This window comes from Pongo pygmaeus, chromosome 11, assembly GCF_028885625.2.
Source record: "Pongo pygmaeus isolate AG05252 chromosome 11, NHGRI_mPonPyg2-v2.0_pri, whole genome shotgun sequence".
NCBI classification, from domain to species: domain Eukaryota; kingdom Metazoa; phylum Chordata; class Mammalia; order Primates; family Hominidae; genus Pongo; species Pongo pygmaeus.
Window position 1 is genome coordinate 108,037,994 of NC_072384.2, and position 144,179 is coordinate 108,182,172.

The window sequence follows — 144,179 nt, forward strand, 5'->3', positions numbered from 1 at the left end:
TGCAAGTTTTCCTTTTATAGTCATGATCTTTCTTTCTTTTTAGAGATGGGGTCTTGCCATGTTGCCCTGGTCTCAAACTCCTGGCTTCAAAATAGGAAGATCTGTTTCTCTCGTGTTCTCTTTGAATGGCTGCTGGACTACTGTTTCTGTGCACAGGCAAAGGGGCAGAGCTGAGGAACAGTCATCCCTCCTCGCTGTCCATTATCTGTTGCCAATGTGGTTATTTTCATCTTTGTGCCACAGGCTCATTGCTCACAGCATTTTCCCTTTCGTGTACCTGCTGCCTCCTGATTCTCACACATACGAGAATTCTCACACATGATGAGAAGGACCCTAGGCAGGTCCTTCTGTTAAGAGCTGAAGCAATATGAAGAGACTTTGTGGCCTTTTAACTACTTAGTTAGATCTTTTGACTTATCTGCATAACTTTTGTAAAGTTACAAAACTTAAGTAGAGTTTTGGCCCACAATAAATAACCACCTTAGAAACTCTAATCAAGGTAAGTAGACCAATTTCCTAAGTGCTCTCTAATTATGTTTTTAAATTTATTGTCAAACCAACTATGACCATAAATTGAAGTGCTGTGGTTAGAGGGCACATTTCTGGTCAAATGAATCACAAACTCATGTCAGCTGGTCAAGGAATAATATGCTATTTTCAGTTTTTATAGTACTAGGAAGCAATAAATGACAAGGACTCACGTGCAATAAAGCTGTTATCAGTCTGTGAGAAAAATCTCATATATTAGTAGTTATGTTATAGCTATACCAACCTAATAAATTCAGATGTCTTTTGCATATTAGATTACTTTCCCACCACAAGTGAGCTACAAATAATGTTTGTCTTTCTGAAGACAAACATTTGTCACAGTCATTCCTCCCATTCCTGCATGAATCACACTGGTTCATCTGCTGTGACTTAGAAGATTACGGCCAATGTTCAACACAAGCCAAAGTGATAAATGTGCACTTAGCTCATGTGAAAGCCCATGTAGACGCATTTCTGGAACAACGGGAGGAAGATTTATGGCAGTAAGGCAGTGGCATGTGTGAGAATTTCCACAATGGTGGAGCTGAGACATGGATGGAATTGGGGTGAGAGGTTAGACCCATCAAGTTTAGAGAGAACTTCTGAATCAAACTCATGGCAGCAAGCCAGGTGCGGTAGCTCGCACCTGTAATCCCAGCTTCTTGGGAAGCTGAGGCAGGAGGATTTCTTGAAGCTAGGAGTTTGTGATCAGCCTGGGTAACACAGCAAAACCCCATCTCTTAAAAAAAAGTTAAGAAAAAAAAGAGACCAGGTGCAGTGGTTCATGCTTGTAATCCCAGCACTTTGGGAGGACTAGGTGGGTGGACCACCTGAGGTCAGCAGATCGAGACCATTCTGGCTAACACAGTGAAGCCCCATCTCTACTAAAAATACAAAAAAAAAAAAAAATTAGCTGGGCGTGGTGGCACGCGCCTGTAGTCCCAGCTACCCGGGAGGCTGAGGCAGGAGAATCACTTGAACCCAGGAGGTGGAGGTTGCAGTGAGCCGAGATTGTGCCATTGCACTCCAGCCTGGGCAACAAGAGCGAAACTCCATCTCAGATAAAAAGAAAAAAGAAAGATACGGAGTCAAAGAAGGTTTCAGATCGATGCTAACCTAGATCCCCAGATTCACCCAGTGGACATACTGTAGGTTCTATGGCACATGAGGGCCCCCAGCCCTGGTTTCAGCACTGGGCAGCTCTGCTGTTAAATGAGTGGAGTCATAATTTTATCTGTTTTCCTTAGAGGATTCTCAAAGTCAGTGAGGTGACAGGTGACAACAAGAGTTTATAAAAATCTTGATGTCCTATACAGCAAGGAACACATTTTGTGTTTTTTTCAAAAAGGTAATTATCGTTAGTAAGAATGGTAAAGACTTCTTACCATTACTCTTTTTTTTTTTTTTTTTTTTGAGACAGAATCTCGCTGTGTCACCCAGGCTGGAGTGCAGTGGCAAGATCTCAGCTCACTGCAATCTCTGCCTCCTGGGTTCAAGCGATTCTCCTGCCTCAGCCTCCTGAGTAGCTGGGATTATAGGCATGCGCCACCACACCGAGCTAATTTTTGTATTTTTAGTAGAGATGGGTATCATCATGTTGGCCAGGCTGGTCTGGAACTCCTGACCTCAGGTGATCCGCCACCCTCGGCCTCCCAAAGTGGTAAGATTACAGGCGTGAGCCACCGCACCTGGCCCCATTACTCTCTTTGAGGTGTCATGTAATTGAAGAAAATGCATTTTCGTGATGTAGATAAAAATCAGACCCTACCAAACAATTGCCCGAGTTGTTCTTATTTGTATCCAGCCCCCCTCTTAAATTTTTTTACCACCAATAAGGACAAAGTGGCTACAAATACTAGAGCTCTCAGTAGCAAGAGTGGCCCCTGGCATGGAGTAGAGGCACAAGGTTAGGGATGTCCCATTGAGGTAGGTTTGATTTTTTTATAGGCTTGGGACAGGACTTGTGGTGAGTTCAGTTCAGGCCGGGCGCGGTGGCTCATGCCTGTAATCCCAGCACTTTGGGAGGCCGAGGCGGGCAAATCACGAGATCAGGAGATCGAGACCATCCTGGCTAATACGGTGAAACCCCGTCTCTACTAAAAATATAAAAAATTAGCCGGGTGTGGTGGTGGGCGCCTGTAGTCCCAGCTACTCAGGAGGCTGCCACTGCGCCACTGCACTCCAGCCTGGGTGACAGAGCGAGACTCCGTCTCAAAAAAAAAGTTCAGTTCAGTTTCCTATTATAGTAACCAGCCAATTATAGCGCACACTTTACAAATTATATTTCATTTTGGTGAAAATGCACTTTGGAATTAATCATAAGAAGAATCTTGAGAAAGACGCAGAAGTAAATCTACTTTTCTGCTTATCATTATGAAGCATAGTTTACTTTTTTTTTTTTTTTTGAGGCAGAGTCTCGCTCTGTTGGCTAGGCTGGAGTGCAATGGCATGATCTTGGCTCACTGCAAACTCTGCCCCCAGGCTTAAGCAATTCTCCTGCCTCAGCCTCCTGAGTAGCTGGGATTACAGGCGTGTGCCACCATGCCCAGCTAATTTTTATATTTTTAGTAGAGACGGCGTTTCACCATGTTGGCCAGGCTGGTCTCGAACTCCTGACCTCAGGTAATTTGCCCGCCTTGGCCTCCCAAAGTGCTGGGATTACAGGTGTGAGCCATCGCGCCGGGCCCAATGTTTACTTTTTAAGAATTAATTTGATAGAGGTTTGAGGTTGATAGTGTCTTCAGATGGCACTAACAGGGTCATGAATACAGTCTAGAGTAACCTCTTAGCTTTCTTGTCCACCTCAACATGAAAGATAACATTTGGCTGGGCATGGTGCAGCCTCGGTGACAGAGTGAGACCTTGTCTCAAATAAAGAGAGAAAGAAAGGGAAGGGGAGGGAAGGGGAGGAAAGGGGAAGGGAGGGGAGGGGAAGGAAAAGAAAGAAGGAAGGGAGGGAAGGAGGGAGAGAGGGAGGGAGGTTGGCAGGGAGAAAGAAAGGAAGGAAGGAAGAAAAAAAAGAAAGAAAAAGAAAAAGAAAGAAAGAAAAGAAAAGAAAGAGAAAGAAAGATGGAAGGAAAGAAAGAGAAGGAAAGAGAAAGGGCTGGGCGTGGTGGCTCACATCTGTAACCCCAGCACTTTGGGAGGCAGAGGTGGGAGGATCACTTGAGTTTAGGAGTTTGAGATCAGCCTGGGCAACACAGCAAGACTCTGTCTCCATAAAAACTTTTAAAAACAAGCTGGGTGTGGTGGTGTGCTACTCAGAAAGGCTGAGGCAGGAGGATCCCTTGAGCCCACGAATTCAAGGCAGCAGTGAGCTATGATCAGGCCATTGCACCCCAGCCTGAGCGACAGAGTGACACCCTATCTCAAAAAAAAAAAAAAGAAAAAGAAAAAGAAAGAAAGAAAATAATTCAAGGAAACAAGGATCATGTTATCATACAGGAAGAGCCTTAAATTTATTTGAAAAGGTGAAAAATTGGAGAATTTAGATGTTCTAACTATTGTTAATCTCTTGTGGCTCTTCAGATGGATAGCAAGACCCAGGTTGCTGTCACACACAGGTGCGCTGCCATAGCCTGAGATGCTCTGATCTAGAAAACTTCTAGAGGACTTGAAATACATCTGAGGTAACTCTTTCCTCTCCAAAGTTACAAGAGTTCCATAGAACTCCTCCTACCCCAAACAATAAGATTCCTGTATCAAATGCAATAACAGTTTAAAATATAGGCTGGTCGGGCTGGTTGCGGTGGCTCATGCCTGTAATCCCAGCCCTTTGGGAGGCTGAGGTGGGCGGACCAGCTGAGGTCAGGAGTTCGAGACCAGCCTGGTCAACATGGTGAAACCTCAGTCTCTACTAAAATTACAGCAGTGGGAGCCTGTAATCCCAGCTACTCGGGAGGCTGAGGCAGGAGAATCTCGCCATAGAGCGACACTCTATCTCAAAATAAATAAATAAATAAATAAAATATAGGCTAGTCTGTGTGCAGTGGTGTTTACAACTATGATCACCACGAGTTACAGATTTCTTTGTTCCTTCTCCACTCCCACTGCTTCACTTGACTAGCCTAATCCTTCCAAAGGAAATACCTGGGCACCAGAACAAAAGACAGAACTCAAAACTAGAGTGTGACATGATGTCAAAGAAGCCTATGGGGGCATTGTGCCCAGATACAAGTTCTAATGGCCATGGACTGGCATTTTATTTTTTTTGAGACAGAGTCTTGCTCTGTTGCCCAGGCTGGAGTGCAGTGGCCTAATCTCGGCTCACTGCAACCTCCGCCTTCTGGGCTCAAGCAATTCTCGTGCCTCAGCAACCCGAGTAGCTGGGATCACCTCAAGTGATCCGCCCATCTCAGCCTCCCAAAGTGCAGGATTATAGGTGTGAGCCACCGTGCCCGGCCCAAGCCCAGAAATTTGTATAAAAGTGGGCCCTGAATAGGATGATATCAGCGAGAGCCCTGACAGAAGTTAACACAAAATCTCTTTTTGGAGACACTTTTATAATTCAAGGCACATGGAATGTCTAACGAACAGTTGCACTTTGCTAAAAATGTGCTCATAATGAAAAATTACAGAGCATGTTGAGGAAGTGATCTACAGGGGAGTCAGGAAGCAAAATGGGAGAATTAGCACCCCAAGAAACTGAGATAGTAAATGATAAAATAAGAAACGGCAAAAGAAAACAAAGAGGCAATCAAATCAAACAACACAAAAAGGAAAAGATGAAAAGTAATATGCTATTTAGTAAAAGAGATGTTACAATATGACCTAAGTGTACATACTCCTACAAACTCACTGATTCACAGTGGATTCAAATTGAAACTAGAGAATTGAAAGTAAGCTTGAAAATGTTTGGTTATACTTTAGAATAAATTACCTGCAAGAATTATGAATTATGTGACTCTCATTGGATTTTATTACCTCATTGGATTTTATTATCTCATTGGATTATGTGACTCTCGTTGGATTGTATTAAAAGCCATATGACAGGTTTAGCTTAGATGATAAATGCATACATTTTTCATTGATTTTGAGCTGCTATACCAGTAAATTTTTTTCATAGAAATGTTTTCTGGACCAGCCTGACCACAAAATTAGCCAGGCATGGTGGTGCATGCCTGTAATCCCAGCTACTTGGGAGGCTGAGGCAGTAGAATTGCTTGAACCGGGGAGGTGGAGGTTGCAGTGAGCCAAGATCGTGTCATTGCACTCCAGCCTGGGCAACAAAAGCGAAACTCTGTCTCAAAAAAAAAAAAACAAAAAACAAAAACAAAAAAAAACTTAGAAATGTTTTCTGGGCTGGGCGTGGTGGCTCACGCCTGTAATCTCAGCACTTTGCATGCCTGTACTCCCAGCTACTCGAGAGGCTGAGGCAGGGGAATTGCTTGAACCCGAGAGGCGGAGGTTGCAGTGAGCCAAGACCATGCCATTTTACTCCAGCCTGGGGACAAGAGCAAGACTTCGTCTCAAAAAAAAAAAAAAAAAAAAAAGTGTTTTTAATTTTTAACGTCTTTAAACTATCAAAATAACACAACTTTTTTATTTCAGATAAATTCTGAAATATAGAAGAGACCAAAAAAAAACCACCCAAAAAACCAAAAACCCAATAGTCTCACTACCCAGAAACACTATTGATATTCTTTTTTTTTTTTTTTTTTTTTTTTTGAGACAGAGTCTTGCTCTGTCACCCAGGCTGGAGTGCAGTGGTGAGATCTCAGCTCACTGCAAGCTCCACCTCCCGGGTTCACACCATTCTCCTGCCTCAGCCTCCCAAGTAGCTGGGACTACAGGCGCCTGCCACCGCGCCTGGCTAATTTTTTACATTTTTAGTAGAGACGGGGTTTCACCGTGTTAGCCAGGATGGTCTCGATCTCCTGACCTTGTGATTTGCCCGCCTCGGCCTCCCAAAGTGCTGGGATTACAGGCGTGAGCCACTGCGCCCGGCCACACTATTGATATTCTAGCAGTCGCTTCTGGGTCTTTTTCCTGAACAATGTTTTCTTTTCTTTTTTTTTTGAGACAGAGTCTCGCTTTGTCGCCAGGCTGGAGTGCAGTGGCATGATCTTGGCTCACCGCAACCTCTGCCTCCCGGGTTCAAGCGATTCTCCTGCCCCAGCCTTCTGAGTAGCTGGGATTATAGGCATGTGCCACCACACCTGGCTAATTTTGTATTTTTAGTAGAGACGGGGTTTCTCCATGTTGGTAAGGCTGATCTCGAACTCCTGACCTCCGGTGATCCGCCTGCCTTGGCCTCCCAAAGTGCTGGGATTATAGGCGTGAGCCACCGCGCCCAGCCCTGAACAATGTTTTCTAACAAAGCTGAACTTACACTGAAATATTGTTTAGTATACCCTTTATTTTATAAATTTAACCTACATCATACACATTTTCCCATGTCCTTAGAACTTGCTATAAGTATAGTTTAAATGGACGTATGGTATTTCTTCATGGATACACCATTTATTCAATAATTCTCATTATTGCATATTTAAATTGCTTTCTTTCTTTCATTGTTATAACTCTTCAATAAATATTTGTGCATTAGTCTTTGTTTATGGGTTTAACTATGTCCTTAGGCTACATCTATAATTTTTAAAATCAAGGGACAAGACTTGATCTTTACAATGCATGTATTTTATTTCAATTCGACAAAATTCACTGAGCATTCACTAATTGCCATGTAACTTTTCCCTAGACACTTATTATTTGTCTTTGTTTTGTTTTTCTGATTGTCAGAGTCATCACATACATAATTTGGAATTTTTATGTGTGTTTTTCGAAAATGAAAAGCCAGGAAAGAGGAAGCATCAGTGAATTCAGCTCTTTTCTGTGTTCAGTTTGTAGGATCTAAGCCAGCAAAAAGAAAACTCCAAATTGAAGAACTTTTGCTGGGCATTTTAAAATTTGCAAAGTGCCAGGCATGGTGGCTCACACATATAATCCCGGCACGTTGAGAGGCCAAGGCAAGTGTATCACTTGAGGTCAGGAGTTCGAGACCAGCCTGGTCAACGTGGTGAAGCCCCGTCTGTACTAAAAATACAAAAATTAGCTGAATGTGGTGGTGTGTGCCTGTAAACCCAGCTACTCTGGAGGCTGAGGCATGAGAATCGCTTGAATTTAAGAGGCAGAGGTTGCAGTGAGCTGAGATTGCGCCACTGCACTGCAGCCTCGGTGACAGAGTGGGACTCTGTCTCAGCAAAACAAATAAATAAAAATTTTTAAAAAGCAGACAAGGCATGGAGGCTCATGCCTGTAATCCCAGCATTTTGGGAGGCTTAGGCTGGTGGATCGCCTGAGGTCAGGATTTCGAGACCAGCCTGGCCAACATGGTGAAACCCCAGCTCTAATTTTTGTCCAACAAAAAATTAGTTGGACATGACGGTGGGCGCCCGTAATCCCAGCTACTCTGGAGGCTGAGGCAGGAGAATTGTTTGAGCCTGCAAGGCAGAGGTTGCAGTGAGCCGCGATTGCGCCATTGCACTCCAGCCTGGGCAGCAAAAGCGAAACTTCGTCTCAAAAAAAAAAAAGAAGTAAAAATTTGCAAAGCAAGTTTGCTGGATGGGTACAAAGGTGATGGAGTGTTGGTTTATTTCTCTTGATCTTTAGAATATGTCTGCACCAAATCAGTAAGATGAGTCAAAATTACCACCTTCCCAGACTTTCTTCCTGTTATAATTCTGTATTTGGTGGCTATTTTTGTAATGACATTAAAAAACTATATTGGTTTACCAAAATGTCTAATCAACCAAAACATACACGTTTCAGAGCTGTGTTTACAAACTCCAGCTCTTCATTACTTACTTCAACTAAAAGAAACACTAACCCTCTGATCAACTAAACCAAATTTACTCACAGCAACAATTTCCTGGAAAACTTAAATTTAAAAAACAATTAAGCTGAACTTATTTCAGACAGGCCAGTTGATTTCCATTCTGTCTTAGACACATAGGTAGATAGACTATTTTACGTCTGTTTAGATTCTGCCATAGCAGAGAAAATGATTTAAAAGTCATAGTGCTGGCTGGGCATGGTGACTCATGCTTGTAATCCCAGCACTTTGGGAGGCCGAGGCTGAGGCGGGCGGATCACGAGGTCAAGAGTTCGAGACCAGCCCAGCCAACATGGTGAAACCCCATCTCTACTAAAAATACAAAATTAGCCAGGCGTAGTGGCATGCTCCTGTAATCCCAGCTACTCGGGAGACTGAGGCAGGAGAATCACTTGAACCTGGGAGGCGAAGGTTGCAGTGAGCCAAGATCATGCCATTGCACTCCAGCCTGGGCAACAAGAGCGAAACTCCATCTCAAAACCAAAAATAATAAGTAAATAAATACATGTCATAGTGCTAAAACTAGAAATAAGGCAAAAGGTTACAGACAGAGCAGGAGTGATAAATCAAAGGACAATAGTTCCTGTTACTAAGTTCTCTGCTCCAGTGCTCAGTTCTCCTAGCATACAGCTCTGACCTCAGGGCCACTGCTTATCGTTGTTTGTGCCCTGAATAATCCCAGGGGGCGCCATTCACAGCAAGCCCTGGCAGAGGACTCAAGCATCCCAATTCAATAATGCAACAGACTGAGATGACTTCAGAAAGAAGAAATGACAATAGTTTATTGTATGAAGGGATATATTTCTGAAGAAACAAAGAAAAGTGACAATTATGTATACAGTTCAGAAAAATGAAACACCTTTTTTGCAGGGGAAATGTCTTTTGCCTTGTACACCAGGCTAGGCTGGAACCATCTCCAAATTTTTGAAAGTACACTGCAAAAATCTGAGGCTGTGAGTGTCCTTCAAAAAGTAATGTGGGGAAATAGAAATCTAAGAAATTTAAGAAAATAGAAATTACTTCAACTTAGTGCCTAAATAATCCCTTAAACAATGTTCAATGGTGAGGAAGAGGAAACGCAAAATGAATAACAGGAAAAACTACAAGCTGGTCTTTGCTTTGCAAGAATAGTTTCTCTTGCGCTTCCACTGCTCGCCTGCCACTTGAGCCTTTTCACACTATTGGCCTAAATAAATAACTAAAACAATGTTTTTACATTTTTTTTAGAGACAAGGTCTTGTTATGTTGCCTAGGCTGGATTCTAACTCCTGGGCTCAAGGGATCCTTCTGCCTCAGCCTCCTAAGTAGCTGGCCCAGTAAGTATGGCCCACTGCTCCCAGGCAATAATTTAAAAATATGAGAAACCATGAGGATAGATTCTGACCCTGTGTCTTCCAGCCTGGGCAAGCCCAATAAAGAGTCGGGTTGGATGCAACCAGGACTCGTGGATGTCTTCCAAGTCTGGTTTGCTGAAGATGGCAGCTTCCCCTGTCCTTTTTTGAGATGGAGTCTCGCTCTGTGGCCCAGGCTGGAGTGCAGTGGCGCGATCTCGGCTCACTGCAAGCCCTGCCTCCCAGGTTCACGCCATTCTCCTGCCTCAGCCTCCCAAGTAACTGGGACTACAGGCGCCTGCCACCTCGCCCTGCTAATTTTTTGTATTTTTAGTAGAGATGGGGTTTCACCGTGTTAGCCAGGATGGTCTCGATCTCCTGACCTTGTGATCTGCCCGCCTCGGCCTCCCAAAGTGCTGAGATTACAGGCATGAGCCACCGTGCCCAGCCTCCCCTGCCCATTTTTAATCTTTTTCTAGGGCCAGAACCCTGGAAGATTCAAGGAGACAAAGGAAGGGTGTCATCTAGCTCTCCACTCCCGCGTCTGTGTCTAACATGTGGTACATTGTGTTTGTGGGGCATTTCTTCTATTTCATGGCCTGATTAATCAAATTTTCACTATGCATATACTTTTCCTTTGGAGTCACTATGCATCTTTAGAAGCCATACCAACTTTTCCTGTGCAGTAAGGTGGAAACAGTAAGAGCCTGGGAATCAGGCAAAACCAGATTTTGAATCCTAGCTCTAAACTCTGGGCAAGTGACCTGTACCTTACTTTCTTCATCTGAGTAATGGGAAAAACAATGAGCTCCTCATGGAGAAATAATTTAATAGCTGAAGATCGTTTGAGACAGTTCCTAGCACGCAAAAGTCTTAAAGAAAATGTAACTAGTGTTGACTAGCCATTTAGAGAGGAAAAGATTGGGCTTAGAGCCAGATTGCTAGAGCCTGAGCACGTTGGCTTGTCACTTACAGCTATGTGACCTTGGGCGGGTCACTTCAGCTCTGTTTCCTTATTCCCTAAGATGGGAATAATGAGAGCGCTGCTTCGTGGGTAGTCGTGAGGAATGAATGAATTAATCCACATACAGGACCTAGAACAGCAGCTGTCACATAGTAAATTCTCAATAAAAATCTTAGCCATTATGATCCCTAGGCTCTGAAGTAAAAAATTATTTCCCCTATCTCATAAGCTTGTTGGGAGGTTTATATGAGACAACCTATAAAAGTACTTACAGCCAGGCGGGGTGGCTCACGCCTGTAATTCCAACACCCTGGGAGACAGAGGTGGGCAGATTGCTTGAACCCAGGAGTTTGAGACCAGCCTGGCCAATAAAGTGAGACCCTATCTCCACAAAAAAAAAAAAAATAAAAATAAAAATTTAAAAAGTGCTTAGCAGAGTTCTCAGCTCATCTTAAGTCCTCAAAATTAGGTATTAACTTGATGATTATTATTACTATGATTATTAGTTCACTATATTGAAAAGTTCTGTAGTAAAAGACAGCTTTCTATATTTCTAACAATAATTATTTAGTATTAGTAATTAATTAAATACTATCACTAGTTAGTAAAATCAGCATTTTCACATATGGCTGCTAAAATTGTGAATTGAAAAGGGCTACACTAATATAATTAAAGCATAAAACTTATTAGCCTTTTTGGAAATTTCCTACTTTACTACTAACTCTTTATAATACAAATTTTCTGAGTTTTCTATAGTTTGTCATATGAGTTCGGTAAAGATATATTTATTTCCTTCAAAGTAATTTGAGTCAGTCCCTTGGTATTCAGCTAAGTTGAACTCCGGTATTTTGGAACAGTATCTGTTGACACAAATATATTTGGCATCACTGGGGAATTTAAAACTACATACAGACAGTGTCATGATCCCTCAAACTCAAGGCGACAGTACTATTACAGAGGACAAGAGTTGCTAAAAAGCTTTACGTTGTCATTTCTATACTGAACATATGGGCATTCTAGTTTCTGGTAGGAAGTGGCAGTTACAAAGACTAAACTATAGTTTTGCAAACATTCTAAACAAGGTATTTAGGATTGCTCAAGAAAATAAGCATGAGAATCTGGTAAGATACACATCGAGACACGTGCAACCTCTCATTCACCTTCTATCTGATCCTGAGGTGACTGCATGGGGTAAAAATCAGTTCCCTCGCTCACTTCAGCCCAGAGGCATATCTGATTCTCACCAACCTTGAAGATACGGGCTCATGCTCGAGATTTTGTCTGGGTTCTGCCTAGGTATTCCTAGACTCAGAAATTCCCTGATGGCTAAATTAAATGAAAAATCTAAGAATTCAGAAACTGACAGGCCCGGGAAGAATATTTGTGACTCTGAATCTTTTGCAACAACATTTTGTTTTTCTAAGTAAAGAAGTAATCTGAGGCGGCCCTTAGTGCTGAATGACCAGACTTTGTCACCTTGCCTAGGTTTCAGGTTTTCATAGGGCCTTCCAGAGGTCAAGAGAGGCACTGTCCACTTCCATATTAAACAAAAACCAAAAAGAAGAAGAAAAAGATATGCCAAAATAGGGTTACAAGATTTGTCGTGTATTTTAAACATCAGTATTTAACAAGTAAGCAATTCCGACACCCACATGCACACACGCATTCAGTTCAGTATAATTATTATATTCCCAAAGTGATTGGGGGGTTATTAGGGGATTTATTTAAAATATTGGTTCATAGTTCATGAGAGATGAGACAGTAATGAGACAGGGAGCTAAAGTTGGTCGATGCCGTCTTCTTTCTTCAAACCTGCCAGTGCTTCTATTTAACTGTGGGTGTGACCTGGTGGCACTGAGGCCCTTGGTGATAGTAAGGCCCAGAGCTAGTGGCCTCCTGATGTCCCCTTTTCAGTCTCAAGACGTTTGCTCCTGGAAATGTCCAGCTTATATAGATAGGCACCACTGCCTATCTTTTCTTTTTTTAGGTAGAGTCTTGCTCTATCGCCCAGGTTGGAGTGAAGTGGCATGATAATTGCTTACTGCAGCCTTGACCTCCAGGGCTCAAGCTATCCTCCCACCTCAGCCTCTCCAAGTGCTGGCATTACAGGTGTGGGCCACCATGCCCAGCCCTACCTATCTTTTTTTTTTTTTTTTTTTTGAGACAGAGTCTTGTTCTGTCGCCAGCCTGGAGTGCAGTGGCGCAATCTCGGCTCACTGCAACCTCAGCTTCCCAGATTCAAGCAATTCCCCTGCCTCAGCCTCCTGAGTAGCTGGGACTACAGGCATGCACCACCATGCCTGGCTTATTTTTTATATTTTAGTAGAGACAGGGTTTCACCATGTTGGCCAGGATGGTCTCGATCTCCTGACCTCATGATTCGCCCACCTCGGACTCCCGAAGTGCTGGGATTACAGGCATGAGTGCTAGGATTACAGGCATGAGTCACAGCATCTGGCCCCTACCTATCTTTTTAATGTCAACTTTCCTCTGTTGTGAAGTGAGCAAATGGGCCCAAGAACCTGGGCTCTTACTAATGGCATTTTTTGTTTTTTATTGTTATTTTTTCCAATTCACATGCCCTGAGTTTGATCCCTTATTTTTGTTGAATAACTGTCAAAAGCAGCCTGGAGTGGAAGGACAAGTGTATGTAGATGGAGTCGATTGGCCTTGGGGTGGGCAGTTTGGGGGAGGATGTAGAGAGACTTTGAGCAGAAGGAAGCAAAAATAAGTACATACACCCTGTATTAGTCAGGGTTCTCTAAAGGGACACGACTAATAGGATAAATGAATATGTGAAGGGGAGTTTATTAGGAGAATTGACTGACATGACCACAAGGTGAAGTCCCATAATTGGCTGTCTGCAAACTGAGGAGCCAGGAAGCCACTCCAAGTCCCAAAACCTCAAAAGTAGGGAAGCCAGTAATGCAGCCTTCAGTCTGTAGCCGAAAGCCCAAGAGCCCCTGGCAAACCACTGGTGTAAGTCCAAGAGTCCAAAAGCTGAAGGACTCAGAGTCTGATGTTCAAAGGCAAGAAGCATCCAGCACGGGAGAAAGATGGAAGCTAAAAGACTCAGCCAGTCTGCTCTTTCCGTGCCTGCTTTTATGCTGGCAGCTGATTAGATGGTGCCCACCCAAATTGAGGGTGCATCTGCCTCTCCCAGCCCACTGACTGAAATGTTAATCTCCTTTGGCAACACCCTCACAGACACACCCAGGAACAATACTTTGCATCCTCCAATCCAATCAAGTTGACACTCAATATTAACCATCACACATCCTTAAAGGAAGCTATCGATGCGGGCTGTTTCCGTAAGAGAAGACCCCTGAGTATCATAAAAGGGGTCTTGAGACTTATCTCAAAGTCTCCCAAGAGGAGCATGCTGGTCAAAGTTTGGTCCAACTCTGAGCTGTGTTATTTCCCACAAAGCCATTACCACTGACTTGATGGACATTTCCAAACTGGGCAGAGCACTCATGACTTTTCTCCCAAACCTGACTGGCAAAAATTGTCCACTTCCCTGAAATTTTGTTTGCAGATATCAGAGGAGGGTTACATTTCTGCATTCCCTAGGGGGAAGCCAGGAATGTGGGAGTTGGGGTTGGGGAGGGGAGAGTGAATGAGTGCTGGAATCCTGGTAGATGGCAGTTGCTACCAGGGAGCCAGAAAGGCTTGAGGATGAGGAGCCTGGTGTGCAAACACAGGCACAGGGAACAGATGTAGGAAGGGAAAGGAAGAGCAACCAGTTGGCTTTAAAGAGGGAAAGAGAGGTCCCACTGAATGACCCTGCAGAGAGGACTCATGAAAAAATCAGGCTGGTTTCAAATGATGGCTTATCCAGTTTATCAGATTGGGGAGTAGGATGGCCAAGTGGAATAGCAGGGGTACAAAGAGGGATTTGGACTTGGGGTCAATGCCTTAGAAGCGCTTCTTTCTGTCTTGCCCCAACCCTTCAAACTGTGCTGCTAAATAATTAATATGAAGCTTACAAACTTTTTGATATACGTAGTCTGGGCTTCATGCAGGAGCCAAGGAGCCCCTATAAAATATGTCAGGTTCAGTGGCTCTCCAGTGGCTTCCCATTTCCCCCAGAATACACTCTAAAGTCCTTTATAAGGCCTGCAGACACTTTAGGACCTAGTGGTACCTTGCTGCCTCTTCTAACCACATCTTCCATTCTCCTCCAACCCCTCTTCCAGGTACCTGGCCCCTTGGCTTTCCTCTAGGGTTCCACTTTTGGGCTGTTCCCCAAATACCCGTAGAGCTTGTACGCTCTCACTTCATCCAGGCTGCTTTCTATACCCTTTGTTAGTCTGCTTGGGCTGCCATAACAGAGTACCACAGATGGGTGACTTAAAAAACAAATTTATTTTCTCACAGTTCTGGAAGCCAGAACTCTGCCATTAAGGTGCTGGCAGGATTGGGTTCCTCTGAGGGCCGTGAGGAAGGGATCTGTTCCGAGCCTCTCTCCTTGGCTTGTAGATGACCATTCCCTCCCTGTGTCTTCACACGGCCTTCCCTCCACATGTCTATGTCCAAACTTCCTCTTCTTCTTCTTTTTCTTTTTTTTTTTTTTGAGAGAGAGTCTTGCACTGTCGCCCAGGCTGGAGTGCAATGGTGCGATCTCGGCTCACTGCAACCTGTGCCTCCTGGGTTCAAGCAATTCTCCTCCCTCACCCTCCCAAGTAGCCAGGATTAGATGCGCCCACCACCACACCCAGCTAATTTTTTGTATTTTTAGCAGAGACAGGGTTTCACCATGTTGGCCAGGCTGGTCTCGAACTCCTGACCTCATGATTCTCCCGCCTAGGCCTCCCAAAGTGCTGGGATTACAGGCATGAGCCACCATGCCTGGCACAAACTTCCTCTTCTTTTTTTTTTTTTTCTTTGAGACAGAGTTTCACTCTGTCGCCCAGGCTACACTGCAGTGGCAGGATCTCGGCTCACTGCAAGCTCCGCCTCCTGGGTTCATGATATTCTCCTGCCTCAGCCTCCCGAGTAGCTGGGACTACAGGCGCCTGCCACTGCGCCTGGCTAATTTTTTGTATTTTTAGTAGAGACGGGGTTTCACCGTGTTAGCCAGGATGGTCTCGATCTCCTGACCTCGTGATCCACCCACCTCGGCCTCCCAAAGTATTGGGATTACAGGCATCAGCCACCACACCCAGCCAACTTCCTCTTCTTATAGTGACACCACACACCATTACTGAATTAGGACCTGCCCTAATGATATCATTTTAACTGTATTACCTCTGAAAAATCCTGTCTCCAAATATGGTCACATTCTGAGGTACTGGGAGTTAGGACTTCAACATGTAAATTTTGGGGGGTAGAGGGGGAGGCAAAATTCAGATTATAACAGCCGCTTATTGATTGGAGAAGACTCCCCAACCATTCTTTATAAAATAGTGCCCTTATTAACCGAATATATTTATTCATTTAGTTTTTCTTTTTCTTTCTTTTTTTTTTTTTTTTTAGAGATAGAGTTGCACTCTTGTTGCCCAGGCTTGAGTGCAATGGGCAGTGGTGCAATCTTGGCTCACTGAACCTCCGCCTCCTGGGTTCAAGGGATTCTCCTGCCTCAGCCTCCCAAGTAGCTGGGATTACAGGCTTGCTCCACCATGCCCGGCTAATTTTGTTCTTGTTTTTTTATTTTTTGAGACAGACTTTTGCTCTTGTTGCCCAGGCTGGAGTGCAATGGTGTGATCTCTGCTCACAGCAACCTCCACCTCCCGGGTTCAAGCGATTCTCTTGCCTCAGCCTCCCGAGTAGCTGGGATTACAGGCATGTGCCACCACACCCAGCTAATTTTGTATTTTTAGTAGAGATGGGGTTTCTCCATGTTGGTCAGGCTGGTCTTGAACTCCCGACCTCAAGTGATCCACCCACCTCGGCCTCGCAAAGTGCTGGGATTACAGGCATGAGCCACTGCACCCGGCCTTATTTAGTTTTTTTGAAGGTCTCCTTCTACTTAAATGTCAACCCCAGAGCGCCAACTTCTTTATGAACTGATGTATCTCCAGTACCTAGCTCCCTGCCTGGACAGTAAAAGGCCCTCGATAAATGTTCAGGAATGGATGAACACATAGAAAGTCATTACAAATTACTCCACAAAAAAGTAATGACAGAGAAAGATGTTCAAGGTATATTGAAAAGTGAAGAAAGCAAATTACAAAAGCCTCCTGGGTAGCGTAGTTTCATTTTAAAATCATGTACATATTATTTATTTGTATTCAAATAAAGCTTAGAGGTCGGGCATGGTGGCTCACGCCTGATATTCCAGCACTTTGGGAGGCTGAGGTGGGCGGATCACCTGAGGTCAGGAGTTCAAGACCAGCCTGACCAACATGGTGAAACCCCATCTCTACTAAAAATACAAAATTAGCTGGGCATGGTGCTGCATGCATGTAATCCCAGCCACTTGGGAGGCTGAGGCAAGAGAATCACTTGAACCTGGGAGGCGGAGGTTGCAGTGAGCCAAGATTGCGCCATGGCACTCCAGCCTGGGCAACAAGAGCGAAACTCCATCTCAATAACAAAAACAAAAAACTGGCTGGGTGCGGTGGCTCACGCCTGTAATCCCAGTGCTTTGGGAGGCTGAGGCGGGCAGATCATGAGGTCAGGAGTTTGATCAAGATGAGCCTGGCCAACATGGTTAAACCCCATCGCTGCTAAAAATACAAAAAAAATAGCCAGATGTGGTGGCAGGCGCCTGTAATCCCAGCTACTCGGGAGGCTGAGGCAGGAGAATCGCACGAACCCAGGAGACGGAGGTTGCAGCGAGGTGAGATTGCGCCACTTCACTCCAGTCTGGGTGAAGAGGAAGACTCTGTCTTGGAAAAAAAAGAAAAAACCAAATAAACAAATAAAGCTTAGTGAAATATGCTGCAAATTACTAATAGCAGGTGGCTCTTTTTTTTTTCTTTGAGACAGAGTCTCGCTCTGTCACCCAGGCTGGAGTGCAGTGGCAAAATCTCAGCTCACTGCAACCTCTGCATCCTAGGTTCAAGCAATTCTCCTGCATCAGCTTCCCAAGTGGCTGGGATTACAGGCACTCACTACCAGGTCCGGCTAATTTTTGTATTTTTAGTAGAGACGGAGTTTCATCATGTTGGCCAGGCTGGTCTCGAACTCCTGACCTTAGGTGATCTGCCTGCCTTGGCCTCCCAAAGTGCCGGGATTACAGGCGTGAACCACCGCGCCTGGCTGGCTCTTGAGATTTTGATTTATTTTTCTCTCATTGATGTGTATTTTCTAATTTCTCTGTAGTGAATATAAATTCTGTAAGAGAAAAAACAATAGAAGTTATGAATGGTTAATAGAAGATATGTTGTCATACTTTTAACTGGTTGTTAGGTTAAGAAAGAAAAAAGACGCTCTTTTTCTTTTCAGTGGGAATGGTGGGAAGCACAGCAAGTGGGTGATGTCTCCGAGCCCAGCAGATGGGGACATAGCCTGTGCAATCCATCCCATCTGGATTCACGTCCTCACTTGCCACTTTCTAGATCTGTCATCTCGGGCATGTCTATCACTCGTATTGTCCTGGTTCTTCATCTGTAAAATGGGGTAATATTGTACTTACAGGACATATTGCCTCTAGTTGCTGGCCCAGGCTAGAATTTTATTCTTTTGATCTCAGTGATTTGGAAATATCAAGACACCAAGGGTCAGAGACTAGTCCAAGGGTTTGGTTCTCCTTTTATTCCCCTTCAAGGGCAAGCCAAGCAATGTCCAGATACTGTTCACATTGCTTCTGAGTACAGGCCTGAACTAGGGTAAGTAGTAAGGTGCTTGCCACAGGCACCAAACCTAAGGGGCACCAAAACCACTTGGTACTCATCATAAATAACATGCTAATGCAATATTTTAAAACATAAAATTATATAAAAATTTACAATGAACAAGATAGCAATAATTTTGGTAAAGACACAGTAAGTATTTGTAATTTTTCCTTTGCCTCAGGCTCCATTATGGATGAGTTAAGCACTGCTTCCAGCCCACAGCCTGAAGGGAGCAGACCATCAATTATCCAAATCATTATTAATTACTTAATTATAATTAATTATCCAAATTGTCTTGAGCCTCAGAAGCTGCATTGCTCATTCTGTGTTTGTTTTGCTTTCAGTCAAGGCCTTGTTAGGATATCAATAGGGAATATTTATTTTTCTGACCCTGTTTGTTCCTTTCCTCTATATAGATACCTAATCATAATTGCTACCTAATTGTGGCCCTTCTACCTCACTGAGAACTCTGAGGGGCAGGTTTCTCCCTATTCTTTTATAGAAACATAAAATGCCAGCAGAGTATGATTTCTACCCAAAAGAGGACTAAGCAGAGTTTACAGATGTTGCAGATTCCTCCCCTGATACTTCTGGGGAAGGGCACCCAGACCTGTGCATACCTTGCTTCAAAAACAGGCCATAGCACACAGTCTGCTCATTCCATCCACTTCCTGGAAGAAGGGAAATTCTTGTGATGGAGTTAGGCAGGTCTTTGGTCTTGGTGGAGGGTTTCCTGAGGGACTTTCATATTACATATCCTGGGATTTTTGTGGGTATTAGTTAATCATGTAAAGCAATACCCAGTACACATTCACATGGTAATTGCTAGTTAAATGTAGCAATGATAGGCCTGTGCCATGGTTCATTCCTGTAATCCCAGCACTTTGGGAGGCCAAGGCGGACAGATCACCTGAGGTCAGGAGTATGAGACCAGCCTGACCAATATGGTGAAACCCTGTCTCTACAAAAAATAGAAAAAAATTAGCCTGGCGTGGTGGCACATGCCGGTTTTCCCAGCTGCTTGGGAAGCTGAGGCAGGAGAATCGCTTGAACCCAGGAGGTAGAGGTTGCAGTGAGCTGAGATTGTGCCACTGCACTCCAGCCTGGGTGACACAGCGAGACTCTTAAAAAAAAAAAAAAAGTAGCAATAATAATCACATTTAAAATCTTGTTTTATGGTCGGGTGCAGTGGCTCACACCTGTAATCCCAGCACTCTGGGAGGCCGAGGAGGGCAGATCACGAGGTCAGGAGATCCAGACCATCCTGGCTAACATGGTGAAACCCTGTCTCAAATAAAAATACAAAAAATTAGCCGGGCATGGTGGGACGCACCTGTAGTCCCAGCTACTCGAGAGGCTGAGGCAGGAGAATCGCTTGAACCTGGAAGGCAAAGGTTGCAGTGAGCCGAGATTGTGCCACTGCACTCCAGCCTGGGTGACAGAGCGAGACTCCATTTCAAAAAAAAAAAAAAAAAAAAAAAAAAAGTAGCCAGGCATGGTTGCAGGTGCCTGTAATCCCTGCTACTTGAGAGGCTGAGATGGAAGAATCGCTTGAACCTGGGAGATGGTGGTTGCAGTGAGCCAAGATCATGCCACTGCACTCTAGCCTGGGCGGGTGAGTGAGACTCCGTCTCAAAAAAAGAAAAAAAAGAAAAATATGATGTTCTTAATGTGTAAATTTTAGGAAATTTCCCCTATTACTCTTTTTAGTTTGATTTAATGTGTGCGTGTGTGTGTTGTTTTCAAAAAAAGTAAGTTGAATATATATTGAAAATATAAGTTGACATGACAAAATAGACTTAACTTATAGCAATTTTTTTTCTGAAAGCACCTGCAGAAAACTGCATTCTTTGTAACTCCTAAAAAACTCAGAGGCAAGGAGAAAAATGGGGTTCTCTGGATGCCAGATAGTGCAAAAGACTTAGATTTGGTTACAGTAATTTTAGCATAATCCATTGTAAGGTGATGACCTGGATGAACTTCACAATAGTGAAGAAACTGGTTTTGAGATTTGGGGATTTTTTTCCCCTTCACTTGAAGGAATGTTGCTCACCACACCTCTTCTACTTGCCCCATGTTTTTAGATTAATGTTTCCTGGAGAAGTGAAACACACTGAGATTAGATAGCTGCATTCTGTAAGAAGTCTGACTATTCTGAGATTACCATGCTATAGGGAATGTGCAACCAGTCCCACATGTGCCAGCCTTCATGGGCTAGTCACTTGATTTGCAAGTCATCATAAACTTTCAGTCTTGGGGATGTGATTTGGAGAAGAGTGGAAGCACCCCACTGACAGCTAGAGCTAACACTCCAGACATACGGCCCCAGGTGAGCAGTCTTAGCCAGGTCCAACCATTATGTCCACTCCAGCTGAGGCCCCAGTCATCCTGGAGCGGGGATGAACAGTCCCTATAGTGGCCTGCCTAATTTCCTGACCCGAACTCATGAGCTTTATACAATGGTGGTTGTTTTTTAAAATGCTACAGGAGAACAGCAACTAGAAGCAGAGGCATAAAACAGAATAGGAAATACTGAACAAAATAAGGAATCATTGCACACAATTCTCAAATTGTGATTGTTAGTATTGTCAATTCAACTTTTTCATCTATTTATCCATTCATTCAGGAAAAATTTGTTGAGAGTGCTACAAGCTAGTTAGTGTGGGAGATACTGAAAAATGACTAAATTAGCTCTGATCTCAGCAAGTTCCTAGTTTAATGGGGGTGTCAGACAAGTAAACAATTAGCATACAATGTAATACAATGTTGCTCTATAGTAAGGATTTGGAGAAGGAACTGATTGCTTTGAAGATGCAGAATCTCACAGCCTTGAGGGAATCAAAGAAATTCATAGGCACTCTGAGGCTCAAAGACTGAATAGAGGTTTATCAGATGGCCAGAGCAGGGCAGCTACTGAGTTCCCAACTCTTTAGATCTTGAAGCTAACACTATGGCTGCAAAGAACAAGACAGGTCCAGTTTGGACACTCTGGCTTCAATTGCTCCTGTGAGCTCAGAGTTTTTCTTTTTCTTTCCTGAGCAAAGCATTGATTACATAACCAGATTTTTTTTTTTTTTTTTTTTTTTTTTTTTTTTTTTTGAGACGGAGTCTCGCTCTGTCACCCAGGCTGGAGTGCAGTGGCGCGATCTTGGCTCACTGCAAGCTCCGCCTCCCAGGTTCACGCCATTCTCCTGCCTCAGCCTCCCGAGTAGCTGGGACTACAGGCGCCCACCACTGCGCCCAGCTAATTTTTTGTACGTTTTAGTAGAGACAGGGTTTCACCGTGTTAGCCAAGATGGTCTCGATCTCCTGACCTCGTGATCCGCCCGCCTCGGCCTCCCAAAGTGCTGGGCAGAATTTTTTTTTAATAACAGTATTCATGGCCGGGTGCGGTGGCTCATGCCTGTAATTCCAGCACTTTGGGAGGCAGAGGTGGGCGGATCAATTGAAGTCAGGAGTTCGAGATGAGCCTGACCAATATGGTGAGACCCCATCTCTACTAAAAAGTACAAAAAAGTTAGCTGGGTGTGGTGGCACATGCCTGTAGTCCCAGCTACTCGGGAGGCTGAGGCAAGAGAATTGCTTGAACCCAGGAGGCGGAGGTTGCAATGAGCCAAGATGGTCCCATTGTACTCCAGCCTGGGCGACAGAGTGAGACTCCATCCAAAAAAAAAAGTGTTCTATTTCATCTGTGTGTTGAAAAGAGACAGCTCATGTAGTGTGTGGCATTATTCAATGTAGACTCATCAAACAAGCACCCTACAGAAGCAAGGTCTGCTCAGCACAGGAGACAAGGACCTATTCCCAATAAATTCAATCTAAGTAGGTATTTTGTTTGTTCATTTGTTTTAATGTGCTTTCTATACAAACATATCGCTTAAGACAAGTTTCCTGGGCCCTATATCCATCCAGATTGCTGTCCTAATCCCTTCTGATAGAAAATTTCTAGAGGTACTTAAGGGTAGACTGCATGCTGTGAGGATAAAAATAGAGTTGTCTTAACAATAGGGCAATAGAGTCATCATGAGAAAAAGATGACGTCCTAAAATCTATGAGCTTTGTTTCTAGGGGACAAATCTGGTTCAAAAGACTTCCTCAAACTTTTCCCTGCTGTCAAGTTTAACACAATTCCTCCTCCTCCTCCAGTTTTGCCTTTCTAATGTCAGCTTGATTTGAGAAGGTACCTGTCAAAAAGGCTACTAGAATAACCTGGTGGGAATGTGTTAAGCCATTGCAAGAAAATGGTTCCAGCTGGCCGGGTGCAGTGGCTCACGTCTATAATCCCAGCACTTCGGGAGGCTGAGGTGGGTGGATCACCTGAGGTCAGGGGTTCGAGACCAGCCTGGCCAACATGGTGAAACCCCTTCTCTACTACAAAAATACAAAAAATTAGCCAGGTATGGTGGCACATGCCTGTAATCCCAGCTACTCAGGAGGCTGAGGCAGGAGAATCGCTTGAACCTGGGAGGCGGAGGTTGCAGTGAGCCGAGATCTTGCCATTGCACTCCAGTCTGGGCAACAAGAGCAAAACCCTGACTCAAAAAACAAAAAAATTCTCGCTCTGTCACCCAGGGTAAAGTGCAGTGGCGCTCTCTTGGCTCACTGAAACCTCCGCCTCCTGGGTTTAAGAGATTCTCCTGCCTCAGCTGGAATTACAGGAGCCTACCATCATGCCCAGCTAATTTCTGTATTTTTAGTAGAGACAGGGTTTCTCCATGATGGCCAGGCTGGTCTCAAACTCCTGACCTCAGGTGGTCCGCCCGCCTTGGCCTCTCAAAGTGCTGGGATTACAGGCATGAGCCACCAGACCTGGCCAGTTTATTTATTTATACTTGTGTTGTTCCAAGATTAATTTTGTAGTAAGTTTATTTCCTGAGCAAGTGTAGGTGGCAGCTCTCTTATAAAACTAAGTAACTGCAAACAACATGTTGTTATAGTCATTGGAACTGGGAGTAGAGCAGGCATTTGCTTTAGAAAACCAGGAGCCTGAACAGACACTTCTGGAAAACAAAAAAAAAGGATCTTCCACCCCCACTAGGAGGTGATCTGAGGAAGTCTAGCAGTGGGCTGAAAAGGCTGAGTAAGATTTTGCAGCACCTAGGCAAATGAAACTGGAAGCAAATACACCAGTTTATAAGGCGGAGAAGAGTAAAGAGCCCAGGAAGGCAAAAGAAAGCTCCTAGTCTCTCTTAAAACTGCAAGCCTTTTCTAGAATTTGTCTCATAAAATACCCTGATGTTTGGAACTGTAATCACAGTGAAAATTTGGGGCAAGAACTGACCTGTCCAATGAGCATTATCTGCCCTGGTGATATGGCAAACTAACACCCTTCTCATTTTTTTTTTCAGAGCATCATTTCACATAAATTAGCTTTCTCATCTCAACTGACTCACTTGGCAGAAACAAATCTACATGCTGTAGAAGAGAGAAGGCAGGGGAATAGTCCAGAAGGAGTGAAAAGAGATAAGTGAAGAGATAAATGGAAGAAGGGCAGTTTACTAAATTAGAGGTACCAGCACTATCGTATGCCGAATTTACTGAAAAATCCAGATTGGAATTTTTTGATATCAGGAATGAGAGAAGTTGAGCTGTTCCACATCATATTAGGCATAACAGTAATTCTTAAAATTTTTGTTAAGAGCTACCTTTGAGGATATGATGATAACTATAGACTCTCTGCTGAGAAAAAAAAATGTATATATAACCTACACACAAAATCCTATTATATTAGAACAACTAGTTATGATACCTGAGATGGAACCAATTAGTCACAACACACACACAATAAACTGTATATCCCTGATCTCTTTACTGTCATAAAATTGTTCTTGCATCTAACCTAAAGTCTCATTCTATAGTTTAATCCTCTCTGTACTTTTTCTGTCTTCTTAGCTTAAGAAAACATCATTACAAATTCCTTGTTTTTCACATACTCTTGCAAAGGGCTATGAAATTTTATTGCTATTATTCTTTGTCTCTTTTTTTTTTTTGAGATGGAGTCTCTCTCTGTTGCCCAGGCTGGAGTGCAATGGTGTGATCTTGGCTTATTGCAACCTCCGCCTCCCGGGCTCAAGCAATTCTCCTGCCTCAGCCTCCCAAGTAGCTGGGACTACAGGCATGTGCCACCATGCCCGGCTAATTTTTTTGTATTTTTAATAGAGACGGGGTATCACCATGCTGGCCAAGCTGGTCTCAAACTCTGGACTTTGTGATCCACCCGCCTTGGCCTCCCAAAGAGCTGGGATTACAGGCATGAGCCACCACGCCAGGCCTATTGTTATTCTGGTTTTAAACAGAAACTTCCTTAATTTTTCCTTACAGAATGTGGCAGAGAGTGCTAGTTGCCTTCCAATGTCCATTTCTTCCTTTTGTATTAGTAACCCCAGCTATATGACTATTTTTTTTTTTTTTTGAGCCTTCCCTGCAGCTAGGTATGGCTATGTGACTAAGCTTTAAGCCAGTGATTTGTAAGCACTATGCTATGTGGGCCTTCCAAAAATTTTTCTTTCTTTTCTCTTTTTTTTTTTTTTTTTGAGACAGAGTCTCACTCTGTCACCCAGGCTGGAGTGCAGTGGCACCATCTTGGCTTGCTGCAACCTCCACCTCCTGGGTTCAAGTGATTCTCCTGCCTCAGCCTCCCAAGTAGCTGGGACTACAGCTGCCACCATGCCCGGCTAATTTTTTTGCATTTTTTTTGGAGACGGAGTTTTGCTATGCAGTCCAGGCTGGAGTGCAGTGGTGTGATCTTGGCTCACTGCAACCTCCGCCTCCATGGTCCTGGTTCAAGCAATTCTCCTGCCTCAGCCTCTCGAGTAGCTGGGATTACAGGCAGGCACCACCATGCCCAGCTAATTTTTGTATTTTTAGTACAGACAAGGTTTGACCATGTTTGCCAGGCTAGTCTTGAACTCCTGATCTCATGATCCGCTTGCCTCGGACCTCTCAAAGTGCTGGGGTTACAGGTGTGAGCCACCGTGTCCAGCCATTTTTTTTTGTATTTTTAATGGAGACAGGTTTTCGCCACGTTGGCCAGGCTGGTCTCGATCTCCTGACCTCAGGTGATCCACCCCCCTCAACCTCCCAAAGTGCTGGGATTACAGGCGTGAGCCACCATGCCCAGCCCCCAAATTTTTTCTTTCTTTTTCCTTCCTCCACCCTGCTGTCTGGTATGAAGACCCAAAAGCTGGAGATCAATAGCCATCCTAGGCCATGAAGGTGGAGGCGATGGCCAATGTTGTCTGTTGACTCCCTTACTGGAAGTTTTGCAAGAACAGGAGCCTTTTTTTATCTTGGTGAAAGCAACATCCCCAGCACTTAAAAAGTATGTGACATGTGCTAAGAGCTCAGGTATTGAATGGATATGTGAACATATGAGTTAACTCTGGACCTATATAAAGTCTCAGCTTCTTTCACAGAATCAAACTCTTGCTTAATTCAAAGCACATTCCTCCTACTTGCTTCCCTTTGCTCTCCCAGGCTTGCCACTGTTATAGAATTTTTTTTTCTTAATTCTCTCCAATATTCCCTTCATTCAAAATGTTTTAAAATCTATTTCCATAACAATGCTTCCCAATATCTTCCTAGTTAGCAAGTTTTAAATTCTTCAGTTTTCAAAGTCATAGATATCTATTTTTGTGTGTGTCTGTTGTTAAATGCAGGCATTATTTTGTACCTTAAAATAGGCATCGTCTCAAGTCTACAAGAATCATCCAAAATGGTATCTAATGACATTCCTAGGGTTTCAGACAATTTTTTTTTTCTTTGAGAAGGAGTCTTGCTCTGTCGCCCAGGCTGGTGTGCAGTGGCCTGATCTTGGCTCACTGCAACCTCTGCCTCCCAGGTTCAAGAGATTCTCCTGCCTCAGCCTCCCTAGTAGCTGGGACTATGGGTGGACGCCACCATGCCTGGCTAATTTTTGTGTTTTTAGTAGAGACGGGGTTTCTCCATGTTGGTCAGGCTGGTCTTGAACTCCTGACCTCAAGCAATTCACCCGCCTCTGCCTCTCCAAGTGCTGGGATTACAGGCGTGAGCCACCGCGCCCAACAAGAGCAAAACTCTGTCTCAAAAAAAAAAAAAAAAAAAAAAAAAGCAATCCCATTTTACAGGTTTTATAGAAGAAATTGGGACGCAGAATTTAAGTTACTTCCGCAAGCTTACGTGACTGCTCAGGGTGAGGGTCCCTAATCATGATGATCAGAAAATAAACGTAGAAATCAAGCTTAGGGAGGAAGTGACATTGTGTGTGTGTGTGTGTGTGTGTGTGTATATATATATATATATAAAATTTATTTATTTATTTATTTTTATTTTTATTTTTTATTTTTTTGAAACGGAGCCTAGGTCGCCCAGGCTGGAGTGCAATGGCGCGATCTCGCCTTACGGCAACCTCTGCCTCCCGGGTTCAAGTGATTCTCCTGCCTCAGCCTCCCGAGTAGCTGGGACTACAGGCGCGTGCCACCACGCCCGGCTAATTTTTTGTATTTTTAGTAGAGACGGGGTTTCACCATGTTAGCCAGGATGGTCTGGATCTCCTGACCTCGTGATCCGCCCGCCTCAGCCTCCCAAAGTGTTGGGATTACAGGCATGAGCCACTGCGCCCTGCCGGGATTGTTTTTAAGGGCTAAATAAATATACCACAGTTGGAACACTGTCTGGCACACAGTACTTGCCAAATGGTAACTATTCATCTTCATGGAATCAAGACTGTGACACCCCACTGCATGGTTCTCAGTTTTGCGTGAGAAAATCGTGCTTTATGTGCTGTTTTTAGTACAAGAAGGGAAATCTGGAAGTCCCTGCCTAGAGGAGAGAAACAGGCAAGAAGAGGGAGTTGGTGAGTCCCAGCATTTCAGAGTTGGCAGGGACGAGTTAGGTCCCTATTTTATGGACGAGGAAGTGGAAGGGTGACGTGTCCTCGAGTCTCATTCAAGACCCACAGCCACAACTCCTTATGGAGAGTAGGACCAGGGCCCCAGGGTTGCTATGATCACGTTGCAGGTGAAAACTAACGCTCATTGGAAGACAGGAGCGGAGCATTTAGTTACAAAAACAGTTAACAATTTGGGTGTAACCAAGTTTAGTGAGCAAACGAAAGCTGTCAGACTCGGAAAAAGAGTTGCTAATGGAGCGCACTCTTTACTAATAACGGCTTTCTACAGAGATCATTGACACAGCTTCCAGTTACAAATGCCCGTGCGCTTCCAGTAGGACCGGAAAACTCCCAGCAACCAGCGATGAATGAAAACCCGAGTCGGGGCGAGCGGCGTGAGGGGCTGGGCAGCTGCCAGGCGGGGGCGGGGCAGCGGGTCACGTGTCTGGCTTCGAGGCGGGCGCCGGAGGGGGAACTCTGAGCATGATTGGTTCCTCCTAACCAGGTGACCGCAGGTCGCGTTCCGGTTGGCAGGCACCGGCCAGGGCAAGCGGCCTTCAGTCGGTAGGCGGCGGCGGAAGGAGGAGGAGCTCCAGCCGCGCTCTCTCCCGGCAGTGGCTGTGCCTCACAGCGCTTGTTGGGTTCCCCACCCCTTTTAAATAAGCCGGGCTGGTCACCGCCCTCGCAGACAAGTCAGCTCAAGGGAGGCGGCGGCAGCGCGGCGGTGGGGGTGCGGCCGAGGCCCGAGCCCTGCCCGGGGCCGGGCCACGGGGCGGGCGGGCGGGCGAACCGCGGGCGAGGCGGTGTCTGCTTGCGCGGTGCAGCCCCAGCGTAGCTCGGGGCTGCCGGTGCCGGCCGCGCCATTGTTGGGGGAGGGGGCGGCTGCTGAGGGCGGCGGAGTAGGGGGTGAGCGAAGGCGGCGGCGGAGAGGAGCGGAGGCTTCCCATGGGGAACACGCTGACCTGTTGCGTGTCCCCCAATGCCAGCCCCAAGCTGGGCCGGCGCGCGGGGTCGGCGGAGCTGTACTGCGCGTCCGACATCTACGAGGCGGCGTCCGGGGACGCGGTGGCAGTAGCGCCCGCTGTTGTGGAGCCTGCCGAGTTGGATTTCGGAGAGGGCGAGGGCCACCACCTGCAGCACATCAGCGACCGCGAGATGCCCGAAGGTAAGGAAGCGGCGGATGCCATCCGCCCTCGGGCTCACCTCTGCCCGCCGCCTCCCCCAGAGTCCCCCGGGAGGCATCCGCCGCCTCGGGCTCCTTCCTGCCGGTAGCCGGTTTTCCCGGGGCTGGGCTCCGGGACGAAGGCTGGCTCTGCCTCGCGTCCCCACCCCTTATTCTTTCCCTGCTGCGTCTGGCCAGTTTGTTTCCCTCCTTCTTACCGTAACGCCCAGTTCTTGCTCCCTCTTCCCATTCTCCCAAGCCGGCGTGGGACCCTCTAGTCCGCCGCCCTTCTTGTTTGTAGCTCTGTTCATTGTTTGGTGGGACTTTGCTAAGACTTTTGGGGTATATTGTTTTCCTTTTCTCAATGGAAACTCAAATACCTCAACTTCGGAGTACTCATCCCATTTCCTCCCTTAACCCATCCAGATGGTACCTTAAGTGAAGGAACCAGGTAAGGGTGTGATTGTTCCTTCCTCCCATCCGTGAAGGTAGCTGATGCCCGCGACAGTTTAGATCCAGATGTTTGGAGATTCCTTATTTAGGCTCAAAATAGAGGTTGCCATAGGAAACACTATATGGTATTCCTAATAGGTTAAGTCGGCTTGAAAGAAGCTGCTTTATTCCTTCCAACTATAATTTGAACACAGAAAGAAAGAAAATGGGGGGAGGGGCGTAAAATGACTGTGAAGGGTGTGAGAGGTTATTACCAGGGGTGCAGAAATGTTGTTTTTTTGAGACGAAATCTCGTTTTGTCTCCCGCCCAGGCTGGAGTGCAGTGGCGCGATCTCGGCTCGCTGCAACCTCCGCCTCTCGGTTTCAAGCGATTCGTCTGCCTCAGCCTCCCGAGTAGCTGAGATTACAGGTGTGCGCCACCACGTCCAGCTAATTTTTGAATTTTTAGTAGAGACGGGGTTTCACCATGTTGGTCAGGCTGGTCTCGAACTCCAGACTTCTTGATCCGCCCGCCTCGGCCTCCCAAAGTGCTGGGATTACAGGCGTGAGCCACCGCGCCCAGTGGTTGTTGTTAACTCAAAGGAGTTTAGCCACGGAGTTCTGATTACTTTAAAATTCCCACGGTGACAAATACATCTCCAGCCATTCTCCGGTGACTGAACAGACTTCATTACCTCCTTGTTCTAAAAGAGACGTGGGGTGGTTCATGGTTAGAAGTTTCAAAAGAGACAAAATATAAATTTAGACTTAATTTATAATGTAATGGTTTGGAAGTTAAAATGCTAGGCCCTGCCTGCTCAAAAGTGTTTGTTTCCGTGGCTCCCCTTCCTTCCTCCCAATCCTGCTAATAGAATCCTGGTCAAAGATGAGAATGTTGGAGTTCGTCAGACTCTAAACCGTTGGGGTAGGGGTGAGGAGAGAGGAAACGTTTAGTTTTTTGCCTCTAGAATTTTGGAAAGAGATAAGTCTAGGTAAAAATAATTCCGGGTAACAGCGTGATTCTTGAATAAAAACTAATTCCTTTGAAGTAGAAAAACATTGTATCTTAAAGATGTTTAAATCCAGTGGGCTCATTTGTTTCGTTTAAATGCCAGAGATTTCATTACTATAGAAGAAATGTGTTAGAACTCTTATATTTAAACTTTGCTTGGACTCTTAATTTCTTTAAAATAATAATTAAGCTTCATGATGGACATGCCTTTGTAACTAGGAACTACTGTACTCACCTTTCGGAATATTCAAACATTGTGAAAGAATGAACAAATATATTATGTGAGTTAGTTGATTGTACCTTTATACACAAAGCATGTAAGTACTTGTGAAAACTTAATGCTCTCTTAGTGGTTTCAGGTAAGCCTCTGAGTGATTTTACACACCAGTTAGTAGATGGGTGGGTGGTGTTGGGTGAGAGCCCCAAATAAGGCTCTCATCCAAATAAGGCTCTCACCCAGTGTACATGAAAATACATACTTTCATGTACATTTAATTTAGCCCTTCCAAAATAAGGCCTGTTTATATTCCCCGTGTTGCTAATGAAGAAATGAAGAGTTAGGTATCTGGAATGACTACGTAAGACAGCCACTGAACAGAACTAAGGTTCTCAGTTCTCAGACTGACATGGAGGTGAGATATACCAAGTTCAGTTCTTAAAAAACTTTTAAAAATCCAGAATGCATCATGTATTTTACCCATAAAATAGTCCTGTTTTTGAGAACTTACTTCGGTCTTGATTAGTTCCTTTCAAAGTTTATTTTACACGATTCAGAGGCAACATTTACATCTCTTTTCTTTTCTTTCTTTCTTTTCTTTTTTTTTTTTTTTTTTTTTAAGAGAAAGAGTCTCACTGTGTTGACCAGGCTGGCCTTGAACTCCTGGCCTGGGCTCAAGCAGTCCTCCCACCTCAGCCTCCTGAATAGCTGGGACCACGGGCGTGTGCCATCTTGCCTGGCTCCATCTTATGTCTATACATTCATTTTAGTGGATAAGAATAAAAGTAGAGGTAACAAAATGGCCTAAATATACCCATCAAATAAACAGGTTGATAAATTTTAAGGAGTTTGTTCTGGTAACTGTGAATTGAAGCTGAGAATGCCCTGGATAGAGGAATATTAGGAGAAGCTGGCAAGAGGGAAGGTAAGGTACCAGGCATTAAGCATGGGATGATGATAAAGAGTGCTAAATCATAAAAGTTGAAAAAAGAGAATTTGTAAGCACAGAATTTACCATTGTATGTTAGTATGACTGTTACATTTTTATTTCAATTTGTCTCAAAATTTATTTTTGTGGCATTCAATAAAGTGATAATAGAAATCTCAATTTTGGCATTTGCCTATTATTCATAAGTTTCCATAGAAACATGGCCAGAACACCAAATATAAAGTATAGACACATTGAAAGTTTGCTTTTAATATCTTTATTTCAGACAATTTTATATCAGTCTCCCTGGAAACAGAAATTCTTACTTAGATGTAAAACATTTGGCTGGGCGTGGTGGCTCACGCCTGTAATCCCAGCACTTTGGGAGGCTGAGGTGGGCGGATCACGAGGTCAGGAGTTCGAGACCAGCCTGGCCAACATGGTGAAACCCCGTCTCTACTAAAAATACAAAAATTAGCTGGGCGTGGTGGCGGGCGCCTGTAATCCCAGCTACTCAGGAGGCTAAGGCAGGAGAATGGCTTGAACCCGGGTGACAGAGTTTGCAGTGAGCTGAGATCATGCCACTGCACTCCAGCCTGGGCAGTGGAACAAGACTCTGTCTCAAAACAAACAAACAAAAAATTTAGCTTTTCTACAATGAAGAATTATTTTTGTTACTTAGACAAAAATCCTATATAAGTGACGCTTGGCTTTGTTCTTCAAGCTATTTCTTTTTTTTTTTTTTTTTTTTTTTTTGACAGAGCTTCACTCTTGCCTAGGCTGGAGTACAGTGGCACAAACTTGGTTCAGTGCAGCCTGTTCCTCCCGTGTTCAAGCGATTCTCCTGCCTCAGCCTCCCAAGTAGCTGGGATTACAGGCACATGCCACCATGCCCAGCTAATTTTTGTATTTTTAGTAGAGACGGGGTTTTGATATGTTGGCCAGGCTGGTCTCGAACTCCTGACCTCAAGCCATCCAGCTGCCTTGGCCTCCCAAAGTGCTGGGATCATAGGCGTGAGCCACCGCGCCTGGCTTTTTTTTTTTTTTTTTTGAGACAGAGTTTTGCTCTTGTTGCTCAGGCTGGAGTGGAATGGTGCGATCTCGGTTTACTGTAACCTCCGCCCCCGGGGTTCAAGTGATTCTCCTGCGTCAGCCTCCTGAGTAGCTGGGATTACAGGTGTGTGCCGCCACGCCCAGTTAATTTTTTGTGTTTTTAGTAGAGATGGTTTCACCATGTTGGCCAGGCTGGTCTGGAACTCCTGACCTAAGGTGATCCACCTGTCTCGACCTCCCAAAGTGCTGGGATTACAGGCGTGAGCCACCACACCTTGTCTCATCAAGCTATTTCAAAGAGATGCTCCTAAGAACCTAGTAAACATTTCAGATAGACTCAAAGTATTTTCTACTACCTTGCCTGTTTTTGTTTTTTTTTTTTTTTGGAGACAGAGTCTCGCTCTGTCACCCAGGCTGGAGTGCAATGGTGCGATCTTGGCTCACTGCAAGCTCCGCCTCCCGGGTTCACGCCATTCTCCTGCCTCAGCCTCCCGAGTAGCTGGGACTACAGGCGTCCGCCACCATGCCCGGCAAATTTTTTTTGTATTTTTAGTAGAGGTGGGGTTTCACCGTGTTAGCCAGAATGGTCTCGATCTCCTGACCTCGCGATCCGCCCACTTCGGCCTCCCAAAGTGCTGGGATTACAGGCGTGAGCCACTGCGCCTGGCCCTACCTTGCCTTTATTTAATGGTATGTCTAACATAACTGACGGTAGTATCACTAACACAAAATAAGATACTAAGATCTTATTGTCCAATTTTATTAGTACTCTCGACTTTTCATAGAGCATTTTATGTTCTGACGTTAGGAGCTTTGCTCATTTGCTGGCTAAAGGCACTCTCTGAAGTGACCCTTTCTATTCTCTTCCACTGATGGGTGAAGGTAGGGAAAGAATTGGCAATGTAATGTGGAAAAACCTCTGAGCAACAGATCTTTCCTCTTTCCAGTAGCTATTTTAAGCCCTTTTTTTTTTTGCTTTTTTGAATAATATGATGTAAAAGACGTAGAGAATACAGAAAAGTCATTGATTATGGTATGCATATGAATATAACATTTTATTTTAGAAAAATGAGATTATTCTATATGAGCTGCTTCATAACTTAGACAAGAGTGAAATAATGTCATAAATTCCTGAATCACTGCTTGACATCCAGAGAGTGCTCCAGGATATCTTTCCATGCCAGGACACCCTGCTCTATCGCATGCCTTCTAGTAACTGCTTAACGTACCATCAGATGGTTGGAGTATCATTTATTTACCTATCCTTTATGATTGGGCATCTTTCCTAGTAACATCATACACAGTCTCATTACATTTGATTTCAAGGATACCGATAAAAACATGTTTTGATGACTGATGCCTTGTATCTCCCTATAGAATTTAGTTAAATCTATGGGTTGAGTCATTTTGTAGTTAAGATATTTTAGTATTCAGTGTTCTTATGGGCCAGGCGCAGTGGCTCACGCCTGTAATCCCAGCACTTTGGGAGGCCGAGGCGGGTGGATCACGAGGTCAGGAGATTAAGACCATCCTGGCTAACACGGTGAAACCCCATCTCTACGAAAAATACCAAAAATTAGCTGGGCGTGGTGGCGGGCGCCCGTAGTCCCAGCTACTCGGGAGGCTGAGGCAGGAGAATGGTGTGAACCCAGGAGGCAGAGATTGCAGTGAGCCAAGATCGTGCCACTGCACTCCAGCCTGGCGACAGAGCGAGACTCCATCTCAAAAAAAAAAAAAAAAAATGTTCTTATGCCAAATTGGAGTTAGCATTGACTTTTTCCTGGACATTAGAATTCATCATTTAATATTTTTTGTTTCTTGGTAGCCTATCTTGCATCTTTAATTCTGAATAGCTACCACTTTAAAAGATTCGATGCTTACCACTTTAAAAGATTTGATTAGATGACAAATCAAGAGAGAGCGTTAGAAGAAATCTTAAAAGATGTGGGAAAACTGGGAGAAACTTGACTAGTTTTGGGGTGTGCTGAAACAGATGTTTATTGAGTACCTTTAGGTGGCCAGGCTGTGTTCCAGATTCAGGGCAAACAGTGGTATACAAGACAGAGCCTCATCCTAACTCTGATCCTTACATTCTGGAGGGAGCTAGGGATAGATAATATATGACTAATCAAGAATGTTAGGTGGTGAGGTGCTGGGGAAAAAAGTCAAATAGGGTCATGGATTGGGGAGGAGGACAGTTACATGAGGGTTGTGGGGATGAAAGATGGCTGCTCTCCTTACGTGACCTATGAGCAGTCCTAAAGTGAGAAGGGAGCCTTGTGAGGATGGTTGGCAAGAGCCAGGGGTCCACGCAGACGGAAAGTTACTTTGGAGTTCCTTGAATGGGAGCAAACTTGTTTTTGGCCAAGGACAGAAAGACACAGGGTGGCTGCAGAAAAGTGAAAAGGATGCCAGGACTATGGTGGGTTAAGGCCATGTATGTATAGTGGGCCTTGGCAAAGAATATAGACTTTAGTTGTGATAGGAAACCATTGGAGGATTATAGCCTGGGAAATATTTTTAATTCTTTTTTTTTTTTGAGATGGAGTCTCACTGTGTTGTCCAGGTTGAAGTACAGTGGCTCAATCTCAGCTCACTGCAACCTCCTGCTCCCGGGTTCAAGCGATTCTCCTGCCTCAGCCTCCTGAGTAGCTGGGACTACAAGCACATGCCACTACACCTGGCTAATTTTTTGTATTTTTTAATAGAGATAGGGTTTCTCCATGTTAGCCAGGATGGTCTCGATCTCCCAACCTCGTGATCCGCCCACCTTGGCCTCCCAAGGTGCTGGGATTACAGGTGTGAGCCACCACGCCCAGCCAATATTTTTAATTGTTTCAGAAAAAAATTAGACGGTGGCTCATGCCTATAATCCCAGCAGTTTGGGAAGCAGAGGCAGGAGGATTGCTTGAGCCCAGGAGGGGGCTGGGACTAGCCTGGACAACATGCTGAGACTCTGCCTCTACAAAAGGTAAATTAGCCAGGTGTGGTGGCACACACCCATAGTCCCAGCTACTCAAGAAGCTGAGGCAGGAGAATCTCCTGAGCCCAGGAGTCAAGGCTGGAGTGAGCTGTGATTGCTCCACTGCCCTCCAGCCTGGGTGATGGTGAGACTGTCTCAAAAAAAAAGATCAGACTAGCTGCAAAAGTAGGTAACAAAGTGATGAATAGACAAGTCACAGAAAAATAAATGCAGATGATCCTTAAACACAGTTTCACACTTAAGAGAAATACAAACGAAAAGTATGCTGTGATTTCTCTGTTGGGAGAAGATCCAAAAACTTGACAATACATTCTTTGGTGTGGCCGCGAAGAGAGTTGCATTCGTATACTGCTGGTTAAAATGCAAGGTGGTTTGACTCCCTGAAGAGGAATTTGGCATAATCTCAAACATTGCAAATGCATTTAATCCAGAAATCCTACTTAAAGGAATTTATCCTGAAGGCATACCCCATAAATATGAAATAACATGTGCATGAGATTTTGTTGCATTATTTTCAATAGCTAAATATTGGAAATAATTAATATGTCTAGTAAGAAATTGGTAAAATAAACTGTTATATCCACACAGAGGAGAACTATGGAGCTGTTAAAAAAAAAAAAAAAAAAAAAACTCTTTACTGCTATGGAGTGATACCAGATATCCAGGATATGTTACATGAAAAAAACAAGGAGGAGAAAGTACAGTAATGTACGAAATAATATGTATTTGCTTATTTAAAACAACAACACTGAAAGGAATTCTTGGTGGTGGTGTGTGACTGTTTTTCCCTTAATTTCAAGGGCAGCCAAAGTGCATATTTGCTCAAGATGTTATTTTGGTATGGCCTTTCCAATAAATGCTAACTGTTCACTTTTGCTTTTAATTTGTGAAAACTTTGTTTTATAATTTATGGTGCGTTATGTGGTATATAGCAATAGCTTTTTTTTTTTTTTTTTTGAGATGGAGTCTAGTTCTGTTGCCCAGGCTGGAGTACAGTGGCACGATCTCAGCTCACTGCAACCTCCACCTCCTGGGTTCCAGCAGTTCTCCTGCCTCAGCCTCCTGAGTAGCTGGGACTACAGGCGTGTGCCACCAGGCCCAGCTAATTTTTATATTTTTAGTAGAGAAGGGGTTTCGCCATCTTGGCCAGGCTGGTCATGAACTCCTGACCTCAGGTGATCTGCCCACCTCAGCCTCCCAAAATGCTGGGATTACAGGTGTGAGCTACTGTGCCTGGCTTATAGCAATTGCTCTTGCATTTCATTTTATTCTCACTATATTTTGAGTTAGGTAGTATAAGAATTATACTTGTTTTACATATGAGAAGACAGGCTTTGAGAGGTGTAAATTGAATTTTCCAAGGTTTTTTAATTTGTTTTTTGTTTTTGAGATGGTCTTTCTCAGTTGCCGAGGCTGGAGTGCAGTGGTGTGATCATAGCTCACTGCAGCCTCCACTTCCTGGGCTCAAGTGATCCTCTTGCCTCAGCCTCCCAAGTAGCTGGGACTAAGAGTTTTCCAAGGTTTAAAAAGATAAGACTTGGTATGGTCAGGTGTGGTGGCTCATGCCTGTAGTCCAGCACTTTGGGAGGCTGAGGCGGGTGGATCACGAGGTCAGGAGATGGAGACCATCCTGGCCAACATGGTGAAACCCCATCTCTAATAAAAATACAAAAATTAGTTGGGCTTGGTAGCACATGCCTGTAGTCCCAGCTACTTGGGAGGCTGAAGCAGAAAAATTGCTTGAACTCAGGAGGCAGAGGTTGCAGTGAGCCGAGATCACGCCACTGCACTCCAGCCTGGGCGGTAGAGTGAGACTCCGTCTCAAAAAAAAAGAAGGCTTGGTAGATCAAGAATGTAAATTTCAGATATATGGCCTATAGGATTATAATTTATAGAATGACTCATGGGCTTCTTTGGATACTGCCTTTTTTCCACCTTTTTTTCAGTTAATTAAGCTTTGGAGTTAAAATAATAACATTGGATAATGAAAAATGAAATGGAGGTACTTGTAACCCAGACTTTTTTTTTTTTCTCTCTGTATGAGACCGGGTCACAACTCTGCCTGTCGCCCAGGCTGGAGCGCAGTAGTGCCGTTCGAGCTCACTGTAACCTCAAATCCCTGGGCTCAAGCTATCCTGCTACTTCAGCCTCCCAAATAGCTGGAACTACAGGCATATGCCTCCACATCCAACTAATTTTTTAAAAATTTTTGTAGAGATGAGGGTCTCACTATGTTGCCCAGGCTGGTCTTGAACTGTTCTCAAGTGATCCTTCTGCCTCAACCTCCCAGAGTGCTGGGATTACAGGTGTGAGTCACTGCACTCCACCCAGAAATATTCTTAAAAGTCTAAAAAAGGAGTTAAGTGCTATTAAGAAATACACAAAGGGAGAAAGGTATACTATAGCATATGAAATGTCACAGCTCAGTCACAGTCACTAAAACATAGATTGAGGAGTGAAGGTAAGTTAAAGCAAGACTGAACGCTGACGTAGAAGGAGGTAGAGAAGTGGTTTGGAAACCAGATTTAGGATTGTCAGAAGCTAGGAAGGCAGAAGCAAGGCATGAGTGCGCATGAGACTGGAGCTTGGCTGTGTACTGTGTGACCTCAGATGAGGCAGGGAAGCTCAAGTCCCATCAGGTAAGACTTACCTGATGGGTGGAACGTGTGAACATAGATAAAATCTCAGAGTTTACATCATAATTGAGAGGTTTGAAATGTTTGTGTTATGGACCGTAAGACTAATACGGTGTGCAGTATGATAGAGCAGGTCAGTAAATGCAGTAAGCCTTTAAATAAACAGATGTCCAGCAGTTGGCCCAGAAACTGCCAATATCTCCTGTTTAATTGGGACATATTGAAATCAATATGTTGAAATCAATCTCTTTCTCTGAAATATGCTGCTTCTGTCAGTTACTTTCTTGGTTGCTGTCCTCTCCCTTTAATATTTTGACAAGAAAAATCATTCCTTTACAGTTTACAATTGCATAATTTTAACACTTTTAGCCTTTAGTAATTATGCATTTCATTTATTCTAAGTTCCATATTTTTACATTTTTAATTAACATCTGTGAAATTGAGATGGCTGATAGATTCAAGGAAAAGCAGTGTTCAATGTCAGTGGATCTTATAGATTTCTTCCCCTGAGGGGTGTTTATATTAAGACCTGAGTTTAATTTTTTTTTGTCTTACTTGCCCCCCATCATACTATCATGCTTTCAAATTAAGTTGCAATTTAAATTGATAATACAAAACAGGTGGGTCTTAGAATACAATTTTAGACATAACCCCTAACCATGATATCAAAAACTATTTCTCCTAGTTTCAAACATTCTTAGGAATTTTTTGTTTTTTTTTGTTTTGAGACAGAGTCTTGCTCTGTTGCCAGGCTGGAGTGCAGTGGCGCCATCTCGGCTCACTGCAACCTCCGCCTCCTGAGCTCAAGCAATTCTCCTGCCTCAGCCTCCCGAGTAGCTGGGACTACAGGCGCACGCCGCCACACCCAGCTAATTTTTTTTTTTTTTTTGTATTTTAGTAGAGATGGGGTTTCACCATGTTGCCCAGGCTGGTCTTGAACTCCTAAGCTCAGGCAATCCACCCGCCTTGGCCTCCCAAAGTGCTAGTATTACAGGCGTGAGCCACCACGCTCAGCCCATTATTAGGAGTTTTTTAAAAAATAATTTTTGAAGGCATTCACGTATAAGATGCATGGTAATTGATGAGTTTCTGTTTTCCAGACATTTCTCTAAATTTTGTATGTGCATGTTTGTGGAGCCTAATGCCTTAATAGTTGGCAGTCTTACCTTTGTGATAGTGAGAATAGAGTAGTATCATTTGTCAGAGTCTCCCCTAGGTTCTTGGGGAAAGAGTTAATGGAGAGTGCAGAAATGATACTCTGTGTGTGTGTGTGTGTGTGTGTGTGTGTGTGTGTGTGTCTGTGTGTGTGTGTGTGTGTGTATGCAGACGTTTACTGTCTAATGGCTTAAATGTCCATTCTGTAAAATAGCAATGTGTGGTATTTATTGTTAGTGCAAGTTATATAGCAAATTGTATCAAATAAATAAATGCAAGTTACACCATGGTGATGTTCCTCATTCACATCAGTAGGAATTTTTTTTAAGCATCCAAAGCTGTGGTAGGAGCTAAAACTGGTATAATTGGTGGCATTATATCCTAATATACCCTTAACTCCTTTAGAAAGCAACTGAGCACTATATATTGAGCGGTAAAAACAATCTGACCTTTTGGTCTGATTATCCCACTTTTGTGAAAAATCTTTCCTAAGGAGATTTTTAAAATAATTTTAAAATACCATAAAATTGAAGGTTTTCCTCCTAAGAGCAGAGCTTTGTAAGTACCTAAGTCCCCAACAATATGGGATTGGCTGAGTAGAGTATAGGAATAACACTTGATGGACCATCATTTATCCATTACACAGTAAATATTCTCCATTGGAGTGGAGATCATTTGTAAAATAAGACCTAAGTTGTATATGGATTAGAGCTATTTTTTTTTTAACATGCATAAGAAAAGCAACTTAAGGCTGGGCACAGTGGCTCACGCCTGTAATCCCAGCACTTTGGGAGGCCGAGGCAGGCAGATCATGAGGTCAGGAGTTCGAGACCAGCCTGGTCAACATAGTGAAACCCCGTCTCTACTAAAAATGCAAAAGGTAGCTGGGCATGTTGGCACATGCCTGGAGTCCCAGCTACTTGGGAGGCTGAGGCAGGAGAATTGAACCTGGGAGGTGGAGGTTGCAGTGAGCCGAGATCAGGCCACTACACTCCAGCCTGGGTGATAGAGCGAGACTTCATCTCAAAAAGAAAAGCAACTTAAAGTAATGGTTGTGAGTTTATAATTTGTAATTTGTTTGTAATTTGCAAATGAAGCATTATTTTGACTCTTGGAAATTTCTGTTCATGGTAAGATATTAAAGGAATGAGCTAGAGGCTTTTACCTATCACCACCTTTAGTGTGATCACATCAGTATTGTTGATAAACCAGGCCTCTTACTTGCAAGTTCAAAAAATCTATCTCAAAATAGTTAAAAATTTTAAAAAACTGTATAACCAGGGATTCACATAGTCAGTTAGGGATTACTTGACCCAGGAATTAAGTGATCTCAGAACTTGTCTCAGTTCTGCTCTTCTGTTGATCTCTCCTGAAAAGACACCCTTCATGATGGCAGAGGGAGCCACTGGTGGCAGCTCCTGGCTGGCTAGCAGTGCTAGAGTACAGCCCTGCCTTTCTCCTCTGGTTCTTGGGAAGTCCCAAGAGAAATGTAATTGATTGGCCAGCTGTAAGTCACATGTCCACCCTAAAACCCCTGAGTTGAGGGAGTACCAGCTTGTTACTTGGGCTAATTGGCTTTTTTCTCTATATCTTATCATTTCTTTTATCCTAGTTGCCTTGGATTTTTTTTTTTTTTAAGATGTAGTCTTCCTCTGTTGCCCAGGCTGGGGGGCAGTGGCGTGATCTTGGCTCACTGCAGCCTCTGCCTCCTGGGTTCAAGCGATTCTTCTGCTTCAGCTTCCTGAGCAGCTGGGACTAGAGGCGCACGCCATCACGCCTGGCTGATTTTTTTGTATTTTTAGTAGAGATGGGGTTTCACTGGGTTGGTCAGGCTGGTCTCAAACTCCTGACCTCATGATCTGCCAGCCTCGGCCTCCCAAAGTACTGGGATTACAGGCATGAGCCACCATGCCCAGCTGCCTTGGATATTTCTTATATTTACACAGTAGCACATCTTGGTTTTCTTATATTTAAATACATAGTAGCACATCTTGGTTTGGGGCGGGGGAGGTGTGTGTGTGAAGTCTGCTTCTCTTTGATTTTGGTACTTAATTTTCCTGGACTTCCATTGAAAATTCCTAATTAAACTTTATCCTGACATAGGTACTGATTCATAATATGGCTTCTTCTGTAAACATTAGTTATTATTTAGATTCAAATGGTAGTATATTTGCTTTCTTTTTGAAAGGAAGTAGTCATGAATCCTTTTAGAAGCTTTAGGTAGAGGCCGAGTGTGGTGGCTCACGCCTGTAATCCCAGCACTTTGGGAGGCCGAGGGGGGCAGATCACAAGGTCAGGAGTTTGAGACCAGCCTGGCCAGCATAGTGAAACCCAGTCCCCACTAAAAATACAAAAATTAGCCGGGCATGGTGATGCGTGCCTGTAATCCCAGCTAGTTGGGAGGCTGAGGCAGGACAATTTGCTTGAACCCGGGAGGTGGAGGTTGCAGTGAGCCAAGATTACACCACTGCACTCCAGCCTGGGCAAAAGAGTGAGACTCTGTCTCGGAAAAAAAAAAAAAAAAGGAGCTTTAGGTAGAGGCAGCTGTGAAAGTCTCTGCCTGTCATTTTGGGCACAAATGATTTTATTTTTCCAAATAGCTTAAAATTGTCACATCATCTTTTCAAGATGTGGAAAAACTTCAAACATAATTTTTGTGTGGGTCTTTTACATAAGAATAGTTTTCTCCAAAAGCGGTTTAAAAAAGTTCAGTGAAGGAATTTCCATGGAGAACAAAGCAGTTGGTTTAGGTATGTAAGTTTTTAGTGATCTGGCAGTACTATTAAAATGGATGATTCATAATTCATTTTAACCAGGAAGTCCCAAAATTATGTTCATATAAGATTCTAACCAAATTACTTGGAAGAGAGAAAAGGATTCTAGGTAGATAAATCTGTGAAATGCTGAGTTAGACAGTAATCACTACTAGACTGATTAGTTTTTAATATATCAATGTGCATTTTGATTTTGTAAGAGCCAGGGATAGAGTATATTGTCATTTGACCACTAAATCGCTTTTTTAAAAGTAGAGCAATTCTATTAATATGTAGTTTTGGGAAATATCGCCTTAACTGTTACTCTGGATCTTGGCCCAGTTTCTTACAAGATTGGTTAAGATAAGTGGCTTGAAATGGACCTTGCTGGGCCGGGCGCAATGGCTCACCCCTGTAATCCCAGCACCTTGGGAGGCTGAGGTGGGTGGATCACCTGAGGTCAGGAGTTTGAGACCAGCCTGGCCAACATGGTAAAACCCGTCTCTACTAAAAATACAAAAATTAGCCGGCGTAGTGGCAGGCACCTGTAATCCCAGCTATTTGGGAGACTGAGGCAGGAGAATTGCTTGAACCCTGGAGGTGGAGGTTGCAGTGAGCCGACACCGTGCCACTGCACTCCAGCCTGGGTGACAGAGTGAGACTCCATCTCAAAAAAAAAAAAAAGTACCTTGCTGAAGAATATCATAGATTTTTATTTTTTCCGCTCATGACAATTTTTATCCCATATTATGGCAAAGTTTGTCTCATGAAAATTCAAGAGTCTGTTTTGTAGTCTTGCCTAAATATATTATCCAACTTTGGTGCAAGGTGGACTACAGGCAGATTTATCTTGACATAGATAGGGGCAAAATTTTTTAGAAACAGCCCTAAGATTTGCTTTAAAACGTACTCTTGATGAAACACCAAATTAACCATGCTGTTAGAAGGAAGAAGTGAGAAATTGAGGGCAAACGTTAATCATTTTCTAACATGTTCCTGTATATTAGAACACAGAACTTCCATTTAGTTCTCTTAAATCTGCCATGATGAATGGCCCCCCAAAAAACCACAGCTAACTAAATTAGTTTACTTATTGAATGGAGTTAGAATTAGCCGTTTAATTGTCTAAAGAACATTTGCCAAAAACAACTCTTTGTTTTACCATATTTGATGTATTGAGCTGGTGCCTAACGCTAACTGGCCACAGCATCACTTGCTACTTGAGATTGTTCTTGAAATGTGCTAGTAATAGCAGCAAAGAGGAGAGTGTGGTTATATTTCTATTTGATAAGTTGAAGGAGGAGGGCATGTGTATGATTCATCTAACATTTGTACCAGATTATTTAGGTGCAGATTTTGTATTAAAAGTCTCTGACACAGCCTGGTTTTGTTCCACATGTGTGGAGAGATTCTACGATTTTGCATTCCCCAGGAGTATTTCTGTATTGTCTTTATTTCCTTTATATTTATTACTAAAAACTTACCTGAAGACTGTTAAAAGTGATTAAAATGGATGTGTATTTCAGAAATCATCTTTTCTACTCACCTAAAGTATCACATCTTTTTCCTCCTCTTCTATAGATTTAGCTTTGGAGTCAAACCCTTCTGACCATCCAAGGGCAAGCACAATTTTCCTGAGCAAATCTCAAACGGATGGTAAGACAATACTGTTTTTTCCTTCCAAGGAAAAGACTGAAAACTGTTTCTGTTTTATTGGATGTATTATAGAAGGTATTTAGAAGAACTGATGTATTAGTTTAAATTTTTCTTTTCATATGTTCACTTATTTTAATATGTGATATACTTTCCTTTAGTTGTGATTGTTTAGTAATAACATGTAGACCTATTTACAGGTTTTGCCACCTTTTTATAACACAATTAATTGGCCACATGATTTAGTAACATGGATTTTTTTTTTTTTTTGAGAGGCTGGGGTGCCTTTATTGCCCAGGCTGGAGTGCAATGATGGGGCCTCAGCTCACTGCAGCCTCCATCTCCCACGTTCAAGCAATTCTCCTGCCTCAGCCTCCCAAGTAGCTAGGACTACAGGCATGAGCCACCATGTCCGGCTAATTTTTGTATTTTTAGTAGAGATGGGGTTTCACCATGTTGGCCAGGCTGGTCTCGAACTCCTGACCTTCTGATCTGCCCTCCTCAGCCTCCCAAAGTGCTGGGATTACAGGCGTGAGCCGTCTGGCCAGTATCATGGATTTATGCTTATTTCTCCATACTTCTTTGACCTCTTTCCCTTGCTCCAAAAGAGTACATTTTAAAGATGAATGATAGGATTTAAGCTGCAGCTTGGTTTCATTTGAACAGCAACAAAAAATCAGTTCATATACAGGGATTGAATCTGTGATTTTGGCTTCCTTTTATACAATGCTCTAACCACATGAGCCTATCACATTCAAATTTATGCTACTGAGAACTTTTAAGCTATTAGCTTTTCCATCCTAATGTAGTGTAAATATAAACATGCCCCATGGTGTTTCCCAGAAGGTTAGCCTCAGCAAGTGAAACTTACGTACATTCTCCTTGTCCTGCTTGTTTTAGGATGAGAATCAGAACTGTTGTATTTTTCTGTACTCCTGTTTATCTTCCTTAAAATTATGTTAAATCCTAATTTATTTGCTAAAAAGCTATATACAGCTAGGTTTTTCATTTGATTTCAACAGCAAGAATACAAGAAGTGGGGGTTCTATAATATTTGAAGTAATGCAGCACAGCACAAAGCGGGGGGGTTGTAAGCAGCATTTTCGAAGCTCGTGTGGACTTTGTCTTGAGCTGGTCATTTCTGGTTAGGATAGTTGTATTTCTCAGTTTCTTTCAGAGCCATAGGCTTCTCACACATACAGAGTGTGGAAGCAGTAAAAGAAGAGCTATCCCATGCTCCTCTTTCTTCAGTGGTAAGCAGTGTGTGCTTGTGATACTTGTCTAGCATCAAAGGAAGAGGCAGTATAGGAAACAAAGCATGGTCCAAGTCCCTCTTGGAGCTTTTATTCTTCTGGCCTTTGTTAAAATGATTTTATGTGCTGAATATACCATGTTCAATTAGGTTAACATTCATTTTAACATTTAAATTTAAGGTAGTTTACTTTCCACTTGTGTAAAGACCCGTTTATTTTTTCAGTAACATATTAGTAGATGACCAGTAAGTGGTTCAGGATGTTTGTAGTGATTGTGGCGCAGCTAGAGATTGGCACCTAGCCAGAAACTGGTTCTTAGGGCTGTCAGGTGTTAGATCTTGGTAATTAAAGTAAGCTACCTGTAAATGTAGAATTAAAAAATACTACTGGATGATGGTTCAGATATACAACAGGGAAACCAATTAGCTAAATTTCTCATTTACCGTAATTTGTTTTGCCCCTTTCTTTTGTACGTAGGGATTCTTTCATTTCTGTGTAATAGAATATCTGTTAGGTCAAAAAGTAAAACTAAGTTTTTAGATTTTATTTTATGGGATTCATCTTGCCAGATGATTTAAATGATGAGTTTTGTTAGAAATTATTTTTTAAATGGAATTTTATATCATTTTGTATATTGGTAATCAGATGATTAGCAACTACTTTTATACTGTGGCATTTGTATCAGAATTGATCAGCTAATTTTTTTTATTCTTAGTGCGAGAAAAGAGGAAGAGCAACCATTTAAACCATGTAAGTAAACAGTTGGAAAGCTAAGAAATTAACAGTTGAATTAAAAGTATGTCTGTCATGATTCCATAAAAATATAATGGGGACCCAATACTGTTAGTATGGGCCTCTTTTTGTGGATTTTCTAAATCGTTTCTATTTTTCTAAGAATCAGATTTATGCAGGAAAGTCTTTGACTTAGTGTACCCATTTGTTAAGGGTTTCTGACATTTAAGTTAAATTTCAATAATTTGGTTGTGGTATAAATATCTGCCTTAAATATTTTTGCCTAAAGTTTTTAATCTTTTTAAAAATCAAGTAACAAAATTATAATAGCTAAGTTCATTTTTAGCACTATATGTTGACTTCCTGTCACAGCAAGTGAAAGCTTAGCTTCCTCACTCCACCGTGACCTTATTTTCTTCCCTCTATTTCTCCCACATAGATCACATTTTTAATTAAATCAGTAATTGATGTTTACATTGTTATGGTTATACAGATATTATTCACTGCTGAGTCATATATTATTCTCACTGTCTTCTCCTTGTACATACATCCTTTGTTTCTCTTAAATATTTCTGAAATCTGAGCATGTCTGCACGTCTCTTTCTAGCCTGCACTAGCTCACACAGCCAAATGCAGTAGTAACCCTTGGCTGGTCTCCTTGCTTTCATGTCTTTGTGTGTGTGTGTGTGGAATTAATTTCCTGACTATATTCATTTGGCTGTTTTCTAACAGCTATTTTTCCCCCCAAATGTTGTAGCATTTGCCACATGCCTATCAAAAATATTTCCATCTACTAAAACACATCTGTTCCATTTTTCTCTTGGAGACAGCTTTCCTCAGCCTTTTGTCATCCTCTTCAAATATAGATGGGCTTTTCCTAAGACTGCTCTGTGCCTGTTTTCCTGGGATGTCTCCCTGAAGTCATCTGGGATCTCACATAACTGTCCTCTTGTGTTGGGTCCCCTAAATCCTAGATTCTGTGTTTCCCTCTATCTTGTTATCCTTCCTAGTTGTACTGGAGTACATTTTCCTGGGGAAGGGCCCATAGACAGACATATTTAGAGATCTAGCCTGTCTGAAAACCTCCCCTATTTCTTTTTCTCTCTTTTTTTTTTTTTTGAGACAAAGTCTTGCTCTTGTCCCCCAGGCTGGAGTGCAGTGGTGCGATCTCAGCTCACTGCAACCTCCGCCTCCCGGGTTCAAGCGATTCTCCTGTGTCAGCCTCCCAAGTAGCTGGTATTACAGGCGCCTGCCATCACGCCCAGCTAATTTTTGTATTTTTAGTAGAGACGGGGTTTCACCATGTTGGCCAGGCTGGTCTCGAACTCGTGACCTCAGGTGATCTGCCCGCCTTGGCCTCCCAAAGCGGGGATTACAGGCATGAGCCACTGCACCTGGCCTTTTTTTTTTTCTTTTCTTTTTTTCTCTTTTTTGAGACAGGGTCTCACTCTGTTGCCCAAGCTGGAGGGCAGTGGTGTGATCTCGGCCCACTGCATCCTTAACCTACTGGGCTCAAATGATCCTCCCATCTCAGCCTTCCGAGTAACTGGGACTACAGGCATGTGCCACTATGTCCAGCTAATTTTAGTATTTTTCCGTAGAGATGGGGTTTTGCCCTGTTGCTCAGGCTGGTCTCAAACTCCTGGGCTCAAGCCATCCACCTGCATCAGCCTTTCAAAGTGTGGGGATTACAGGTGTGAGCCACTGCACCTAGCCAAAGCTTCCTATTTCATAAGAGTATAAAATGCTAGAGTATAAAATGCTAGGTTCACTCTAAATTTCATAGTTCTGAAGACATTTCTCTATTGTGTTCTCGTTATAGTATTCTTGAATCTGTTGCCATTGTGTGATACAGTACGTGTAACCAGTTTTTACATGTCTCCGGAAACTTTTTAGTGCCTTCTGTATCCCTGAGATCCTGAAATTTCATAATATGGCTTGCTATGGACCTTTTCTTTTTTCCTTTTTTTTTTGAGACGGAGTCTTGCTCTGTTGCCAGGTTTGAGTGCAGTGATGTGATCTCAGCTCACTGCAATCCCCACCTCCCAAGTTCAAGCGATTCTCCTGCCTCAGCCTACCAAGTAGCTGGGACTACAGGGGCGCGCCACCAGGCCTGACAAATTTTTTTGTATTTTTAGTAAAGAAGGGATTTCACCATGTTGGCCAGGATGGTCTCGATCTCCTGACCTTGTGATCTGCCTGCCTCGGCGTCCCAAATTGTTGGGATTACAGGCATGAGCCACCGCACCCAGCCTGGACCTTTTCTTTTTATTGGGACCAATAAGTCTGTAGACTATGTCTTCTAGATAATTTTGTTTTCTTTGTTCCTTCTTTTTCCTGATATTCTTACTATTCAGATGCTGAGCTTATTAGACCAGTGTTTCTGCATTGATCTTTAATTGTCTCCCCCTGCACTCTCCCATTTTCTAGTTAGTCTTTTGTTCTACTTCTTGGGCATTCTTTTACTTTATGCTCTAACCGTTCTATTGAATCTTTCATCTTTTTGAGGTATTTTAAGAATTTTTTAAAGTTTTCATTTGCTCCTGCATTTTCACCACTCCCATGCATTCCTTTTTCCTATTGTTTTGCTCTCTCTTGTTGGAGGCTTCCCTCACATGTGATAGTCCCTGGCTTTCTCTAATTGGAAGCAGGACTTTTGTTAACTGATGATTCTTACTGCAAGGACATTGGAGGCCAAGCCAGCCTTTAATTTAGAAGACCTCAGTCTGTTATCTGGTGGGTCTTGTCTTGTCTTTTCTCTTTTCTTTTTTTCTCCTTTCCTTTCCTTTCCTTTCCTCCTTCCTTTCCCCTTTCCTTTCTCCTGTCCTGTCCTTTCCTTTGCTTTTCTTTCTGAGAGACTCATTCTGTTATCCATACTGGAGTGCAGTGGCGTGATCTCAGCACCCTCTGCCAAGATGCAACCTCTTCCTCCTGGGTTCAAGTGATTCTTGTGCCTCGGTCTCTTGAGTGGCTGAAATTACAGGTGTGTGCCACCACACCCGGCTAATTTTTTTTTTTTTTTAGTAGAGACAGGGTTTTGCCGTATTAGCCAAGCTGGTCTCATACTCCTGGCCTCAAGTTCACCCACCTCAGCCTCCCAAAGTGCTGGGATTACAGGTGTGAGCCACTGTGCCCTGCTGGGTGCGTCTTTTCTGAGACTGTTCAGTTTCTTCAGAGAAGAATCTCCCAATTTTCTACCTGGGGAGTATAAGCATGGCTGCTCATTTTCCAGAAGCAGAGTTGGAAAAGGGAGGTGGAGTTCCACTTCTCAGCATGTAGTTTTTTTTCCCATTTCCCAGATTTCAGTCCTACTATTTCTGAGCCCAGAACCTTCTATATTCCTTATAAGATGGGAGGACAGATGGACCTGGGACTGCACCTACATATTTTCAACTGACCTTGCTGGCTTTTGTTTTATGTTTCACTCTACCTTCCAAGGTGCCATGTACCTCTGAGTTTGAAGTCTGCCTTGGGTTCTGTGAGACAAACTAACTTGATCCTGTTCCAGTCACTCTCTGTAGGCACTAAAGTTGTGCTTCCATATCAGTTACCACTCCTTTGTCTTTTTCATCTTTCAAGATTTATTAAAAGTCATCTGCTGTGGCCGGGTGCGGTGGCTCATGCCTGTAATCTCAGCACTTTGGGAGGCTGAGGTGGGAGGATCACTTGAGGCCAGGAGTTCAAGACCAGCCTTGCCAACATGTTGAAACTCCGTTTCTACTAAAAATATAAAAATTAGCCAGGTGTGGTGGTACGCACCTGTAATCCCAGCTGCTCGGGAGGCTGAGGCAGGAGAATCGCTTGAACCTGAGAGGTGGAGGCTGCAGTGAGCCAAGATTGCACCACTGCACTCCAGCCTGGGCAACAGAGCAAGACTCTGTCTCAAAAATAAATAAATAAATTTATAAACTCTGTCTCATAAATAAATAAAATAAAATAAATAGAAAAATTATCTGCTGTCAATCCTGTTGCCTGCTCCTGTGTATAACCTTTACTTTATGTCTTTAATTCTAATGAAATTTCAGGAGGGCAAGGAAATAAATTTATGGTCAATCTGCCATGTTTAAGCCAAATTTAGAACCTTTATTTAAAGTGTAAATCTAAGTTTAAATTCAACATAATGATACTAATCCAGACATTTTTTAGTTATACCTATAATAAGCATATTATACTCTTCTACTAAGGCCTTAGGAATTGTATTCAAACTCTGCACCCTGCTATATTGCCCCATTACTGTGCAGCATAGATGGAGGTGTTTCATTAATGCACAAAATGTCAGAAATTTTTAAGTTAATTAAAAGTCATTAATTCTTTTTTTTTTTTTTGAGATGGATTCTGTAGTAGCATTTACCTCTTATTTTAAATGGGTTAAAATTAGAGGCAGTAGACACAATGGGAAAAGTCAGTGGATAGGCATAGAAGTTCAACAGGTACTTTATCTTTAAGGTTTCAGTTGTGACTCAGTAGATTACTAAGTATGATTATTTTCTATCTTTGCTATTCTACCTTAAGTCTACTCAGTACCCCTTCCCTTTCTTGTTAAAGATTGTCATTTGTGCAGACTAAATGAAGATGAATGATATATTCTTTGTTCCTATTTTGTGACTACCTGAAATAACATCTGTGAACTTTCAGTAGTGTTTTGTTGTTTGGATTTTTTTAAAGTATTTATATTTTATATTATTATGTTTGTCAGTAGAGTTTCTTGAGGTTGTAAGTCAGCACTGGTAAGGCTTTAGCCTAAAATAAAGGAAATTGTTGAGTTTTCCAGCAAGATGATGGGGGAATTACCTGTTGCCAGCTATAATTGCTTTGCTCAGAAGCTGAATTCTGCCACCCTCTAGTCTCAAGAGATGTAGGGATACTCTTGATAACAAAAAATTTGGATAGTTGAAAGTTAGTGGTGTGTCTCATGCTATATATTGATTAGCAGAGAAAGGTTTCTTTTTTTTTTTTTTTTTTTGTTTTTGAGACCAAGTCTTGCTCTGTCACCCAGGCTGGAGTGCAGTGGTGCGATCTTGGCTCACTACAACCTTCGCCTCTCGGGTTCAAGCGATTCTCCTGCCTCAGCCTCCCAAGTAGTTGGGATTATGGGAGCCCACCACCACACTTGGCTAATTTTTGTATTTTTAGTAGAGATAGGGTTTCTCCATGTTGGCCTGGCTGGTCTCGAACTCCTGACCTCAGGTAATCCACCCGCCTTGGCTTTCCAAAGTGCTGGAATTACAGGTGTGAGCCACCGTGCCCAGCCCCACCTTCCACTTTGAATGAATGTATTTGAATGAGTCAATTTTTATTTTTTATACTGTATGTGTTTCTTGAGGCAATAAAAGTGTATACATTAGCACACATACACAGTTAATGTAAACTATATACATTAAATATAATAGCTTAAGAAACATGAGTTTAGATATAGTTGAAAACATTTCTAGGTTGAAGGAGAATTTGGTCCTTCAAATAGTAATACTTTTTAAAAATAGAATACCTGGGACTTTTTGTTAGTAAGAATTAAGTGACTGCAGTAAAAACATCTGAAACAAAATGGTGTTACACTGTATGGATATTTCTGATTATTGGCTACTGGCAATTTTTTAATGCATGCATTTTTAAAAGCAATGACTAGACCTTCTCCCTGCCCTGTCTTTCATGTATATGTGTGGGATACTGATGGGAGAGTGTGACAACGTGGTAAAAACTATCATATTAATAGGAAGAAGGAAGGCTCATCTGAATTAGTTTTTTTTTATGTGTTAAAATTATTAGTATTCTGTGGTTTTAAAAAAAAAGCTACTGTTACTTTCAGCTATTCAATGACTGGGATTTGGTTACTGACCTTCTTAACATAGTTCAGGCTGTTTCAGTATTTGACTGTTGCACTCTTCCCAAATAAATGGATACTTCTAAAGTGTTTTAAAGATGGTTTATTTTCTAGAGGGCTCAAAAAGTTCATAGTCACCTCCTTGATACAACTGCAGATAAATTCTGCTAATTTGTGTCTGTAGTAGCATTTACCTTCCAAATTGTAACTGATTTAAATAATTTGTCAAACACTTGTTGAACTCCTTAATTTGTCCCCAATTCTGTGCTCAGCAGCCAGAGGTAAGAGGAGGAAGAGTCCTTCCTTCCCTGGAGAAGCTTACTTTCTTGTGAGGGGATACTCCACAAGCAGTTGGTATCATGTAACAAGTGGTGAATTAGATGGGTGAATGTACCAAAAGGGAAATGTTTTTTGGTGCGGCTGCTGGCAAAGGGATCCCAGAAGGTAGATGGGGTCAGGCTTATTGGGATAAGGAGGAAGAACAAGGTAGTCCAGGCAGAGCAGCATGAGTGAGGGAGGCAAGTGCCATGATGCCTGTCAAATAACTTATAGAATGAAATTAATAACATTTTGAAATGGAGAGTGTTCTCTGAGGTTCTCATTTGAATAATGTAATGGCAGTTTTATTTAAATATGAAGTGCAAGTTAAATTCCTAAAGTTGTTTTTGTCATCTTTTTTGTTTGGAATATTAAAGTGTTACTTTTTCTCCTCCACATAAGAAAACAGGCCCTCTCACTGAGGGTGATGGAGCAGCCCTGGCAGACGAAGCCTCTGACTGTGAAACACTTGTTTCTCATACTGTCTCCTGAACTAATACATTTAATATTAGTAACTTAGTAAATGTAGTATTAGGCTTTCATTTACTGCAATAAAATGCTCTTACGCAAATATGATTTAAGGCATTACATTTTACTGTAGTGAAGGAATAATAGACAATCTCAGCTGCTTTTTATTGCTCAAGAAAAAAACAAATCTTATTGTAAACTTTTCCCATTAATTTATACAGGGAATGCATAACAGATGCTTGCCAGGTTTGATTATAGGTACCACAAGAGCAGCATTTCATAACCCATTCCTCAAACAGTCTGTGGGAGAGCCTCCACTGGGTTTCCCATAGAGCTGCACATGATACTACACTCAGGCAGTTCATGGAGTGTAAGAAATATCTTAATGCTTTATCATTTGACATTTTAACCAAGGAAAAACCACACTTTTATAGGTTTAACTTACTGTGACATTTTCTTCTATTTCCCTTCCCCTTCAGGTATCTCCAGGGCAGCTTACTAAAAAGTATAGCTCATGCTCAACAATATTTCTAGATGACAGCACAGTCAGCCAGCCTAATCTTAGAACCACAGTAAAATGGTGAGTACAACTAGGCTGCCAAGGGCTGAGTGACAGACCCCCTTATGCTAAAAGCATCCTAGCCATCCTCGGTAATTTCAGCCATTTGATTGTCCTTTTCAGCAATGGATTTAAGAAATTGGTGTCAACTATATATTGATTTCAAGGATCTAAATATGAATTTTAATTTCCTGTTTTAATCTTAGGCTGCATGGTGGAAGGGAAAGCCAGTTAGTGAAGAAGTAATCCTAGAAAAGTGTAGCTATTTATTTAATGCATTTATGTTAAGACAGTGTTGAACATAATGTGAGAAGGAGAGGTGCTTTTTATTGGATGTTTCTGGAGAAACATTAGTTTGTTATGAGTTACAGGCCTAAAACAATGTGTACTGCTTTGCAAACTACTCTTGGAAGAAGGAACAGCTTGTCCTCTACTGGCACCATAGTGTATCTGCATTTAAATTTTCCCTGTCGTGCATGAGCACCTCTTGGGCACAATCTGAGATGCACTTTCAGAACACCGTAAGATGAACTTTTCAAGTTTATTTAAAAACCAACAACAACAGCAAACAACTCCATTGGGGTTGTCAGGAAACTATTAACATCTCCTTGGATTATGAGCGTTGATTTTCAGAACACAGTTTGGGAAGTGCTGCACTAGAATATTAATGTCCTTATCCCTAATTTTACTTTTTAGTCTAAAAACATAACTAGCTTATAAACTTAATTTTGTTTCTAATGTACTAGTTTTTTTTTTTAGTTCAATTATCAGTAACTTCTACTTTAAAAGCAGCAAATTTACACTCATAATAATGTCACTTTCCTCTCTCACTTAAAACAATAGTTGAAATCGAATTGTGTTTCAGCACAAACTGGACTCTGACTCTGTCTAAAGTCCTGAGCTTTGGCACCTACTGAGTAATCATTCAATGTTTGTATTCAGCCAGGGTCCTAAATCCTTGAGTTAAAAAACCACTCCACTTTGGCTAGAGCCCCTGGCTTCTTTTGAATTCAAAAGGTTCTGATGTTTCTATAAGATTCAAAGTAGTTTTAAAGATTAACCTTGCTCAAACAAGTATAATAGATTTCATGCTTTTTCCCCCCCATTTTAGTCTTAATTTTTAGATGTCTACTTTTGGAAGTACAGTAAATTTTAATTTGTTCTCAGTAAGTTTTAGAAATGATCATTTGGTATATTTCACTACTGGTTAAATAAAGGTTTCACTAGTATGGCAAATTGATTTTTAGGAAAGATTTTGAAAAATGTTTATCATGGCTTAATAGTGCATTATTCTCATGGGATGAGTGAGCCATATCAGAATCACTTATGCAACTTTTTTCAAAATATATGTCTACAAACACATTCATCTCACCTCCACCTTCCCTTGATCTCTAGGCAGTCACAAGCCTTTTAGGAAAATGGAGAAGGCATGTGAGGCAGAATTACACAGACAAGCACATCCCAGATGATTCTGATCTTGACCCTAACTCAGTCATTCCCAAAATTTGCAGCACATTGGAATCATCACCAGGGGAACTTTAAAAACAACCCTCAGGCTGGGCGTGGTGGCTCACACCTGTAATCCTAGCACTTCGGGAGGCCGAGGCGGGTAGATTGCCTGAGCTCAGGAGTTTGAGACCAGCCTGGGCAACACGGTGAAACCCCGTTTCTAGTAAAATACAAAAAAATTAGCCAAGTGTGGTGGCGTGCACCTGTAATCCCAGCTACTTGGGAGGCTGAGACAGAATAGCTTGAATCTGGGAAGCGGAGGTTGCAGTGAGCCGAGATTGTGCCATTTTACTCCAGCCTGGGCGACAGAGCAAGACTCTGTCTCAAAAAAACACAAAACACACAAAAAGACAACAAAAAACACTCCTCATGCCCCAAGTCATACCCAATGCCAATTAAATCAGAATGTCTCAAGTTGGAAGTTAGGCAGTTTTTAAAGCTCCTCAGGTGATTGCAGTGTGCAGAAAGTTTGAGAACCACTGCTTAACTGAATGTAGGAGGATGAACTGCTTCTATTTGGTGGGACCTTGGGCAAGTCAGTTTTAAGCCTTGGTTCCCATATCTGTAAACTGGGTGTTGGATTAAATGTCATGTAAGTTTCCGTGGTCCTTTTCAGCATATAACTTCAAATTCTGTAATGTTAAAATCAATTTGGACATGAAAATGTTTGAAGCACTATAGAAGTATCCATCTTAGATGCTAATGTTACAGACTTTTTAAAAAAGTGCTAACATTGTATGGACTTAAAATTCAGATTTGCCTTCCCTCAATTATTTTGAGCCTCAGTTTAGAGACTGAGGGCAAATGGAAGCATATAACTTACCTAAGACAACTCCTTGTTTCCTGATACACAACATCTGTGGGTAATTTAGGAATACAGTAACATATCTGAAAAGTCGTGTCTGTTCACTAATATTTTATTTAAACCAATGTGGAAATACTTGCCATTAATATTACACTTTGTAGTTTTATGCTGCATTGTTAGCACTGCTTATTTCAGGATAGCTACACCTATCATTGGTTTTGTGTGCACTTATTTACTAATAAATTTTCTACTAATGATGCAAAATTGATCATAAATGATTTTATTTGGTATAAAACACTTTTATTTAAGGGGAAATAATGGAAAATGGGTGGGTAGATGATAGTTAATTAAATCAACTGAAATGCAGAGCCTAACAGCTTAAAAAGCAAAAAATAAAAATAACCAAAAAACCAAATAGTTTAAATTTAAGCATGTATACAAATAGGTAGAACTTGTATAAGATGAAAGGTTCTATGGGCAGAAGAGCAAATGGGGATATATGTAATTATTTATATATTATAATAGTCAACAGAAACATGTATTTTAACAGCATATTACTGGGTTTTTTTTTTTTTTGGAGACAGAGTCTCGCTCTTTCGCCCAGGCTGGAGTGCAGTGGCACGATCTCGGCTCACTGCAAGCTCTGCCTCCCGGGTTCACGCCATTCTCCTGCCTCAGCTTCCTGAGTAGCTGGGAATACAGGCGCCCGCCACCACGCCCGGCTAATTTTTTGTATTTTTAGTAGAGACGGGGTTTCACCGTGTTAGCCAGGATGGTCTCAATCTCCTGACCTCGTGATCCACCTGCTTCGGCCTCCCAAAGTGCTGGGATTACAGGCGTGAGCCACTGCGCCCAGCCTTACTTAGCATTTTGGTTCGTGTATTTTTGCTGAAAGGAGCTAAAACAAGGGGAAAGTACCCATTTGGTACTGTTCTGAACTAGAGGATTTCAGGGCTGCTAGGAGGATTCCTCCCTTCCCTCATTTAAAAAATGTCTTCAGGCCTAACAAATGTTTAAATCAGTTGTTAAAAATAATTTTTTTTCCTTCACAGTGTGACCTTAGCAATATATTACCACATAAAGAACAGGTGAGCTCCTTTAAAACCTGTCTTGTTATTCCAGCTAATTACTTTGCATGATATCAAGTTCAGTATTAGGTCATAACTATAGACATCATAAGCTATAGAGTGCTATTACAGTATTGAACTGAATCATTTGTGGTTTTTCTGGTCCCCAAGACAGTTTCAGCTGTTAAATTACTGAGGATCCCAATGAGTATTTGTTTATGTTGGTTATATTGATATTTATTGCATTAGAAATTGAAATTGAGAATTAAAAAAAAAACCCTATATTTAGTTTCAGTTTCTCAACGTTGGCACTGTTGATATTTTGAGCTAGATAAGTCTTTGTTGTGGGGACTGTCCTGTGTATTGTAGGATATTTAACAGCTGTCCCAGGTTGTGACAACAAAAATATAACCCCTGACTGAGAATCATATTGTTAACATAAATAATATTTTTTCATGAAAAATAACTCTCTTTTACAACAACAAAGTTGAGTAAAATGTGTGTCATGTATTTATATTTTTGCAACTCTCTAGTGTCCAGCTTAACAGAAAACAGCTGGATTCTCATCTCTGTCTTTGCAATTAGTTTTTTTTTTTTTAATTTCAACTTTTATTTTAGATACATTGAGTACATGTGTAGGTTTATTACATGGCTAATAGTGCACCCTGGTAGTGAGCTGTAATTTGTTTTGAAGAAGTGATAAGAAGATGACCTAGCCTCATGCAAATATATAGTTGGTAAAAGGTATACTTTTAAAGCTTTCAGATGGTTGTGGGTATTGTTTTTTAGTTTATTTTTATTTATTTGTTTTTTTTTTGAGACGAAGTCTTGTCTGTTGCCCAGGTTGGAGTGCAGTGGCACGATCTCGGCTCACTGCAACCTCCACTTCCCAAGTTCAAGCGATTCTCCTGCCTCGGGCTCCCGAGTAGGTGGGGTTACAGGCGCATGCCACCTCACCTGGCTAATTTTTGTATTTTTAGTAGAGATGGAGTTTTGCCATGTTGACCAGGCTGGTCTTGAACTCCTGACCTCAGGTGATCCACCCGCCTCAGCCTCCCAAAGTGCTGGGATTACAGGCATGAGCCACCATACCCGGCCAGTATTCTTTAATACTACCCAACACTTCACAAGTGCTAGTTTCTTAAAATGGTTACAGTGGAATTTTGTGTATCAATAAATTTTTTATTAGTACTCACTCATCTGTCTTGTACAATAAATGTATCATTTCCCCTTACTTGGTTTTCTAATATTATGCATTGGTTATATGGAAAATATTGGTTCACATTTCTTTTTTCTTTTTTTTGAGACAGAGTCTCATTCTATCACCCAGGCTGGAGTGCAGTGGTACAGTCTCAGCTCACTGCAACCTCCACCTCCCGGGTTCAAGCGATTCTCCTGTCTCAACCTCCCAAGTAGCTGAGATTACAAGTACACACCACCATACCCAGCTAATTTTTTGTATTTTTAGTAGAGACAGAGTTTCACCATGTTGCCCAGGCTGGTCTCGAATTCCTGAGCTCGGGCAATCCGCACACCTCAGCCTCCCAAAGTGCTAGGATTACAGGCGTGAGCCACCACGCCCAGCCTGGCTCACATTTCTTGACAGTGTCAAAAGCTCACTTTTGTTAGTATCACCACCAATTGCATTAAAAAATCTTTAAGTATTGAGAAGCTGTTAAACTCACATAATAAGGTACAAGTTTCTCCAAGTCCTGATTTTTAGTTTGAAAGCTTGAATTTTATCATTGCAACAAATAGTGTTATTTTCTTGAAGTGACAGGCTTCATTTTTTAAAAACTTTTTATTTATTTATCTTTTGAGACTGAGTCTCACTCTGTTGCCCAGGCTAGAGTGCACTGGTGCCATCTTCGCTCACTGTAACCTCTGCCTTCCGGGTTCAAGTGATTCTTCTGCCTCAGCCTCCTGAGTAGCTGGGACTGCGGGCGCCTGTCACCATGCCTGGCTAATTTTTGTATTAGTAGAGATGGGGTTGCACCCGTTGGCCAGGCTGGTCTCGAACTCCTGACCTCAAGTGATCCACCCGCCTCAGCCTTCCAAAGTGCTGGGATTATAGTCATGAGCCACCACACCAGGCCACTTCTTTCATTTTTGAGAATGATAGTTGTACTTTCAAGTAAAAATGATATTCTGTGAAAAAAAAATGGCTTGTTTAGCTCACAATTAAAACACAAGTACTTTTCCTTAACACAACTATACCTCGATATGCAGAATTACTTTATGTGAACTTTCTGCTTACTCCAGAATAGTGAAAAGAAAGGTCAAGATTTAATAATACCATTAATTTTTACTGCTTCAGCAAGGATATTCGTGACTGAAGCAGGTGTTTTTCTTAAACTGCAAGAAGCAGTAAACAGTAGCATAACTACTAGTATAATTTGGTAGCACTGCCTTGATTCATGCTGAGAAGCCAGCAGTTTACCCACTTTTGCTGTTATACACTCATTACAAATGTCATACAGTCAAAAAGCAAGCAATATCTTAGTATTCTTTTTTTTAAATTATTTTTATTTCTAAATTTTCAATCAGCTTTCTCAGGTTGAATAAGTATTCTTATAAGAACAGTTTTGACCTCAAGGACCTCTTGGAAAAGGCTCTAGAGGGTCTCCAGAAGTCCACAGACCACACTTGGAGAACCACTGGTTTTATTAAATGAGCACAATGTATTAGTTTTATAAACTTGTAAAGATTATCAAAGACTCGTCTCTTTTAAAATAAAAAGGCAATAAGGTTTTTAACTCATCAAACTACTTAAACAAATACATATCAAGAATGTAATACAGAGAACTAGAGAGGAAGAGGCTGGGAAATCTGAATCTCATTCACAGTCTAATATTAAAGTTCTAAAGATTTTATTGCCCACCACTACTGCTGTGTAAAATGTTCTTGAGTTCCAGTGAGGGGTTAGAAGAGTGAAAATATACTTTATTACCTTTGCCTGTTAGGGAGGGCCAATACTTAAAGGCAATTCTGAATCGTCATTGTAGAAAAGACTTCACAGTATAGAACCTCATGTGCTGAGTAAAAAGAGGTCAGGAAATCCTTTGAAGGCTGGGATGCAGGAGAAGAATTTGTACAACTCTTTGCTTTGGTGAAGCAAACACCAAAGCAAACAGGAGGCATCTCCCGCCACCCCCAGCAGACATTTTACTCAGATATTAACAATTCCTGAATTAACTTCTTCAATGCATATTCTTATTTTATAGAGATGCAAATAGATCCCTGGATATTTTTGATGAGAGATCACATCCACTTACAGTAAGTGTCACTTTTTTTGAGGTAGTATTTTTCTCTCATAGAGTTGTGTTTATTTCATGCTGATATTTATAAATAGTCCTAACAAGTATACATGATCTCTATGAAGATAATTAGAAAACAATTTAAATCAATTAAAATGGTGTCAACATTTAAAAATTCACTTCCTCAGGTTTATGATAGCCGCTCGTGGCTAATGCTTGTCTTGGACAGTGAAGCCTTTGAGCCTGATGGTTACAGGAAACTAAAAATATTTTTTCAGGCCGGGTGTGGTGGCTCACACCTGTAATCTCAGCACTTTGGGAGGCCAAGGCAGGCGGATCACGAGGTCAGGAGATCAAGACCATCCTGGCTAACACAGTGAAACCCCATCTCTACTAAAAATACAAAAAATTAGCCAGGCACGGTGGCAGGCGCCTGTAGTCCCAGCTACTCGGGAGGCTGAGGCAGGAGAATGGCGTGAACCCGGAAGGCGGAGCTTGCAGTGAGCCAAGATTGCTCCACTGCACTCCAGCCTGGGCGACAGAGTGAGACTCCATCTCAAAAAAAAAAAAAAAAAAAAAGTTTTTCAAAGTGTATTTAAGAGAATCCTGACATATGATTAGTAAGACTTTTGAGCCTACAAGTAGTTTACATTTTGATAGAATTCTGTGGATAGAAAGTGGAAAGGAACATAAAAATTTTCTGAGTTGTGCCTGTATTTTTCCTTAATGATAAATGGTGATGAGTATTGAATCATTATGATATTTTAAGATCCAATTGTTTATATTTTAAAAACTAAAAGTCATGTCACTCAACCAGAATTATTTTAAGGGGTACATGGGCTCAAACGTCAACACTGCTGGTCTTAGGAGTACTTAGGCCGGCTGGGCATGGTGGCTCACACCTGTAATCCCAGGTCTTTGGGAGGCCGAGGCGGGCAGATCATGAGGTCAGGAGTTTGAGACCAGCCTGGCCAGCATGGTGAAACCCTGCCTCTGTTAAAAATACAAAAAATTAGCCGGACATGGTAGTGCACGCCTGTAGTCCCAGCTACTCAGGAGGCTGAGGCAGGAGAATCACTTGAACCTGGGAGGCGGAGGTGCAGTGAGCCGAGATTGTGCTACCGCACTCCAGCCTGGGCAACAAAGCAAGACTGGGTCTCAAAAAAAAAAAAAAAAAAAAAAGAAGTGCCTAGGCCAGGCGTGGTGTCTCACGCCTATAATCCCAGCACTTTGGGAGGCCGAGGCAGGTGGATTGCCTGAGGTGAGGAGTTTGAGACCAGCCTGACCAACATGTTGAAACCCCGTCTCTACTAAAAATACAAAAACTAGCTGGGCGTGGTGGCGGGTGCCTGTAATCCTAGCTACTCAGGAGGCTGAGGCAGGAGAACGCTTGAACGCGGGGGGTAGAGGTTGCAGTGAGCCAAGATCATGCCATTGCACTCCAGCCTGGGCAATAAGAGTGAAACTCAGTCTCAAAAAAAAAAAACTTAAGATTTTTTTCTTCAGTGGATACTAACATTGCATCTTTTCTTCTTTCAGCGAGAAAAAGTTCCAGAGGAATACTTTAAGCATGATCCTGAGCACAAATTTATTTACAGATTTGTTCGTACTCTTTTTAGTGCTGCACAGCTAACAGCTGAATGTGCAATAGTAACTTTGGTAAGATATTTCTCATTTATAAAGTGTCTTTAGAAATTAGTCTTGTACACAGGGTATGGTCCTATTTTTCAAATAAAAATAGGTTCCTGAAATTATCATCAGAACTTTAAGAGGAACCTATGAAAGAAACGTAAATACATACATTCGCGTTTAATCATCATTATGGTTGAACATGTTTCCATTACTTTTCTCATCACAGAACAGTTGCTACAAAAGGCAGCCGGGAGATTTCTGGTTTCTCCCCCTACCCATCAATGCACATGTACACATTCAGTGTGTACACATACAAGGCATGGTGGCAGGGCTGGGGGTGATGGGGAGTGGTAACAAAACTATGTGGTTCAGAGCCAGACACTGATTCCAGTGTAGGTCTAAGCCAAGTCCCAGGCTTTATTCCCCAGGTATTTCCGATGTGTGTTGTGATTGAGAACTATTGCCCTAAATTCTTTGTTCCTTGGATGATGGGTTTTAATCATCTCTGCCTACCTCTTGTGCCTGCTCGTGATGTTGCCCAGCAATGTGGTACCAGTAATACTTGGACAAAGGCTTTGCTGGTTAGCTTACTAAGCTATAGCTGTGTCCTTAACTTTATGTCCTTCATGCAGAATTCCTATGGTAAGGTTTTATCATTGAATAATAAATCCTATTTAAGTGGTTAGGATTGTTTTACTCCTCCCCATAGCAAACCTATAGAGGAAGGTCAACTGCATGGCCTGGAGGGAAAGAATACTTAGGTCAGTACCTACTCCTTTAGCATCCAACTGGAATTTAGGAGAGAAGGCTTCTGTGCACTTGAATAGAAGCCCCTCAGTGGGTACTGGATCAGACTTAGGCCTTTTCATGGAGCTGTAAGCCATTTGGAACACTTAGCACATACTGTAGAGAAGCAGGAGTGGTGCTTCCAGATGTAGAGAGACAGGTGATACAGGAGGGAAAGCTGTATAGGAAGAGGGGGAGTTCATCTTAGATGGTTTAAGCTCTGTGTGCCTGTGAGGTAGCAGTGGCAGTGTCCAGTAATCATTTGAGTGTACTGGACTGGAGCATGAATCTGAGCTTAGAGATAAGGAATGAAGAGTTATAGTAGCTGTTCAAATACAGAGAAAGGTTGCAGCATGAAAGTGGAGAAGCTAGGCATGGTAGTGCACACCTGTAGTCCCTGTTGCTGGGGAGGCTGAGGTGGGAGGATCACTTGAGTGCAGTAGTTTTGAGTCCAGCTTGGGCAACATAGCAAGACCCCCATCTTTCAAAAAAGAGAAGAAAGTGGATAGAAGATAGATCTCTAAAGACTGTTAGCGTTTGAGGGACAAGCTCCCAGATGGTGTGGAAGGAGGAAACCCAGAAGGTAATAAAGAACAGAGATCAAGATAAGAGAGGCTGTGGTCCCAGTGTTAAATGCTGCCAAGAAGTTTCTGATTCTGTAAATATTCACTGGATGCCTACTCTGTGCCACTATTCTTGTTTTTTGTTTTTGTTTTTGTTTTGTTTTGTTTTAATTTTTTAGTAGAACTAGAGTCTAGCTATGTTGCCCAGGCTGGTCTCAGAACTGACCTCAGGCGATCCTGCCAGAGTGTTGGGATTACAGACGTGAGCTACCAAATGCTAGAGTAGAGGAGAGGCAGATTGAACAAAGTTCTTGCCTTTATGAGCTTATGTTCTAGTGAGGAAGACATTTTTTCAGGTAGTGGTAAGTAGCGAGAAGATGAAGCAGCATAAAGGGATACAGAGTGACAGGAGGGGCTCACTATTTCAGATAGAATGATCAGGAAGAACCTCTCTAGAGGTGACATTTGAGCAGTGACCTGATCAAAGCAGGAAAGTAAAGAGTGCCGGCATTACAGGCAGCCAGACAAGTGCCAAGACAGGAACATTTTGTGTGTGTGTGTGTGTGTGTGTGTGTTCAAGGAACAAGCAGCAAGGTGTCCAGTGTGGTTGGAGTGCGTTGGAAAGAGTGGAGGAGGTGAGGTCACATGGGCAATGCCACATATAACTCATAGGGCCTTTTGGCTTGCAGGCCATAGGAAGGTTTTTTTTGTTTTGTTTTGTTTTGTTTTTGAGACGTGGAGTCTTGCTATGTCACCCAGGCTGGAGTGCAGTGGCTCAATCTTGGCTCACTGCAACCTCCACCTCCCAGGTTCAAGCAATTCTCCCTGCCTCAGCCTCCCAAGTACCTGGGCTTACCAGTGCCCGTCACCACGCCTAATTTTTTTTTTTTTTTTAAGTAGAGACCGGGCTTTGCCATGTTGGCCAGGCTGGTCTTGAACTCCTGACCTCAGGTGATCCGCCTACTTTGGCCTCCCGAAGTGCTGGGATTACAAGTGTGAGCCACTGCGCCTGGCCAGGAAGAAGTTTTTATTCCAGTTTGATGGGTACTTTGGGTAGATTTTGAGCAGGGGAGTGAAGTGCTCTTAATTTAAGAAGTTATGCTGATGACTTGAAGAGAGTAGACCATAATTGGCAGAATAGAGGCAGAGAAGAGAGTTAAGAAGCAACGAGGGTGATACAGGTGAGCAGTGACAAATGGCAGCTCAGAATCAAAAGCGAGCAGCTTACCAGTGAAGGTGGACATAGCAGGAATTGTGCACAGTCTGGTGTGGGGTAACTTGAATGTAGGTGTTTGGCCTCAGCAACTAGGTGAATGGAAATACCCTGTACAATATTAGGGAAGACTTGGGGAGTGGAGCGGTGGGATGAAGAGCTCTGGCTTGTAAGTGTGAAGACTCTGGGGACCTTGGCAAGAGGAGTCTCAGGAGAGTGACAGCAGCAAGGGACAAACAGGAGTGGGTTAAGGAGAGATGGGACATGAGAAGCTGACACCAGGACATGATGCTTTGAGCAAATGAGAGGACACATCCGGGGAGTTGTGGGGAGGGGGATGGGAACAAAGGAAACACATTGGGGAAAATCTCTGGCAGAGAAGGAGAAAGCCTTCAAAAAGACGCAGTTGTGGGGACAGTGTTCTGCACAAGTGGAATGGGATCAACTGCACTGATGGAGTTGGCTTTAGTGGGAAGAAAAGAACTCTTACACTGACACAGGAGGGCAAGTGGTATCAGTGAGCATCAGCACATCACCAGCTTACCCGTAAAGGCAACAGGAAGTTGAGGGATTGTCTATGTTGTTTCCCTGTTGTCTAATTATTCCCATTGAGATTTGAACCCTGTGAAAGAGGTTCATTCTTAGGATACTGAGAGTGCAGAATTTGGGGGAAAGGGACCAGAATCTCTCTTAAGAACATGTCATTTTCAGTACCCCTTTTTGAAAACACAGTTGAGTTTGGAGAACACTGCCAGATCTGATATGCCTATCTGATAACCTTCAGACAGTAAATAAGCTCTGTTAAAATGAACTTTTTTCAGGCTTGGCGCAGTGGCTCATGCCTGTAATCCCAGCACTTTGGGAGGCTGAGGTGGGCAGATCAGTTGAGGCCGGAGTTTGAGACCAGCCTGGCCAACGTGGTGAAACCCCATCTCTACTAAAAATACAAAAATTAGCCAGGCATGCTGGCGGGTGCTCAGCTACTTGGGAGGCTGAGGCAGGAGAATCCCTTGAACCCAGGGGGCAGAGGTTGCAATGAGCCAAGATTGCATCACTGCACTCCAGCCTAAAAAGATTTCTTTTTGTCTTGATACAGAGTTCAAACAGCATATAGACATACTCTTCCACAGAGAACCCTTTGAGGTAACAGCAAATTACAGCTTACCTCTGAAATCTTTACTCAGCTGTTCACTTTGCTCAGTTCTTTGAAGGATGTTTGGTAGATGTAAAATAATTCATGAAATTGTCTCAAAAACTGCTTGGCAGGTTTAGAGGAATACCAGGGGTCCAGAGACATCCTTTTGTCCATCTGTGTTCCTTGTGAAGGCACTGAATATGGGGAATATTTTACAGCCCTAAAGACCTGTCATGCTGGTCTGCACAGCAGCCACTGGGTGGCTCTCTTGACCAGCAGTTCTTCAAGCTAGTGCCACCAAAGGGTTAGTTACTGTGAAAAGGAGAAGGTAAAAATGTGCTCAGTATTACTTGGGTTTTACATATTTGAGCATAATATAACTACCTGTAAAATTACTATCTGCCATCCAGGTATGATACATTGTACCTGGTAGGCACTCAGTATTTATTGAACAACTCTATTATGAGTGTGGAGGTGATAAGAGTGCCTCTCTTGATGATGCTCTTTGCTGAGATGTCCAATCATTCCTGTGACTGGGTGGGAAATGTATATGGGCAGAGTAGGCAGCAGAGATATCTGACCTACAACTGTGATTTAGTGTCTTGCTTTGGCTGACTAAGCAAAGTCTCTGTAGAACATAAGAATAAAAGGCACTTATTTTCTGGTCAAAAACAAAATAAATTTGTCAGTCATGAATTCTTATCAAAGCATTTCGGGGCCGGGCGCGGTGGCTCACACCTGTAATCCCAACACTTTGGGAGGATCGGGTGGATCACCTGAGATCAGGAGTTCGAGACCAACCTGACCAAAATGGAGAAACCCCGTCTCTACTAAAAATACAAAAATTAGCCAGGCATGGTGGCGCATGCCTGTAATCCCACCTAGTTGGGAGGCCGAGGCAGGAGAATCGCTTGAGCCTGGGAGGCGGAGGTTCTGTGAGCCGAGATCGCACCATTGCACTACAGCCTGGGCAACAAGAGTGAAACTCCGTCTCAAAAAAAAAAAAAAGCTTATCAAAGCATTTAAACTGAACTAAAATCAAAGACCAGTGCTCTATTTTACAGGTTTACTTAGAAAGGCTTTTAACTTATGCTGAAATTGACATTTGTCCCACCAACTGGAAAAGGATTGTTCTGGGAGCCATTCTTCTTGCCTCCAAGGTTTGGGACGATCAGGCTGTATGGAATGTGGACTACTGCCAGATCCTCAAGGACATTACAGTTGAGGACATGTGAGTTTGTAAGGTTTTGATGAACTTTCTAACTATTTTCTAGTATCTTATTCTTATAAAGTTAACAATTTAAGGAATATTTTTAAAGGTTACATTATGCAGATAATGGAAATAGGCATAGGACTATATCTATCTTTAGTATAACAGTTCACAACAGAGCAAGACTCTGTCTCAAAAAAAAAACTAACTTCATATTTTCCATCATTACTTGTTAGGTTTTGATGTGTAATAATCTGCTTGATAAATTGAAAAATATTTTTTGGGTGGTTTTTGGCAAAAATCTTACAAGTATACTACCAGAACAACATAGCACAGTAAATATCTTTATTTTATTTTATTTTTTAATTTTTTTTGAGATGGAGTCTTGCTCTGTTGCCTAGGCTGGAGTGCAGTGACGCAGTCTCGGCTCACTGCAAGCTCCACCTCCCAGGTTCAAGCAATTCTCCTGCCTCAGCTTCCTGAGTAGCTGGAATTACAGTGGGATTACAGGCATGCGCCACAACGCCTGGCTAATTGTTGTATTTTTAGTAGAGACGAGGTTTCACTGTGTTGGTCAGGCTGGTCTTGAACTCCTGACCTTGTGATCGCCTGCCTCCGTCTCCCAAAGAGCTGGGATTACAGGCATGAACCACTGCGCCTGGCCTCTTTATGGCTTTTAAAAAGTTATCTGCCAGTTCAAGCTCCTTTCTCTTTTTCATTCATTCATTCATTCATTCATTTATATTTTTTCATGTGACCAGTAGGGTATAAACAGCCCTTAAGGGCATATGTCTGGCCTTTGAAATAATTGTTTGGCCACTATTAAGGTCTTAGGGCCTCTGGACTATTGAGAAGTTACAAAGCTTCAACCTGAGTCACACATTGTATATTTGCTTTTGCTAGTCTTTCCACGTTTTATCTGAAGGTCTGTTTTTACAGAAGCCTTGAGATACGAAGATCCCTGTGCCCCTGACCCCTCCCCATTAGGAGTGTTTTTTGTATTTAGAAATTGGTCTCATGAGTTAGGAAGCTCCAGCGTTCCCCTCAGGCGGTCTGAGAAGCACTGCTGGGGCATCACCCAATGCTCACCACACTCGAGAGGCTCCCTGGGCACTCGGACAACCACAGCACCACTTTGGGGGCCTTGAGTTACCTATGAGAGTGCAAGGATCCTTGCTGAGTCATGGAGTTCCTCACAGATGGCACCAATATGACCCTGAAACAGCAGTTTCATCAGGGTTCCTTCCAGGCTGGCCTTGTGACGGCCGTGAAGGGAAGGGCCTTGGAGCTTGGTAGGCAGGCTAAGCCAGGGAGGCATTTCCAGCAAAGGCTGTTAGGGTGCCCACCAGACAGTGAGAATGGCTTTGTGGGTAGCATTTAGAAAAATATGAAGGAGCACTTCTTGATGATGTTGAGCAGCAGAGGAAGATCAAGGTCATGACAGGCAGTGGCAAGAGTTTGTTTTTATTGCCTTTGCCCATTACTCCATATGACTGTCATTCAGAATTACCATGCCATATATTCACAACTGAAGTGAGGATACTTGTGACTAAAAAGGAACCAGTAATTGTGGTAGCTGTTGAAGTGGCTTTTGGTGAAGTTGACCACTTTACTGTTTACCGAACAGCCCTAGTGATATTGCTGGTAGCCGTTTTAGCAAAGGGTGTGACAGCAAATGAATTTGAAACAAATGGAAGTACTTTTGGAAATTGCAGAAACTAAAGTGACTTTGATCACTGCTGTCATCAGTCTGCAAACTGGTTTCTTGAAGGAAGCAAAATTTATTATTATGAACACTTAGTCCTACCATGATGGCAGCTAAAATGTTCTCAAAACCTGCAACTGAACTGACTGGGGCTCTAGTTCAAGATACAGTATCAGAGAACATGCAGGGAAATGTGCAGGTTTCTACAGATGTAAGCTTCAGGAGCAGCAGTGGCAGGGGCCAGCTCCAAGAAGACCAGTTCTAAATAGTGCTGTTTGTGTATGCCCAGGGAAGCACCAGGAGCTATGCTACAAAACAGGCTGCTTTTGTTTATGATCTTTGGAAAGCATTTCAACAAACTGTTTAATATACATTTGTCTCATCCCCCTGCTGTTGACTATTTGTAGTGGTCTCATTTTGAGTCTAAATTGAAACAATTTTAAATTGGTGTCTATCAGGTTTTTCTTAAAAATTTTTAACATCTACATGTCCTGTTAGAATATATTTCCCTTTAAAAGAATAAGTTAAACTGAGCAGCTGCTATTCAGACGGTTTGCTGTGCCTGTATGCTATTCAGCCACCTAGCCATTTAAAAAACAACAAAAAACCTAGAAGATGCATATTCTGTAAGCATAATGCTTTTCTTCAGTGATTAAACCTCTATTAATATGTGTGTTAATCCTATGAAGTACTATATTTCTACACAGTTAAAATGTGTTAGTGGAAAAAATATAAAAGGGATTGTGAAGTGCATTTATTGCTGTAGTAAATTAAGTCCTGGTTAGCTGATTATCAAAACATTATCTGATTTACATTTCTATAGGCTTGTGGACATATGAACAGGAAATTAATTTTGGAAGTAGGTTCAGTTGGGTTTTTAAGCTCAGCAAATGAGAAAACCACATCTCTGCTCATATTAACTGCTCTCCGTACAGGAGATCATCAAGCATTTGTTGACTTAGCCAGTGGATAAAATATTAAAACTTTAAAACCAAGAAACCAAATATGTTGTTTAGGTATTTATCATTTTTATACAGTTAACTCCTTATAGGGATTACTGTGAAAGTGGTTAAGATTTTCTCTAGTTCTATGTTTATTTGCTTAAGCATTTGGCAAGGGCAGCTGTGTGGTGATGTGGCCGACTACTACTCCCAGCCCTTTCCTCTCCCACTGCATTCAGCTCACTCCTACATTCTGTTCTGACCAGGATGGTAGATACTGAGCACCTCAGGGTTTCATTCCCAACTCAGAAGAAACACTGAGTTTTTAAGTCCGGTGACCTACCATAAGTCATATCATAAAATGGGTTTAGTCTAGCCAAGACATCCACCTTTGATCTTTCTGCCTTCCAAAGTTTAAAGAGCATCCTCACCCTGTCATAGTGACAATTTCTCACCTTCATAATATTAAAGTGAGCAGAAACTTGCATTATGCCCTTTGACATAGCCTCATGCGCTGGGACAGGGGGAGGGGATTCCCTTCCCCTGTAATGTAGCTTGCTTATTTATTTATTTGAGATGAATCCTTGTTGCCTCAAGAGTTTTTCCCCCTCAGAGATAATAGCAGTGGCTCTCGATGGATCCATTTGTTGCCGTGGTGATATGCCCACTCCTTTTGTTGGTGCTTCTCTACTTCAATAAGCCCCTTCCTGTTATCAGCCTGGTGAAAATGTCTGCAAGTTCTTCAGAGCTAATAAACAGCATACATCATTCCTTTCATCTGATCACTATAGTGGGGCCTTGTGAGTGAGCGTGAAGTATGAATTGTACAGCTGCACTAATGGAACTCTGAAGAATGAGGCCCGAGTCAGCAGCACAAGTGCATCAGAGGCCGTAACCTTCAACCTTCATCCCAGTTCCAGAGTGCTGGGATGCAGAAAGGACCACAAGTAAATGTACCTTGTGTGAACATTAGTTATGTTAATACAACTGGGTAGCCTATATTTTAAAACAGAGTTTAGAGCCATTCTAGTCGCTTAGAATGATATTTTTGAAGATAGCCCAGTTGACTGACATTGTCCTGTGCTGGTTCTGTTGTGTTCTTCCTCCTCCAGGAATGAAATGGAAAGGCATTTTCTGGAGCTTCTTCAGTTTAATATTAATGTTCCTGCCAGTGTTTATGCCAAATACTACTTTGACCTTCGCTCCTTAGCAGATGACAACAACCTGAATTTTCTATTTGCTCCTCTTAGCAAAGAAAGAGCACAGAACCTAGAGGTAAGGCTATGAAGTCACTAAGTGAGGTTTTCCATCAGCCACCAAAGCCAACATCTGTGACTAAATCATATTAAGTAGTGATTAGGAAAATGGAAAGCTTTAAAATTAACTAACACTGAAGAGCTTATTAGCCCTTTGGCGTCAGATTTCCTGTGTCTTTTATGGTTTATACAAGGATCAACATTATTTAAAAATTATACATATTAACTCTTCTGTGACCATAATTCAGAATATTTTAAATCAAATTTAATCTGTTGTTAATGAGGTTTCCTTTTGAACTTCTGCCCTTTCACATAACCATACAAGAATAATTTTTTTAGCTGGGCACTGTGGCTCATGTCTGTAATCCCAGCACTTTGGGAGGCTGAGGTGGGCAGATCACTTGAGGTCAGGAGTTCAAGACCAGTCTGGCGAACATGGTGAAACCCTGTCTCTACTAAAAATACACACACAGGCCGGGCGCCGTGGCTTACGCCTGTAATCCCAGCACTTTGGGAGGCCGAGGTGGGTGGATCACCTGAGGTTGGGAGTTCGAGACCAGCCTGACCAACATGGTGAAACCCCGTCTCTAGTAAAAATACAAAATTAGCCAGCCATGGTGGCGCATGCCTCTAATCCCAGCTACTCGGGAGGCTGAGGCAGGAGAATCGCTTGAACCCGGGAGGCGGAGGTTGTGGTGAGCTGAAATTGTGCCATTGCACTCTAGCCTGGGCAACAAGAGCGAAACTCCGTCTCAAAAAAAAAAAAAAGTACACACACACAAATACAGGCATAGGGGTGCATGCCTGTAATCCCAGCTACTTGGGAAGCTGAGGCATGAGCATCGCCTAAACCTGGGAGGTGGAGGTTGCAATGAGCCAAGATTGATTGCACCACTGCACTCTAGCCTAGGTGATGGAGTGAGATTGTGTCTCCAGAAAAAAAAAAATTTTTCTTTGTGACTGTATTCCTAATTTTATCTACATACATAATTCAGTTGCCACTCTTGACTGTCTTACTTATTCTGTTTGCAAATTCATGTCATGGTTTATATATCACAGTGCAGTCCCATGAGTTTTTTAGACAAAGGATTAGTGGGTAAGCCAAGAGACGTATACCCTTCACTATATAGGATGCAGGTGTTTCAAATGCTGGATGTAAGTGCTGGGCATGGTGGCTCACACCTGTAATTCCAGCATTTTGGGAGGCCGAGGCAGGCGGATCACTTGAGATCAGGAGTTGGAGACCAGCCTGACCAACATAGTGAAACCCGGTCTCTACTAAAAATACAAAAATTAGCCGGGCGTGGTGGCAGACGCCCAGTTACTCAGGAGGCTGAGGTATGAGAATTGCTTGAACCCGGGAGGCGGAGGCTGCAGTGAGCCGAGATCATGCCACTGCACTCCAGCCTGGGTGATAGAGCAAGACCCTGTCTCAAACAAAAACAAAAACAAAAACAAAAAAAAACAAATAATGTAGGAAGTACATGGGTTTTTAATGGAAATGGTAACTTTATGGTGCAAAGTAATATTTATGGCTTATGACTCTTGGTGAGTATACAGCAGAATTACAACTGAAATGGACACATATTTTAAACTAACACTTTCTGTGGTACCTTGGTGGTACTTCAGAATAATATGTATTTCTAGGCTGGGCTCAGTGGCTCATGCCTGTAATCCCAGCACTTTGGGAGGCCGAGGCAGGTGGATCACCTGAGGTCAGGAGTTTGAGACCAGCCTGGCCAACATGGTGAAACCCTGTCTCTACTAAAAATACAAAAAATTAGCCGCCAGGTATGGTGGCACATGCCTGTAATCCCAGCTACTTGGGAGGCTGAGGCAGGAGAATCGCTTGAACCTGGGAGGTAGAGGTTGCAGTGAGCTGAGATCACGCCATTGCACTCCAGCCTGGGCAACAAGAGCGAAACTCTGTCCCAAAAAAAAAAGAAAAAAAAAAATACATATTTCTACCATAATTGACGTGCACGTGAAGTAACACCTTTTGGCACGTCGGTCATTAGACCTCTCATATGTTCCAGTATAGTCCAGCACACACCTGCCTCATTAAAATGTGCTTTGAGTGTATAATAGCTGATAAGGATTGGGTAGAATCTGAATAGCTGAATAAACTTTTTTTTTGCACAAGTGTACGTTTGTTATATTTAAGGAATAAGTTAACAGGTAACAGATGCTATTGCTGTTAGGAGCCTATCACAATACCTTTGACATATTTGGGAATCCAATTTTTTAATAATATAATAAATTCCCCTTTGTTCTCTGGGAATCTAACTGTAGCCCTTAAAGGATATTACCTTGGTGAATTGGCAGGAAGTAGTGTCCCCAGAACCTGGCAGTGTAAAACTCAGCCAAAGTAGCTGTAACTGTGAACTATCTAAAGGAGTCTACATGTGTGGCTTTCATCAATGGTGCTTTTTCAAAGGTGGGAACCCTTTTTAAAATTGTACCTGTTTTCTATTTGATTGACTTTCCTAGGCTATTTCTAGATTGTGTGAAGACAAAGACTTATGTAGAGCTGCTATGAGAAGGTCTTTCAGTGCTGATAACTTCATTGGTATTCAGCGCTCTAAAGCCATCCTCTCTTAAAGGGAGAAATGAGGGGTTATAACGTCACGGGACCTTCATCTACAAAGACTGGAGAAATATCACCTTTCCTGCTCAAAAACCAGCAAAATTAGTGTTTTCATCAAAAGGAAAGATCTCAAATTCAAGAGACTCATGGACAACAAGGATTATACTCCATAGGAAAGAATGGGACCTTGTCAATGCAACAAAACACTCTTCTGTCCTTTTTAATGTAAACAGAGTTACAAAAACCACTCCAAAGTGAAGGCTCCCATCCCACACACAGATATTTGCTTACTGTGGGCCGATAGCTGTGAACTATGTAAGGTTTTTTAAACAATAGTTTAAATTTTTAGACTTTAAAGACACTAACCATATAACTTTTATGTTTCTTCCAGTTTTTCTCCCTCCCCCCGCATTTTGCTGCATATGCCTTTAAAATCAATGCAGTATTACCATTAAAACATGGGATTCTAACTAAAGCCACTTAGGAGCAGACTGCAGCATTGTTAGGTATTGAAGGGTTCTTCCTCCCTACTGTTACCATTGAAGCTGCTAGTCATTGGCAATCATTTTAAACCAAAAAGCTGCTGGATAACATTTGTCATTCATATTCTTTGCAAGCATTACTTTAGCATTGTAGCATGTTTGGGGTCATAAACAGAGGAAGTATCAGTTATTGATATCTACTTCTATTGGAGTCCATGTTGCATTTCTTGTGAACTATAAATGGTGCTTCTCATTTTCTGATAATTTTTCTCTTGTTAAATAAATGTATTAAAAGATATTTTCATAATGCCAACCAACATGGTGGTTCAGTGACGATGAAAAAAAGTGAAGCAGTTTTAAGCTTTAATATAGTTTGGGCCCTCCAAGGCACTGCAGCATGAGTGTAAATGCTATAAACCTTTAAAAAACATCATTTGAAGAAAGTTTTTTGTTTTGTTTGTTTTTGAAGAGATGGGGTCTTACTGTGTTGTCCAGGCTGGAGTGCAGTGACTTTTCACAGGTGCAATCTGTGCACTCACTGCAGCCTAGAACTTCCTGGTCTCAAGCCATCCTCTAGCCTCAGCCACACAAGTAGCTGGGACTACAAGTGCACCTGGCACTTGTCTCCTGAATATTAAGCTTTTAATTTTTTGTTTCGGTCACTCTTGATAGCAGACATTGACTGAAACAAAAAATTAAAAGCTTTATATTCAAAATTTGCAAAATGAAGCTGGGTGTGGTGGTACACACCTATAGTCCCAGCTACTTGGGAGGCTGAGGCTGGAGGATTGCTTGAGGTCAACTATTGGAGGCTGCAGTGTACCATGATGGTGCCTATAGGAATAGCTACTACACTCCAACCTGGACAACGTATCAAGACCCTATCTCATAGAAAAATGCAAAATTAAATGCAAAAGAAATGGGCTGGGCATAGTGATTCATGCCTGTAATCTCAGTACCCTGGGAGGCTGAGGTGGAAGGATTGCTTGAGTGCAGGAGTTCAAGACCAGTCTAGGCAACATAGTGAGACCCTGTCTGTAAAATAATAATAATAATAAAAATAGTTGGATATGGTGGCATGTGTCTGTAGTCCCAGCCACTCTGGAGGCTAAGGTGGGAGGATCAGTAGAGCCCAGGAGATCAAGGCTGCAGTGGGCCATGATCATGTCACTGCTCTCCAACCTGGGCGACATCCAGACCCTGTCTCAAAGAAAAAAGCAGAAGAAAAATGTTCAGACAAGGTTTTGTAAAGGTTTGTAGCATTTATATTTCTACAAGTATCAAAGCTTAAAATTACACAGAACTTTTGGAATACCTTGTATCTCCATAAAATGCCCTCCTCTTTTTAAAAGTAGTTACCTGCAGAGCTGTGCTCTATCTGCTTTGATCACCGAAGTTTCTTTAAAGGAAGATTTTGAAGAGCAGTGTTAATTAACATGTAATAAAAGGAATTGGACCCTAATGATTGATAGAAGGTGATATGAACAGCTGTTTTATCGTCCTACATGCTACCAAGCTGTAGGTGTCCCATTAAGTCCTGCTATTTAAGAAATACTTACATAACCCTTAGGAACTCTTACTTCAGGTTTTAAAAGGCAAGGAGCAAATAATTTTAGACCGATAATGTCACCTAAATTTGAAATACTAAAAAGAGGTTAGTGTTCTCAACTATGTGAAATCTGTTTCTCCTACTTTCTCAAATCTAATCCTAAGAATCTTGCTTATAAACAAAGCATTTCTGGGACAGGAGTACTTCCTCTATTATATAGCAATGCTTCACATCATATTGTGCTGCAGTTTCCATCATTTTTAAAGGACAGAGACATAAATGATAATGGTATAAAAATATTACAATCTACCACCTCAAAAGAACACAAATATTGTTTATGGAATTCAGAGTTTGGAGATTCAAGTATTGATTGCAGTTTTATTTTGAAAAGAATGCTACAATTTATGTGGTTTTTATTTCTCATGTTTATATTAAAAGCTAATAAACTCTATTTTAATTAAAATACGGCTAGTGTGTTTGTAACACTTCTATTCACATAGTGTTACATCTCTGCCCAGCCTAAAGTCCATCCTGATATGTCTTAAAGCATTTTCAAACCAACCATAAGTTGATTTGATCCATGCCTCTAGTTAAGATGTAGTGATCCATTTCTTTTGCATATGCTCTTTTCAACCTGAAGATAATTTATTACACTTAAAATCACTGGCCACAATACTTAATACCATAGTGCATTAGATGGCATCTTGAATAGTTGGTTATCGTGTCTGAGAGGGACAAGCACATTAGAATATAAAATTAAGCAAAATGTATCAAAGAGAAAGGAATTACAGGAATAGCGTAGAATTAGAACAAGAGGTATTTGAGGTTTTCAGACAAACAGGAAAGAGAATGGAAAGACAGGAACTAGAATTTGTGTTGGTGTTGAGAGGGTGTCTTAAGCCACGTAATTTGACTTTAACGTGCTATTTTCAAGCTTACATTTCAGTTAAAAATATACCAAGTCACTATTAGGTTTCTTTAGAACTAAGAGTCTAGCCACTCAGCTTTAGCAATTCTCAATAAATCCTGATAGCATTGCAATATTTTCATCCACTTTAATTCTTCATTACCTAAAGTCAGATATTTAAGTAAATGATCACAGTCAGGCACAGTGGCTCACGCCTGTAATCCCAGCACTTTGGGAGCCCAAGGTGGGTGGATCACTTGAGGCCAAGAGTTTGAGACCAGCCTGGCCAACATGGTGAAACCTTGTCTTTATTGAAATTACAAAAAAGACGGTGCAGTGGCTCACGCCTATAATCCCAACACATGAGGTCAGGAGTTTGGCCAACATGGTAAACCTCGTCTCTATTAAAAAAAAAAAAAAGCCAGGTGTGGTGATGCACACCTGTAATCCCAGCTACTCGGGAGGCTGAGGCAGGAGAATCCCTTAACTCTGGAGGCAGAAGTTGCAGTGAGCCAAGATGGCGCCACTGCACTCCAGCCTGGGCGAAACTGCAACTCCGGCTCAAAAGAAATAAAATTACAAAAACGTTAGCGGGACATGGTGGCACACGCCTGTAATCCTAGCTACTCAGGAGGCTGAGGCACAAGAATCGCTTGAACCCAGGAGGCAGAGTGCAGTGAGCCGCAATTGCACCACTGTACTCCAGCCTGAGCGACAGCATGAGACTGTGTCTCAAACAAAACTAACTGATCACTGTGTCTTGATAAGTTGCCGACTAGGATAAAAGATCTGATTTAACTTGGGAAAAAAATCTATCATACATCACTTTATAAGATGGTTTGCACCCTGTGATATGCCAGTTATAAGCAGAAATGCTGACATATTTGGCCAAAGGTTTAAAAGAAAATTTGGGAGAGGGACATTGGACATGAATCTGTGACTTGAAGAACAAGTTGGTAAAATAAGTATCACTAAGGCTGCTCTCTTCCTTTGACTTTTAATTCTAGAAGGCAATACAGTGACTTTGATAAGTGGGAAATTGGGTCAGTTGAGGAAAAGAGTATAAATGTCACTGAAAAGCCGGTAGGTTCTCTGACAAATGGGGCATGGAAACTAAGTTGCTAGTGGGGTGGTAACTATTGCATTTTTCTCAAGAGTTCTATACCTAGGGAAGATTTGTTCCCTAATATGAGACTTTAAAAAAGGGCTGATTACCTGGACTCAAATTTATTTTCATTTGTAGGTTTTTTTTAACTACTATAATACAGACCCCAATAGAATATTAACTTTGGTATATTGTGAACTGAACTTTCACATCTTCATTACAAGACAGAATACCTGAAACATATTTGATAGGAGTCGGGGGGTGAAGAGTTAAGAAAATGAAAGATATATTTGAACCAAATTGCCATTTTTATAGGCCTTTTGGTTGCCTTTTGGCAATTTCATATGTTTCATCCTAAGATGACCACTTAGGGCTCAGTGTTTCTGGTTAAAGAGAAATTTTGTCCTGGCCCTTTATTTTACATTTCCTCTTTATGTAATCCATATGTCTATACATTATTGAAATCCAACAGCACTAAATCCTGGCTTTATAACAACTCAAGGTTCATTTCTTGGTCTAGTTTTCCTGCATTTCTAAGTATACCTTGATTTTTTTTTAAACCAAAGCCAATTTTAACCAGAAAACAAAATCAGTCTTGATTCTGTGTTCAGGCTCTGCAGTATTTCTGGGAACTAGTTTAGCTACAGTGTGCAGGTTAACTAGAATATTTCATCACCCAGCCTTTCTCCCTAACTACATTTAAGATAGCTATGACGGACTCTCAAGCAGGCTTTTTTCTTTTTTTTTTTTTTTTTTTTTTGAGACGGAGTCTTGCTCTGTCACCCAGGCTGGAAAGCAGTGGCATGATCTCAGCTGACTACAACCTCCACCTCCCGGGTTCAAACGATTCTCCTGCCTCAGCCTCCTGAGTAGCTGGGATAACAGGCGTGTGCCACCCTGCCCGGCTAATTTTTGGAGTTTTTTGGGGCTTTTTTTAGATGGAGTCTCGCTCTGTTGCCAGGCTGGAGTGCAGTGGCGCAATCTTGGCTCACTGCAACCTCAGTCTCCCAGGTTCAAGCGATTCTCCTGCCTCAGCCTCCCAAGTAGCTGGGATTACAGTCTTGTGCTACCACACCCAGCTAATTTTTGTATTTTTAGTAGAGACAGGGTTTCACCATGTTGGCCAGGATGGTCTCAATCTCTTGACCTCGTGATCTGCCCGCCTCGGCCTCCCAAAGTGCTGGGATTACAGGCATGAGCCACCACACCAGCCTCAAGCAGGCTTACTGAGTATAGTACTACTTGGAAAAGCACTTGACAGCTGGCAGAGAAATCTCCCAGATAAGTGCTAGTTTCTATGCAGAATCTGTAGATTACACCCAGCACCTCTCAACAGATTAAGGATTGTATTACCTTAAAGTCTAATTTCTGCCTACTTACCCATCTGGTGGACCTGGCTGGGGCTGACTGACATTGTGCCAGCAAGCAATACCTAGCAGCCCTTCTTCAGTGAAGCCTGCTCCCCTAGTATACAGGAGCAATGTGTTTGGTTTCTAAGGCAATTTCCATCTAAACTATTTGGCAAGTGGGAGAACGTGCACTTAAATGTGAAATTTTAAGAGTGTTAGTTTGTGGTTTAGGATATCTAGGGTGCAGGAAGAACAACTAACTATGAAAGTGAAATTGTATAGAAATTAAGAGGAATCCCGAGTCCAATGAAAACAGGTTAACAGTCTTTAAAAAGGGACAGGTTTAGCCAGGCGCCGTGGCTCATGCCTGTAATCCTAGCACTTTGGGAGGCTGAGGCGGGTGGATCACCTAAGGTCAAGAGTTCGGGACCAGCCTGGCCAACATGGTGAAACCCCGTGTCTACTAAAAATACAAAAATTAGCCTGGCATGGTGGCACGTGCCTGTAATCCCAGCTACGCAAGAGGCTGAGGCAAGAGTGAAACTCCATCTCAAAAAAAAAAAAAAAAAAAAAAGGGGGACAGGTTTGGTGATTATTGTAACTGCTGTAAGGGAGCAAAGCAATTGGAATGTGATTAGGAAAATTCAGTAATGGTCCCAGAACCTAAGGTCTTCAATGAGCTATCAGTAGTATCTACTTCAAAAGACCTCAAAAGATTCCCAAGTTAGACTGCTAACTTTAAGGGGAAAAAAAAAAAGTCTGTTGCTTTGTCTTAACCTCAATTCTACAAATGTTTACCTGTGACCCCCTAGCTGGTGGCTCCTGTGTCTCCTCCGTGTGAGAACTATCTCTGACAAAGGAGGAGCTTCAAGTGTTGTACGCACCTCGTCTTCCACCCGCTCCTTCACTCTTAGGTGAAGATCCTTAGGACCCTCCCTCAACAAAATCATCCCAGCCTCACACTGACCCAATGTGGCAATGCTTGATGTTGGTCACTGTGACCCACTGCCAAAGCATTAGCATCAGGTTCCAGGACATGTAGGTATCATGAAGCTCACAGACTAACAGGCCTCTTGTAATTCCCCTTCATCATCTATTTGAGCCCACCTGTGTTCCCCAAAGCAGCTGTTCCCAACTTACTGCACTTACCCGATCTCCTGACCTGCTCACAACCCTAGTCATGTATCCTCAATCTAGGCTGTGGACTAAGTGGCATCTGCACCTTCCAAAATCTACTATTTCCTCTGGCATTAGATGCCTTCTTTAAAGTAACCCTCCTCATCTAGTGCAGAGGATTCCATCTCTAACTCTAAAATCAACCTTCTATATCCACCCTCTCCACTACTTTATTCCCTTCTGCTTTAAAATTGCATTCATCTCCCCAGTTTGGGGATGCAGCAATTTTTGTCCAGTTCTTTAAATGTCCCAGTGATTCTCACGATGTGGTCCCCAACCCACCTGCCTCTCATCAGCTGAAAGTGCCTGTGAAAAACAAAGCTTCTCTAAAGGCAGTGTGGTGTCCTGCACTGGATCCTGGAACAGATAAAGAACATTAGTGGAAAATCTGATGAAGTCTGCAGTTAATAGTAATGTGCCAACACTGACTGCTTAGTTTTAACAAATGTTAACACTGGGAAATGAATAAGGGGCATACAGAAACTGATTTTGGCAACTTTTGGTAAATCTAAAACTATTCCAAAATTAAAAGCTTATTTTTTTTAAAAAAATAGCTTATTGCGCCCCAGAGCTACTGAATCTCAATTCCTGGGGCTGAGATCTGGGAACTGACATTTTTAACATGAACCTCAAATGATTCTTACGCAAATACAAATTTGAAAACCTAATCTCTCCATCTCCTTTCATTCCATGTCTGAACAGCGGCTTCCCCATTGTTTTACTTACCTTAACTTTGCCTTAATCTGAGTCAATCCTTTAAATCTTTTTAACCCTAAAATATAAGTCTCCCTTTTCACAAATGAGAAAACTGAAATACCCAGAGGTTGTGTCCAGGATCACATGGCACATAAGTGGTAGAGCTGGGATTTTAATTCCTAATAAGTCTTGCTCCCAAATCCATGCCCATAACCACTCTGCCTCTCAACCCTGTTACCATCCATAGACAAGCTAATGAGCTGTGTAACTAAATCACTAAAAGAACCATTGTTACCAGTATTACCCTGGGCCCACCTTTTTTTTTTTTTGAGACAGAGTTTCACTCTTATTGCCCAGATTGGAGTGCAATGGCGTGATCTTGGCTCACCGCAACCTCCGACTCCCAGGTTCAAATGATTCTCCTGCCTCAGCCTCCCGAGTACCTGGGATTACAGGCATGTGCCACCAGGCCTGGCTAATTTTAGTAGAAACAGGGTTTCTCCATGTTGGTCAGGTTGGTCTCAAACTCCCAACTTCAGGTGATCTGCCCACCTTGGCCTCCCAGAGTGCTGGGATTACAGGCATGAGCCACCGCGCCCAGCCTATTTCTGCAACCTTCTAAGCCCAACAGTCCCTCTCTCTGTTCCAGCTTGTGACTTTGCCCTTTGCCCCCTTTTCCAATGGGGAAAAATGAGTGACAAGAAAGCACGGGGAAGATGTGCTAACTACCATGTCCCGGACATGTAAGGTACAGTTGCTCTTCTCTTAGGATTCAACTCAACTATATTTTCTAGTCTGCCTCTCCTAACTACCTTATGCATCAATCTAATAAAGCTCCTAGTGCTCACCTTGACATTGAATTACATACACACTCTCATATTGCTAACTAACTTCTTACTGGATTTATGTTGTCTCCTACAAATATTTTAAGCTAATTACCCATGTTCTCCCACATACTTATGTCTCAGAGCATTAGTGGAGAACACTGACATCCCAGGCATTAAAATGAGGTGGTGTTTGGTAGATGGTGGCTAATCTGCATTTTGCCAAAGCAGCATCAGTAGGTGGTCCGACAATAGTATCTCAGGCTTACTAAGCATCTGTCCAGATAACAGGGAAGAGCCAGCTCAGTCAGTTTCACTGTCTTCTGGGCTCCCTGACTTGTATTTAGAGCGCAATACCAAGTTGCAGATCCAACTGCTGGATGATAAAGTTTTGGGAGTTCCTGCCCTCCAACCGGACGCACAAAACAGCATCATCTCTAATCAGATTGGTTCAGTGTAAATGGAGGGTTTATAAAATAGAACGCAATCTCAGGAAAAGTCTCTGTTCTTCCACGTATCTGCCTTCATCAAGTGACTCATGAGACAATCACAGGATCGGCAGGAGTGAGACCTAGGAAATATATTCAAGTAAAACATGTTTCTTAGCTAGTTCTGTTTCTGGTGATTGGAATTTGCTTGATTTTACTTACTAATAAACTTTTTGCTGCTTATATTTTAAGTACATCTGAAAAACCTGATTATGAAGTTAGAATCCATATTATCTCCTCAAATACTCTTAGAAAGCAGTGTCCCTCTATAAAAACATGAGGAGAAAAAGACTTCTACAGCATCTTTTTATTGTCTTTACCATTACTTTAATGCATTTTAAAATTTATCTACATTAATTGGGAACAAAGAAAAATAGACATTTCTTTGTTTTTCATAAATAACTAATCTTCATATTTGATAAAAATCTCAAACGATTATTTTACCTTCCCACAAATATAATACATACAAAATTTTTCTGAAGTAAGGTCAACAAATTAAGTATCTTGAGACTAACATAACCACATACAACTGCTGTTTCTACTGACTCCCAGGAACGAAGCAGAAACAAAAACTCATCAAGCTGCTCTGGGTTTCCTTTTGTAAGTGTTACAGATTCAGAACTGTAATCATGTATCATCTGCCAGTAATAACATATGGATTCAAACTGATTGTCTACAAATAAAGTATCGCTGGCTCTGGTGTAACTTCTGGATTTAACATGACAGTGACTACAGCATGGGATAGGCACTATACATATATGGAAATCATAAAAAGTATCGAATGCCCTGGACTTGAACTACTGACTCGGTATGTGCCTCATTTGGCTCAGTAATAAATTCACCTGCACCAAACCCGTATCAAAAGTCACCAAATCTCTCATATATATATATAATATATATTATGTATATATACAACCCACAAAACATACATACTATACATAGTTTGTAACAACATGAAGTCATACTGTCTTAAAATGATGCACTCACAGACAGACATTATCCTGGCTGAAATAAATCCTATTGTCATCAGGCTGCTAGCTTTTGAGAGTCTTGACTCAGGTTAGCTACTTATATTCTGCCTACTCTTCACCCTTCTTTAATGTCTTGACAGTTCTTTCAGAACCACCCTCCCCAATCCAGACAGATTTCTTTCCCAGGATCACTTGATTGGACTTTGGAAACAAAAAAGAGCATGCAGAGGGAGCAGGCAATTCTTAGCCACTGTCCCTCACACCTGCCTATATGTGTGATGTGCTCTGTCCTGTTGGCCACATTTAGTGTTAGAAAGCAGTTATTCAAAGCTTTGTCCCTCCTACCCCCCTTGGGCTTTCTGTAGAGCACAAAAGTGAAAGAAGCTTCTTTGGCTGGGGTAGCAGTTCATTAAAATATACAACTACATTTCCTAGCTCTGGGGTTCCCATTCTGTACTGGAGAGTGCAGGTCACGGATGCTGTTATTAAGGTTTGGTGTGTGATCCATGAGGTTTTCTCCTGGCAGCCGGTGTCAGGATTAGTGCAGCTCCAGCCCAGGAGGAAACAGCCTAATGAATACCAACTTTGAAACAGTGCTGTCGGCACATTATTTAAGCTTGTACACGCGCACAATTACACACAACACACACATGGGCCTTGGTCACTGGCAATGGTCGTGAGAAAATATGACAAAGGTTTGCAAGGATAAACCAATAAGGCACCAAGAAAAATTATTTCCAGTCAATTTTACCATTTCAAAATGTGAGAAGGGAAATCATAGAAATTAAAAAGATTTCCTAAAATCTGGTCAGCTGATTCACTGAGAGGTCCCATTAGTTCCTTTAGACAACCTACCTGAATGGAATCCTCACCCTCTAAGCTATGAAGTGAGGCATTGCTTAAAATCAAACTGAAAGGGACAGCCCTGAAGCTGTACACATAAGAGACTCCAATGGGCCCTAAGTCCTCCCCAGCTCCACAAAGCTGGCTGTGAAGAAGTTGCTGAACTACTCCATAACCTTTTATTTTACAGTTGTTTTCATGAGCATGACTTGTTTCCATAATCACATGCAAATTGGGGGAAGTAAGTATATGGATGGAAATGGGGTGGCCGTAAGTAGATCCAGTTTCTCTCCCCTGGAGTGGCTGATCTCAGTAAGACTTAGAGATGCAGGTGGGCTTTTATCTTTGTCTCTCTTAGGGGATAAGGGAAGAGAGGGACAGCAGAGGTGAGAACAGAGACAAAGAAGTGCCTCTGAAAGTTGGTCTGGAATTAGACCCCAAAGATCCTGACTAATATTGCCCCCCCACTTGGGCTTAGCGTCCTTTAACTGGCTTATTTTTAAAGTAAGTTAGTTGTTCAGCATGTTGCTAAAACGAAAAAAAACAAATTCTAAAAATGAGTTAAATCACTTTCATCCACTTCATCCCACAACTTTTGGATACACTGTGCATCATTTCTAGATTTCTCCACAAAGAAGGAGGGACAACCCAAATGAGGCACAGTGACTGAAGGCAGCAGAGCAGTCTGTCTACTTTCTGGGAAGACATATGAAATGAGGGAAAAGGTCAAGGTGATCAGAAAAGATTCTCTCATTTGAAAAACAGGAGAGGAATTGGCATTCAGTCAAGGGATCTATTTCAAGATTCTAGGAAGAGGCTTCTTCCTAGAAGAATAAATAGAGGAATAAAATAGGCACAAAGTTCTGTAGCTATTTGTATAAGGTTTTGTAGAATCCACTGAAATTTTAATTCAGAGGATAAATTGGGTAAGAGCAGTGGATTTTAATAAATGTGAAATTTTTGAGAGTCCTAAAACTTTAATACTAGGTTTCTTCCCACCAGTAAAGCGTTTAAATTCCCCCTGGGAACTATGCATTTGTCTATTTAACATCCATGAAGTAAAAATTGACCTAGGCTTAAATTTTACTTTTCCAACTTTGGTATAAGTGAATTACAAATGCCTACACTCCAGCTGTTTTCCTAGACAGGACTTTCTCAAATGTTAATCGCTCTGGCCATTTTAGCTTCCTAAATTTAGTGCCCAATCCTGGTCATTGGTATTTTGCTGGCTGAGGCACTGTCACCCCCCCTTCCCCAGTAATGGCCCCACACTCTTCATGAATGAATGCTTAAACAGATTGGGAAAGCAAACAGAATTTTCTAATAGCAAAGAAACCTCTGTGTGTGTGTTCATCAATATAAGCGTTCATAATGAGTGAAGGAATAGTTAAACACATTAGTAAAGCAAACCAAATTCTCTTATTGCAAAGTGTGTGTGTGTGATCATCAATATACAGGCTTTCTCAGAACAAGAATTAAACTATAGAGGTAGCACTATACTGATCTATATTTTAAAAGGTTGTGCAAGCATGTTATGCGTCTTTTGTTTTCAGAGACGGCAGAGAGCAACGTCTTGCTGCTCTTGGAATATCTGGCTATAAACTAGTCCAAAGTCCAGGGACACTTATTTTCCCTTATTTGGGCCAACGTTTGTTCACAGGTAGCCAGCCTCCCTCCCCCAGTTCAAGCACTTCATTCAAGGGTGGGTGTGGTTTCTAATCACAGCTCTCCAGGAGAGGAGGAATAAGAAAAGCAAAAAGGCTGTTTAACATGATAAAGGGGGGAGGGGTGAGGGGGTGGAGCAAATAAGTGTTGGAAATTTACTTTAATTATTAGAAGTATATCCATTTCAGTCCTTACATTTAAAAAGGAGCCCCCTTTAGCAACTATCGCTAAGTACTGTCCAGAGGGAGTGGGTTTATATTTTTACCAAAATTATAACACAAGTTCCTTTAAAAAAAAAAAAAAAAAGGAATCACTGAAGTCTAAGAACCACCCACTACCTCTCAGGCACAAAGCTGCCATCTCACCACCCTAAAATTCAAGCTCCACCAATCACCATCGCTTAGGCTCTCACTACTGCAAATATTTATGCCAGATCCTCTATAATGCTACCTCTAACTTATTCAAGACACAACGATGGTGCTGTTAGGAGTGAGAATTATTACAAGCACTACAGAAAAGAAACTGAACCTCCCTCTATAAACAAAGGCTGAACACAAAATCGCTAAGCACTCCCTAACCTTGTCACTTTGGGGAGGCCCTAAGCACATTATGCTCCCCTCCTAGGTATGACCTGGGGCTATAAACTGCAGCTCACATGAAAGAATCATGGACACTTTAAGCAGTGGAAGGAGAAGCTGGCTGAAAAAGCACACCCAACAACTTCCCAGTCACAGCAACCGAAACGTTCACTGTTCACATTTTTTTTTAAAGACACACGTATAGGAAATACATTTTCCCAATTGAGACCACACAGTTCAAAGAAACCTGAACCAAGTGGAACTTCATTACAGCGCCAACCTTAGGATTGTAAAGCCCCCAAAGCAAAGGTAAATTGTTGCCAAAATGCAACAAAGTTACAAATTAAGAAAAATACATATAAATTAAAAAGAGTGTTCCCATAAAGAAGGCAGTAAGAAACGCAAAATAGAATACACGTGAGCTGGGCCCCTTGGAGAAGACCTGGGACAGGTTCTTCCTCGAAAACGCCCCTCTTCCCTCTCTCCAAGTCGCCGCGGGAGGGGGCAACAGCACCATGAAGGTAAACGGAAGTGACCTTGGCAAAACTACCAAACAAAACGCCCTCCTCCCCTCAGCTCTCCGGCCGGGTCCCTCGGCGGCAGCCTCCTACACGTGCGACAGGGACACCTGCTTGTGGTAGGTGGCGGCGGGGCCCGGCGGCCCGGTCCTGCCTGTGAGCGCGGCGCTCGCCTCGGGGTAGTCCCCGGCGGCCATGGCGCCCCCGCTCTTGTGGCCGCGCCGCGGGCGGCAGCAGCAGCGGCTGGTGAAACGCCGCCACGACTCCACCGTCTTGCCCGACCAGATCCAGACGCCCGACGTGATGCCCACCACCAGGCACATGAAGTACTTGAGCATGAGCACCCAGTACTCGGGCTTGGCGCGCGGCTGGCCGGCGTCGGGGCCCGGGCAGGCGCAGGTGAGCGCCGCCTCCCAGCTCTCGCGGTAGTGCTGCTCGTACAGGTAGCAGGCCACCACAATGCTGGCGGGCACCGTGTAGAGCAGCGTGAAGATGCCGATGCGGATCATGAGTTTCTCCAGCTTGTCCGTCTTGGTGCCGCCCTGCTTGATGACGCTGCGGATGCGGAAGAGCGACACGAAGCCCGCCAGCAGGAAGAGCGTGCCCACCAGCAGGTAGAGCACCAGCGGGCCCAGCACGAAGCCGCGCAGCGAGTTCAGGTTCTGGTTGCCCACGTAGCAGATGCCGGCCACTGGGTCCCCGTCCACGGAGCTCAGCGCCAGTGCCGTGATGGACTTGACGCTGGGGATGAGCCACGCAGCCAGGTGGAAGTACTGCGCGTAGCCCGCGATGGCCTCGTTGCCCCACTTCATGCCGGCGGCCAGGAACCAGGTGAGCGACAGGATGACCCACCAGATGGAGCTGGCCATGCCGAAGAAGTAGACCAGAAGGAAGACGATGGTGCACAGTGCAGGGCCCGTGGTCTCATAGTGGATGTGGTTGTGCTCGCGGCTGCAGGCCACGCTGGCATGGCCCACGACCAGACGCACTAGGAAGCCCAGCGACACGCACAGGTAGCAGGCTGACAGGAAGATGATGGGGCGCTCAGGATAGCGGAAGCGTTCCATGTCGATGAGGAAGGTGGCCACTGTGGTGGACGTGGAGATGAAGCACAGCACCGACCACAGGCCTATCCAGAAGGTGGCGAACGTGCGCTCGTCGGCACTGAAGGACGGCTGGTAACAGGGTACCGCGCAGTTGGGCACCTGGCCCGTCCGCACCTTGTTGTAGAGCGGGTGTGACTCCTTCAGAATGGGCACGAAGGGCTCGCGACACTTGCACACGGACGGGCCCCCAGCGGGGCATTCGCCCCCCGAGGCCGGCGCCCCTGGCGGGCCTGGAAGGGTGGGCTTGGCTGGGAAAGGCCTGGGGGGCGCCGTGGTGGCCTCGGTGCGGTTGTAATCCATGCAGAGGACCTCGGCGTCGCGGCCCAGCACCGGGAGGCGGTCGCAGCTCATGCGCTCGGGCCAGGCGAAGCCGTACTGGCGCATCAGCGGCGAGCAGCCGGCCTTGGCGCGCTCGCACACCGAGCGGCAGGGCGGCAGCGGCTTGTGGTAGTCGGGCAGACAGATGGGCGTGTACATGGAGCATAGAAAGAAGCGCAGGTCCGGCGAGCACTGGATCTCCACCAGCGGCCAGAACTGGTGCACCTCCAGGCCCGCCTCGTCCTGCGTGTCGTGGTTGAACTGGTTGGGCATGTGCGTCAGGTTGTAGCCGATGCCGCGGCACATGGGCACCGTGATTTCCTGGCACACCGGGGCCTTGGACGCGGCGGTCGCCCGGCCCACCAGCTGCGCCAGGAGCAGCAGCAACAGCGAGGGCGGCGCGGATGGGTCAGGCCGAGCCATCGCCCCCTCCCTCCCCTCGCCTCCAGCAGCCCGCGAGGGACGCACACAGGCAGAGGAATCCGGGCCGGGGCTTCTCCCTCCGGCGTCTCGTGTGTGGCGCCGGGGCTGGCAACCTGTTGGTTGCTTTTTCCTTTAAAGAAAACCGTCCAAAGATAAACTGCTTCGGGAAGGCGCTGCCTCCTCTGGCAGCGCTCCGCTCCTCGCCGGATAGGGCTGGGGAGAGACGGTTAGGGCTCGGATTCCAGGGAAAGGACTCTTTAAAAAAGAAGGGCGAGAAGAAAGATTGCAACCACTCCCTGTTGGAGGGGCGTCAACGGTTCGGTCCCCGCGAGCCGTCTCCAAATCTCTTAAGTTAACCCCTTTCCTTTCCTCCCCGCTCCGCCTCCTGTAACCAAACTACTGACTCCCCCACCCTCTCTTTCCAAGCTAGGCCCTTCAGGCAGTGCCCGGAGACCAGAACCCTCAGCTTCCCGGAAAAGGGCACAGGAACCGGGAGAAGAACAGGGAGAAAGGGAAGGTTCTCACCTCCACGGATCCCGCCGAGAGGAGCAGACAGTCCCCAGCCAGCCTGGGTCTTCCGTCCCTGGGTCACTCCGCTGAGAAGCGCGACTCAGCCGGGCTAGCGCCCGAAAAGTTTAGCGACAGGCTGGGTACCCGTGGCAGCGGCACATGGCAGCAGGTGGGAGCGACTCAGAGTAGGGGGCACCCCCAGAACAGGGGCGGCGCAGGCCGGTCACTCGCCCTCTGCTCCTCGGGAGCCCCCCGCATGATCCAGACGGAGCCGGGCAGGGGCAGGCCGTGCGTTCTCCCCGGGGCCGGGAGCCGGACGGAGGGCGAGCGCGCCTGGCAGCACCTGGGCGGGAGGAAGGCGGGAGGCGGGGGCCGTGGGACCCCTCCGCCTCACAGCACCGCGAGCAGCCGGCGCTGGCCCGGCCGGGACTGCATGGTGAGCGCCGGCCGCCGCGTCCCGCCCGCCGCGTCCCGCCCGCCGCTCGCCTCCTCCCCTGCAGGGGGCTCCGCGCTCCAGTGGACTCCTGGGGGCGGTGGCGACGCTCTCGGGACGTGCCCTGCTCGGCTCCTCCCCCGCGCTCTGGCACCCTTTCGCCCACCTCTGGCGAGCACGGAACCGCGCGCGGCGGCAACCACAGCGTATTCACGACCGCAGGCTGGCTGCCCTCTCCCGCCCCGCCCGGGTCACCTGCTTCTAATGCCCGCCGGGAGGCCCCGCCCCGGCCCCGCCCCCTCAGGCCCGGGCGCGGTTGGTGGGCTGCCTCGCCACGCTCTCCGTGCGTCCCCGCCCACTGCCCCGCGGGCTTGGCCTTTCCCCCGGCGCCCTCTGGCCCCGCCCGGAGCGGGCAGCCAAGGAGCGCTGACCAATCGCGGGCCGGGAGGCGATGGGGGCGGGGCGAATGCTAATCATGCCGCTCTGGGAACCCGGGCGGGAAGCCCTAGCCAGAAGTCCCTCCGGAGTTCTCTGCCCAAGCCCTGGGTGCCGGACTCGCTCCTGTAACGTCCTGGCTTATGCACCTTTGCTCCCAGGGCCCCTGCCCTTTCTGTCTGCAGCTAAGCGTCCTTACAGAGTTCAGTGCTTCTTTGAAAGAACTGCTCAAGGAATCACTCTTAGGCGTGGCTGTCTCCCTTCTGCGCTGTCTTGGAACTGTGTGAAAGAAGAGAGAATACTTACTGAGCCCTTTACTGTGTGCCCAACAAAGTGTTAATCGGTTACATCCTTTTTTTTTTTTTTTTTGAGACGAGTTGTTCTGTCGCCCAGGCTGGAGTTCAGTGGCGCGATCTCGGCTCACTGCAACCTCCGCCTCCCGGGTTCAAGCGATTCTCCTGCCTCAGCCTCCCGAGTAGCTGGGATTACTGGCGCCCGCCACCACGCCCGGCTAATTTTTGTATTTTTGGTAGAGACGGGGTTTCACCATGTAAGGCTGTTCTCGAACTCCTGACCCCGTGATCTACCCGCCTCGGCCTCCCAAAGTGCTGGGATTACAGGTGTGAGCCACCGCGCCCGGCCTGTTTACATCTTAAGACAAGATCTCACTCCTTACAACAATTCTGAGGCAGGTACTCCCTACAGGTGAAGAAACCGAGACTGAGACTTGGCCAAGGCAACCGAGCTAATCATAGTTCCCCCAAGAAAGGGAGACTTCGGCAAGCAAGTTCACCTCCGTATTCCGATCACCTGGCACATAGTAGCCGCCCAAATGGCAACCCTGGGATTCGAACCCAGGTAGTTGGTCAGCGGCACTCACCATCGTAGCCACCCCTCCCCCCATACTATCGCAGCCTCCCTGGCTTCGACCTTTACTTTTGCATCTCTTAACAAAATCTTGTTGTGACAAGAAAATGGATTTCTTTCTGCCTTTAGAAGACCCAGAAAGATGTGAGTCCTTTATTAGTCGAGGTTTATAATCCCAGGCAGTTCCGAAGTCGCCCGCAGAGAGAAGCGATACCGACCCAGGGCTCCGTGCTGGGCAGGGCGCCGGCCTCGCCGTCCCCTTCCGTCCCCGGCTGCCTGCTGCTAAGCCGCGCACTTGCGCGCCGCGGGGGGTCGGAGGGCGCACCGATGGCGGGGACACGGCGGCGCTCTTCAGTTGCGCAATTATGCTACAAGTTTTAAATGTCCTAAAAATGCCTCTTTTCTATGTGTTGTAATTAGATTGGAAGACTGAGGTATTTAGCATACTTGAAATACATTCACACGCCTAGGAAGAGGGTTTAAATTTTTTCCTTCTCCCCAAACTTTTCCTTCCACTGGGCAAAGGGCGAAAATAGGCAAGAGGGCCTGGGGACACTTGAAGGGATAGGGACTGGACTAACTGGACTAGATCCAGATCAACCGCAAGTTACTGTCGATCTCCTGTCCTGGATCCCATTGGCACTGGTTGGAAGAATAAATTGCGGAAGTGCCACTCCCCTCCTGCGTATCAACAACGCTTTATGGGCAATAATGAAGAACACGTGTATTAATCCCAGCCTCCAAGTTAAAAAGGAACAAACATCAATCACTTCGCAGATATCAAAACTATTAATAAACGTTTAAAAGGCTGGGCGCCATAGCTCACACCTGTAATCCTAACACTTTGGGAGGCTGAGGTGGGAGGATGGCTTGAACCCAGGAGTTTGCAGACCAGCCTGAGCAACACAGCAAGACCCCCCACTCTAAAATACATAATTAAATAAATGAATAAATATACCTTACATCTTTCTTTCTCTGGAATTCTACGGGTGTTCATATTTTATCTCTTGTGTTTTGGAATTACTTGCCACTCTGGGTCAGGAAGCATCCCGGGGTTGAAAACAGTGGGAGTTGAAAAGCTGTGGGCATAGCAGTGAGCAAGAAAGGGAAGCCCTGAGTGGAAAGTATGTGCAGACTATGAACATGCCAAGGGAGGCCCATCTCATTCTGTGCTCTTTATGCAACATGTGTATTACTGGGGATGGACAAGTGTTGGCTAATAATAAAAATTATTTGAAGTTGGAGAATGTTAATCACTCACACTGGAATTTAGCCAGAATATTTGTGTTATTTCACAGGGTTCTGTCAGAGGCATTTGAACCAGAGCGACTCCATCTTGGATAGGGACTGGGTAAAATAAAGCTGAGACCTATTGGGCTGCATTCCCAGGAGGTGAAGACATTCTAAGTCAACAGGGTGAGATAGGAGGTCAGCACAAGATACAGGCCATAAAGACCTTGCTGATAAAACAGGGCGCAGTAAAGAAGCCGGCCAAAATCCAGCAAAACCAAGATGGCCAGGAGAGTGACCTCTGGTCATCCTCACTGCTTATTATACCTTAATTATAATACATTAGCATGCTAAAAGACACTCCCACCAATGCCAAAGCAGTTTACATTTTACAGATGCCATGGCAACTGTCAGGAAGTTACCCTGTATGGTCTAAGAGGGGGAGGAACCCTCAGTTCCGGGAATTGCCTGCCCCTTTCCCGGAAACTCATGAATAATCCACCCTTTGTTTAGCATATGATCAAGAAATAACCATAAAAATGCGCAACCAGCGGCCCATGCCGCTGCTCTGTCTATGGGGTAGCCATTCTTTATTTCTTTCTGTTTTTTTTTTTTTTTGAGACAGTCTTGCTCTGACGCCCAGGCTGGAGTGCAGTGGTGCGAGCTTGTCTCACTGCAACCTCTGCCTCCTGGGTTCAAGCAATTCTTGTGCCTCAGTCTCCCAGGAAGCTGGGATTACAGGCCTACACCACAACACCCTGCTAATTTTTGTATTTTTAGTAGAGTCGGGGTTTTGCTGTGTTCACCAGGCTGGTCTGGAACTCCAGGCCTCAAGTGATCCGCCCACCTCGGCCTCTCAAGGTGCTGGATTACAAGCATGAGCCACCTCGCTCCGCCCTTTCTTACCAAACTTGTTTTCACTTTACTCTATGGATTCGCCCAGAATTCTTTCTTGCACGAGATCCAAAAACCCTCTCTTGGGGTCTGAATCAGGACCCTTTTCCAGTAACGGTTCTGAAGCAAACAATGTTATCTACTGGTTTGTAAACCTTTTCTTCATCAACAGCAAAATCTTAATTTTGCTTGGAGATCTCTAATAATAATAGTGATAGCAGAAAACTTTATGGAAAGAAACTTATTTCAGCTGGGCAAGGTGGCTCATGCCAGTAATTTCAACGCTTTGGGAAGCTGAGGCAGGAAGATCACTAGGGCCCAGGAGTTCAAGACCAGCCTTGGCAATATAGTGAGACCTCGTCTCTAAAAAAAAAGAGAGAGAGAGAGAGAGACATTTTATATTGTATATGTTTTTGTATTGTGTTGCTTTTTGTCTATATTTTGAAGGCACTTTAAAATATACTGGCTGTTTAACATGTATTAGGCAGGGTGCTAGACCTCATTTAATCCTCAGATGAAGAAACTGGCACTAATGACTTTAATGACTTGCTTGAAGTTATTTATTTAGTCTATGGAAAGAGTCAAAATAAAAATTTTCATACACCGTGATGATTACAGTTCAGTAACAACATACTGTAAATGAAAATTGCTGAGAGTAGATTTTAAGTGTTCTCACCACAAAAAAAATGAAAAATATGTAGAGGTAATGCATATGTTAATTAGCTCAATTTAACCATTCTAGAATGTATACATATGTCAGAACATCATGTGGTACATCATAAATATATACGATAGTTATTTGTCAATTAAAAAATAAAATACCGCACAATTTTCACCTGAGTCATACTTTATTACCCAACAAACTAGAAAACACTGAATTTTTTTTTTTTTTTTTTGGTTGTGGGGACAGGGTCGCACTCTGTCACCCAGGCTAGGATGCAGTGGCATGATCTTGGCTCACTGCAACCTCTGCCTCCTTGGCTCAAGTGATCCTCCCACCTCAGCCTTCTGAGTAGCTGGGACTACAGGCATGCACCACCATGCTCAGCTAATTTTTTAAAAACTTTTTGTAGAGACCAGGTCTCACTATGTTGCTGAAGCTGGTCTTGAACTCCTGGACTCAGGCAATCCTCCCACCTCAGCTTCCGGAAATGCTAGGATTACAGGTGTGAGCCGCTGTGCCTGGCCAAATTTTTTTTAAGATGCAATGTTTAAGCATTTAGAACATTGTTAAGCATCCTTGTCTATTTATTCACTCATGTATCCGTCCATCTATCGATTAATCCATCCATTCACCAAACATCAAATTTCTGAGTTGAAGACACTACTGCCATACAAAACATAATTTGACAAGGCCAAACTCATGAAATTCAACTGAAATTATTGTCCAAATTGTGTTTATTAATTGATGAAAATACAGAGGATAATGCTAAATATTCCATCTAACAGGCTTGTGACATTCCGTAAGTTTTGAAGTATTGGTTTTGGATTTTTGCCATCAGGGAACAGTTACATCATTTTAAAACTTTCTAGATTTGGCTGGGCGCACTGGCTCATGCCTGTAATCCTAGCCCTTTGGGAGGCCGAGGCAGGCAGATTGCCTGAGCTCAGGAGTTTGAGACCAGCCTGGGCAACATGGTGAAACTCTGTCTCTACTAAAATACAAAAAAGTAGCCAGCCATGGTGGTGGGCGCCTGTAGTACCAGCTACTCAGGAGGCTGAAGCAGGAGAATTTCTTGGACCCAGGAGGCAGAGGTTGCAGTGAGCCAAGATTGCGCCACTGCACTCCAGCCTGGGCGACAGAGCAAGATTCTGTCCTCAAAAAAAAAAACTTTCTACATTTATGTTGTTTATGCATGCATTATTTTGTTGAGATTCTTGAGAGTTCAATGCTGTAGGAATGAATGAACAGGTACCCTTTGTATGTATACTATTCAAAATCTTGATAATCAAGCCTGGAATATTATGTTGCATCTAGACACCTTCAATAAATATTTGTGAAATAAATAAATGAGTGAATGACAACTGATATTAACTTTTTCAATTTTAGCAACTGGCATTCAGTCCTTGAATTCAGATGAACTCTCCCTCTGAGGTTGACCAGGTCCTGTTAAATGAAGCCTAAGTCCAAATTTTGGCTCTGCCTTTACAAGCTAGGCAACCTCAGGCAAGTCACCTAAACAGCTCCAGGTCCCCTTTCTTCTCTGTAAAATAGTTAGAAATAGTTATCTACCTCCGATGGTAAATGTGGTAAAGAGCTTAGAACCATGTCTAGCCCCTAAGTCTCCATAGGTTGTGGCTATTATTATTAGTTTCTTCTAAGGTTCATTCTGTTTTTCCAGTTTTCTGTATTTTCTTTTGTATATTACTTTAACAATGGAAAAAATAACTATTTTTTTCCAGGTGTACTTTATTTCTGAGCACACTGCAGGCTCTCACCAGCTATCTCTGGCACTTAGATATTGGTAAATTTAGTGCCAAAGCAGGGATCATGTCACTTGCCCAGGATCAAAGTGCACACACCTGATTATCAGTAACCATGTGTGTGCACACTTGCTGGCTCAGGGTAGAGAGCCACCAGCCAACCCAAGTTCCTCACAGGTATTTCCAGACTAGCTCCCAACATGTCCTACAGCATCTCTGATCACTCCTCTTCCCATCATATCAGATACCTCGAGACACAAACCAGAGGATTAAAATGATGAGCCATTTTTCCAGGGTTCATAATGAGAATATCTTTTGTAAGTGGAATAATTCAACAGTAATCTTCAGTCCTCTCTTCTCCCACAATGTGGTGGAGATTATAGAAGAGTAAAAGCAGCTTTTTCTCCTCAGGGTAATGGAAGAACTGGGCTAATCTTTGCCACGCTGATCAGTGGCCCTCAGCTGTGCATTATAATCACCCGGGGAGCTTTTAGAAATACTGAAGCTTGGGCCCTGTTTAATCAGTCTCTGGTTGAGGGACAGAAAATGTGTTTTGGTTTATTTGTTTGTTTTGGTGGTTGTTTTGTTTTTAAGTCTTAACCCTGTTTTTGGCTAGGGTGGAGAACCACTGGCATAGATGGTTTTGGTGTTTCCTCAGTACAGCCCCAAACTTGGGCCTAGCTGAGTCTTTTGCAAAGAGGGTTATTCATATCAGTGTGTAAAATGGAACACCGGGAATAGGTATAAAGAACTGCATTCCAGGCTAATTGCATCCGAGTCTGTTTAGGCTGAAGGAAAAATTATATAAAGCAACAGAATTGTGATAAAGTGACAACAATGATGACCATTATAAGAGCTACTGATAAATATCGAGCACTTCCTAAGTGCATGCACTGTACTAAGCATTTGATATTTTATGCATACCTTTTTATGCCTAAGAATCCTATAAGATTGATTTTATTACTCCCATTTTATAGATGAAAAATCATGGCTGGGCGAGTGGCTCATGCCTGTAATCCCAGCACTTTAGGAGGCTGAGGTGGGAGGGTCTCTTGAGCTCAAGAGTTCGAGACCAGCCTGGGCAACATAGGGAGACTTCCAGCTCTACAAAAAAAAAGTTTTTATTTTTATATTAGTGGGGCGTGGTGGCAGGCACCTGTGGTTCCAGCTGCTCAGGAGGCTGAGATGGGAGGATCACTTGAGCCCCAGAGGTTGAGGCTGCAGTGAGCCATGGTCACGCCACTGCACTGCACTCCAGCCTGGGCAACAGAGTGAGACCCTGTCTCGAAAACAAACAAAAACCTGAGGTTCAAACAAGCTGAGTGACTTGCTGAAGCTTGCACACCTTCCAACTTGGAGGGTTTTCCTGGCCCCAAAGCCGATGCTCTTATCCACTGCAGCCTTCACTGTGGCCTAGCAGCAACCATTCATCAAGTACAGGGCCCTAAGAACCACCAGATGGTAAATCTTGAGATAAGCAATTTTTCTTGTTCCTTAGCACCTTTTTCCGGGGACCAGGTCAACTCTCCAATTCTGGTGTGGCCTCTTGTGGTGGGGTGGTTCAAGTGTGGAAAAGCCGAGGACCTGAGATTCATCTTGAATCCAGTAAGCGTCCAGAGGCAACATGTTCTTCGGGCTTTGCAGAGCAAGCAGGAGGTGGAGTGCCCCTTAAACTAGATTATAGAACCACCTGGTATCTTGGCAGAGGGAGCTTCAGTTCATTAAACATTGACTCTGCACCTGCTGTGAGCCAAGCACTGGTGCCAGGGTCACAAGATGAAAAGGCAAGAACTTACAATGTGGGGCATAGTGGGAGCTCACACAAGGCACTTAGCACAACCTGGTGGTTCAGGGAAGACCCAGGCTGGCCTATGAGTTAGACGGTCCATCAGAGTTTAGTATAGGAAGTAGAAACCTCCGTAGGTATTTCTTTTTTGTTTGTTTGTTTTTGTTTTTTGAGACAGGGTCTTGCTCTGTCACCCAGGCTGGAGTGCAGTGGTGCAATCAAGGCTCACTGCAGCCTCGACCTCCTGGACTCAAGCTATCCTCCCACCTCAGCCTCCTGAGTAGTTGGGACTATAGGCCTGTGTCACCATGCCCAGCTAATTTTTGATTTTTCGTATAGATGGAGTTTTGCCACATTGCTCAGGCTGGTCTCAAACTCCTATGTTCAAGCCATCAGCCTGCCTTGGCCTCCCAAAGTGCCGGGATTACAGGCATGAGCCACTACTCCTGGCCTCTCTAGGTATTTCAAGCAGAGAAAAATTTAATGCTGAGAATCAAGCAGAGATTACACAATTGTCGAGAGGGCTGGAGGGATACACGCCAGGGGGGTATCCCTGGAGTATTCAGTTCAAGGGTCCACCACAGTAGCCATGCTCCAGAAACCAGTAGCTGAAACTCTAGGCACGCACTGCCACACCTGGCTCTTGGAAATGTAGTTTCAAGGTTACCAATCTCTCCAACTAGACTACTAGAAGGATAGAAAGGAGGCCAGGAGAGTGAAGCCTCAGTGTCTACTATGTGTGCAAAAAGAAAGTGAGAAGGACTTCCTGGATGGAGGAATCAGCCCAGGCAAAGGGCATAGACCCAGGAGTGAGGCTGGCACAAGGGGTGAACAGCTGGGGATTACCAGGTTATCAAGAAGTAACAGAAGCAACTGAGTCAAGGTTTGTACCTGAAAGTCAAACTTGTACCTGATTAGTCACTCATGTCTAATCAAAGTATCCTTTTTTTCTCTTTTTCCCCCCTTTTTGTGGAGAAGAGGGTCTCACTACATTGCCCAGGCAGGTGTCAAATTTCTGGGCTCAAGCTATCCTCCCACCTCTGCCTCCCTAAGTGCTGGGATTACAGGGTATAAGCCACCACGTCCAGCCAAAGTATTTTTTAATGAGTTAAATTCATATACACACTCTACCTAAACCACTTCTTTATTGATACAGTGTTTGATTTATCCAACTCATTACTAATGCAAAAGGACAGAGGAAAGGAGCAAAGAGCACAAGAGAGAAAAAACAAGAATGTTGGATGATATCCACAAAGAAAACAGAGCCTTAACCTTCCCCAGGCTTCATGCTACAAACACTATTGATTACTACCCGAGTCATCTCTCCTTTCAGTTTCCTAACAGAACCCCAGTTGGTTTTTTGTGTTTTGATTTGTAGGCATCTACCCTTCTTTTCACAGCCATGTGCTTCAGTGGAGGCAGGAACTTCAGTCCAAGTCCAAAGACGTAACACACCGTTGGTCCAGTTGACCATGTTGCTCCCTCCTGCCCCTCTTTTGTTTCTATTTTTTCTTTTTCTTTTCTTTTTTTTTTTTTTTGAGACGGAGTCTCACTCTGTCCCCAGGCTGGAGTGCAGTGGCATGACCTCAGCTCACTGCAAGCTCCGCCTGCCGGGTTCACGCCATTCTCCCGCCTCAGCTTCCTGAGTAGCTGGGACTCCAGGCCACCACGCCAGGCTAATTTTTTGTATTTTTAGTAGAGACGGGGTTTCACCATGTTAGCCAGGATGGTCTCCATCTCCTGATCTCGTGAGCCACCTGCCTCGGCCTCCCAAAGTGCTGGGATTACAGGCGTGAGCCACCGTGCCCAGCCTTTTTTTTTTGTTTTCCATTTTTTCTTTTTCTTTTTTTTCTTTGCGACGGGGTCTCAATCTGTCTCTCAGGCTGCAGTGCAGTGGCACGACCACGGCTAACTATAGCCTCAACCTCCCAGGCTCAAGCAATCCTCCCACCCCAGCCTCCTGAGTAGATGGAACTACAGGCATGCGCCACCACGCCCGGCTAATGTTTGTTTTCTTTGTAGAGACGGGGCCAGGTCATCCCAGGCCAGGTGTCAGGCACATGACTAAAGAAGCTCCCAGATGATTCTACTCCCAGCCTCAAGCCACTCCCCGCCATTCAAGTCTTCCCATCTGAGGCCCCAGATAGCATGGGGCAGACACCAGCCATCCCCACTGTGCTCTCTCCCGCTTCCTGATTTGCAGCATCTGTGAGCATAATTAAATGGCTCTTGTTTTACACCACTAATATGGAGTGGTTTGTTACACAGTAGTGGTAACTGGAATACCCAAATACCCCCAAACCCACCGTCCCGTGACATCTTAGATAATCAGGTAGACAACTTTTTTCTTTTTGCCTGACCCAGTTGGTGATCAACTTATACACTGAAGCTTGAGAACTTTCATCCGCTGTACTTTTATCTTATTGAGCCTCACTGTTGATGATATGCATGTGAAATGTCTAATCCTTTAAAACACAAATCTTCACCATTGATCTTAATATCCTGCTGCAGTGAGTTCCCCAGGTCAATTGTGTGTAGTGGGGGAAAAAAGTACCTCCTTTTATCCATTTAAACATGCTTCCTTTTTATCTCATCTTGTCCTCTTGTTCTTCCCCAAGTAAAGCGATTTCCATTCTGTGGGTACCTACACACAGAGACCTAAGTTGAGACAATAATTTTCCTTTGAGCTGGTCACCCAGAAGGCCTCGAGCGCACTGGGACATGGAGCAGTGGATTTTAGTTGGTGACTTAAAGGTGGTGGAACACTCCATTCTAATTAGTCACAGATTTTGTTCCAAGCTTTAAAAAAAAAAATAGTCTCTAAATTCTGCAAGAGGCAGGCCAGGCATGGTGGCTCATGCCTGTAATCTCAGCATTTTGGGAGGCCGAGGCGGATGGATCACCTGAGGTCGGGAGTTCGAGACCAGGGAGCTTCTTTTGAGACAGGGTCTCACTCTGTCACCCAGGCTGGAGTGCAGTGGCGCATTCTCTGCTCACTGACACCTCCACCTCCCAGGTTCAAGCGATTCTCCTGCCTCAGCCTCCTAAGTAGCTAGGCTTACAGGTGCCTGCCACCACACCCAGCTAATTTCTGGTACTATGTTCACTCTCTGCATGATGGGATAATTCATGTACCAAACCTCAGTGACACACAATTTACCCATGTAACAAACCTGCACACATACCCCATGAACCTAAAAGTTTTTTAAAAAACCCCAAAGCCCACACACCAACATATTTAAAATACAACTTTTCTCAGATTCACCTCTTAGTGAAAGAAAATCTGCCATCCTGAGGTTTGCCAAAATCATATTTGCAGATGGCAATAAAAGATTTATGGAGTGCTTTCTATGTACCAAGCCCCTAGCTAAATGCTTCATGCATTATCTCATTCAATCCTCACTACACCCAGTAATAATAGGTTATTTTATTTTCCCGATTTTACAGGTGAGGAAACCTAGGCATAAAGAGATTAAGTAGCTTGCCTAGGGCCACTCAGTGTGTAATTGGCAATGCTTCACTTGCAGGGATTTCTCTTGCTGTAACTCTATTGTGGTTTTATTTTAAATATCTGTGCCAACTTACCTCTGCTATTAAATACTTTGGCAAAGATTAATGCCACATCAATTTCATTCTTTCGATATACAGCGTAATGAGTGAGCGTAATGAGTGGGCATAATGGTGGGAAAAATCACAGTCACCTATGTGTGCTGGAATGGACCTTGATGATCCTGTGGTTTTTACCTCCTAATTTTGCAGATGAAGAAATGGGTCAAAGAAGATTTTGGATAAACGTAAACTGAATGAGAGAAAATTAGAGTCCAAATACTGCTGGGGAAACTCCAGGTAAAGCTTCCCTGGGCAAGTAGGGGCTTTGACTTATTTGTTCTCGCCCTCAGATGTGCAAGTCTGCGGCCTTTGTAAATACCACTTTGTGGCCAGTAATGTTACTACTATTATTTGGTTTAACATTCGTCACAAGTGAATATTATTATTTATAGAATTGTAAGTCTCTGTATAGTGAGCTTATAATCTAAACCAGAGAGAGAGCTGATGATCGCAGTTATCCGAGTTGAAAAGTGGGTTCTCTCGGGTTTCTCTGAATGTGTTCAGTTTGTTTGGATTTCATGTCATATGTGACTGGCCTCCTAGCATATTTATTCTGGCAGTGAAAGGGGTAGGGTGTGTGAAAGAAATCTCTTGGAGAAGTTTCCACTGAAAACTTGGTGTTACACATCTAAGTCTTTTCTTGAGCACTTCCAGGAAGGAAAACAAATCTCAGAAAATGTGAGGCTTGTTGCTTGTCCGTATTTCTCCTCTAAGATGATTTCAGAGTTTCTCAGAATTGTTAAAAAATTTTTTCTTCTGTTTTAGATCTCTCTCCCACCCCTCACATCTGCAGGTTTATATCTACTCTTCCAGTTACCCACAACCCTTACCCTGTTTTGTTCAGTCTTTCCTAGACTTTTTGGTATTAAACTCCCTTTGAGACAAAGTGTCTGGCCTGTTGCTCACTAATTTTTTTTTCAGAGCAATTTTCTCAATATAAATTACACTCTCAATTACTTTTCTCTTCCTAGAGCAGTGAATCACATTCTAAAAAGCCATTAGGGTGGGGGCAGCTGGATGCAGAGCTGAGAGGTTCGAGCCAGTGCCAGCTTGTCAACCTCACTCTTTGTTTACCCTGCTGCAGCAGGCCAAAGTGCAACCTTTGTGCTGAAGTCACCAGCCAAGGAAGTACCTTCAGTGCCCATTTCTGCTACACTCATGTGCTTGGGGTACCTATGTGATGGGGAGGCCATGTTTTAGAGAACGGGTTTGTGCTTGGAGGCAAGAAAAAAAATGAGCTGAATGCAGGATGGCTTGATATTTGAAGGCTGTGGGAGTTTGCTTTAGTGCCTCCACTCTTCATCCCTCCCGATATCCGTACCCTCTGCCATGGGACTTTGCAGTTCCTTCCATCAAGAGATGGGTATATTCCCTACACATTGATTCTGACCGTGACAGCTGCTTTGGCCAATAGGATGTTACAGATGTGACACAAGCAGATACTTGAAAATGTTCTTGTGTGATTGGACTTGCTCCCTCGTCTCTCTGCTATTTCCATGAGAAGAGTATGCCAGGGTGCCAGGGCTAGCCTGCCGGTCCCAGCAGGAGGATGAGAGATATGTCAGGCAGAGCTGCTCCAAGGAAGCTGCCCCAGGCCCAGCCCTGCCTGGAACAGAGCAGCCCAGCTGACCCAGAGGTGCATAAGCAAACCTAGCCAGGATTAGCAGGTCTGCGTAGCCAGCCTTCCAATGAACAGCAGATGCAGGAGCTGGAGTAGGAAGTGATTGTTGTTTTAAGGCTCTGAATTTTTAGGTGGTTTGCTATCCAGCAATAGCAATGAGGTCATGCTCTCTGAGACTTACGATGATTACCTGAGCAACTAGAAACAAAAGCACTTTGCAAATGTGCAGCCATGGGAACTTGGAGAGTGAACTGAACAGGCTCTGGAGCCTGAAAACCTGAGTTACAATTCACCCTTGCTCTCAGCTCACTCTGTAGACCTGGGCAAATAATTTCACTTTTCTGGGTCTTACTATAAAGTTACAGAGCTGACTTGCGGATTCAAAACATAAGAGCTTCAGAGGATGTCAAAAAATTAATATGAGTCCTTGAACTTCATTGGCAGAGGTGAGGAAGGGATGAGGAAGGTAGGAGGGAGTTTAGAGGGAATTTTGAGTATAAAATATTATAGCCTGTAGTCCCAGCTACCTGTGGGGCTGAGGTGGGAGAATTGCCTGAGCCCAGGAGGCTGAGGCTGCAGGGAGCCAAGATCGTGCCACTGCACTGCAGCCTGGGTGACAAAGTGAGACCCTGTCTCAAAAATAAATAAAATAAAATACTATACTCAAATAAAAGGGGCAGATCTGTTGAGTTGTGAATTGGAGAATTTTGAAGAAAATGTTTGATTAAAGCTGAAAGGTAGTCTTGAAGCCCAGATATAAAATAGTCTCACTTCCCCAGAGATCAAAGACATTGCCCTGAAAGTGTGGGCTACATGAATGAGTATGTGAGAGAAGGGTGACCCTGAAAATGGCTTCTAGAAGGCACCTTCCTGACAGCTCTTCCCTTCCCATGGAATAAAGCAAAGCTGGGGACAGTGATGAAGTGTTTGGTCAGGTGGAGAGACAATAGGCCTGACTAGCAGTCAGATGCCTGTCTGAGCTCCCTCCTTAGTTACCTTTAGCTCGTCTTGGTCACTCAATATCTGACCTTGGACGAATCACCTATCTTATGGACAAGTGGATGAAATAGGATTCATTTATTCATTCCATTCTGATTACATGATCCCCTCCAGAAACTATTCCGGACTCTGGGGATGAGATGGTGAACACGTGGTTCCTGAGCTGGCTACCAACTCAGGCTAGACAGACTTCTCATATATTGTCATTCATATCAAAATATATAATACTAGGCCAGGCATGGTGGCTCATGCCTGTAATCCCCAAACTTAGGGAGGCTGAGGTGAGAGGATTGCTTGAGCCCAGGAGTTTGAGATCAGCCCCTGGGCAACACAGGGAGATCCCGTCTCTACAAAAACTTAGCCAGGCATGGTAGCATGCACCTGCAGTCCCAGGTACTTAGGAGGCTGAGGTGGGAGGATTGCTTGAGCCCAGGAGCTATGATTGTTCAACTACACTCCAGCCTGGGCAAACACACACACACACACACACACACACACACACACACATATATATACACACACACACATATATGACTAGATCCTTTTTCAGAGGGGAAAATTATAGCTCAGACAGATTAAGTGGCTTGTCCAAAGTCACATTCTTTATATGAGAAAGATAAAAAATTAAGTTTTTTTTTACCCTAAAATATATGTCGTTTCTATTAAACTATGTCAGAAGCAGAGCCTGGAATAAGCAAGGCGGGTTGGGTCAAAGAGGTCCACTTTGGTGGGACCAAGGAGACAGATGTAGACAGTGACTCAGTGATAAGATGAAAAGGGTAGATGGGGCAACACTAGAGAGGGCTTTGGATGCCAAGATAACGATCTGGAATTTTGTTTAAGTGTTTGAGTGAGAGGCAGCATGCACAAAACTTTGTGTTGGGAGTGTAATCTAGCCATCCTAGGCTAAGTGGATTGTTGCAGAGGAGGTCTTCAGTTTAGGAGATTCCTGGAAACTAAGATAGAAGCCCAGGAATGAAGTGAAGAGGCCCAACCTAGGCTGGTGGGTGCAAAGGTAGAAAAAGATAGGCAGACATGAAGCCATCATTCCTCAGCCTACTCTGCCTGGACACGACTTTGACATTCCACAACACGCCTCCCTCCCTGGCAAGTCATAATTACCGTGACAGTTATCATCTCCAGTTTTGCAGGTGCATAATGCTGTGATTGTGCAAGATCTTGAGGGTCAAAGATCATCAGGTTCTGCTTCCGTCTCTGGTTCTCTGTTCCCAGATTGTCACAGACTGAAAACTGATGGGGGCCATGTCTTCCAACACAGATTCAGAACTGCACCCAGCCCGCTGGCTGTGTCCACCAAGAAATCAGAAACATAAATCTACTTCCTGAAAGCAAAGACTAAAGGGTAAAAGCAGTTCTTAAAAGTTATTTTTCTAGTGTTCAAAATTCTAGAATTTTGATTGATTCTTTCATTAAAAGGGGGATAATTGGCCAGACGCAGTGGCTCACGCCTGTAATCCCAGCACTTTGGAAGGCCAAGGCAGGCAGATCACGACGTCAGGAGTTCTAGACCAGCCTGGCCAATATGGTGAAGCCCCGTTTATACTAAAAATACAAAAATTAGCCGGGCGTGGTGGCACGCTCGTAGTCCCAGCTGCTTGGGAGGCTGAGGCAGAAGAATCACTTGAACCTGGGAGACAGATGTTGTAGTGAGCCGAGGTCATGCCACTGTACTCCAGCCTGGGCAACAGAGTGAGACTCCATCTCAAAAAAAAAAAAAAAAAAAAGAGGGGGGATTATTAAAATAATATGCAACTGTTAAAAAAATTAAGTTGATTATGAATGCTATTATGTAAAAAGGCCTATCCTCTGTTGTTAAGTGATAAAAGCAAGTAAAAACAGTGTCATGTGCACTGCTTCTGCTAAAAGCATTATTTAACATTGTTTAAATATGAAGCCTGGGAGGCCATTCTCCAGGTCTGGGACAGGGTCGTGGAGAAGAAGGGGGCAGAATGGAAAAGTCACTTTTTGCTTCTGCATTGTTACAGTAGTTTATAAGCAGGTTATGTTCCTAATGGAAAGGTTTTTTAAAAGCACTCAGAACATCCCAGAGCAGGTAACCCTCAAACTGCCTTTCTCAAGCTCAAGACTACTTCAGGAAAATAGACAGAAATGCTGCTTAGGAAAATGCAGGCAGGGAGAGCAATAGTAAAGCCCTTCCTTGATTCTGTGGACTTCTCCAGGCTAACTCCCCAGCATACTGTAGTGTGGTTAAGAGCACGGACTTGTAAATTAGCTGGTCATGGTGGTGAGCACCTGTAATCCCAACTACTTGGGAGGCTGAGGCAGAAGAATCACTCTTGAACCCAGAAGGTGGAGACCGTAGTGAGCCGAGATCATGCCACTGCACTCCAGCCTGAGTGATAGAACAAGACCCTGCTTCAAAAAAAAAAAAGGAGCATGGGCTTGTTTAGTTGAGCAAGTTACTTAATGTCTCTGGGCTTCAATTTCTTCAGCTGTAAAATGGGCATGTTGTGATTAAGTGAGGTAAGATTTAATTAATTTAATTAAATTAAATTACAATAGACATTAAGTTTGAGGTATTCATACAAGGATGTAATCTGTAGCCACAGAGTGATATTCACTAGCACGGAAAGATGTCCAAAATACATTGTTGGTGAAAACAGCAAGTTATCAAACAGTATTTATAGACTAATCTCATTAAAATTATACACGGAGTTCATTTTTAAAAATATTTTCTGAATTTTTGCAATGAGCATGTGTTACATTTAAAATCATAAAAGCCAATAAAGCTATTTTGATCTTGAAGAAAAAAATAAATATTTAAAATGTCACTTTGCACACAGTGTCCGACACCCAGTTAAGCTTTCAATAATTACTGGCTATTACCGTTATTATCTACTTAACATATCAAATGCCTAAGTGACCTTCTACTTTCCCTTGACTCTTTAGATTTTTATTTGCTTACCCGTCTGTTAGAATGTGCACCCTATGAGGGCAGATTTTTTTCAAGTTCTTTTAATTGTTTTTCTCCCCTGTTGACAAAAAGAATACATTCTTTCTGGAAAAAAGAAAAAAAAGAAAAAAAAAAAGAAATGTAAGAATCTGCCCTAATCTCAATCTCTAAAGATAATCATTGTAGATTATCTAAACACTGTTGGGCAACACTGAGAGCTTTTTCCTGTAAAGGGCTAGATAGTTAATATTTTTGGCTTTGTGGCCACACCATCTCTGTTGCAACCACTCAATTTTGCCCTTACAGCAGAAAAGCAATGTTAAGGAAAAATTATTCATAACTTTTTTTTTTTGAGACAGAGTCTTCCTCTGTCACCCAGGCTGGGGTGCAGTGGCATGACCACGGCTTACTGCAGCCCCAGCCTCCTGACTCAAGCAATCCTCCCACCTCGGCCTGCATCATAGTTGAGACTACAGGCTTGCACTACCATGGCCTGATAATTTTTTAATTTTTTGTAGAGACAGGTTCTCATTATATTGCTCAGGCTGGTTTTGAACTCCTGGGCTCAAATGAGCCTCCCTCCTTGACCTCTCAAAGTATTGGGATTACAGGTGTGAGCCACCAGACCTGGCTCACAACACTTGTTAAATATGGGAAGGGAGACTTTACTTAGGAGGCAACTATCACCATAGGAATAGGGACCACCACAGTGGGGTCTTGCAGTGGGCTTAACTCCTGCAAGGGTAAGTGGAGATTTACAGACAAGGAGCAGGCTTGGTGGCAGTGGATGGAATATTACTAAGAGGAAACATCAGGAGTAAGGGGGCTTCTTGCTAGACAAACTCAGTAGAATTCTTGTTGAAGGCAGACCAGGGTGATAAACATATTGAGGGTGGGGGATGTTCACTAAACTGATGTAGTGGGATCTTGCTCCAAGTAGATTCTACAAGGACAGGGAGGGAAGCCCAAGGTCAGCTCAGCCAAGCAGAGGACTCAGGGGAGCCTGATTCAAGTTTGGTCAAAGGAGAGCGTCTCTGTGAGCAGCCATAGACAACACCTAAACGAATAGGTGTGGCTGTGTTCCAGTAACACTTTATTTACAAAAACAGGATTCAGCCTGACTTGGCCCTGCAACCACAGTGTGCCACCCCTGCTGTAGAACCATGTGGTCCAACAGAAACATAATGGGAACCACATATGTAATTTTCCATTTCCTTGTAGTTTAAATAAAGGTGAGATGAGATCAATTTCTTTCTTTCTTTCTTTTTTTTTTTTTGAGATGGAGTTTTGCTCTTGTTGACCAGGATGGAGTGCAATGGCACGATCTCAGTTCACTGCAACCTCTGCCTCCCGGGGTTCAAGTGATTCTCCTGCCTCAGCCTCCCGAGTAGCTGGGACTGCAGGCATATGCCACCATGCCAGGCTAATTTTTTTGTATTTTTAGTAGAGATGGGGTTTCACCATGTTGGCCAGGATGGTCTCAAATTCCTGACATCAGGTTATCCAACCACCTCAGCCTCCCAAAGTGCTAAGATTACAGGTGTGAGCCACCGCGCCAGGCTGAGATCAATTTCAATGTTATGTTTAATGTTCAATGTTATGTTTAATTTAACCCAATATACCCAAAATATTATTTACTCACAAAATCAAAAAATAATCAAATAATAAATTACTAAAATATTTTACATGCTTGTATTTTACTAAGTCTTCAAAATCTGCTGTGTATTTTATACACATGGCACATTTCAATTCAGACCATCCACATCTCACATGTTCAATAGGCACCTGTTGGACAGCTGAGCTGTAGAATCTAGATTGTCAGTGGGTACAGTGGCTCATGCCTGTAATCCTAGCACTTTGGGAGGCCAAGGCAGGTGGATCACCTGAGGTCGGGAGTTCAAGGCCAGCCTGACCAACATGGAGAAACCCCGTCTCTACTAAAAATACAAAATTAGCCAGGAGTGGTGGCACATGCCTGTAATCCCAGCTACTTGGGAGGCTGAGGCAGGAGAATCGCTTGAACCTGGGAGGCAGAGGTTGCTGTGAGCCGAGATAGCACAATTGCAGTCCAGCCTGGGCAACAAGAGTGAAACTCTGTCTCCAAAAAAAAAAAAAGAAACTAGATTGTCTTTGTAAGCACATAATTACACACACACACACACACACATATATATATTTTGTTGTTGTTGTTGTTGTTGTTGTTTTTGAGACCTAGTTTCACTTGTCGGCCAGGCTGGAATGTAATGGCGCGATCTCAGCTCACTGCAACCTCCGCCTCCTTGGGTTCAAGAGATTCTCCTGCCTCAGCCTCCCGAGTAGCTGGGACTACAGGTGTGCACCACCACACCCAGCTAATTTTTGTATTTTTAGTAGAGACGGGGTTTCTTCATGTTGGCCAGGCTGGTCTCGAACTCCTGACCTCAGGTGATCCACCCGCCTCGGCCTCCCAAAGTGCTGGGATTACAGGCATGAGCCACCATGCCTGGCCAATTACATTTATTTTTAAAAACAAAAGTAGTAAAATAACTTTTTACTAAATAATCTTTCTTAGAGATCTTTCCCTACCATTCTACAAAGATCAATTTGTATTTATTGGGCCAATTATAACATTCCATTGTTTAGATTTATCATATTCTATTTTGTCAGTTCCCTACTGGTGGACATCTGTATTGTTCCTAATTTTGGATTGTTGTTCAAAATGGCACAGGGATTGTCCTTTTACATGTAAGTTTTAGCATTAGGCTGGGCGCAGTGGCTCACACCTGTAATCCCAGCACTTGGGAGGCTGAGGAAGGTGGATCACTTGAGCTCAAGAGTTCAAGACCAGCCTGGGCAACATGGTGAAATTCTGTCTCTACCAAAAATACAAAAAATTAGCCAAGTGTGGTGGTGTGCCCCTGTGGTCCCAGCTACTCAGGAGGCTGAGGTGGGAAAATTGCCTGACCCCCGGGATCGGGGGGCAGAGGTTGCAGTGAGCCGAGATCTTGCCACTGTACTCCAGCCTGGGCAACAGAGTGAGACCCCATCTCAAAAAAAAAAAAAAAAAAAGAGCTTTGGCACCTATGGGAGTATATCTTTAAAATAAATTTTTTGTAAATTGAATTGCTGGGTCAAATCTATAATGACATTTAACTTTTTACTAGCAATTGCCAAGCAGGAGGGCTGAAATTCTACCTTGTTTTCCTCTTTTTTTTTTTTTTTTTGGAGACGGAGTCTTGCTCTGTTGCCTAAACTGGAGTGCAGTGGCAGATCTTGGCTCACTGTAACTTCTGCCTCCCAGGTTCAAGCGATTCTCCTGCCAGCCTCCCAGCAGCTGGGATTACAGGCACGCATCACCATGCCCGACTAATTTTTGTATTTTTAATAGAGACAGGGTTTCGCCATGTTGGCCAGGATGGTCTCGAACTCCTGACCTCAAGTGATCCGCCTGTCTCGGCCTCCCAAAGTGTTGGGACTACAGGCATGAGCCACCGCTCCGGCCTCTTGTTTTCCTTTGTATCTCCAGCATGTTGTCACTCCATGAATAATTGTTAAGTGAATAGATGGCTGAAAACCTCCCAACAGCGGTGTAGGGGATGAGGAGAGAAATAAGTAAATACAATGGAATACATGGAACAGTTAATGGCACATTAAGGAGACAGAAATTGAAACCCCAGAGGTGATATAGTGAAAGATGCTTGTTTAATATTTCAACAAGCTCCTCTGAGCTCAGCCCAGTTCCCACCCTCTTCAGAAAGCCTCTAGGCCTTGGGCCTCAGGCTATGGCATTTGGGGTTTCCCTGGAAAAGTGCTCTCTACATTTGGAGTCCAGTGTGAATCTCAGTCTATCCTGTTGTGAGCAGGACAGAGTGGTGGAGCAGGGAAAGGGGCAGTTGAATGTTCTACCATCTCCCAGGAACATCAGGAAACCCCCCGCTCTGCAGAATCAGACGGACTCCCAGAAGGTTGGGAGTCCCATCTGTGGAGGTCTTTCACACCAGCCCACTGCCCTTCTGGAATAGGGGAGGCTTTCTCCCCAAGACACAACTTGTCACCACCATGGCAAGGAAGGTTCTACTCTCCAGTGGCCAAGCACATGGCTAGAAAATCTGTCTACAAAAACCTGAACTTGTCTTGAGGTCTCCCTTCCTCCACCAGTTGAGAACTCTCCGCTGGTACTATCTCTCAAACCAATGCCTCTGGCCACATTCCCAGCCCTGCCTGGTCCTGTCCAGCCACAGCTAAAGCCTCCCGGCTAGCCTCCCACCCATCAGTGTCCCTTGTGCTCCAGTTTATCCACTCCCCAGCCAAATCCTCATCCTTAACATCATGAAACCTGGCTTTTATGCAGCACCCCTAAGAAGGCAGGGTCTGGCTTCTGTGCCTTTCTCAGAGCCTGCCCTAGAGATTAGCATGTAATCACTGTTAAATAAAAAGACAAAACGATCACTGGATTTGCAAATTGAACAATTTGCTATCCAAGGTCTTCCTTATGGAATAATTCATTGGACAAGTACTATCAAGTGCCAGTGATATGCCAGGCACTGTGCCAGATAAACCTGAAGGACAGGGTCCCTTAAATTCATGGAGCTCATGATCTCTGATCCTTATCTAACACTTCCCTAAACAAATTATTTTCACAGCTCCCCCAAAACATCCTTGGATCGTTCTTTACTTTTATTCAGTGCAAATGTTTATTTCGGCACCTATGATGTACTAGCATGATGCTAAACTCTAGCTTTTAATTTAGTCCTCACAAGACTCCTCCAAAGAAGGTAACGCTGGCCTCACTTTGTACCTGGGGAAAATGAGATGACGTAACTCCCAGTTCCACATCTGCCCACTAGCAAGTGGAGTCAGCATTCCAGCCCAGGCCTGCCTCTCTTAGCGTCCAACCCTGTCCTCCTGGAGCTCCATTACCTGGCAAGGAAGTATTTGACCCCCCAGGGATGGGGGCATTCCAGTCCAGATAAACACCTGGAGCCCAGCAGGCATTCACTTGTGTGTGTGTGTGTGTGTGTGTGTGTGTGTGTGGCGGGGGCGGGCGGGGGGTGTTGGGCACGGTGGGGGGTGGCTGGGGGAGCTGTTCCATTTGACTGGGGAACTGGAAATAAGGATATTGAGAGAGAAAACCGGGAGAGATGGGAAGTTGCTGTTTGCAGAGTTTCATGAATTGCTTATCTCTACATCCCCAAACCTTAGTTCTCAGCATTTCTCATTGTCACTTCTAATAACACATTTCCTTCTTTTATTATAGGACTGCTTTATACGTGTTGCTGAATGGAAGCTCCCTGAAGTGCCTAGATGTTAGGTGGCTTGTCCAAGCTCCCTTGGTTAGTAGTGGGCCGGGAGTAGAATCCAAGCTTACTTTCCAGATTACACAGGAGGAGGTGCAGAAGACCGGAATCTCCTCCCCCGCCAACTCCACCCCCCCACAGCTCAACTGTGAGCTGGAGGCTGAACAAAGACAGAACTTCCTGGATCTAGATGAGTCACTGGTTTGTTCTTTCCTAGCCATCTCCAGAAAGCCACGTTGAACATGCCATTTTCCTCACTTGGGCTCAGTGATGGGGAGACTGACCACATCTTCTCACCTCCAAGACAGGGCAAGGAGCTGGCTAATGGCCCAGCTTCATTCCTGGGGCATCTACCTTTGAAAATGTGTGCTCCTACTTGGAGCTCTTTAGCATGACTGCTTCTCTTTACACATGAGGGGACTGGGGTCCTGAATGATTGACTCACCAAAGACAAAGTCAGTCCCAGGAGAAGCGAGGGCTGGCTGAGGTCTTACAAATCCAAGTTCCTGGTATCTCCTACTCTAAAATGCTGCCGCCTCCCATTCCAGCTTATATTTTCCCCCAAACTCTCTTTGCGTCCATTTTGTCCAGGCAGTGAATCTTGAGGTCTTGAGTGACAGGAAGAATGTGGAAAACAGTCAGCTTTAATCCAGCCATTCTGCTCCTAGATATTCACCCAAGAGAGAAAAAACACCTATCTTCAAAAAGACTTAGACATGTTTTTTTTTTTTTTTTTTTTTTGCTGTGTTTGTTTTTTTGAGACAGAGTCTTGCTCTGTCGCTCAGGCTGGAGTGCAGTGGTGCGATCTCAGTTCACTGCAACCTCTGCCTCCTGGGTTCAAGCAATTCTTCTGTCTCAGCCTCCTGAGTAGCTGGGATTACAAGCGTGTGCCACCATGCCCTGCTAATTTTTGTATTTTTAGTAGAGATAGGGTTTTGCCGTGTTGGCCAGGCTGGTCTTGAACTCCTGACCTCAGGTGATCTGCCTGCCTCACCCTCCCAAAGTGCTGGGATTACAGGCATGAGCCACCGCACCTGGCCTTTCTCTGTATTTTTATTTGTAATAATCAAAAACTGAAAACAGTCCAGGTGTCGACTGACAGATGAATACACAAATTGTGGTAGATCCATGCAACAGGTTATTACTCATCAATAAAAAAGAACAAACTAGCCTGGCGCGGTGGCTCATGCCTGTAATCCCAGCACTTTGGGAGGCCGAGGTGGGCAGATCATGAGGTCAGGGGTTCGAGACCAGCCTGGCCAACATGGTGAAACGCCACCTCTACTAAAAATCCAAAAATTAGCTGGACGTGGTGGCCCGCGCCTATAATCCCAGCTACTCGGGAGGCTGAGGCAGGAGGATCGCTTGAACCTGGGAGGCAGAGGTTCCAGTGAGCCGAGATCGCGCCACTGCCCTCCAGCCTGGGCGACAGAGCAAGACTCCATCTCAAAAAAAAAAGGAACAAACTACCGATCCATATGACCGCATGAATGAAGCTTAAGACATTATGTTGAGCGAAAGAAGCTAGAGACAAGAGTACATGCCGTATGACTCCGCTTACATGATGTTCTAGATCATGCAAAACTAGAAATCAGGTCCATGTTTGCTTGCAGGGGCTGGAAGGATAGGAAGATCCACAGAGGACAGAAGGAGAAGAGGATTACTTGGAAAGGGGCATGAGGAAAGTTTTTTGGGTTCATCTTAAAAATGTTCCATATCTTGTTTTTTGGGTTTTGTTTTGTTTTTTTGAGACAGAGTCTCTCTCTGTCGCCCAGGCTGGAGTGCGGTGACACGATCTCGGCTCACTGCAACCTCTGCCTGCTGGGTTCAAGCAATTCTCCTGCCTCAGCCTCTCGAGTAGCTGGCATTACAGGCTCCCACCACCACGACCAGCTAATTTTTTGTATTTTTAGTAGAGACGGGGTTTCACCATGTTGGCCAGGCTGGTTTTGAACTCCTAACCTCAGGTGATCTGTCTGCCTCAGCCTCCCAAAGCACTGGGATTACAGGTGTGAGCCACTGTGCCCAGCGAAAAATGTTCCATATCTTAATAGGTGTGTAGGTTACACGGATATTTGCATTTGTTAGAACTGACCAAATTGTACACAAGATCTGTGACTTGGATATCGTAAGTTCTAACTATATTTGAAAGATGGGGGAGAAGGTAGTACATGACTGTTGCAAAACTATATAGAAGTAAAGAAGTAAGCAAAAATTATTCCTTTTTGGTGGGGCGAGGACAGAGTTTCACTCTTGTTGCCCAGGCTGGAGTGCAATGGCGCGATCTCAGCTCACCACAAACTCCGCCTCCTGAGTTCCAGCAATTCTCCTGCCTGAGCCTCCGGAGTAGCTGGGATTACAGGCACATGCCACCACGCCCGGCTACTTTTCTATTTTTAGTAGAAATGGGGTTTCTCCTTGTTGGTCATGCTGGTTTCTAACTCCAGACCTCAAGTGATCCGCCCACCGTGGCCTCCCAAAGTGCTGGGATTACAGGCGTGAGCCACCACACCCCGCCAGCAAAAATTATTCTTATTTCCCCATATTCAAATTTCACATCTCTGAGTTAACTGCTATTCATTCTTTCATGCAATAACCTTCCAGAGACCTTTTCTGGGCATATATGAATGTAATTCTGTGTAATGGGCTCACCCTGTACCTCACACTGTAACTGGCAATGGGAGAGGAAGAAACAAAATTGAAAACAGCCGTTTCTGAGTCTCAACAATTTCCTGTTCTTCTGTTTTGATATTAACTGCTTTTCCGTGTTAGAGCCCTCGGAAAGATTTTGTGGATGCCACTAATGGGTAAAAGAACATTTTGAAGATACTGTATTTTTCTAAATTGTTTTTCTTTTGAAGAGCCACACCCTTCCACCCCACCTCATCCCAGGTTCCCATCTCCTCAGCCCCTTCTTCTTTCTTTCTTTCTTTTTTTTTTTTAGGTCACCCAGGCTGGAGTGCAGTGGCTCAATCTAGGCTTATTGCAATATCTACCTCCCAGGTTCAAGCGATTCTCCTGCCTCAGCCTCCCAAGTAGCTAGGTCTACAGGCATGCGCCACCATGCCCGGCTAATTTTGTATTTTTAGTACAGATGGAGTTTCTCCATGTTGGTCAGGGTGGTCTTGAACTCCTGACCTCAGGTGATCCACCTGCCTCGCCCTCCTGAAGTGCTAGGATTACAGGCATGAGCAACCATGCCTGGCCTCCCTCTTCCTTCTTGACATCTAAGGTGACACTGTCTAATCCCCATTGTCTTTTTTTCCATTTCTTTTTCTTTTTTTTGAGACAGAGTCTCGCTCTGTTGCCTAGGCTGGAGTGCAGTGGCACAATCGTGGCTCACTGCAACCTCCGCTTCCTGAGTTCAAGCAATTCTCCTGCCTCAGCCTCCCGAGTAGCTGGGACTACAGGCGCCCGCCATCATGCCCAGCTAATTTTTGTATTTTTAGTAGAGATGGGGTTTCACCATGTTGGCCAGGCTGGTCTCAAACTCCTGACCTCGGGTGATCCACCCATCTCAACCTCCCAAAGTGCTGGGATTACAAGCATGAGCCACCATGCCTGGCCTTTTTTTCCCATTTCAACTGTGCAAAATACTGTCATCTTTCATGGGCCTGAGCCCTCTTGAGGTACATGGAGACAGTGCTGATCTCTCATAGGCTAGATCAGTGGTTTCCCCAGAATGAGGACTGTTTTTAAAAGTCTAAACACCTCAAAGATGGCCCTTTATGACACTTTTTATATCTACTGAATGGGAAAATACAGAAAAGAAAAGCACATTAATTAAATGCAATGCTTCTAAATGGATTTGCATTTTATTAACTATAAGAATATCTACATGCAGCCGGGTGTGGTGGTTCACGCCTGTAATCCCAGCACTTTGGGAGGCCGAGGCGAGTGGATCATCTGAGGTCAGGAGTTCGAGACCAGCCTTGCCTACATGGTGAAACCCTTTCTCTACTAAAAATACAAAAAACTAGTTGGGCATGGTGGCACCTGCCTGTAATCCCAGCTACTTGGGAGGCTGAGACAGGAGAATCGCTTGAACCCAGGAGGTGGAGGTTGCAGTGAGCTGAGATCGTGCCATTGCACTCCAGCCTGGGCGACAGAACAAGACTCTCTCTCGAGGAAACAAAAAAAAAGAATATCTACACGCATTAAAATATTACTAAAATAATAGTAATAGCAGTTACTATTTATTGTGTACTTGTTATGTGCCGGGTATTTTGCTAAGTGCTCTCCATGCATTTGCCTATAATTTGGCCCATAACTCCTCAGGGTGGATACCATGTTATCCTCATTATATAGATGAGGAAACTGAGGCACAGAGAACATTAGTAACTTGCCCAAGCTCCCACTGATGGGCAGTGGGGGCCCAGAATTCAGAGTCTGACAGGCACAAAGGATGTAGTGCCACTTGATGCTGCCTCTTTTATTTACTTGCTCTGCAGACAAGGTTTGGCTGCCTATGAGTTCTCCAGTCCCTGGCTTAAACTCCCAGGAATGAGACTGCCAGGAGGGAGTCACAGGCTATTTGGGGAAGATGGGTGCCGAGCGCTCAGCCTCAACCTGTTGGCTGGCCTGGGACCCCACTAACTCCGGTCCCGTTCTTGGAACATATCTCAGTCCTCTGAGCTCAGGGGGCTTGAGTAGCTCTGCCCAGGCAGGGCTTGTCCAAGTGTCCCCAGACGCTGGAGGGGTTAACAGTTGAGAAGCTGTTTGCAGACCATTAGAAACAATAATCACCTTACTTGTAACCTGATCTACCTCAAAAGAAGGGTCTTGATTTTAGCAAACAGTGTAAGTGGCCTCTGTATAAAGTGGAGGGGTGGAGCCGGCTGCCTGACTGCTTAGCTCTTGTTTCTCAAGCCAGGCCCAAGGGTCAATTCCTGGGCCTACAGGGTGAGCTCACACCCTTTTCTGGCTGCTTTCTCCCCCTGGAATTCTGAAAACGGCTGCCCTGTGTGCAGTGAGTTGCTACAAGCCCCACATGGCTGTTCTCCTGGCCCAGCCAGGGGGAGCGAGTAACTTTCTGTTTGAGGTCCTCTTGACCAAGAACAGTCACCAACTCTTTCCTGTGTGCTCAAGGGCACACTCTTCTTTAATCCTCACCTCTAAGCATGATTGCTTGCTGTGCTTTCCAATTCACAGGTGAGAAAGCACAGACTTAGAGACAGCAGTGTGAGGAAGCCAGAGCTGGTTGTTAAACTTCAAGAATTTAGTGGCCGGGCACAGTGGCTGAAGCCTGTAATCCCAGCACTTTGGGGGGCCGAGGCGGGCAGATCACGAGGTCGGGAGATCGAGACCATCCTGGCTAACACGATGAAACCCCGTCTCTACTAAAAATACAAAAAATTAGCCGGACATGGTGGCGGGAGTCTGTAGTCCCAGCCTCAGCTACTTGGGAGGCTGAGGCAGGAGAACGGCGTGAACCCGGCAGGCGGAGCTTGCAGTGAGCCAAGATCGTGCCGCTGCACTCCAGCCTTGGCGACACAGCGAGACTCCGTCTCAAAAAAAAAAAAAAAAAGAATTTAGTAAGCGAATGGTTAAACATAGCCATTGGTAAGCCTGAGGTGGGAGGACTGATTGAGCCCAGAAGTTTGAAATCAGCCCGGGGAACACAATGAGACCTCGTTTCAAAAAATAAATAAATAGGCTGGGCGCGGTGGCTCACACCTGTAATCCCAGCACTTTGGGAGGCCGAGGTGGGTGGATCACTTGAGGTTGGGAGCTCAAGACTAGCCTGACCAACATAGTGAAACCGCGTCTCTACTAGAAATACAAAAATTAGCCGGATGTGGTGGCGCATGCCTGTAATCCCAGCTACTCGGGAGGCTGAGGCAGGAGAATTTCTTGAACCCAGGAGGCGGAGGTTGCAGTGAGCCGAGATCGTGCCATTGCACTCCAGCCTGGGCAACAGAGTGAGACTGCCTAAAAAATAAAAAATAAAAAGTTTATTACATAAGCTTATAATTAAGTAAATTATGTTTAGAACAAAGGTAGTAAATACACAGAACTCATCACTTACTAATTATTTGACTGTGTTTGTATCTGTGCTTTGGAGGTTACGTCTATTGTATCTGTATGGTAGAAGTTCTGTGGAATATAGTGTGCTAGTCTACTGCTTTTCCCAACTCTCCATTCAGCGACATCATACTGGTAACTTGAAACTGGTCATGGTGGTGTCAGAAGCGTTTGAACCAGAGCGACTCCATCTTGAATAGGCACTGGGTAAAATAAGGCTGAGACCTACTGGGCTGCATTCCCAGGAGGTGAAGACATTCTAAGTCACGGTGTGAGATAGGTCAGCACAAGATACAGGCCATAAAGACCTTGCTGATAAAACAGGTTGCAGTAAAGAAGCCGGCAAAAACCCAGCAAAACCAAGATGGCCAGGAGAGTGACCTCTCGTGGTCCACACTGCTCATTATACGCTAATTATAATACATTAGCATGCTAAAAGACACTCCCACCAACCCCATGACAGTTCACAAACGCCATGGCAATGTCAGGAAGTTACCCTATATGGTCTAAAAAGGGGAGGAACCCTCAGTTCCAGGAATTGCCCGCCCCTTTCCTGGAAACCTCATGAATAATCCACCCCTTGTTTAGCATATGATCAAGAAATAACCATAAAAATGGGCAACCAGCAGCCCTTGGGGCTGCTCTGCCTATGGAGTAGTCATTCTATAGTCCTTTACTTTCTTAATAAACTTGCTTTCACTCTTATGAATTTGCCTCAAATTCTTGTGCAAGATCTAAGAACCCTCTCGGGGTCTGCATCGGGGCCCTTTCCGGTAACAGTGTGGGTATTTACACCACAGGAATTGACGGGGCCGGGCGCGGTGGCTCACGCCTGTAATCCCAGCACTTTGGGAGGCCGAGGCGGGCGGATCACGAGGTCAGGAGATCGAGACCATCCTGGCTAACACGGTGAAACCCCGTCTCTACTAAAAATACAAAAAATTAGCCGGGCGTGGTGGTGGGCGCCTGTAGTCCCAGCTACTCGGGAGGCTGAGGCAGGAGAATGGTGTGAACCCCGGAGGTGGAGCTTGCAGTGAGCCGAGATCGCACCACTGCACTCCAGCCTGGGCGACAGAGCGAGACTCCGTCTCAAAAAAAAAAAAAAAAAAGAATTGACAAATGTACAGATCAGGGCTTGCATTTCTTTCCAAGCTCCTACTGATGGGCAGGGTGCTGGTTGTTAAACATTGACCAGTACCCTAGTGCTTAGAGAGGTCAACTAACTTGACAAGGTCACAAGGCTCATGGTGGAGCCAAGCAGACAGTTGGACTCCAGAACTTATTGCTGTGCTATTGTATCTCTTAAAAAATAATAAAGAATAACTTCGGGCCGGGCGTGGGGGATCACGCCTGTAATCCCAGCACTTTGGGAGGCTGAGGCGGGCGGATCGCCTGAGGTCAGGAGTTCCAGACCAGCCTGGCCAACATGGTGAAATCCCATCTCTACTAAAAATACAAAAATTACCTGGGGGTGGTGGCAGGCACCTGTAATCCCAGGTACTTGGAGGCTGAGGCAGGAGAATCGCTTGAACCTGGGAGGCGGAGGTTGCAGTGAGCTGAGATCGCACCATTGTACTCTAGCCTGGGCGACAACAGTGAGACTTTGTCTCAAAAAAAAAAAAAAAGAATATCTTCAACAAATTAATTTCTAGGAAATAGTAGACTTGAAGGAGGGCTAATGGTTAAAGATTAAGAGACTTAAAGACATACCATTCCATCACAGTATGCACATTTTCTTCTGATTAAAATAAAGTGTAAAAAAATTATGTAATTGATGAAGCATTTGCAAATGTGAGCACTCATTAGATGTTTAATGATATGAATGAATTATTATTTTTCAGTGTATTATCTTTTTTTGTTCATATTAATGTATCCAACTAAGTATACTATCTTTTACAGCACTGAATATTTAAGAAGAAATGATGTGATGTCTGGTATTGGCTTTGAGAAAAATAATACCAGAAAGAAAAAGTGACTAGGCATACAGATCAGTGGTTCTCAAAGTGGTTGCCAAAAGGCAGCATCAGCATCACCTGGGAACTTGTCTGAAATGCAAGTTCTCAGGTCCCACCTCAGACCTAGTGGATCAGAAATCCTGAGAAGGGGCTAAGCACAGTGGCTCACGCCTGTAATCCGGATACTTTGGGAAGCCGAGGCGGGCAGATCATCTGAGGTCAGGAGTTCTAGACCAGCCAGACCAACATGGCGAAACCCCGTTTCTACTAAAAATACAAAAATTAGCTGGGCGTGGTGGTGCATGCCTGTAGTCCCAGCTACTAGGGAGGCTGAGGCAAGAGAATCACTTGAACCCAGGAGGCAGAGGTTGCAGTGAGCCGAGATTGTGCCACTACACTCCAGCCTGGCGACAGAGCGAGACTCTGTCTCAAAAAAAAAGAAAAGAAGGAAAAAAAATATTACCGGGCGTGGTGGCACATGCCTATAATCCCAGCTACTGGAGAGGCTGAGGCAGGATAATCGCTTGAACCTGGGAGGCAGAAGTTGCAGTGAGCCAAGATCACGCCATTGCACTCCAGCCTGGGTGACGGAGCAAGACTCTATCTCAAAAAAAAAAAAAAAAATTCTGAGATGGTGTCCACCGATCTGTGTTTTAACAAGCTCCCCCTAGCTGATTCTGATACACACTCAAGCTTGAGAAACACTGGTTTAGATGAAACAAGATTCACCATGAGTTGATAGTTGTTGAGGCTGGTGACAGGTACATGGGGTGGGGAGTTCATATGTGTCTTTGAAATTTTCTATAATAAACAGTTAAAAGAAATGATTAAGCACATTGGAAGGGAGGAGTGTACATATAATGGGGGAAGGGTCATTGCCGGAGGACCTCTGGATATAAAGTGAGACAAAACAGGTTCTTGTGCATGCATCTGTGTTGCCTTTGAATTAAACATCCAGGATAATGGTTGCATTAGCTCCTGCCTTGAACAGGCAGCTCTGCTCCCCCACCCAGCCCCCCACCAACCCCAGTTCCTCAGGTTTCTCTTCATTTGGAGCCTAAGTTTTAACAGGATTAGATCCTGGAGCCTCAAATCTCTTAGAGAAGCATCGATTTGAATTTTCAGCTTCCACCTGAAACTGTGTCACCGTAAAATATGCCACCCACTAGACCTGCTTTATCAGCTGCAGACATGATGCAATTAACTAATTTTCTGCAGCCTCTCACCACACAAGCTGTGGAACTTCTAGCCCATTGTGTGGCTCGTTTACTTAGCAGATAGGGCCTAAGAGCCTGTAACTATTTACCTCCCTCTAGAGTTGCTGTCCCAGACAGGTGAATTCATTAGTTGGTGTTTGTAAAGCAGGAGGAAAACCAAAAAAGCATTAGGCAAGTTTTTATTTTTATTTCTTTATTTGGCCTGAACGCCACTCAAGCGATGTCCTGTCCTGTCCTGTGTTGTCAGTTTGCCTCTCTTCATATCCACCCCCTCTTCTCTCTAGCCCATTTTTCTCTTATTCAGAAATGAGAGATGCCCACAACTGGAAAACTCTTCCCATTTTGTCCCAGAGGATGCAAAGTTCTGCCTGCCCATCACATGGGATATTTAGCGATCTTTAGGTTTTTTCATTTAAATGCCAAGGCAACTCTGCTTCCTGTTTCAGGTGTCCTTCTGCCCCATCTTTGAGCAGTGGTCCTTTCTTTCTTTTCTTCTTTCCCCACTTCCCTTTTCTCTCCTCTCTCTCTTTTTTTTGAGACAGAGTCTCGCTCTGTTGCCCAGGCTGGAGTGCAATGGCACCATTTCGGCTCATTGCAACCTCCACCTCCCGGGTTCAAGCGATTCTCCAGCCTCAGCCTCCTGAGTAACTGGGGTGACAGGCAGGCGCCACAACGCTAGGCTAATTTTTGTATTTTTAGTAGAGACAGGGCTTCACCATGTTAGCCAGGCTGGTCTCGAGCCCCCCGACCTCAGATGATCCACCTGCCTCAGCCTCCCAAAGTGCTGGGATTACAGGTGTGAGTCACCACCCCCGGCCTCACTTGGTTTTTTTTTTTTTTTTTTTGAGACGGAGCTTCACTCTTGTTGCCCAGGCTGGAGTTCAATGGCGCAATCTCGTCTCACTGCAACCTCCACCTTCCAGGTTCAAGCAATTCTCCTGCCTCAGCCTCCCAAGTAGCTGGGATTACAGGCATGTACCACCACACCTGGCTAATTTTTTGTATTTTTAGTAGAGACAGTGTTTCACCATTTTGGCCAGGCTGGTTTCGAACTCTTGACCTCAGGTGATCCACCCGCCTCAGCCTCCCAAAGTGCTGAGATTACAGGCATGAGCCACTGAGCCCCGGCTCCCTTGTATTTTTAATAGAAAAGGCACAAGGAAGAAGTTCAATGATGAGAAGGAAGAAAGAATATTCCTCAAGTGTAATTAAAGGTAAGAAAAATGACAGTTCTTTTGGAATCCAGGTTTGAAAATATTTCTTTTTAATGTGGTAGGATAAAACAAAGCATAACATTAAATTGACCGTTTAACCATTGTTAGGTGATAGTTCAGTGGCTAAGTGCATTCACACTGCTGTGCAACCGTCGTCATCAGCACTTCCAGAACGTTTTCGTCATCCCATACTGAACTCTGTACTCATGAAACGTGGAATCCCCATTTCCTCTCCCCACCCCTGGCAATCACCACTCACTTTCTATCACATATCTGTGAATTTGACTACTCTCATATAACTGGAAACCTACAGTATTTGTTTTTTAGTGTCTAGCTTAGTTTAGCATAATGTCTTCAAGGTTCATTCCTATTGTGGCATATGTCCAAATTTCATTCCTTTTTAAGGCTGAATAATATATATATTATAATTGTATATGATGTATAATGTATACACATTATACATATATGTATGCATAATATATACACAACATACATATACGTATACATAATATATATACACCATATTTTGTTTATCCATTCATCTGTTGATGAACATTTGGGTTATTTCTTTTTTTTTTTTTTTTTGAGACAGAGTTTTGCTCTTGTTGCCCAGGTTGGACTGCAATGGCACAATCTCGGCTCACTGCAACCTCTGCCTCCTGGGTTCAAGCGATTCTCCTGCCTCAGCCTCCCCAGTAGCTGGAATTACAGGCATGTGCCACCACGCCTGGCTAATTTTTTTGTATTTTTAGTAGAGACGGGGTTTCTCCATGTTGGTCAGGGTGATCTCGAACTCTCAACCTCTGGTGATCCGCCTGCCTTGGCCTCCCAAAGTGCTGGGATTACAGACGTGAGCCACCGCGCCCAGCCCATTTGGGTTATTTCTGTCTTTTGGCTAGCGTGAGTAATGCTGCTATAAGCACTGGTGTGCAAATAACTGTTTGAGTCCCTGCTTTTAATTCTTTAGGGTATATACTCAGAAGTGGAATTGCTGGATCATGTGGTAATTCTATGTTAACTTTTTAACTATGTACTGCAAAATATTCCATTGTATTTTTCACATATTTTTGGCAATTTAAGTTCTGTTTTCTTTTTTGTTTGTTTGTTTTTTGTTTTTTGAGACTGAGTCTCGCTCTGTCCCCCAGGCTGGAGTGCAGTGGCACGATCTTGGCTCACTGCAAGCTCTGCCTCCCGGGTTCACGCCATTCTCCTGCCTCAGCCTCCCGAGTAGCTGGGACTACAGGCGCCTGCCACTATGCCTGGCTAATTTTTTGTATTTTAGTAGAGATGGGGTTTCACCGTGTTAGCCAGGATGGTCTCGATCTCCTGACCTCGTGATCCGCCCATCTCGGCCTCCCACAGTGCTGAGATTACAGGCATGAGCCACCGCGCCCAGCTTTAAGTTCTGTTTTCTATAAATTGCCCAATGTCTGGTATGATTTTCTTTTTTTTTTTTAGATGGAGTTTCGCTCTTGTTGCTCAGGCTGGGGTGCAATGGCTTGATCTTGGCTCACTGCAACCTCCACCTCCCTGGTTCAAGCGATTCTCCTGCCTCAGCCTCCCGAGTAGCTGGGATTACAAGCGTGCACCACCACACCAGGCTAATTTTTGTATTTTTAGTAGAGATGGGGTTTTGCCATGTTGGCCAGGCTGGTCTCCAACTCCTGGCCTCAAGTGATCTGCCTGCCTCAGCCTCCCAAAGTAGATAATTTTTATATAACCTGAATATTTTTTCTTTTATCTATTGTATATGTGGCAAATTATACACATTTTAAAATGTTTCCACATCATTCCAGATGAAAGTGCTTGTCATGAGCTCTTTGATTCTTTAAGGAATACTTATTGATGAGAATTATTATTATTTTTTTTGAGAAGGAGTCTTGCTCTGTCACCCAGGGTGGACAGTGGCATGATCTCATCTCACTACAGCCTCTGCCTCCCAGGTTAAAGCAATTCTCCTGCCTCAGCCTCCCAAATAGCTGGGATTACAGGCATGTGCCACCACACCAGGCTAATTTTTTTTTTTTTTGTGGTAGAGATGGGGTTTTACCTGTTGTCCAGGCTGGTCTTGAACTTCTGACCTCAGGTGATCCACCCGCCTCAGCCTCCCAGAATGCTGGGATTACAAGCATGAGCCACCACGCCTAGCCATTATTATTATTTTTTTGAGATGGAGTCTCACTCTGTCGCCTAAGCAGGAGTACAGTGGCGTGATCTTGGCTCACTGCAACCTCTGCCTCCTGGGTTCAAGTGATTCTCCTGTCTCAGCCTCCCAAGTAGCTGAGATTACAGGTGCCCGCCACCAGGACTGGCTAATTTTTGTATTTTTAGTAGAGACAAAGTTTCACCATGTTGGCCAGGCTGGTCTAGAACTCCTGACCTCAGTTGATCCGCCTGCATTGGCCTCCCAAAGTACTGGGATTACAGGCATGAGCCACCATGCCTGGCCGAGAATTTTTATTATTATAAAAACAAAAGCACACAAACAGGCAGCCATCGGTATATAGCATAGGGCCTGCCTTATGGTAGGTGCTCCATACATGTTTGCTGAATGACTAAATTCCTTTTGGAGGACACATGGTTTCATTTGTGTTTCTTTTTTTAGGATTTGCTATCAGTCAAATCCAGAAACTGTGTTAAGTTCTTCATAACTCTCTACACAGTTTTCCCTAAGTTTAACCTGTTCTACCAGTCTCAGAAAAAGGAAATAAGTTAAAAAAAAAATCTACTATCAAAATAGTAGATAATTCAAGTTTCTGCTATTTGAAAAGCACTGCAGGGAAACTGTACTGCAAATGGATTTGTCAAAATGAGAAGAGTTAGTGATCAAGTAACCCATAAATTAGAAAAAACCACAGTGGCAAAGGACAGTGGTTCTTAACTTGTCTTCCTACCAATGTTTCAGGAAGGGTAATTCCAGGTGTAATGGCTGCCATGTATTACAGTCTTACTATGTTAATACCAAATAATTTGCTGAACACTAAGGAGCTTTTTTTTTTTTTTTTTTGAGACAGAGTCTCGCTCTGTCGCCCAGACTGGAGTGCAGTGGTGCAATCTTGGCCAACTGCAACCTCTGCCTCCCGGGTTCAAGCGATTCTCCTGCCTCAGCCTCCCAAGTAGCTGGGAGTACAGGCGTGTGCCACCATGCCCAGCTAATTTTTTGTATTTTAGTAGAGACGGGGCTTCACCATGTTAGCCAGGATGGTCTTGATCTCCTGACCTCGTGATCCGCCCGGCTCGGCCTCCCAAAGTGCTGGGATTACAGGCATGAGCCACCGCGCCCAGCCCATTAAGGAGCTATTATTTAATATCTGATTTAGTCTTCATAATAATCCTGCAAGTGAAGTATCATCACCCCCATTTCACAGTGTGGAGGGCTCAGGACAGCTGAGTCCCACACTGAAGGTCACCGTTGTGATAGACAGTGAGCTGGGAATTCATCCCTGTCCCTTTGGTGAAGGCACCATTATCCTAATCTGTGCTCATGGAATCCCTGACACTGGATCTGGGGTATAACAAGAACCGTGGCCAGGAATGGATGACTTTGCAAGCATGTGTGTGTGCAGAAGGAGACAGGAAGGGGGTCCTGTGGTTTTGCTTGGAGCCCTGTGGTTGGATGTGGGAGCCCAGGTTGGGTGGCTGTGTGTCCATGAGCCCCTAAAGTCCACAGCCTCACTGGCAGAGCACCTCTCACTTCTGGGACTGCCTTGGGGCTGAAGGAGCCTCTGTGACTGCACCATGTCTCCAGGTTGTCATCCCTTGGGAATGGTCCTGCTTATTTCCTCCGTGAAGCTGCCTCCTAACTGTAGCCCATTGAGATCTTTGCCTTTTCCAACTCTAACCACACCAGTTTGTAACCCATACTTAACCCTTTTCCCGCTTGCCCCGAGAATACTCACAGGCAGGGCAGCGCTTGTGCAGCATTTACCCCCAAGATAACTTTGCCACAATGTATCTCGCTTTTACTATTATTTTTGCATCACTCTAATATATTGAATTTGGAAACAAAAGACATCATTCTATTTTTAACATTGTTTTTAGAAACAGTATTTCCATTTACAAAATATAGTAATTCTCAATCACTGAAAATGTCAAATCCTAGAAAACATAGCATTCCTACGCGTGATGTTAACATCATTCTGGAATGGTTGTTGGCCGGATTCTTTTGATGAATCTGATTTTTCTGAAATAGATAATTCTGATGAGTCAGACAATTCTGAAGTTTCTTCTACTTAGAAATAACTCTGAGAACAGTTCTTTTTTTTTTTTTCTTTTGAGACGGAGTCTGACTCTGTACCCCAGGCTGGAGTGCAGTGACATGGTCTCGGCTCACTGCAACCTCTGCTTCCTGGGTTCAAGCTATTCTCCTGCCTCAGCCTCCCAAGTAGCTGGGATTATAGGTGTGCACCAGGAGGCCCGGCTATTTTTTTTTAATTTTTTTTTTTTTTTTTTTTTTTAGTAGAGATGGGGTTTCGCCATGTTGGCAAGGCTGGTCCTGAGCTCCTGACTTCAAGTGATCCATCCTCCTCGGCCTCCCAAAGTGCTGGGATTACAGGCATGAGCCACTGCACTGGCCTGAGATCAGTATTTATATTTTATTTTTACATTGAAGTCAGTCAGATTTGCTTCAGCCTCAAATATTGTGTTTATGTAAAATTAAATGAGTGCTGGCAGTGAGCTGCACTTTTGTTTTCTAAATGGGAAATGGGTTAATAAGGGCTTATGTTCATTCTTGTATTGCTCTCTAAACTTTGTTCCTTGTCACAGAAGAAAAATAGTCACCCCTTTGAGGCCAGAGACCTGGGTTACACTTTTTTTGTACACAACCCTTCCTAAGCAGATCACTAGACTCAACTATTGACTGACAAAGTACATTTTTAGTGGACACTCAGAGCTTCTGTAAGAGTCAGCTAAGAATAATTGGTATGAACAGCTGTTCTCATAGAAGAGGAAAAAGAGGAGGACAAACCCCTCAAACTCAATTTTATGATTCCGGAACGGATGAAAGCATGCAGTGTATCTGTTTTTATTTATTTATTTATTTATTTATTTATGAGACTGGGGTCAAGGTCCCACCAGCACTCAGGCTGGAGGGCAGTGGCATGATCATGGCTAACTGCAGCCTCAACTTATTGGGCTCCAGGGATCTTCCTGTCTCAACCTCCCGGCTAGCTGGGACTACAGGTGCATGCTACAATGCATGACTCATTTTAAAATTTTTATTATGTAGAGTCAGAGGTCTTGATTTCTTGCCCAGGCTAGTCTGGAACTCCTGGCCTCAAGAGACTCTCCTGTCTTGGCCTCTCAAAGTTCTGGGATTATAGGCAAGAGCCACCATGCCCGGCCTGTATCTGTTTTTAAATGCAGCCAGCAGAGCTTTAAGGGGAACCCTACCCCGCTTTGCCCAACACACAATTTCAGGTATCATTTCTGTCATTCTCATCCTAACTTATGGGGTGTAGCTAGTTTTCTAGCATCTCCTTTGAAGACAGAGAGTGCCTTAGGGAATCTGGAGACCATGGTGGTGGCAGTGGTGGCAGTGGTGGCAGGAAGATGAGGGGAAGGACCAACATTTTCCTTGGAGGCCTGAAAATTGTTTTATGCATTTTTTTTTTTTTTTTTTTTTTTGAGAGGGAGTCTTGCTCTGTCACCCAGGCTAGAGTGCAGTGGCACGATCTCGGCTCATTACAACCTCTGCCTCTTGGGTTCAAGTGATTCTTCTGCCTCAGCCTCCCAAGTAGCTGGGACTACAGGCATGCACCACCACGCCCGGCTAATTTTTTTTTTTTTAGTAGAGACTGGGTTTCGCCATGTTGGCCAGGCTGGTCTAGAACTCCTGAGCTCATGTGATCCACTCGCCTCAGCCTCCCAAAGTGCTGGGATTACACGCGTGAGCCATCCTGCGCCCAGCCTATTTTATCCCTTTAATGATCATAATTTAAAATAGCATATAGAATTATAATTCAAATCCTTTAGGGGTTTTCTCTTTTTTCAACTTGTGAATCATTTTGTTTTATTTTCTTTTTCTGACCACATGTTCTTTTTCGTGTGTGTGTGATTAAATTTTTTTTTTTTTATTTCTGTAGGTTTTTAGGGAACAGGTGGTATTTGGTTACATGAGTAAGTTCTTTAGTGGTGATTTGTGAGATTTTGGTGCACCCATCACCAGAGCAGTATACACTGAACCCAATTTGTAGTCTTTTATCCCTCCCTTCCCACCTGCTTCCCACCCTTTTCCCCCAAGTCCCCAAAGTCCATTGTGAGGCTGATGGGGGACTTGCTTTTCTGTGATTTGCTTGCGGATTTTTGGCCATAGAGATTTGTTGTGATTTCTAAGCCAGCTGCTCTCATCTGTGAAATTGTCCCCAGGCAATCTTCTGTTACCTGTGTCAGTTACAGAAGTCCTCACTGAAAGAAGCAATGCACCTTGAAAATGGAATCCTCGCCAGGTGCGTTGACTCATGCCTGTAATCCCAGCAGTTTGGGAGGCTGAGGTAGGCGGATCACCTGAAGTCAGGAGTTCGAGACCAGCCTAACCAACTTGCAACATGGTGGAACCCCGTCTCTACTAAAAACACAAAATTAGCCAGGGGTGGTGGCACATGCCTGTAATCCCAGCTTCTTAGGAGGCTGAGGTAGGAGAATCGCTTGAATCCGGGAGGCGGAGATTGCAGTGAGCCGAGATGGCACCACTGCACTCCAGCCTGGGCAACAAGAGTGAAACTCCATCTCAAAAAAAAAAAAAAAGAAATACCTGACCCCAACACGTATTTCCCTCCCAGGTGTGGAAGGCTTTTCCCCTCATTGCACAGATAATAAGGCCAAGTATATCTGATACTGGTGGGCTGGGGGAGGTCCCCAAATCATGGTGTGAAGGAATTCAAGGATGAGTCAGAAAATAGTGAAAGTACAGAGATTTGTCACAAAGTGAAAAGGACACACTCAGGAAAGGGAGGGCGGTGGACTCAAGAAAGTCTCACAGTGAGGTTTAGGGTTTCTATTTTTATGGGATTCTTTAACCAAGGGATGGGTTTTCCATGAAGATTTCTGGAAAAAGGTGGAGATTTCTTGGAACTGTGGGGCCACCCTTTTTTTTTTTTTTTTATGAAGCGGAGTCTCGCTCTGTCGCCCAGGCTCGAGTGTAATGGTGTGATCACAGCTCACTGCAACCTCTGCCTCCTGGGTTCAAGAGATTCTCCTGTCTCAGCCTCCCCAGTAGCTGGGATTACAGGCGCCTGCCACCACGCCTGGCTATTTTTTTTTATTTTTAGTACAGGTGGGGTTTCACCATGTTGGCCAAGCTGGTCTCAAACTCCTAACCTCAAATGAACTGCCCACCTCTGCCTCCCAAAGTGCTGCAATTATAGACCTGAGCCATTGTGCCCAGTCTGGAGGCACCCATTTTTACATCAAATATGGGTGTTCCCGGAGCCGTGCTGGTGCTGGTGGTGGGTGTGCATTTAGTATGCTAATGAGCATATAATGAGGTCCTAAGAGAAACTGAGTTCAAACCCAGTGCCATGTTAGACCCAGTCGGTCTTAGCCAGTACGGTCCACACCCTGGTTTCTCAGGGGCTTAGCTGTCCCTACCTTCTGCAGCTATTTCAACAGTTTCCTCTTGCTAGTAATGTGAAATTGTTGCCTAGAATTTTCTATTCTCCTGCAACCACCCTGTCCTGTCTCATATTTACGCCATATTTACCCAGACTGTGGTCCGCAAGCAGAATGTGTGTGGAGAGAGGTTGCCGGGATCAGTCAAGGAAAATGGAAAAGACTGTTTTTCTTTTCATTGAAAATCCTCCTCAGGAGGTACTCGAAGGCTGATAACTTGCAAAGAAGTCTTTCTGAAGCAACAAGATTTCTGAGCTGACTTGTTCCCTGGCTCACGGCAAGGATCAGTCATGTCATGGAAGATGGTACCTCCAATGTGAGAACCACTAGCCACACGAGGCTACTGAAATTTAAATCAATTAAAGTGAAGTCAAATCAAACATTCATTTCTTCAGTTGCATTAGCTACATTTCAAGTGCTCAATAGCACATGTGACCAGTGACTGCTGTGCTGGATGAGCTGCTATAGGGCACTTCCATCATCCCAGAATGTTCTACTGGACAGTGTTATTCTAAGGCAAACCACTCAGCAGAGGCTGCCTAACTGGTCCCAGCAGTGGTGAGCTGCACCGTGGCCCCAGGACCCCCAGTGAGGCTAGAGTGAGTATACATGAACAATGCTACATGTATAGTGCAGGTTTGGCCATTGGAATGAACACTTAATGACACTTTCAACTAACACTTATTTCTTAAACATAGCACTTAGTTATATGTTATTCCAACAAGCATCAGAAACCCCAGTACTGTGCAAGACACAATTTCTGTCCCTTGGAGTTCATAACCTTCAAGTTGAGGTAGGAAATAAATAATAATAAGCTGTGATAAGCTGAAAAGTGGGCATTTGCCAAGGGACAATAGATATTTTGGAGAAAGGGATCAAGGAAGATTCTCAAAGAAAGGGATATGTGAGCAGTTTAAAAGAGTGGCTAGAAATTTGTTAATACGCAGGGCCCGGACGCGGTGGCTCACGCCTGTAATCTCAGCACTTTGGGAGGCCAATGCGGACGGATCATGAGGTCAAGAGATCGAGACCATTCTGGCCAACATGGTGAAACCCCATCTCTACTATAAATACAAAAATTAGCTGGGCATGGTGGCACATGCCTGTAGTCCCAGCTACTTGGCAGGCTGAGGCAGGAGAATCACTCGAACCCAGGAGGCGGAGGTTGCAGTGAGCCGAGATCGTGCCACTGCACTCTAGCCTGGCAACAGAGCAAGACTCCATCTCAAAAAAAAAAAAAAAAAAAAAAAAATTATTAATAGGCTGGGGGAAATGTCCAAAATAGAAGACACTGCAGAACACTTTGGAGAACAGTGAGATGTTTGGTGTGGCCGGGCGGGGTGGCTCACGCCTGTAATCCCAGCACTTTGGGCGGATCATGAGGTCAGGAGATCGAGACCATACTGGCCAACATGGTAAAACCCCGTCTCTACTAAAAAATACAAAAATTAGCTGGGCGTGGTGGCGTGTGCCTATAATCCCAGCTACTTGGGAGGCTGAGGCAGGAGAATTGCTTGAATCAGGGAGTCGGAGGTTGCAGTGAGCCGAGATCGTGCCACTGCACTACAGCCTGGCGACAAAGCAAGACTCCATCTCAAAAAAAAAAAAAAATGTTTGGTGTTAGAGGAATGTGGAGCAGGAGTGAGAGTGGCAAGACCAGCCACCACATTTGCAGGGCCTGTGCAAAATGCAAACGTGGAGACCCTTTTGCTCAAAAATTATTCAGAATTTCAAGATGGAGACAGGTGAGCATTAAATCCAGTGAGCACACAGGTTGTGTGCTCATGAAGCAAGCTATCCTGGTGGCAGGAGATGAAGTTAAAGAGAAAGGTAGGCCCATATTATCAAAGGCTTTCCCATTCATGCTCTGGAGCTTGGGCTGTGTCCTGAAGGTGACAGAGCCATAAGAGATTCTTAAGCTGGGGTGAGGCAAGATCAGGCTTGCATTTTTACAAAGACCGTGTTGGGGGCAGCACGGAAGGAGCTGGCAGGAAGGCTGGCTCAGAAGTGATTGGAATGGTCTGGAGAGAGAGGATGAGAACAAGAGGATGTCCCACCCTCCATGGGACAGAGAGGCGCTGGGGCTCTGAGAGCTATGTAGGCGGTGAACTTGATGCCAGGCCCCAGCTTGGAGAGTGTACGTGCAGCCAGCTGCCTCCTGTTGAGATTTCTTGTGCCTCCTTTGCAAGCCCTGGAGTCTTTGGGTTCCCATTGCCCACGCAGGGCAAAGGCCTATGGTGCAGGGACAGTGGGAAGGGCTGATGCCACACTTGCCACAAACCCCTTGCCAGGAACTCTTTAAGGAATCCCCCTATTCTGTTTTCCAAGACCCTTTGGACTTTCCAAAACTCTTTGGAAAACAGAGTAAATCTAAGGGAAACCAAAGAATTCCCTCTCTCCTCTCCAGCCCTGGAAATACAGTATTTAGAGGAAGCTAAATCATCGTCGCTTTGATAACCCCTCCCCTGGATTTGCATTTCCTGACTTGGATACTTGTGACATTCCAGGGGTAATTATCAGAAAGTATCACTTTTCATTTCCTGGTGGAATCGGGACGTGCCCCTTTTGCGGGGAGTGGTGGTGGTGAGGGAGCCGGTGTGCAATGAGGTGTCCGCCAAGAGCACAGGGCAATTCCACAACACAGCAAAGACGGGTGAAAAGGAAGTGAACGTGCCCTCCTCCACTACCAGACAAAAAGGGAAACCAGTGTGTATTCAGTGCCAGGACTCCTCCCTTTTGATAAAATCTCTCTCCTAATCCTCATTACAATGCCTGAAGGTGTGCATAACGAGCCTTTTACACATGAACTCACTCAGGCTCTCCCAGGACTGGAGCTACCTGCCCATTGTCACTTGTTGACGGGATGTGGATTAGAACTCTGGTCTTCTCATTTCCGGATGGCTGCCCCACCCCCAACTGCCCCTCCCAGCTGGAGTCAGTGCCTAAGAACAACCATGGGTCATCCTGGGTACAAAATTAGCCAGGCATGGTGGCACATGCCTGTAATCTCAGCTACTTGGGAGGCTGAGGCAGGAGAATTGCTTGAACCCGGGAGGCGGAGGTTGTGGTGAGCCGAGATCTCACCATTGCACTCCAGTCTGGGCAACAAGAGCGAAACACCGTCTCAAAAAAAAAGGAAGAGGCGCAATAGTGAGACAGACCATCTTGGGTAAATTCCGACTGTCTTGTTTCTAAGATGAGGGAGACTTTATTTGAACCTTGCAAGGAGCGGACGTCTCCATTAGCTTATGTTTTGTTTTGTTTTTTGAGATGGAGTCTCACTTTGTTGCCCAGGCTGGAGTGCAGTGGCGTGAGTGGCAGTGGAGTGCAGTGGTGGCTCGCTGCAACCTCTGCCTCCTGGGTTCAAGCAATTCTCCTACCTTAGCCTACTGAGTAGCTGGGATTACAGGCGCGCGCCACCATGCCCAGCTAATTTTTAACTTCTTAGTAGAGTCGGGGTTTCACCTTGTTGGCCAGGCTGCTCTTGAACTCCTGACCTCAGGTGATCTGCCTGCCTCGGCCTCCCAAAGTGCTGGGATTACAAGTGTGAGTCACCGTGCCCAGCTCCATTAGCTTATTTGTAAAAAAGAAATGAATAAGTAAAAGATAGGAGTCTGGTCTGACCCAGAGAGAGGGAAAGGGGAGGCATAGTTAACACATTTGAGGGAAAATAAGAAACACAAGCAACAGAGTGAAGCAGGTATAAGTTGTGAATGGGCTGCACTGGGCTAGGTTGTTGGAAGAAATTTTTAAAGAAAAATGCATGAATATGCTTGTAAGTCTGAGTTGGTGAGGTAATTCTGGACTTTCTAGAAATGTGGGGATATGGTGAGGGCAAGTGGGAGAGGGAGAATGAACTTGGACATTTATGAGATCAGCCTAACTTCAGGGCGACTCCCTTCCCCACAGATCGTTCCCTGTACCTGGAGCTCTAACAAGCAGGGGCCACATCTGATTGTTGTAGGGATCTAGGGGGAGGAAGAGAGAGGGGAGAACACCGGGAAAGAAGTGGTGTTTTCCAGCAGAAGGGATATCTGTGCAGATGCTCAGAGGAGAAGGCTGCTTTCTCAGGTCAATCGCTCATTTAAACTGGGATATTAATTTTACGGATAGGAAAAGATCTCCTAGACATAAAAGTTTTGCTGACAGAAAAAGTCTACTACCCATGGGCTCTAGATGAAAGGCCTGGGCCTCTGGGGGTATCTTCCGGGCTGCAAAAAGGGCTAGGCTGCTCGAAAGGTACTTGAAACAAATAAAACAGTGACTCTAAAACGCACCCGTATGTCACATTCTTAGAGAAAAGACCTTCTGTAATTAGTTACAAGCTTTAGAGAATAAAATCCAATTTACCTGTCAAAGAGAAAGGCTGAATTGCACCCCTCCCACACTGATTGTTGGGGTGGCGGGGGATATAGCTTGTAGGCCCCTCCCTCCCTATCCCCTACCTTTCTCCTCCCATCCCCTTTATTGGTGAAGACTGAAAAAAAAAGTTGGAAAAATCCTCTAAAGACACACAGTGTTCCAAGCACAATCAGACCACTAATTACTGTTAAGCTGGAGCCCCTTTTTGTGCTCTGAGGGGGACTTCAGTGTGTAGCAACCACTTGGGTCTTTTCATGAGTTCGGGCTAACTCCTGAATAGCAGATTCTTTTTTCTTCCCCTTTCAACGTTTGCTTGCCACTGCCTTTCTTTTCCTTCATCTTCATCTTCACCTTCTCCTTTTTTCTTTTCTTTTTTTTTTGTGCTTTTTTCCCCCTTCTCCCCCCTCCACCCCCACTCCCGCCCCGCCACCCCGTTTTTTTTTTTTTTTTTCTTTTGGCTTTTCTGATAGCATTTTTCTTCTGGCGTTGTGTTTTAAGTCTCTAAATGAAACTTGACTGTCCCCACGGCCGGTTGGAGAAGCACAAAGGCCTCCCATTCCACTGGCTACAGTAACGCCATTGTGTATCCTAACAATGCACTAATTGGCGGTGACAATTGTGGAGCTGGGGAGGAAGAAGGGGCCGCCTTTTCCAATCAGGGAGCCACCGAAATAAAAGGAGAGGAGGAGGAGGACGGGAGGCCCAGGTTCCTGATAGAGAGGGGGAGTAGACCCACAGAGGGGGCGCAGGGCTCTGGTTTGTACTGGGCTTTCTAAATGAATAATAAAAACAAAGGAGAAAATCTTTATTTTGGAAAAAAAATATATAGATTTTTGCCACAGTCAGCTTTAGACCCCTGGTGGCGGGGGTGGGTGAACACCCCTCCAGCACAAGTCTGTGGGAAGGGGGGCCTGAACAGAGCTGACTTCCACGGCCAGCGCTCCTGGGTCTCTGCAAGCCGATGGAAAAGTGGGAGAAGCTGGTGAGAAAAGGCTCCAGGGAAAGTTCTCGACAGGATAGTTGAAGGTCAGGATGTTGAGAGGCGTGGGGAAGTCCCCATTTCAACCACATTTCCAAATGGGGGGCAATGCAGACAGGGTAAGGGTTTTGTCATTTATTTTATGGTATATTAGATTCCCAAGAAGTCCAGGAGATGTGGGAGGCTAATCTGACCTTCAAAATGACCCTAAAGAGGAGTGGGGTTGGATGGTAGATAAGAACAAACTGGTGGCCAGATCATGCTGCTGGGGCTCAGGGCCTGCTGGAGAATGCCCGAGAAGCCCTGCAAGGTCACCTGGAGTCTCAGAGCCTTCTAGTTCCAGCCTATGTCCTCCTTCACAAGCAGTGACTTGCCTTCCCAGACCAGCCTCAAGTGTGCCCTCTCCGGGGGTAGCCATGAGCACCTGGCCTAAAAATATTTTTTTTGTAGAGACAGGGTTTCATCATATTGCCCAGGCTGGTCTTGAACTCGTGAGCTCAGGCAATCTGTCCCCCTTGGCCTCCGGAAGTGTTAGGATTCCAGGCATGATCCACCACACCCAGCCTGTGTCTTTAAATTTCATTTCATGAATATTTAATACTCTAAACTCAAATACTTATCCAATAGAAGAGCTAAATAAAGAGCACTTGAATCCTAAAATCTTTTGGTGGGGGCAGCACTGGAGACAGGTCAGGAATTGGCTCAGGATGCCTTGGGTCTCAATGTGGTGCCAGGGAACAGAGAGGCACTTTTGCATCCTGAGGTTCTCTTTCCACTCAGCTCTGTAGGAACCAACCCTACTTCTTGAGTAGATCCTTTCAATTAGTTAAGTTATTTAACACCCTTGCTAAGTCCCTGTCACTGTGTCAGCAATGTAGCAAGTTTCTGAAGAAGGATGTCTTCTCCATAAAAGAAAAAAAAAAAGAAAGTTTTCCTGGCCCTGTTACAGCTTTGTGAATACAGAGGCCAGGAATGGTGCACCCTGGCAGAGTTCACTCTTTTTTACTTTTTTGAGACGGAGTCTCGCTCTGCAATCCAGACTGGAGTGCCGTGGCGTGATCGCCGCTCACTGCAAGCTCCGCTTCCCTGGTTCATGCCATTCTCCTGCCTCAGCCTCCTGAGTAGCTGGGACTACAGGCGCCTGCCACTACACCCGGCTAATTTTTTGTATTTTTAGTAGAGACGGGGTTTCACCGTGTTAGCCAGGATGGTCTCCATCTCCTGACCTCGTGATCCTCCCACCTTGGCCTCCCAAAGTGCTGGGATTACAGGCGTGAGGCACCGCGCCTGGCCTAGGGTTCACTCTTTTCACTTTTGTTTTTTTTTTTTAGACGGAGTTTTGCTCTTGTTGCTCAGGCTGGAGTGCAATGGCACGATCTTGGCTCACTGCAAACTCTGCCTCCCAGGTTCAAGCGATTCTCCTGCCTTAGCATCCCAAGTAGCTGGGATTACAGGCATGCACCACCATGCCTGGCTAATTTTGTATTTTTAGTAGAGATGAGGTTTCTCCATGTTGGTCAGGCTGGTCAGGCTGGTCTTGAACTCTTCACCTCAGGTGATCTGCCCGCCACAGCCTCCCAAACTGCTGGGATTAAAGGTGTGAGCTGCCGTGCGCGGCTCACTCTTGTTGAATGTTCATGCTGCTGTGTCTATTGAGTGCATAGGCTAGGTGAGATTGCAAAAACGTAGAGCCGGGAAGGAAATCGTAGTGAGAAACTGTGCAGGAAAGCCATTGGGTCAGAAACCATGTCTGGCTAACTTAAAGAGAGGACTATTTGTTGCACAGTTCATACAATTTAAGGAATAAAAAAATCAGGTCTTGGAAGAAGAGAATTCAGGCAGTTTCAATGGAGCAGAAACCAAAGGACAACCTCTTCAGAGGCTGTAGTCAATGCATGTGCTTAGCACTCACAAGATTCAAATTCCTGCTGGCCAAGCTTGAGCTATGGGTCCCACCCTGAAGGACTTTGCTGACAGGCCACCAGGACTACGTGGAATAAGGGTGGGATGGCTACTGCCTTCTGAGGGAAAAGTGGGGTGCCATTACCTTCAAGAAGGGGGCAGGGTGCTGGGGAGACTCCACAGCCTTTTACATTTTATCAAGCCTTCAGGAGGGGTACTCACTTTCCTACATTTATGTATGTATGTATGTATGTTTGAGACAGAGTCTAACCCTGTTGCCCAGGCTGGAGTGCAGTGGCACAATCTTGGCTCACTACAGCCTCCACCTCCTGGGTTCAAGCGATTCTCCTGTCTCAGCCTCCCAAGTAGCTGGGATTTCAGGTGCGCACCACCACGCCTAGCTAATTTTTGTATTTTTAGTACAGACAGGGTTTCGCCATGTTGACCAGGCTGGTCTCGATCTCCTGAACTTAGGTGATCCGCCCACCTCAGCCTCCCAAAGGGCTGGGATTACAGGCATGAGCCACCTGTGCTGGCCTAGGAAAGACAATTTTTGACACAATTAGATACATTTGATTTGGAACTGAGATGATGGAAGGAATTATTATTCATTTGTTGAGGTGTGTAATGGCATTGTGACTGCACAGGAGAAAAAAACATTTTTTAGATGCATACTGAGGCATGAGGGGATAAAATGTCATTATATCTGGGATTTGCTTTGTAATATTTCCTCAGAGAAGTAGGAAAAAAAAGAAAAACAAGAGTAGATAAAACAGGGTGAAAAACTGAATAAACCTTATTTTTGAAAATATCCATTGAAAATACCTTGTGTGGATTACATTTGAGCCGTTTCGCTGCCTGGGGGACTGTTTTTTGGCAATTTTGGTAGCACTAGTTTCTGGGGTTTGTCCACACACACTGACCACAGCACTGGCATTTGGCACAGTCTATCAGCTGGTGTCTGGCCTCTGATTTCCCCTTGTCGTGGAATTAAACACGTGTGAGCAGGAGCTACTCCCTGAGGCATCGGCTGTCAGGCATCTCTTCCGAGCACTACGGCTGCCCACAGCTGCTTCCTAGGTTGCCTCATTCATGGGCAGCAGTGAGAAAGCCATTCGGGACAGTTGACCCAGTTTAGAATTCAAATTCACTCCCTGTCTGTGCAATTGGAATTTATTTCCTCTGCAAAAGGCTTGAATCTCAGAGCAAAATACCTGTAGTTGGGCTTGGGTGTGCATGTGGTGATCCTAATGGAGAAAAACCCTGGTTTATTTTCCTAACAACATGTACCTTGCAGTATGCTCAGAGCCTGACATTATTAAGAGTGTGTTATTACAATGCAGCACAGAATCTAAGGCAATTTGGAAGTCCTTGGGCCTAGAATTAATATGTGCTTTGTATAGTCTTATAATTTGGGAGGCAATTTTCCCTAACACAGTGAGAGATGTTCCTTTATACATTTGAGATAATTTAGCTCAGTGTTCATTTGGAAAAATTACTGTGCTAATAGCAGCTCTTCAGCCTCCGAACAACAGACCGTGTTGGGAGAGTCTGGACAAAAGCTGGAGGAATTTCCCCCAGACCAACAGCTGCCTGAGGTTGTATGGCAGGATCTGAAATATTGTATGAACTCATGAACTCTTGCTGATTTGCTTAAAATCAATACCCCTTAATGGAGGAATATGAAATAAAGGTGGAGAAATAATGAATTTCCCCATTGTCCAGGTAAATTGGATGTCAGTGCACATAAATCAGAATCTCTATATGTTCAGCTATGGGAACAATCTTTCTTCCTGCTAGACTTCTCTGCCCAAGCTACAAGAGAATAGATGCAAATGAGGGAGAATAAACTATATCTTTCTCTTAGGTGTGTTTTGTCTCAGGCTTCCTAAGTATTGTGTACCAGAGACCTTTGTTATTGTGGGGGAGGAATCTTCTCCCCCAATCAGAATCCAATATAATAATGTAATAAATGCAAACCACTTTTTTCTCAATGAGGAATGTGGTTTCCAACGATGCTACTTTGGAACAAGTCCCAGGTAAAGCTCCAGTAGACCCAAGTTCATTTCTAGTTGCATCCTTGCCCTTTGGCACTTGCTTCCTACATAGACTGATAATCCAGTTATTGCCGCTGTGGCTGCACCTGATGTGCTCAGCATTGTGGGCATGGAGATAGAGCAGCATCTTTGGTAGGAGACTCTGAACTCTCTGGCGAAGTATTCCATCCATGAGGAATATTCGTTATTAGTTATTGACCTCATAAAGGGAGGAAAGGGGAAGAACTGCCTTTCTAAGTATCTATTCACCTGTAGCTGGCAGTTGAAGTTGAAAATCATCAGTTCAACAGATGCCTGGATGTGAATGAACTCTGGTTCGTTTTAAAGCCTAGTTCTGGCTGGGCATAGTGGCTCATGCCTGTAATCTCAGCACTTCAGGAGGCTGAGGTGGGTGGATCACCTGAGGTCAGGAGTTCGAGACCAGCCTGGCCAACATGGTGAAACCCCGTCTCTACTAAAAATACAAAAATTAGCTGGGCTGGCCAGGTGCCTGTAATCCCAGCACTTTGGGAGGCCAAGGCGGGCGGATCACCTGATGTTGGGAGGTTGAGACCACCCTGACAAACATGGAGAAACCCCATCTCTACTAAAAATACACAATTAGCCGGGTGTGGTGGCATATGCCTGTAATCCCAGCTACTCGGGAGGCTGAGGCAGGAGAATCGCTGGAACCTGGGAGGCGGAGGTTGCGGTGAGCCGGAGATCGTGCCCTTGCATTCCAGCCTGGGCAGCAAGAGTAAAACTCTTGTCTCAAAAAAATAAATAAATAAATAAAATTAGCCAGGCATGGTGGCTCATGCCTGTAATCCCAGCTACTCGGGAGGCTGAGGCAGGAGAATCATCTGAACCCGGGAGGTGGAGGTTGCAGTGAGCCAAGATCATGCCACTACACTCCAGCCTGGGAGACAAAGCTGAAAAAAAAAAAAAAAAAGAAACAAAAAAAACCCCCAAAAACCTTAGTTCTTCTATGGAAGCAAGATGAATCTGGACATAGCTCAAGATTTCCTGAATTTCCTAAGCCTTTCTGGGCAAGAAGCACCTAGTGATTTTCTATTTTGTTTAATTAAATTAATTAATTTTTTTGAGATGGAGTTTCACTCTTGTTGCCCAGGCTGGAGTTCAGTGGCACGATCTCAGCTCACTGCAAAACTCTGCCTCCCGAGTTCAAGTGATTCTCCTGCCTCAGCCTCCTGAGTAGCTGGGATTACAGGCACACACCACCACGCCCGGCTAATTTTTGTATTTTTGGTAGAGACGGGGTGTCACCATGTTGGCCAGGCTGGTCTTGAACTCCAGACCTCAGGTGATCCACCTGCCTTGGCCTCCCAAAGTGCTAGGATTACAGGCATGAGCCACCTCGCCCGGTGTGATTTTCTGTTTTAAAAACCACCATCCAGAGTGTGAGGTTCACATTCATTGGATCGGCCTGAGCTGGGAACAGACTCGCACATGCATTTGAGGACCAATCACAGGATAACTGGGAGGAATGAAAAAATGAATGGGAGCGTACAGAGCTCCCTTTTTAGGCCAGCTTAGTCGCCTGCAGCCGTGACATGGACACTTCTATTCACTAATGCTTTCTGGCAATGAGATATACTGATAAATACATGCTAATCACACCCTGGAAGAAAATAAAGGGGGTGTAAAGGTAAGGCTTTATGCAAACAACTGCAGTCCATGAGAAGCAAGTTCTAAAGTGCTGTGACTTTTGGGAAGAAGAGAAGCAACAGCTATTAACTGCAGGGCAGCTACCGCGGTTCATCCTTCCAATTCCTCTTGGCACTGTTCCCACTGTGGACCATCGATACAGCAAACAAATGTTTATTTCAAGGCAACTTGCTTCATTTAAACTAGTGGTTCTTCACCTCCAGAATGCATCGGGTCATCCAGGGAGCTTTTAAAAAATACAAATACTCAAGCCCCATCCGGAGAGATTCTGAGTCAATTGTCTGTGATGAGGCCCTGAGATTTTGCTTTTATTTCTGTGTTTCGAATGCAGGAACCATGGATTTAAACCATCATCAAAGAACAGGACATGGGAAACAATTAAGGGAGATTCAATCATCCTTATCTCCTGAGGATAACAGATGAACAAAATAGTGTCTCTTTCCACGGTTCTGACACATTTTTGCCTATCTTCTCTTTGATGTCAGAACATCCTGGAGTTATCCAGCCTTGCCAGTTTCCTACAACTGGGAGAAAGCGAACCTGTCCTGTGTGATTCATCTGATTATGAATCCAGGCTCTGACTACATCGTATGTCTAGTTTGGTTCAGTGAAACATTAACCCGTTTCTCTTTATCGTGGATTGTGGCAGGTTTCGTGTGATGATGAAGTCCAGTTATTTCTTGGACAGAGTGCGTGTGAGCCCAGGCCGATTTCCTGAGGGTGGAGTGAGAGGGGCCGGGCATAAACTTGTTTAGGTGTGTCTTAGGGTGTAAGGCTCAGGGTTCATCTTGGTAAATGTTTTACCAGAAGAACCTTTTCTAGTCTCTTTTCCATGTCTTCCTTTGGGAAAGTGAGTTTAAATGGAGCCTTCTAAAGGTTCCAAGTGGATAGTTGTTGTACCCCTGGCCTTTTGAGTGGGTGAGGGTCAGCCCAGGCATGAGGCCCTGCAGATATTTCTGATCGTTTCTCAACTCCCAGAGAGCTGCTGTCTCGAGGAGGAACAGTTTCTCTTTACTCTCCACTCTTTGCTCCTTCTTTGCTTCCAAAATATGGTCCCTGAAGGAAGGACCAACGCTTTTGCCTAGCTGGCCACCTAGCACTTGGCCATCTAATTTGGAGAGTGCAGGAATGGTGAAATGGAATCAGGGCCAGAAGACTTGGGGAAAAGCTTTGGTGGGAGAACATCCATGCATGAGCTTTGGCAGCTTTGTCTTGGAACTGAAAGCAATCATGCTTAGATTCAGCAAATAAGGCCCATGACACTACATCTGCATCTTTTTAAAAGTTACACTACATTTTTCATAAGCATGGAAAGGGCTGATGAGAATATTGTAGGTTGATGAATTGTTTTAAAAGTCTATCTGTAAGATATTAGAGATAATTTAAAAGTGGCTCTTTTTTTTTTTTTTTTTTTCTGAGACAGAGTCGTGCTCTGTCACCCAGGCTGTAGTGCAGTGGCACGATCTCAGTTCACTGCAGCCTCTGCCTCCAAGGTTCAAGCAATTCTCCCTGCCTCAGCCTCCCCCGAGTAGCTGGGATTACGGGTGCCCGCCGCCATGCCCGGCTAGTTTTTGTATTTTTAGTGGAGAGGGGGTTTTGCCATGTTGGCCAGGCTGGTCTTGAACTCTCAACTGTAGGTGATCTGCCTGCCTCAGGTTGTGCGCCCAGCTGTGGCTCATTTTCAATAAAGCTCAAATCTTGACTTTGAATTAATATATAGGGCTCACCTTGGGCTTTCACCACCCCCTCAAGAGCAGTATTTTAATCAAGTTGTTATGAGAAAGGAAAGTATTTTCTGCATTGTTTATTGAGAGAGAGAGAGAGAGAGAGAACTTTATACATTAGGAACTGGTGCACTTAAATTATGTGACAGATGACCTTAAAAACTAGAGGTATTGTCAACAATACAACTTCAATTTAATATTATTACAGTTACTGATATTTTTAAAATAATTTTTAAAATAATGTAAACAAAAATATAGATAAGTTATGCCAAAACAAAAGGTAATAAAATCCAAAAAACAGAAAGAACACATATATAAGTTAGCACATTAGCTACTACAAATAACTTAACACAAAATGATATAACAGCCCAGACCCAAAATTTTAGTCATTTCTGTACTGTGTGAGCAGATATAAGAAAAAATGGCATAGACCTGACCCAGGAGCTAGAGAACAAGTTGTGCAGAAGTTTTTTACATCACCATGTTCAATATTCTCCATTTGCAACCTAAGCATTTTCTCTCCTTAAAAAAAAAAGTATATATATATATACTTTTTAATATATATATATATATATATATTTTTTAAAGGGATGAGGGTCTCGCTATCTTGCCCAGACTTGTCTTGAACTCCTGGGCTCCAGTGATCCTCCCACCCCAGCCTCCCAAAGAGCTGGGATTACAGGTGTGAGCCGCTGCGGCCAGCCACTTTCCCTCCTTTGACCATTCCTTCTTTTAGCTACTATTCCTAAGAAACAGATTTAAAATATATATCTTCTAGGGTAGGCTAGTAGCTATTCACAGTAAGATTCTACTTCTTTTTTTGTTTGTTTTTTGAGATGGGTCTCACCATATTGCACAGGCTCCTGGGCTCAAGCAATCTACCCACTTCAGCCTCCCAAATAGCTGGGACTGTAGGCACATGCCACCATGCCCAGCGTAACAGTAAGATTCTGATAGGTGACCAAAGCTAGAACCTAGGCCTCCAGCAGCCAAAGCCTAATTTGATGGCTCAGTGGACACACAAAGCTAATTTGACAGCTCACGCCAAACAAAGAGACATTTTTATCACAATTTATCTAAGAGGCTTCCCACTTCTTATTTGGAAAACAGGTGGCAAAATAAAAAGAAAACCTTTGAAAGGTGAAGGATAAGAAAATCTTTGTGTTTGTGTAATTTGGAACCTGGAAAGGCTAAGTTCACTGACTTTACAGATTCAATTCTGGATGGCTGGTTTTTATTTCTCTACCCATTGGCCTTGGTGACATCATGACATTCCCCTGAGTTTGGTTAATGAAAGCAAACAAACAAACAAACAAAAAGAGCGATTGAAGAACAGCATAAAACAAAGTGAAAACATTATGTGGTTGCATCTTTTGCATTTCCTGGTAAAAGTGCTAATGGCACTAAGAAGCCAATGTTTGTACCATTCTACTTTAATGACGTGTTTCCAACATGATTCCCTTTACTCCTGAGGTTAAGGCACACCAGGCTGAACAAGGTGAGATTTCTGACATGCATCATGGAATGCACAGGCTCCAAGAGCATCTATATGAAGAGTGGCCAGCAGGGAAGAAGCAAAGGGATCCAGATTTAGTTGAAGGGTCCTGCAGGCTTCAAGTGGTTCAGACTAGACTAGAAGCGCGAGACAGTACTATAAGGCATTCCTACGGGGACAAGAGACACAAGGGAAGGCCAACATGGAGAAGGAGCCACAGGCCCCAGCTGTCCTCTAGCTGGTTTATTAGCCATGAGGCCTGCCTCTGGGCTGGGGCTCAGAACTAGGGGCAAGGAAGATCCAGAGAAAAGAGAGAGGCTGGTTTGCAGCTTCACGGCCAATAGGAGGGAGCCCTCCTAAGAGTTAGGAGTTGCTGTGAGTTGCCGTAGGTGCCTGAATCTTCTACCCTGGGCAACAACCAGCTTCATTCAACGTCTGGAACTTCATTCAAAGTCTTGTCTTTCTAACAAGATGAGCAGCCAGCGGCTTCTCTTTTCACAGGGAAAATCCAAAGCAAAACAGCAGTTGTCTCACTTGAGTTTAGCAATGCCTTCCATCACAGCAGCCGCTACTTTATGAGGACAGTGCCACAAAACATGATCATTTGGAACTTACTTTTTTTTTTTTTTTTTGAGACGGAGTCTTGCTCTGTCACCCAGGCTGGAGTGCAGTGGCGCAATCTCGGCTCACTGCAACCTCTGCCTCCCAGGTTCAAGCGATTGATTCTCCTGCCTCAGTCTCCCAAGTAGCTGGGATTATAGGCATCCACCACAACGCTCGGCTAATTTTTGTATTTTTAGTAAAGAGGGGGTTCCACCATATTGGCCCGGCTGGTCTCAAACTCCTGACCTCAAGTGATCCACCTGCCTTGGCCTCCCAAAGGGCTGGGATTACAGGCATGAGCCACCAATTCTGGCCAAGTGGAACCCACTTTAAATAAAACTGACAACTACCGGCATGCTTAGGAGGGTATCCCATACTCTTGTCTTTTACCTAGAGTTTAACAATGACTTGGATTTTCCCTCAGCCATGCACCCATTAAAACGCACTAAGGAAAGACCCTTGAGTCAGAGATTTTTGAATCCAATGAAATTAGAATCGTCTACCAATAAGGAGACTACTGGGTGCTAGACTTAACTGTCGAAACACCGTTCCACATGACAGAAATCAACACTTGTCTGTTTACATTAACTGAGCAGAGCTTAGTCACCCATCACTGGATTCGACCTCGAGCAGACAGCTCTACTTGACTCAGGGTCGGAAGAGTGGTACAAGGTGTGCAACATATGAAGCTCCTAATGCCCGTCACTAACAAGTGACACGGAGGCAGGGGAAACGGAGAGTGCTGCTACCGATTCAGGTCGCGCAAAGGAGGGAGGCTCTTTCAAGGTCTTGCTCCAACTTCACATTTTCACATTATTTCAGAGTAAGAAAAGAAGTAGTGCAGACAACTCAAGAAATAAAATGGGCAAAAATTAAACACATCTCTATTTACTAGGAGAAGTAAAAAAATAAAATAACCCCTGTGTTGAAACCAGGCAGTATTGGAATCAGGAGGTGAAGATCTGTTTCATAATCTAGTGATTTCAAGAGAGTGTGTCAGATCAACGGAGATGAATAATTGTACACAAACACACGAGCAACAGCATTGGCTTGACTCTAAAGGAGGACCAGAATGTGTCTCTACTTTCACTGCTAACGCCCCTCTGCAGAAAATGTTCAGTGTGCGTGGCATCATGCTAGTCCCACCTGGATATATTAATTTATGGATGGCCTTTTTTAGCCAATGGGTAGAGAACAAACTCCCAGGTTTGGAAGCCAAGCCTCTCTGAGGAGGCACAGAAAAGAACTA

General features: G+C 44.1%; 3 protein-coding genes across 6 annotated transcripts in view; 1 reads left to right on the plus strand and 2 right to left on the minus strand.

Moving 5' to 3' along the window:
* Positions 1-27,892: 27,892 nt before the first annotated feature.
* On the plus strand, positions 27,893-74,596 carry CCNYL1 (cyclin Y like 1). 4 transcript variants are annotated; one of them, XM_054478446.2, is made up of 11 exons: positions 27,893-28,034; positions 28,291-28,469; positions 43,217-43,291; positions 45,257-45,291; positions 52,357-52,457; positions 55,803-55,838; positions 59,042-59,093; positions 60,614-60,733; positions 65,468-65,634; positions 69,372-69,534; positions 72,006-74,596. In XM_054478446.2, the coding sequence occupies exons 2-11, from the start codon at positions 28,460-28,462 to the stop codon at positions 72,114-72,116; spliced, it is 870 nt and encodes a 289-aa protein (XP_054334421.1). In that variant the 5' UTR covers positions 27,893-28,034; positions 28,291-28,459; the 3' UTR covers positions 72,117-74,596. The 4 variants fall into 4 exon arrangements, with proteins under 4 accessions (XP_054334421.1, XP_054334416.1, XP_054334418.1 ...); XM_054478441.1 differs by having other exon boundaries at positions 27,989-28,469; XM_054478443.1 differs by lacking the exons at positions 52,357-52,457; positions 59,042-59,093 and having other exon boundaries at positions 27,989-28,469.
* Positions 74,597-82,233: 7,637 nt separating this feature from the next.
* On the minus strand, positions 82,234-88,288 carry FZD5 (frizzled class receptor 5). Its single transcript, XM_054478822.2, has 2 exons — positions 87,626-88,288; positions 82,234-87,355 (listed from the first exon to the last, which is right to left on the minus strand). The coding sequence occupies exon 2, from the start codon at positions 87,098-87,100 to the stop codon at positions 85,343-85,345; it is 1,758 nt and encodes a 585-aa protein (XP_054334797.1). The 5' UTR covers positions 87,101-87,355; positions 87,626-88,288; the 3' UTR covers positions 82,234-85,342.
* A 52,619-nt stretch (positions 88,289-140,907) lies between these two features.
* Positions 140,908-144,179, minus strand: part of PLEKHM3 (pleckstrin homology domain containing M3) — a 204,045-nt gene continuing 200,773 nt past the window's right edge. The window contains exon 8 of the mRNA XM_054478417.2: positions 140,908-144,179. This exon is cut by the window's right edge and continues 3,827 nt beyond it. The gene's annotated coding sequence lies outside the window, so the exon portion shown is untranslated.

Bases quoted from the DNA above. Each gene is read 5' to 3' on its own strand.
- CCNYL1 (XM_054478441.1), top strand. From the start codon at position 28,250: ATGGGGAACACGCTGACCTGTTGCGTGTCCCCCAATGCCAGCCCCAAG. The intron at 45,292-52,356 runs GTAAGTAAACAG...CTTCCCCTTCAG, and splicing joins AGAGCAACCATTTAAACCAT to GTATCTCCAGGGCAGCTTAC. The intron at 55,839-59,041 runs GTGAGCTCCTTT...CTTATTTTATAG, and splicing joins TATTACCACATAAAGAACAG to AGATGCAAATAGATCCCTGG.
- FZD5 (XM_054478822.2), bottom strand. From the start codon at position 87,100: ATGGCTCGGCCTGACCCATCCGCGCCGCCCTCGCTGTTGCTGCTGCTC.